Below are 144,179 nucleotides of genomic sequence, written 5' to 3'. Positions count from 1 at the left end.
TCTCAGGATCCTTGATGTTAGACCAGTTTCATGTGCATTCCAAGACTTGTGCTGTACACTGACAGTCAATAGCCCTATTGTAGTTAACGGGATAGTTCGGGACTTTGGCAATGAGGCCCTTTATCTACTTCCCCAGAGTCAAATTAACTTACGATTTTTATGTACTGTATCTGCGTCCAGTATGAAGGAAGTTAGATGCAATTACATGAACATTGTATCCACGAGTTCATATGATTCTGAAAAGTAGATAAAGAGCTTCATTGCCAAAATCCTGAACTACACCTTTAAATGACTGAGGATTGTGGTGTGCTAACCCAACATGTCTCTGTACTGCTACCTCCTGTGATCCTTCCCCCATGCCTGGAGGATACATGTAAGGTTGTGTGATGTGCAGTGCCTTTCCCTCAGTGTGCTCTCTCGTGTTGCAGCTGTGAGAATGGCCTGCAGCATGCCATTCCTCACTACATCACTACCTACGCTCCTCTACTGCTGGTGCTTATAGTCAACCCTACGCTGTTCGCCAGGACTGTGTCTGCAGGTCAGTTCAAACTGCCCCTCTGTTGCTGGCTAGCTCTTTATGATTCAGAGTCTTGGACAGGAAATATGCATCCCAAATGGCACCCTATTCCCTATTTAGAGTACTACTTTTGACCATGGCCCACAGGCCGCATCCACAGGCACACTCATATCAGATATTTCATACATAGATACAGTTGAAGTTGAAAGTTTACATACACTTAGGTTGGAGTCATTAAAACTCGTTTTTCAACCACTCCACAAATTTCTTGTTAACAAACTATAGTTTTGGCAAGTCGGTTAGGACATCTACTTTGTGCATGACACAAGTAATTTTTCCAACAATTGTTTACAGACAGATTATTTCACTTCTAATTCACTCTATCACAATTCCAGTGGGTCAGAATTTTACATACACTAAGTTGACTGTGCCTTTAAACAGCTTGGAAAATTCCCAAAAATTATGTCATGGCTTTAGAAGCTTCTGATAGGCTAATTGACACCATTTGAGTCAACTGGAGGTGTACCTGTGGATGTATTTCAAGGCCTACCTTCAAACTCAGTGCCTCTTTGCTTGACATCATGGGAAAACCAAAATAAATCAGCCAAGACCTCAGAAAAAAAAATGTAGACTTGCTCCCAAGTCTGGTTCATCCTTGGGAGCAATTTCCAAATGCCTGAAGGTACCACGTTCATCTGTACAAACAATAGTACGCAAGTATAAACACCATGGGACCACGCAGCCATCATACCGCTCAGGAAGGAGACGCGTTCTGTCTCCTAGAGATGAACGTACTTTGGTGCTAAAAGTGCAAATCAATCCCAGAACAACAGCAAAGGACCTTGTGAAGATGCTGGAGGAAATAGGTACAAAAGTATCTATATCCACAGTAAAATGAGTCCTATATCGACATAACCTGAAAGGCCACTCAGCAAGGAAGAAGCCACTGCTCAAAAACTGCCATAAAAAAGCCAGACTACGGTTTGCAACTGCACATGGGGACAAAGATCGTACATTTTGGAGAAATGTCCTCTGGTCTGATGAAACAAAAATAGAACTGTTTGGCTATAATGACCATCGTTCTGTTTGGAGAAAAAGAGGGAGGCTTGAAGGCCGAGGAACACCATCCCAACCGGGAAGCACGGGGCTGGCAGCATCATGTTGTGGGGGTACTTTGCTGCAGGAGGGTCTGGTGCACTTCACAAAATAGATGGCATCACGAGGGAGGAAAATTATGTTGATATATTGAAGCAACATCTCAAGACATCAGTCAGGAAGTTAAAGCTTGGTCGCAAATGGGTCTTCCAAATGGACAATGACCCCAAGCATACTTCCAAAGTTTTGGCAAAATGACAACAAAGTCAAGGTATTGGAGTGGCCATCACAAAGCCCTGACCTCAATCCCGTAGAACATTTGTGGAGAGAACTGAAAAAGCGTGTGTGAGCAAGGAGGCCTACAAACCTGTCTCAGTTACACCAGCTCTGTCAGGAGGAATGGGCCAAAATTCACCCAACTTATTGTGGGAAGCTTGTGGAAGGCTACCCGAAACGTTTGACCCAAGTTAAACAATTTAAAGGCAATGCTACCAAATACTAATTGAGTGTATGTAAACTTCTCACCCACTGGGAATGTGATGAAATAAAAAAAAAGCTGAAATAAATAATTCTCTCTACTATTATTCTGACATTTCACATTCTTAAAATAAAGTGGTGATCCTAACTGACCTTAGACAGGGAATATTTACTAGGATTAAATGTCAGGAATTGTGAAAAACTGAGTTTAAATGTATTTGGCTATGTAAAATTCAGAATTCAACTGTAAATACTAACAGCTCTATTGTATTTAAATGTAGAGTCCTACAGAGATGTGTTTAAATGGGTTCAATCTTTTATAGCTATTCTTTTTCAGAAGAAACATTCTGTGATTATTGTAAAACCAGAAAGAAAGAATGTGAACCTTCGTTTTTTTTCCATTCAGTGACATCATTATTGAAAGGACGACAAGGGATCTACACAGAAAACGAGAGACGCCTGGGAACAGAGATAAAAATACGCTTCTTCAAAATCATGCTGGTTTTCTTTATTTGGTAAGAAACTTGTCTTTATCTAAGAGAAAGACCAGAATAATGCATGCCATTGTGGGATACATAGTATGTAGTCTATAACATTTATCCTGTCTTCTATTATATTGTGTTGGCCAAACAGCATACAAAACTTGACGGCAAGTAAATGGGTTATGGAGGAATCTATATTACAGCTCCTGGCAATAAAGTAAACTTAAATTTGATTAAGTTAAGGCAACTGTGTTTCCTGGCAATGCTGGAGAATGGCTTATGTGTGACCTTTTTTCATAAAGTCCATGACCTTCCTCAAAGAGGTCATACTTATAATGCGGTAGTGTAAATCCATTTATTTCTAAAAAGCGTTTTCCGAACATTATGGAGAGCTGCAGAGGCCCTTGAATTCTAAGATCCACGTTTCAAAATTGAAGAACTGGCACTTTTTTTACTACACTTTTTATAAATTACTTTAAGGCTGTGTTTACACAAGCAGCTCAATTCTGATATTTTTTTCTCACTAATTGGTCTTTTGACCAATCAGATCAGCTCTGAGAAAGATCTGATGTGAAAAGATCTGATGTGATTGGTCAAAAGACCAATTAGTGGAAAAAATATCAGAATTGGTCTACCTGTGTAAATGCAGCCATAGAGACCTAATTTGCCATATTGTAGCTAGCCCTGGGTGAATCTGTCCAGTCAGTAAAGGAACTTAACTAATTTTCATAATGAAAAATAAGATTCATAATAAAAAAGTATTGACATTCAGTATGCTTTCCTGACATTAATGTACGATACCTTTATCATGATTCCCACTTTTCAGCTGGCTTCCCAATATCATCAATGAAAGCCTTCTGTTTTACCTGGAGATGCAGACAGATATAAAAGCTGGTGACTTGAAGAATATACGAAACGCAGCCCTCATCACATGGTTTATCATGGTGGGTTCACTGTCAATACATTTACTTTATAGTAAACGATCTTGGCAAGAAGTTTTCATTTGTACAGCAAACCAGTCCAGCACCAATGTAAGTGTGTTATTCTGAAGGCTCAGGTTTGTTCATATCTGAAGGTCTCTGTGCTGTGTTCTACTGTTTCCAGGGGATCTTGAACCCCATGTCAGGCTTCCTCAACACGTTGGCCTTCCATGGCTGGACGGGCTTCAAAGTGGACTGCAGCCTGCAGAAGAGGAGGGAGCTGGCCTGGGACTCAGCCTCCACCTCGGCGGCTAACGTGGGGGGCTACAACCCCATCGTGGGCTCCACCCTGCTCTACCAGAGCCATGTCCAGGAGGCCAAGAACATGACAGGCAAGAACATGACAGGCAACGGGCAGCCGGCCTCCGACGCCATCAGCGTCCTATCAGAAGGTAAAGGGCATGTGTGGCTGCAGAGCGGGGAGAATGGCAATGGTAACTCCCCAGTGTATCAAGGCTGGTGAAACCTGTTGTACACACGCTGGGCATCATCATCTAACGTTACATTCTGCAGTGCATGGTGCTGCCAATAAAGCCGCACTCAGTTTGTTTCATATCATACCAGCAAGTATGGATTTGGTTTTAGATTATAAAGTTATAGATGACTTCAGACTCATAGGGAATGGCCTCACTCACCGGGCAAAGTTTTCCTTAGTAAATCCAGTTTTGAAAAATATATTACTGTTAGAGATTGTCCACCAGGACCAGTTTAGATGATGTATTATAGAGGATGATGGTCTGAGCCAGGAGAAATGACTAGGGACAGAAAGGCTTTGGATCTCATCATGAAATGACATGAACTGTTTGTGTAGTAGTAGAACGTGTATTTAACTGCCATGTGCTGCTGCATCTTTTAACTCCATAATGTTAAATATTTACGCTCTCACATGGTTATATTACAATTAAGTGAGGACAAAAATATATAATGTCTTTTGGGAGAAATTTATGTTTTTGTTTCTTTTTTATTTTTATGTTCTACTATTTAAGCAGACTTAGGTTATGATTCAATCAGATTTAGCGTTAACCCGCATTGGCAGTCATCCGCATAGCAATGTTTTGGCGATGTTAGAGGTGTAACTGTGGTATGAGCTGACACATTTCAGCCGCTGCCTAGTGTGTCACAAACCACTCTCTTCCTCATTATCCCTACCGTGTTAGAAGTTCTAAATGTTGATAGGAAGTGTAGGCAAATACATGGTTTCATGTTAATTTATAGCCTATCAGTCTAATCGAGGTGTAGACAATATAAAATCACGGATTCGAGTGTTTGAACTTGTAGCGTGGGATTTGTTAGATTATAAAGTCTTCTGGTTAACCTAACGCAAGGATACGCTTTTGGATTTGACAACTCTAACGCAGTTCCTCCGCCGACACAGCCAAAACAACCGCTATTTCAAGAAAATGTACACAGATATTTAATGTTTTTGATTGTTGTTCAGGATCTGAGACAGTGATCCTGGCTTCTTAATGAAAACTCCTCATGAAATAAAGAACAACTTTCAAGGCTTTAGTGTTTCTTGTTTATGAATTTGTATTATGGCTCTCAAGGATCTTATATTTACGTTTCGATATAGAGTTGTGTTGGAAATTTGTTCGGCTTGTTTTTTGGGGGGAGGGGGGGGTTTAACAAGAGGATCCAAACATATATTTTAACCCATAACACATGTAAATACAGTCTTGTCTAACCTGTTTTTAAAAAATCGCAATGGTAAGAGATATGCTACTTGTATGAAGGTGTTGTGCATGCCTTGAATGAAGACAGCTGCAGCAGAGGACTTGTTAATTTTAGACACTTGGGAGTTTTGATTTGAAGTGTAAGAGAAGGGATATATATACCCGCCTTAACTCGGTCATCTCCCCTATCCCCTATTTTGTCTTGCTAGGTTCAGAGTCTAGTACAATTGAAATCCACATTTCCACTGAGCACCGAGACTATGAGGAGATAGACGCAGATGGAGAATCGTTGGGGAGCTCTGCAAGGCACTAGCTGGAGCCACCTGCAAAACCTGCTGCCAGCCTCCACTCTCTGCACCTGTCTTTGCCCCATGTTTTAGTTCGCATCCCAAATGGCACCCTATTCCCTATACAGTGCACTACTTTGACCATGGGCCATAGGGTTCTGGTCAAAAGTAGTGCACTATATAGGGAATAGGGTGCCATTTGGGACGTAGTGTTAGACCCTGTCCCTGATCTCTGTTGGAAAACCATGAACCCATAGACGCCCCTCTAGATCAACCAGCAGTGTTAAAAATGGTCTGTCTACCTGTACCATTTCAGGTTTTTTTCTCTTTAGGATTGCCATTTCATTACTACTGTAGCATGGTTAAAGGTTTGTTATCACAGAACAACATGACACACTTGGCCGTCCATCTGCTTCTCATATCTCTGGTGTCCATATGACAGGCCCCAAAGGGTTTGCCAGTTCATTTGCCTCAGCACGGAACACACAGCCCTCCTAATCACCATTGGCGTTACGCTACTGAACCATCAACTGTACAGTAATGGAATAGTCCTCAAGGCTACCTCACGGTGTCTCATGTTCAATTCAGATAAGAAATGTCAGCTTTGTACTATTGACTATTGGTGAACCTAGAAGCTGCCTTTTAAAAATGTGCCTTAATTACTCCAGAAGCATGTATTCCATTCAACACATCAGCAGACCCAGTATACTGTACGTATGCATGTATGACTTGTGCACATAAGTAGCCCCCAAAAGCATAAACGAACGGGAATATATCTCTACCTGAGATGTTGTTTATAGGTAAACGATTTGTAGATAAGGTTTTGAACGTTACATTGTTAACCTTGTACTTTGGTTCTATTTTATACAGTATTAAACATTGAGCAATTGAAGTGTTGTGATAGTGTTATCTTTAACCCAAGTTGAAGGAGGGTAAGCATTTTGTAATTTCTTTCAAGTTTGATGTGTCATGAGTTAAATGATCACATGAAGTATCTGATAAAGTGCTACACTGACACTAAATATCTACCTCTCCATATGCACATTATCATAATAATGCTATACATTAAGCCACATGTAAAGGGAAACGACAAGAACCCAACAATACAAGGAAAGTGTTTTCTAATATCAAAATAGAGTGCTTTATTTGAGACATAATGTGATTTCATTGTTTAGCCTTGGAAACAGATGACCATACCCTAGACTGGGTGGGGGAGAGTGATCGCTGTCAGTCACAGCATTTTATTCCACACTGGGCTTCTCAGCATGCCAAGATGGCCACCAACCACAGTCCGATTCTCAGTCTGACACAGACAATAATGGCTCTCAGCAGCAACAAAAAATAAGTCAAGACAATGAACCATCCATCCATCAACGCCCGATTATGTCGTAAAAAACAAGAAATAAAAATGCTGGCCTTCCCCTTTCATCACAAATCCAAACTAAAGCTGATCCTACCTTCTGAAAAAGTGCACTTCACACATTGCTCTTAAAATGATCTTGACTGAAAGAGAGAAAAGGGACCAGTAAACAGGCATTGTCAGTTTGTTAGTTTGAAGAGACAGATATTACGTTAGACCATGGTAAGTACAAGTATACATACAGCACACAACGGGCGAGTTCGTTTGGCATGGCCCGGTGCCCCAGGTGATTTCACTTAAGTACCAGTGGAGAGGTCTAAAATGTTCAATGGGCAATGCAAAACGAACTTCCCCATTTAAAGCTAAACCCATTATACAGGTATCTCAAATCAGAAGTCAAATCTGACCTATTAGATCAGGCAGTGGAGACATCAGGACCTCCACCGAATTCAACCAATCACAGCTTAGAAGCTACAGCAGGACTTTCGCTTGACCAATCAGATTGATCGGTCAGAGTGTAACCTGGGTTTCCGTCAGATAGCTTGCAGTGCCAAACAGAGGAGTGCTGTTAGAGAATATCAATAGATGACTAGTGATGACAGTTTGCTACTAAAGCAACATTGAGACAACACAATTAAAACATTCACAGCCTCCTCTCCTTCTCCTGGTCTCTCCTTCTCCTGGTCAGTCATCATGTTCTCTGTCTGTTCTGATCTCCATTTCATTGGTTGTCATTAGGACTGAATACAGACTAAGTTCACCGACACGTCCTGTGAAATGACTACAGTCCACCTCAGCGCCACCTGACTTGACAAACAAACCCAATGCACACATAATTGGTAGAATAAAAGAACATACATGGTGAAGAAAAAAATCTGACATGCATTAAATTTAATCAGGGTCTTGTAACTGAGTATCAGCAAAGAAAAGGGGCAATATCTCTAGCCAGTATTGAGCGTCTAGAGGATGACGCCAAAGTGTACTGTAAATAAACATATATACGCAGTATATAAGTCTGTGTATTCATCTAATTTACATATCTTTACATTCATAAAATTTACATCCAGAAGGGAGAATACTTATAAACCACTTTTTGCATCTTGTAAAGATGTCCACAAAAAGTTGTTTTTCCTCATGTGAATTAAAACATAATTAAAAGTTCGTTTTTTCTTAATTGAAATGATGTTATTACATGTCAGAACAGAACTACCTCATAGCAACACCTTGTGTTACTCTGACTTTCAAAAGTCCATTTCAGAAAAATTTGCAAGAAGAGCTCTTGAAACAGAAACCATTTCCCACTCAGGACAACTTAATCATCATATTTGAGGAGGCCAGTAACAATGTCACTCTCCTCATGTCTCCCACATTGTTTCTCAACTCAGGACACCATAGGGTTAACATGTGCTTAGATAAGTTCTAAAACACAACCTTTCTCTCACAATATGACCCCAAACACACCCAAACCTCGGCAAACCCTCCATGATTCAGGCCCTAGCCAAATAACAGCAGGGGTAGGTGGTCATTTCACTTCCTCTTTAGGCACCTTTTAAAGCATGGCTGAACAACAATTATTAGATTTAGTCCAGTCCTGTGGATTAATTAACCCAGCAGATTTTCTTTGTGGTCTCAAACAAGAGACACAAATCCATTGAGTAGGTTGTGCTAGTTAGAAAAAGGGTTTTTGTTGGTCTCCTGTGTCCACTCTGAGGTTGTCCTCCACATTGCCAGGCCTGCTTTGAACTATTAGAGTGTGTTTGCTGATGGCAGAAGGCCTTTTGTCTGCACATTCCAGGGTCCATCTTCAAAATCACTGCCTGGATTCTATTTTCGGAGCTCGAGAACGCATACCTGGAGGGCAAAGATAGCATGATTAATAATACATATTATGCTTCAGAATATTTTGGTTTCACCCCATGCACTTCTGAAAGCATTGGTCCTGAGACTAAAGCATTAAGTTCTTTGCTTTTTATCACTTTGGTTTAATGTACAAAAATGAGTGGTAGTAGTACATGCATAAATGAGAAAAATAAAAACACATCAATACAAATGATATACATTTTAAAACACAAATCATAATCGTATCAAACATACCGATCCATCTGAAGCGCTAGCACCAACTTTGTCTCCTGTGCTGTTCCAGCACACCTCAAAAATCCCTCCAGTCCCCCTGTAGCTATGCACCAAGGCTCCAGACTGCAACCACAACACAACCAAATTACCACCAAATCTGGTGAGGACTGCTTGAGGACCATAGTTGCCTGCTTGACCTAACAACAATGTCACAGCCTGTATTAAACATAGGGCCAGGTGTTTTACCTGACCACAGGACCTACTAACTAACTGTTATAAGATGCTATAACCTATTATAATCTATAATAACCTGTTATACGCTGTTACAATCTGTTATAAGCTGCTAAAAGCTGTTACATGTTATAAACTGTTAACTGAGTTATAACCTCCAGGGTGACTCACCATGGTGTTCCAGATGTGTACACACTTGTCGAAGGAGCCGCTGGCCAGGTGCTTCCCGTCGGGACTGAAGGCCACACTGTAAACGGGCTCCTGGTGTTTGGTGAGGGTGTGGATACACACACCTCGCTCCACGTCCCACAGACGTACCGTCGAGTCAAATGAGGCACTGAGGGGTGGACAGAGCACATGGTCAGTTCTCCATCTCCATCTACTAAATGAAAATACGTACTGTAACTGAAATACATGAAAACTCAAACTTTGTTCAAGTTTATGTTCATACCAACAAGCCATTACTGATCTTTCAGTACTAATGGTAATTTACAGGGTTTGACAGGAGAGTTAACACATTTATAACAAAGTAGCAACCAAGTAGTTTTTCCAGCTTCAGGTTGTCAACAACACCACATAGAAAGAAGGATATGAAATGTAAGAAATATGTCAATAAGTTGGCTTTGGTGCTCGATGCAAACTCTAATTCAACATGCTGATCCACAAAGCCAAAACGAGACGTGTGATGTTGTAGAATCGGTGAGAACATCTGTCACCACAAAAGGAGAGACAAGGTTGAGAGCATGTGTTAATGAAAAGAGGAGCTGACGTTCATCAACACTTTCTCATCAAAATGGTATTATTAGGTAGTGTAAGCCAAGTCTTCTGGGGCTGCCCCTGGCTAGATTGCAAATCTCACTTTACAAGGACACAGGAAAATATTGTGAGATTAAAACGAAATAAAAAAACAGAAATTGGGAAAGAACTGATTAAATCACATGATCAGAGATGAGCTGTATCTTGGTGTACAATACCGCATTTACCTCAGATTACTATCAAGTTCCTAACAAGTCATAGCAGTAATGTCAGTTTTACATCCAGAGTGAAATATACGCCCATCCCAGGGGATTTCAGAAGAGGTTGTAAATGCTTGTGGTATTTGAACTGTAACATCTACATATGGAAGCATAGGCTTTATGTCCCTGATCCACTGATAGTTACTAGCCCTGAGAGAATGTCTGGGACACTTCTTGACAAGAGACCCCTTCACTGGCACACACACTGTCCATTCTCAACTCATAAATCACAACGCTGTCCCAGAACAAGTCTAGGTGCTGTGAGTGTGAGTGTGTCCCACCTAGCCAGCATGATGTTGGAGTTGGGGTTGCTGGTGCCTGGGCCGGTGGGGCTCCACTTGATAGTGTAGATCTCTTTACTGTGGGCCTGGAGGTCATGGACCCACGAGTCCTGCTTCATACTCCAGACCTGGGGAAGAGAACGGCACTGTGTTATCATTACATTATTATATTGACATATAGAGATCATGGTCATAGGAAAGAGGTGGAATTTATTGTGTGTCCAAAATCTTGGCTGAAGTAAAAGTGCTGGCCTTACCTTTAAAGTCATGTCATCAGAGCAGGAGGCTAGTAACATCCCTGACGGGTCCCACTTGATAGCATTGACTTCATTCTGAAAAACACATGGGAAGACAGACATGTAGACTTGTAGAGGACCAATAAGACATCATGCTTATCCGTTTAATAGTTACACATTATCCTGTTTACAAACCTTCAAAAGTTTGGGAAAATACAGGAAGTAGAGAAATCCTAAGTGTGACTACGTCCTCAGTGGTGTGAAATGTAGAGGGTTGAACAGAGATGCTGTTTGTTTACCGTGTGGCCTTGGAAGGTTTTGAGCGGCCGGTCGCTGCCCAGTCGACACACGTGGATGCACATGTCTGTGCTGCAGGAGGCAAACGTTGTGTTGTTCTGCCAGTCCACATCCAGGGCTGGAGCTGTGGGTAGGAGGCAGCACACAGGGACAGGATTCAAAGGGTTAACTCACATCAACCGAGCAGCTGAAGTCCTACATCTTTCTGTTCGGGACACAGGGGGCTTACCTGAGTGGAAGGGGAACTGCTGCTTGGCCTCTCCTGTGTGTGCGTCCCAAATGATTGTTGTCTGGAAAATGACAACAGATACATAGCAAATACTGCAGGGATAGATGATTGCTACTGGAGTTACTTGATTTATTCGATTAAATAATATATACAATAAAATATATATTTTTTTATATACCTTATCTACACCAGCACTGAGGATAGAGTTTCCTTTCTTGTTCCACTTCAGTGCAAATATGGGCCCTTTATGTTGCCCCAAGGTGCTAGCCAGATTACCTGTGAAAGACAAGAGTTTAATGTATCTGCACAGATGACAATATGATTCAGATTGGGCACTGTAATATAAATCAATTAAAATGCAACAAAACTCAACAAACCATCTTTTGTCCATATCCTTGCAAATCCATCATAAGATCCTGTTGCTAAGAGTGTCCCGTCGCTCTATGGGGTCAAATAGAGCAGTTAGTTAACTGTACTCTTTATAGAGGACTTCTAATGTTCCGTTCCAGACCATTTCAGTCAAGTGAGAATTGACACAGTAGATGATGGATGGAATGGACAATTGAGAACTCACATTCCAGTCTAGTGAGGTGACATCTTTGTTGCTGGGGACGTCCTGGCCTCCCTCCCTGATGCAGTGTCTGAGCACCAGCTGGGTGGAACAACTGTTACTGTTCTCATTCAGGTTCCAGATCCGGGCTGTCGAGTCTCCCGACCTAGACACACACACACACAGGCAGAATACAGAAGAGAAAGTCAATAGAGACAGAGACAGAGTGTGTGTGTGTTTGTGTGTGTGTGTGTGCGTGTGTGAGCTGCTCTAGCCTCGCCAGTCCCAGAAAAGCTGAACCCAGTACTGACCCATCCCTGTGCCCCCCACACTTCCCCCTCCCCAGTGAGACTCACCCTGAGGCCAGCAGGTCGCTGACAGGGTTCCAGGCACAGATGAACACCTCTGACTCGTGGCCTCGGAGGACCGTGGCCTTGCTGGCTGGGATCTCCACGTCCACATCCATCTCCATGGGCTCACTGTGGTTATCTGTAATCAGATCACATCCACAATCTGTTACAGACTGAGGCTCCTGAGTGGCGCAGCGGTCTAAGGCATTTTTATAAATATATTTTTTTCACCTTTATTTAACCAGGTAGGCTAGTTGAGAACAAGTTCTCATTTACAACTGCAACCTGGCCAAGATAAAGCAAAGCAGTGCGACACAAACAACAACACAGAGTTACACCTGGAATAAACAAACATACAGTCAATAACACAATAGAAAAAAATAAAGTCTATATACAGCGTGTGCAAATGGCATGAGGAGGTAAGGCAATAAATAGGCCAAAGTAGTGAAGTAATTACAATTTAGCAAATTAACACTGGAGTGATAGATGTGCAGATGATGATGTGCAAGTAGAAATATTGGTGTGCAAAAGAGCAGAAAAGTAAATAAAAACAATATGGGGATGAGGTAGTAAGATTGGATGGGCTATTTACATATGGGCTATGTACAGCTGCAGCAATCAGTTAGCTGCTCAGATAGCTGATGTTTAAAGTTAGTGAGGGAAATATAAGTCTCCAGCTTCAGCGATTTTTGCAATTCGTTCCAGTCATTGGCAGCAGAGAACTGGAAGGAAAGGCGGCCAAACGAGGTGTTGGCTTTGGGGATAACCAGTGAGATATACCTGCTGGAGCGCGTGCTACGGGTGGGTGTTGTTATGGTGACCAGTGAGCTGAGATAAGGTCGGAGCTTTACCTAGCATAGACGTATAGATGTCCTGGAGCCAGTGGGTCTGGCGACGAATAGGTAGCGAGGGCCAGCCGATTAGAGCATACAAGTTGCAGTGGTGGGTGGTATATGGGGCTTTGGAGACAAAACGGATGGCACTGTGATAGGCTGCATCCAGTTTGCTGACTAGAGTGTTGGAGGCTATTTTGTAAATGACATCGCCGAAGTCGAGGATTGGTAGGATAGTCAGTTTTACGAGGGTATGTTTGGCGGCGTGAGTAAAGGAGGCTTTGTTGCATTTACATTTAAGTCATTTAGCAGACGCTCTTATCCAGAGCGACTTACAAATTGGAAAGTTCATACATATTCATCCTGGTCCCCCCGTGGGGAATGAACCCACAACCCTGGCGTTGCAAGCGCCATGCTCTACCAACTGAGCCACACGGGACCGGCTTCCTATTGCGAAATAGGAAGCCGGTTCTAGATTTTATTTTGGATTGTAGATGTTTAATATGAGCCTGGAAGGAGAGTTTACAGTCTAGCCAAACACCTAGGTATTTGTAGTTGTCCACATATTGTAGTTGTCCACAAGTCAGAGTAGTGATGCTAGTCGGGCAGGCGCGTGCGGGCAGCAAGCGGTTGAAAAGCATGCATTTAGTTTTACTAGCGTTTAAGAGCAGTTGGAGGCCACGGAAGGAGTGTTGACTGGCATTGAAGCGTGTTTGGAGGTTTGTTAACACATTGTCCAAAGAAGGGCCAGATGTATACAGAATGGTGTCGTCTGTGTAGCGGTGTCAGGGAATCACCCGCAGCAAGAGCAACATCGTTGATATATACAGAGAAGTGAGTCGGCCCGAGAATTGAACCCTGTGGTACACCCATAGAGACTGCCAGAGGTCCGGACAACATGCCCTCCGATTTGACACACTGAACTCTGTCTGAGAAGTAGTTGGTGAACCAGGCGAGGCAGTCATTTGAGAAACTAAGGCTGTTGAGTCTGCCGATAGGAATACCGTGATTGACAGAGTCTAAAGCCTTGGCCAGGTCGATGAAGACGGCTGCACAGTATTGTCTTTTATCGATGGCGGTTATGATATTATTTAGTACCTTGAGCGTGGCTGAGGTGCACCCATGACCAGCTCGGAAACAAGATTGTACAGCAGAGAAGGTGCGGTGGTGACAGTGTTACCTAGCCTCAGTGCAGTGGGCAGCTGGGAGGAGCTCTTATTCTCCATGGACCTTACAGTGTCCCAAAACTTTTTGGAGTTAGAGCTACAGGATGCAAATTTCTGTTTGAAAAAGCTAGCATTTGCTTTCCTGACTGACTGCGTGTATTGGTTCCTGACTTCCCTGACAGGTTTCATATCGCGGGGACTATTCAATGCTAGTGCAGTACGCCACAGGATATGTTTGTGCTGGTCGAGGGCAGTCAGGTCTGGAGTGAACCAAGGGCTATATCTGTTCTTAGTTCAATTTTTTTTGAAAGGGGCATGCTTATTTAAGATGGTGAGGAAATTACTTTTAAAGAACGACCAGGCATCCTCGACTGACGGGATGAGGTCAATATCCTTCCAGGATACCCGGGCCAGGTCGATTAGAAAGGCCTGCTTGCAGAAGTGTTTTAGGGAGCGTTTGGCAGTGATGAGGGGTGGTCGTTTGACCGCAGACCATAGCGGATGCAGGCAATGAGGCAGTGATTGCTGAGTTCCTGATTGAAAACAGCAGAGGTGGATTTGGAGGGTAAGTTGGTCAGGATAATATCTATGAGGGTGCCCATGTTTACAGATTTAGGGTTGTACCTGTTGGGTTTGTTGATAATTTGTGTGAGATTGAGGGCATCTACCTTAGATTGTTGGACTGCCGGGGTGTTAAGCATGTCCCAGTTTAGGTCACCTAACAAAATGACTTCTGAAGATAGTTGGGGGGCAATCAATTCACATATGGTGTCCAGGGCACAGCTGAGAGCTGAGGGGAGTCTATAACAGGCGGCAACAGTGAGAGACTTATTTCTGGAGAGATTCCTTTTTAAAATTATAAGCTCGAACTGTTTGGGCATAGACCTGGAAAGTATGACAGAACTTTGCAGTCTATCTCTGCAGTAGATTGCAACTCCTCCCCCTTTGGCAGTTCTATCTTGACGGAAAATGTTGTAGTTGGGGATGGAAATCTCAGAATTTTTTGTGGCCTTCCTAAGCCAGGATTCAGACACGGCAAGGACATCAGGGTTGGCGGAGTGTGCTAAAGCAGTGAGTAAAACAAACTTAGGGAGGAGGCTTCTGATGTTAACATGCATGAAACCAAGGCTTTTTCGGTTACAAAAGTCAAAAAATGAGAGTGCCTGGGGACACGCAGGGCCTGGGTTAACCTCCACATCACCCGAGGAACAGAGGAGGAGTAGGATGAGGGTATGGCTAAAGGTCATCTAGTGTGTTGGGGACAAAGAATAAAAGCAGCAGATTTCTGGGCGTGTTAGAATAGATTCAGGGCATAATGTACAGACAGGGCTATGGTGGGGTGCGGGTACAGTGGAGGTAAACCCAGGCATTGAGTGACGATAAGAGAGGTTGCATCTCTGGGTGGTGGGACAAAGGAGGTATCTGAGGCATGTTGAGTGGGACTATGGGCTCCGCAGTAAACTAAAACATTTTTTATTTATTTTACCTTTATTTAACTAGGCAAGTCAGTTAAGAACAAATTCTTATTTTCAAGGACAGCCTAGGAACAGTGGGTTAACTGCCTTGTTCAGGGGCAGAAAAACAGATTTTTACGTTGTCAGCCCAGGGATTTGATCTTGCAACCTTTCAGTTACTAGTCCAACACTCTAACCACTAGGCTAAACAACAGTATACAAGGCATATTGACATTTGAGAGAGACAAAGCAATCACAGGTGTTGATTGGGAGAGCTAGCTAAGACAACAACAGCTAATCAGCTAAGTCAACAACAACAGGTAAAATGGCGATGTATGGGCAGAGAAGGTCGCTTAACTACACACAGGGCCTGAGTTCGAGGCTGGGGCCGACAGATAAACAAGAAAACAACAACAAAAAACAGTGCTAGAGGCATCACTACAGATCATGGTTTGATTCTAGGCTGTATCACAACCGGCCGTTATTGGGAGTCGCATAGGGCGCGCACAAATGGCCCAGCGTCGTCCAGGTTAGGGTTTGGCCGGGGTAGGCTGTCATTGTAAATAAGAATTTGTTCTTAACTGACTTGCCTAGTAAAATAAAGGTTAAATAAAATAAAGAAATAAAACAGACACATACATGACTCCCAGTACCTACTATACAGGAGATCACATATATTGAAAATATAGTTCCATTTCCTTCTCATCCAGAGTCATATTCAGTTGCAAAAACTTTAATTATCTGGACTGTTTCCCTCTTAAGTTTGTTTCTGACAAAAATTAGAGGTGTTTAACCTCTCCCCTTTCAAATCATAACCATTTAAGATCAGAGAATTTAAATTAGGCTAGTTCCAAAACATTAACGGCAAATAGTAGAGAGCCCGAGACAGTTACTAAGTCTTAAATAACAGTGTTATCTAAGATTTGCAACTACCGCATCAAACGCACTTGTTGACCCAATTGAAGTGGAAGGAGCAATCTGTAGAGGATCAAAGCTCAACCATTCTGGGAGATGAACTAAGAGCTAATCCAGTAATCATCTTCATATCCTGCCTGCAGTATTGATGAAATGTGTTTTTCTTCCAGACTTGTTTTTGCTGAAGAGCAATCCTACGGGGCTGTAGCATCCCTGTCCGTTCAGACAAGCATTACTTAAACTAACATAGTCTTTGCTGATGTTCTGCCACCCACCCACACAGACAGACTAACTCCAGTGGGATCGGCTGACACAAACATCCACAACATCCTCTATCGGTTTCTCCCTAATCTAATGCTTCACCCGATCCATACCTCTCTGGTTTCACTGGCTGAATTCTAGAAGCATCTGTTAAGGAGGCACAATGAAGGTGAATGCATGCAGGGTCAAATTCACCAACACTCAATGCCATGTCACTAATTACCTCACATTCAGTGAAAATCACATGGCTCTAGAGTACCACACACACACGCTGCTTGATGTAGTAAGTCTCACATAGTAAGTATCAAGATAATGTGGGAAAATATTTAGCTATCATTTGTTAAGTTACGGCACGACAACGCTTGCTAGTGATTGCTAAATGGCCCTGTTAGACAGGAGGCTGTTCTTACACATGGTGTGTGTGCAGTTCTCCTCTCCGTTTACGATGGCCTCTCCGTTCTCCTCTCCGTTTACGATGGCCTCTCCGTTCTTTGGTGCGTTGGGTTGGTTGCTTACGGCGGTGGCTGCCATGGCGCAGGCCGCCTGTTGCTGGGCTAGCTTGTCGCGGAAGGCCTGCTGCCGCGTCTGCACCACATCTGGCATCACCGCGTCGATGAGTGACAGAGACTCAATGGGCCGTCCATCAAACACCGTGCCATCCTTCCAACACAACACCAAATATGCAATGGTTACCCCGTTGGATGTAGAGTGCACTGATGGACAATAAATTCAAACTGCAGGATTTACATTTTTAATTTGCCAAGTACAATAGTGTATTGATTTTGGTATTGTTTGAGATTCATGACTTCGATAAACTTATTTTGCATACAAATGACTGCTGAGCTAAGTATTGATCTTAGGCACTGTATTAGTGAGGGCAGTCTTATATAAATAACCCCATTGATTTACATGGAGAGTGTGTGGTGTTTGTTCTGGGTGTGGTAGTCCAGGCCAGGGTTGTATTCTCTAGGCACCAAAAGGAGGAAAACAGATTGAAAAAGAACCTTAATGAATAAAACATACAGTGGGGAGAACAAGTATTTGATACACTGCCGATTTTGCAGGTTTTCCTACTTACAATGCATGTAGAGGTCTGTAATTTTTATCATAGGTACACTTCAACTGTGAGAGACGGAATTTAAAACAAAAATCCAGAAAATCACATTGTATGATTTTTAAGTAATTAATTCGCATTTTATTGCATGACATAAGTATTTGATACATCAGAAAAGCAGAACTTAATATTTGGTACAGAAACCTTTGTTTGCAATTACAGAGATCATACGTTTCCTGTAGTTCTTGACCAGGTTTGCACACACTGCAGCAGGGATTTTGGCCCACTCCTCCATACAGACCTTCTCCAGATCCTTCAGGTTTCGGGGCTGTCGCTGGGCAATACGGACTTTCAGCTCCCTCCAAAGATTTTCTATTGGGTTCAGGTCTGGAGACTGGCTAGGCCACTCCAGGACCTTGAGATGCTTCTTACGGAGCCACTCCTTAGTTGCCCTGGCTGTGTGTTTCGGGTCGTTGTCATGCTGGAAGACCCAGCCACGACCTATCTTCAATGCTCTTACTGAGGGAAGGAGGTTGTTGGCCAAGATCTCGCGATGCATGGCCCCATCCATCCTCCCCTCAATACGGTGCAGTCATCCTGTCCCCTTTGCAGAAAAGCATCCCCAAAGAATGATGTTTCCACCTCCAAGCTTCACGGTTAGGATGGTGTTCTTGGGGTTGTACTAATCCTTCTTCTTCCTCCAAACACGGCGAGTGGAGTTTAGACCAAAAAGCTCTATTTTTGTCTCATCAGACCACATGACCTTCTCCAATTCCTCCTCTGGATCATCCAGATGGTCATTGGCAAACTTCAGACGGGCCTGGACATGCGCTGGCTTGAGCAGGGGGACCTTGCGTGCGCTGCAGGATTTTAATCCATGACGGCGTAGTGTGTTACTAATGGTTTTCTTTGAGACTGTGGTCCCAGCTCTCTTCAGGTCATTAACCAGGTCCTGCCGTGTAGTTCTGGGCTGATCCCTCACCTTCCTCATGATCATTGATGCCCCACGAGGTGAGATCTTGCATGGAGCCCCAGACCGAGGGTGATTGACCGTCATCTTGAACTTCTTCCATTTTCTAATAATTGCGCCAACAGTTGTTGCCTTCTCACCAAGCTGCTTACCTATTGTCCTGTAGCCCATCCCAGCCTTGTGCAGGTCTACAATTTTATCCCTGATGTCCTTACACAGCTCTCTGGTCTTGGCCATTGTGGAGAGGTTGGAGTCTGTTTGATTGAGTGGGTGGACAGGTGTCTTTTATACAGGTAACGAGTTCAAACAGGTGCAGTTAATACAGGTAATGAGTGGAGAACAGGAGGGCTTCTTAAAGAAAAACTAACAGGTCTGTGAGAGCCGGAATTCTTACTGGTTGGTAGGTGATCAAATACTTATGTCATGCAATAAAATGCGAATTAATTACTTAAAAATCATACAATGTGATTTTCTGGATTTTTGTTTTAAATTCCGTCTCTCACAGTTGAAGTGTACCTATGATAAAAATTACAGACCTCTACATGCTTTGTAAGTAGGAAAACCTGCAAAATCGGCAGTGTATCAAATACTTGTTCTCCCCACTGTATATATATATATATACACACACACATACACACTCAGTCAAAAGTTTGGGCACAACTACTCATTCAAGGGTTTTTCTTTATTTTTTACTATTTTCTACATTGTAGAATAATAGTGAAGACATCAAAACTATGAAATAACACATATGGAATCATGTAATAATGCCCCAAAAAGTGTTAAACAAATCAAAATATATTTTATATTCTTCAAAGTAGCCACCCTTTGCCTTGACAGCTTTGCACTCTTGGCATTCTCTCAACCAGTTTCACCTAGAATGCTTGAAGGAGTTCCCACATATGCTGAGCACTTGTTGGCTGCTTTTCCTTCAATCTGCGGTCCACCTCATCCCAAACCATCTCAATTGGGTTGAGGTCGGGTGATTATGGAGGCCAGGTCATCTGATGCAGGACTGCATCGCTATCCTTCTTGGTCATATAGCTCTTACACCGCCTGGAGGTGTGTTTTGGGTCCTGTTGAAAAACAAATGATAGTCCTACTAAGCGCAAACCAGATGAGATGGCGTATATCTGCAGAATGCTGTGGTAGCCATGCTGGTTAAGTGTGCCTTGTATTGTAAATTAATCACTGACAGTGTCACCAGCAAAGCACCCCCACACCATCCCACCTCCATGCTTCACGGTGGGAACCACACATGTGGAGATCATCCGTTCACCTACTCTGCGTCTCACAAAGACACGGCAGTTAGAACCAAAAATCTCCAATTTGGACTCACCAGACCAAAGGACAGATGTCTACCAGTCTAATGTCCATTGCTCGTGTTTCTTGGCCCAAGCAAGTCTCTTATTCTTATTGGTGACCTTTAGTAGTGACTTCTTTCCAGCAATTTGATTTACGCAGCCTCCTCTGAACAGTTGATGTTGAGATGTGTCAGTGACTTCAACTCTATGAAACATTTATTTGGGCTGCAATTTCTGGCAACTCTAACTTATCCTCTGTGGCAGAGGTAACTCTGGGTCTTCCTTTCCTGTGGCGGTCCTCATGAGAGCCAGTTTCATCATAGCGCTTGATGGTTTTTGCGGTTGCACTTGAAGAAACTATCAAAGTTCTTGAAATGTTCCGTATTGACTGACCTTCATGTCTTAAAGTAATGATGGACTGTCGTTTCTCTTTGCTTATTTGAGCTGTTCTTGCCATAATATGGACTTGGTCTTTTACCAATTGGGGCTATCTTCTGTATACCAACCTTACCTTGTCACAACATAACTGATTGGCTCAAACACATTAAGGAAAGAAATTCCACAAATGAACAAGGCACACCTGTTAATTAAAATTAATTCCTGGTGACTACCTAATGAAGCTGGTTGAGAGAATGCCAAGAGTGTGCAAAGCTGTCATCAAGGCAAAAAGGTAGCTACTTTGAAGAATCTCAAATATAAAATATATTTTGATTTGTTTAACACTTTTTTGGTTACTACATGAATCCATATGTGTTATTTCATAGTTTTGATGTCTTCACTATTATTCTACAATGTAGAAAATAGTAAAAATAAAGAAAAACCCTGGAATGAGTAGGTGTGTCCAAACGTTTGACTAGTACCGTATATATATATATAGTTTTTGTGTTCTTTTGCTAAATGTTTTGCTACGGTATGCACTAATGAATGCGACCCAAGGCAGCACTAGAAGGCAGCCTGGACTGGAGCCCCTGGGCTCACCTCGTTGATGCTGATCTCTGCCTCCACATACTGGAGGCCTTTCTGCAGGATGGAGATGAGGGCAGCAGGGGGCACTAGTGTTCCATTGATGTTGGACTGGCTGATGTGGCTCTCGATGCCAAAGGTGAACGCTGAGTGGGAGAAACCTGGAAAGGGACAAACAGAGAACACAGTCAGTACAACGAGAACACCAGAGACCCTGCAACACAAACATCTCACTCCTACACAGACATATCTACAGACATCTGCCATGTGAGGTGTTATTTCTAACTTTTTATATCAATGTTATGTAAACCAAAAAATAAAAGGGAACTTAGACAGCGAGTCAATCATTCATTCCAAGTAGACTTTTTCAGCGGAAGAAATGTTAAAATGCCAGAGCTATCAAGCATTTATCCAATGACTGTCTTCAAAGAAAGCCCCAACAGTAATCAAATACAGCGGCTAGGATCTCAATAATTCATTCACCCTGTGAAAAATAGGGTAGCGTGAATGGCATGTTGACACAGGTACATATGAAGGGAAAGCGATATTCTGAACAGCCAACAGACAGGTAGAATAGGCTTGGTTTCCACTAACTGTAGTTTCTGGAGTTACTGACACCTCTACTTTCCTATTCCTGCACTCTCTCAAGCTTTTCATCATGTTTTTGGTGAATGTATTGAAGTAGCCATTGGTAAAATGTGTGTCAAAATTCCCAAACCTTTAGGGACCGTTTAGATCAGGGGTGTCAAACTCATTCCATGGAGGGCCTAGTGTCTTGGTTTTTCCATTCAATTAAGACCTAGACAACCAGGTGAGGGGAGTTCCTTACAAATCAGTGACCTTAATTCCTCAATCAAGTACAAGGGAGGAGTGAAAAGCCGCAGACACTCAGCCAGTGGAATGAGTTTGACACATGTGGTTTAGAAAGAGTCAATGCAGTCTAATCCATGACAACATAATCAACAAGGTCAACTACAAAGCCATTCTCAATTCCTACATTACCACAGAAACAAATACACAAGAAATATGTAAAGCAGAAGTATAATAATCATTTCAGCAGACAGACAGAGACAGGACAAGTGTCTTACAGGGAGGTTGGCAGTCATACATACCTGACTCCTGAAGATATCTGTATACCAAGAAGTTCACTTCATCACTGGTTATACTCATCTTAGCCCACCTCGATGGAGGAGGTACTGTATCTAGTAAAGATCGGCCCACTCTAAGAAAGAAAGAGAGGAAGACAATGAGTTTTAGATTCATTACACAGCTAGCTACATCGTTTCACAAGATGACAAGATTCCCAATGAGTGGGAAAATGTAGGTTATATCTAGGTAGGCCCCCAATCATTATTACCAAATGACTTGACAGCTACCATTTCCTCACATACAAAGATAAAGCAAGACCATTGTTCAGGCATGTACTTCGTACACACACACACACTGAGCATGTCAATGACCGGATCACTAAACTAGTGAATCCATCTCTACTTCACAGGCTAACTATTCCCCCCCCCCCCCCCCATCTCTCTGTGATCCGACAGCGGTGTCCATTTCCATTTGGCTTGAGGGGAAAGTGGCAACATTCTACTGTTATTGACCTGGCCACTTATCTAGATGGGTAAAGAAGCCTAATAAAGCAGGACATGGCATTAAAGGCCTACTGTCGCTATCTAGTAAACTGCAGAGGAGAACTCAACACACCGGCTAGGGCTAATTACTGCTAAAGTTGGGCAACATTCACATCATTATCGCTTTCACAGAAAACATAATTTACTGGCGACTGCGTCAACATTTCAATTTGGTATTCTTTCAAAACTACAGGGAGCTGAAGAAAAACATAAAAACAGAGCCCTTTAGAATCACAGCAATTGAGATATTGTTCCCACTGATAAGGGCCTTCAGGCTAGGGAGTGCTTTGCTACAAAGAATGATTAATGGCTGTACTAAATTCTACAGGGACTTCAGGTTACGAAAAAAAGAAAGTATGGGAACTGTAAAAATATCTGAACACTATGAAGTGGATATGAACACACACATACTCAATTACATGCTCACTTACACATACGGACTTACACACACACACACACACACACACACACACACACACACACACACACACACACACACACACACACACACACACACACACACACACACACACACACACACACACACACACACACACACACACACACACACACACACACACACACACACACACCTGATCTCGCTCTCTTCTCTGTCGAGAACTGTTATAATTGAATGTGTTTATTGTTTGTCTATATTTTTGATGTAATTGTCTACACGTTTATATATGTTTACAACAAGCAAGGGGAAGATATCAAAATTGGGGCACTGGGGAATAATAACATTGTACAGAATACATTTGTACTGTAGTGAAGCCGCCTCTAGAGTAATGCAAGGTCTCTTTCATGATCATGTGAAACGTCAATTCGTATGGAAATGCTGGGATGTGTGTAACGGCTGATTTCCTCCTCTTCGTCTGAAGAGGAGGTGTAGCAGGGATCGGACCAAGACGCAGAGTGGTAAGTGTCCATGTTTTAATATAATTAACTGAACACGACAAAATATACAAAATAACAAAGTAACCTAACCGAAACAGTCCCGTGTGGCACGAACACAGACACAGGAAACAAACACCCACAAACCAACAGTGAAAACAGGCAACCTAAATATGGTTCCCAATCAGAGACAATGCAAAACACCTGTCTCTGATTGAGAACCATATCAGGCCAATTGACAAACCTAAACATAGAAACACATAACATAGACTGCCCACCCCAACTCACGCCCTGACCATACTAACTAAAGACAAAACAAAGGAAAATAAAGGTCAGAACGTGACAATGTGATTTTCAATTATGGTAAAGGTAATTATGATGCAACTATCACGGCGATACGATATGGATTACAATTATCATCATGAATATTAACGCTATACGCACTAGATGTTACACACATAGACACTCAACCATGCAAATTGGCAGAGTTATTATTTATTTGGACATCACACATTATAGTCTTACTCTTATACAGACATCGTACACACTCTCACTATCACATCCAATATCATACACATCAACCTACTCAGATTTACTACACACATAATATCTTGTCTCAATTTTCTAACATCTGTGGCATTGGCTCACAGGCAAACAGGCAAGGGAATAAAACAAATATTGCTAGAATCTATTTCTTGAATTCTAAATATCCGACATTTGAAAGCTCTAATACCTCTGATGGCAGTAACTTTACAAGCACTAAATTATGGTCAATTTAGACTGCGAATAGTATCTAGTTATGGTAAGGGGAGAAATAAGTATAGTCAGTTATAATTGTAACAGTTTACCAGATATAAAAAAAGAAGATCAGTCTGTACATGGCTAAAAGAAAAGGAATATAACATATACTGTTTACAGGAAACTCACTCTACATCCTTAGATGACGTTGCGTGGAAAAGGGAATGGGGTTGACAACTTTCTTGTCTCTTTCTCTCTTGCATCAAAGGTTAAAAACGTTTTAATAGGAGACAGAATGTGATCGGATCATCATCTAATTGGCATTCACATAACTCCTATAGATTTTCCACGTGGACATTGGAAATTTAATCAAAGTTTACTGGAGGAAAACCTATTTTTAACTAAGACAAAATCATTTATAACAGAATTTTTCCAGTATAATATAGGTTCAGCAAATACCCTTATTGTTTGGGATACCTTTAAATGTACCTTCAAAGGTCATTCAAATCAATATTCATCAATACTAAAAAAGCAGTTTCTGGATAAAGAGACAAGATTAACACGGAGAATCCATGAACTAACAGTACAGGTAGACAGCAATAAAAACTATACTACAGAGATAGAAAAGAAGTTAGAGGAAAAACAAAAAGAACTTTAGGAACTTATTCAAGCACGATCTAATGTAATCTACTACAAAAATAAAGCAAACTGGATGGAATATGGAGAAAAATTCACAAAAGTCTTCCTGAATCTCATATATAGGAACGCTAACAAAAAGAATTTGCAGAAACTCGTTACTGAAGAGGGAGTCATCTATGATTCTCCTAATTATATTTTAAAAGAGGAAGCTATTTATTTTAGGCAGATGTTCTCTATCCGTCTCATCCTCTCCCACTGAACAAAGATTACAGTAAGGAATTATTTCCAAATAATATAAAAAATTGAATATTATCAAATGTACAGAAAGATCAGCCCGGAGGCCAAATTACAGAGGAATAACATTTTAAGGCTATTAAATCCTTTCAGTCTGGAAAAACCCCAAGGTTTGATGGCATACTGGTAGAGGTATATCAAGCCTTTTTGATATACTAAAAGCTCCATTGTTAGATTGTTTTAACTACTCCTATAGAAATGGTAGTCTGTCAGGTACTCAGCAGGAAGGTCTGATTTCTCTATTATTAAAACAAGACCCAGATGGCAAATATAAAGACCCAGTCTATCTAAAAAACTGGAGGCCTCTTACACTTTTTGTGATGCAAAAATACTAGCGAAATGCATAGCACTCAGAATTAAAAGGGGTTTACCAGGTATTGTTCATCCTGATCAGACAGTTTTTTTTTTTACATGGACGATACATTGGAGATAATATATACGACAACTATTAGAAATAATAGAACATCATGAAACATCTAAGAAGCCAGGCCTGGAAAGTTTAGCGGATTTGGAAAAGGTATTTGATAAATTAAGAGTGGGTTTTTCCAATTTTGGTAATTCTCTTTTAAAATGGGTAAAAATTATGTATAGCAACCCCGGGTGTAAAATAGTAAATAACTGCTACTTCTCAGAGAGTTTTGAATTGTCAAGAGGAGTTAAACAAGGGTGTCCGCTGTCACCATATATATTCATTATGGCCATCAAAATGCTAGCTATTAAAATCAGATCCAATAACAACATTAGAGGATTAGAAATCCAAGGCTTAAAAACAAAGGTGTCCATGTATGCTGATGACTCAAGTTTTATATTAAGTCCGCAAGCTAGATCCCTGCAATGTCTCATTGAAGATTTAGATAACTTTTCAGTGCTCTCTATACTAAAACCTAATTATGATAAAGTGTACCGTCGTGGCCAAAAGTTTTGAGAATGAAAAAAATATGAATTTTCATAAAGTTTGCTGCTTCAGTGTCTTTAGATATTTTTGTCAGATGTTACTATGGAATACTGAAGTATAATTACAAGCATTTCATAAGTGTCAAAGGCTTTTATTGACAATTACATGAAGTTGATGCAAAGAGTCAATATTTGCAGTGTTGACCCTTCTTATTCAAGACCTCTGCAATCCACCCTGGCATGCTGTAAATTAACTTCTGGGCCACATCCTGACTGATGGCAGCCCATTCTTGCATAATCAATGCTTGGAGTTTGTCCGAATTTGTGGGTTTTTGTTTGTCCACCCGCCTCTTGAGGTTTGACCACAAGTTCTCAATGGGATTAAGGTCTGGGGAGTTTCCTGGCCATGGACCCAAAATATCGATGTTTTGTTCCCCGAGCCACTTAGTTATCACTTTTTCCTTATGGCAAGGTGCTCCATCATGCTGGAAAAGGCATTGTTCGTCACCAAACTGTTCCTGGATGGTTGGGAGAAGTTGCTCTCGGAGGAAGTGTTGGTACCATTCTTTTATTCATGGCTGTGTTCTTAGGCAAAATTGTGAGTGAGCCCACTCCCTTGGCTGAGAAGCAACCCCACACATGAATGGTCTCAGGATGCTTTACTGTTGGCATGACACAGGCCTGATGGTAGCGCTCACCTTGTCTTCTCCGGGAAAGCTTTTTTCCGGATGCCGCAAACAATCGGAAAGGGGATTCATCAGAGAAAATGACTTTACCCCAGTCCTCAGCAGTCCAATCCCTGTACCTTTTGCAGAATATCAGTCTGTCCCTGATGTTTTTCCTGGAGAGAAGTGGCTTCTTTGCTGCCCTTCTTGACACCAGGCCATCCTCAAAAAGTATTCGCCTCACTGTGCGTGCAGATGCACTCACAACTGCCTGCTGCCATTCCTGAGCAAGCTCTGTACTGGTGGAGCCCCGATCCCACAGCTGAATCAACTTTAGGAGACAGTCCTGGCGCTTGCTGGACTTTCTTGGGCGCCCTGAAGCCTTCTTCACAACAATTGAACCACTCTCCTTGAAGTTCTTGATGATCAAATAAATGGTTGATTTAGGTGCAATCTTACTGGCAGCAATATCCTTGTCTGTGAAGCCCTTTTTGAGCAAAGCAATGATGACGGCACGTGTTTCCTTGCAGGTAACCATGTTTGACAGAGGAAGAACAATTATTCCAAGCACCACCCTCCTTTTGAAGCTTCCAGTCTGTTATTCAAACTCAATCAGCATGACAGAGTGATCTCCAGCCTTGTCCTCGTCAACACTCACACCTGTGTTAACGAGAGAATCACTGACATGATGTCAGTTGGTCCTTTTGTGGCAGGGCTGAAATGCGGTGGAAATGTTTTTTGGGGATTCAGTTCATTTGCATGGCAAAGAGGGACTTTGCAATTAATTGCAATTCATCTGATCACTCTTCATAACATTCTGGAGTATATGCAAATTTCCATCATACAAACTGAAGCAGCAGACTTTGTGAAAATTAATATTTGTGTCATTCTCAAAACTTTTGGCCACGACTGTACAATATTACTTATTGGATCTTTAAAATATACAACTTTTACAGTTGACCTATAAACCCTGGGTTGATGATAAAATGGGCTGATGGTGAAGTAGACATACTTGGTATTCATATCACAAAATATATAAATAAGCTCTCCACAATGAATTTAAATAGAAAACCTGTAAAAATAGAGAAGATCCTGCAACCATGGAGAGGTAAATTCCTGTCTATTTATGGTGAAATTGCACTGATTAACTCCTTAGTCATATCTCAGTTTACTCACTTACTTATGGCGCTGCCTACTCCTGATGATTCGTTTTTCAAATCATATGAGCAAAAAATATTTTGCTTTATCTGGGACGCTAAACCAGACAAAATAAAACGTGCCTATCTATATAATGAATATGAATTGGGTGGGTTGAGAATATTAAATATAAAAGCACTAAACCTCTCTCTAAAAGCTTCACTCATTCAAAAGTTTTACTTGAACCCTAAATGGTTCTCAAGTAGATTACTAAGAAAAGCTCATCCATTGTTTAAAAATGGCCTTTTTGCCTTTGTGCAGATTGCCATGTCTCATTTTCGATTAATTGAAAATGATACCTTTTTCAAAGTATCTCTCTTTTTCAAAACAAGTATTGCAGAGCTGGCTACAATTTAAATTTCATCCCCCTGAAAAGGTAGAACAAATATTACAACAAATATTATGGCTGAACTCAAATGTGCTGGTTTATAAAATACCTGTTTTTATGGGAAAGATGTTTCAAAATTGTATTGTGTTCTTAAATTATATTGTAAATTGGAATGGTAGAGTTATGTCCTTCATGGAGTTATCAGAATTGTACGGGAAGGTCTGCTCGAGAGTACAACCAATTGATTTCAGCATTACCCCAAAAATGGAGGAGGCAGGGGGCAGTGGGAGGAGGTAGGGAACTCTGTCTGTATGCTATTTCTTGCTTGTCCTATGTTGCTCTGCGTGTGCTCACTGCTTAATGATTGTCTATACTGTAATTGTTTTTAATAACCTGCCCAGGGACTGCGGTTGAAAATTAGCCGGCTGGCTAAAACCGTCACTTTTACTGAAACGTTGATTAATGTGCACTGTCCCTGTAAAAATAAAATAAACTCAAACTCAACTGGTCTGTCTGCCCAATATAAAGTATCAAAACTGGCGGGGGAATAAAAATAGCATAAATAGGAAAGTATACCAGTTTCATTTGAGGACCAGGATGTTGACAACTGTGCCATACAGATTGCAAAATAGTTGGGAAGAGATTTTTGATGTATTCGATGGTTGATATATGAGTTGATATATAAAACAGCGCAAGATTCAAGACTTCGTGCTTTTCAGCTAAAATTACTATATAGAATTCTTGCCACCAACAAAATGTTGAATATTTGGGGAATAAAATCATCGAAGTTCTGCAGATTTTGTTGTGAGGATACAGAATCAATAGGCCGTTTATTTTGGTATTGCCCTCAGGTAGCCTGTTTCTGGTCTCAGGTTCAGGAATGGCTGAAAATGCATAGCATGGACCTAAAATTGACACTAGAAATTGTATTGTTAGGAGATCTGGAGAGACCGGGTCAGTCAATTCCGAATATACTAATACTCTTAGTAAAAGTATTTATCTTCAACTTGCAATCTGTGGATTCTATTCGATTAGATAATTGAAATTGTACGTTAAACATCACAGCATAGTTGAAAGATATGTGTTGCATAGAAACCCGAAGTGGGTGGCCAGCAGATAGTTGGGATGGGCTGAGGGAAGCTGAGGGAGTGGAGTTGCTGTGCGGGAGATAGAATGATGGTCAAAGATACGTTTTTTTTTTTTAAGTAAAAATAAAACATAACAAAAAGTACGTTTGAATGACACTGAGGGGCAATGTTTTTACAACTAATGCCGGTTTGCCTGAGGCTGATGCTGTGCAGGTGTTTGTACACATGCAAATACACACACACTCTCATGCAACTGGTATGATGTAGTTGTTGAGCGGCTTCACTGCAAGTATATTGTATGTTATATTCGATAAAAATAATAAAAAGATTAATAATTTTCAAACAATATATCAATCCATTGTCTGTCTGTACACAGTATATTATGCATAATAGGGTATGAAATATGAAGGTGAGACTGGAATAATACCTTTAGAATTCAGAGAAAAAAATCGTCAAAATCCTGAAACTGTAGGTGCAACCAGTTTGTGTGAAATGCCCTTGAGCACTGCAATAATCAACTTTATTTTATATCAAAGCCCAATGTATCTGTTGACGAGTAAAGCGAACTGAAGTTGTGAACTTTGCCTTCAAACTGAAGGCAAAGCAGACAAATACAGTGAGCTACCAAAGTATTGGGACAGTGACACATTATTTGTTGTTTTGGCTCTGTACTCCAGCACTTTAGATTATAATTATACAATGCATATAAGGTGAAAGGGTATTTTCATCCATATTGGGTGAACTGTATAGAAATTACATCACTTTCTGTACATAGTCCCCCCATTTTAGGGGACCAAAATTATTGGGACAAATTCACTTACGTGAATCGTGAATAATAATAATAATGAGTGAGAAAGTTAGACACACAAATATCAGGTGTCAGGGAGCCTAGTGGTTAGATTGTTGGGCCAATAACTGAAAGGTTGCTAGATTGAATCCCCGAGCTGACAAGATAAAAATCTGTTGTTCTGTCCCTGAACAAGCCAGTTAACCCACTGTTCCTAGGCCGTCATTGTAAATAAGAGTTTGTTCTTAACTGACTTGCCTAGTTAAACAAAGATAAAATAAAAAATACCCCCAAGACATGTTAACCTCTCACCATTACAATAACAGGGGAGGTTAGTATTATTCATGTTTCATTCAAGACTATCTGTAATTATGGTAGCATCCACAATAATATACAACTGTTTGGAAAAACTTTATATTTTTATTTACAATAAAAGTGACTCCAAAATGACAGAATACATTATTAACCATTCATTTCTATTTGGCACAAAATAATCTGAATCACGACTAAAACAAACAGCAAATGCATCCAACAAGTTGTAGAGTCACAAGCTTGATGTAATCATTGCATGCTAGGAATATGGGACCAAATACTAAACTTTTGACTACTTCAATACATATAAGTGAATTTGTCACAATACTTTTGGTCCCCTAAAATGGGGGGGGGACTATGTACAGAAAGTGCTGTCATTTCTAAACGGTTCACCCGATATGGATGAAAATACCCTCAAATTAAAGCTGACAGTCCAAAGTGATGGAGTACAGAAACAAACAAAAAAAATTGTCAATGACCCAATACTTCTGGAGCTCATTGTATGTGATATATCACATTCTGTATTCAAGACCACATAGACAACTATACATCGTAAAATGCTTCCTATTCATGTTGGCAGCTCCAATCATTTACCTCACAAAAAACAGCTAGTTATCATTCATAAAGAACCTTGCGGACTAGAGGTCGACCGATTAATCGGAATTGCCAATTAATTAGGGCCGATTTCAAGTTTTCATAACAATCGGAAATCGGTCTTTTTGGGTGCTGATTTTGCCGATTTTTTTATTTTTTATTTATTATTTTTATTATTATTTTTATATATACCTTTATTTAACTAGGCAAGTCAGTTAAGAACATATTCTTATTTTCAATGACGGCCTAGGAACGGTGGGTTAACTGCCTTGTTCAGGGGCAGAATGACAGATTTTCACCTTGTCAGCTCGGGGGATCCAATCTTGCAACCTTACAGTTAACTAGTCCAACGCTCTAACGCACCTGCCTCTCATTGCACTCCACGAGGAGCCTGCCTGTTACGCGAATGCAGTAGAAGCCAAGGTAAGTTGCTAGCTAGCATTAAACGTATCTCATAAAAAACAATCAATCAATCATAATCACTAGTTATGGTTGATGGATGGTTGATGATATTACTAGTTTATCTAGCGTGTCCTGTGTTGCATATAATCGATGCAACGCTGGGGGGTGATTTAACAAAAGCGCATTTGCGAAAAAAGCACAATCGTTGGACGACTGTACCTAACCATAAACACCAATGCCTTTCTTAAAATCAATACACAGAAGTATATATTTTTAAACCTGCATATTTAGCAAAAAAGAAATCCAGGTCAGCAGGCAATATTAACCAGGTGAAATTGTGTCATTTCTCTTGCGTTCATTGCACACAGAGTCAGTGTATATGCAACAGTTTGGGCAGCCTGGCTCATTGCGAACTAATTTGCCCAAATTGTACGTAATTATGACATAACATTGAATGTGCAATGTAACAAGAATATTTAGACTTAGGGATGCCACCCGTTAGATAAAATACCGAACGGTTCCGTATTTCACTGAAATAATAAACGTTTTGTTTTCGAAATGATAGTTTCCGGATTCGACCATATTAATGGCCAAAGGCTCGTATTTCTGTGTGTTATTATGTTATAATTAAGTCTATGATTTGATAGAGCAGTCTGACTGAGCGATGGTAGGCAGCAGCATGCTCGTAAGCATTCATTCAAACAGCACTTTCGTGCGTTTTGACAGCAGCTCTTCGCAAGCACAGCACTGTTTATGACTTCAAGCCTATCAGCCTAATGGCTGGTGTAAGCGATGTGAAATGGCTAGCTAGTTAGCTGGGTGTGCGCTAATAGCGTTTCAAACGTCACTCGCTCTGAGACTTGGAGTAGTTATTCCCGCGGCTTTTGTCGTGCGATGGGTAACGCTGCTTCGAGTGTGGCTGTTGTCGATGTGTTCCTGGTTCGAGCCCAGGTAGGGGCGAGGAGAGGGACGGAAGCTATACTGTTACACAGGCAATACTATAGTACCTATAAGAACATCCAATAGTCAAAGGTATATGAAATACAAATGGTATAGAGAGAAATAGTCCTATAAATCCTATATTAACTACAACCTAAATCCTCTTACCTTGGAATATTGAAGTCTCATGTTAAAAGGAACCAGCAACTTTCATATGTTCTCATGTTCTGAGCAAGGAACTCAAACGTTAGCTTTTTTACATGGCACATATTGCACTTTTACTTCTCCAACACTTTGTTTTTGCATTATTTAAACCAAATTGAACATGTTTCATTATTTATTTGAGGCTAAATTGATTTTTATTGATGTATTATATTAAGTTAAAATAAGTGTTCATTCAGTATTGTTGTAATTCTCATTATTACAAAAGAAATAAAAAATAAAAATCGTCCGATTAATCGGTATCGGCTTTTTTTGGTCCTCCAATAATCGGTATCGGCGTTGAAAAATCATAATCGGTCGACCTCTATTGCGGACCCCCACAAGAGGTTAAGAATTCCTCAGAGATTAACAATACATTTGAACTTGATCCTAGAACTGACCTTTAGAAAGCTGGATCATGGCCATTCTTACTTTTTGTGCATTCAGCCTAGTCTGAAGGGTAGAACTGGACAAGAGGGACAAACTTCTTCCCAGATCAGAATCAGAGTAGAGCCAGTCAGTAAGAAATGCAGGCCTCTAACCTTCATACCACACCACACAGAGCTCAACTGACTCTAAAGAGTTCCATTTTGGTAGCATACCAACAACAGGCGCAAAATAGACACAGAATAGTGTTGTCCCAATTACCACTGGGCTCTGTGCCAGCCGGGTCAAACATGTTACTCAACATGAATAATGCAAGTCTTCACCTTGGAGTAACAGTGTTGCTTCCGTCCCTCTCCTCGCCAACCTGGGCTTGAACCAGGAACCCTCTGAACACAACAACTGCCTCCCACAATACATCGTTACCTATTGCTCCACAAAAGCAGTGGTCCTTGCAGAGCATGGGAAACAACTACTTCAAGGTCTCAGAGCAAGTGACGTCACCGATTGAAACGTTACTAGCGTGCACCGCTAACTAGCTAGCCATTTCACACCGTTTACACTGGGATATTCTTTCACATGGACTCTCTCTGGCTTTATTGCACCACACAGCAGACATGCAGCGCTCAAATTAAATAACCCCCGATATTGGCTGAGTGTGAATGTTCACATGAATTTTCCGCCAACAATCAGAGATGGTGCTATGATTTGGAGCTAGTGTGAAGATCAATCTCACACTGAGACACATTCTCCTTGTGTGGATTCACACTAACGTTCCATGAATACATAAATCACACCACCACGTTATTGAATGAGAGGCATCACTTGAGTCAGTATCATATGAAACCAAAAACACAATTAATAATCTGATCAATAGTTTATGACACATTTTTTAAAAATTACAAAAAACACCAAAACTGGAAGCAGGTCCCATTTTCCCTAGCTAAGCCTTTGTGTCAGTCTGGGTGGGCTGCAAAACTCAGAGACATCCCTACACACCACTTCTCTTTGGCAAGGCTGGAAGGGAAGGGCTATCGGCATCAAAGCAGCGAGCCATTGCTGCCATCACCACAACAAACAACTGGAAACATAATTACCAGGCGAAGCCCAACGGGTCGGGGGGGGCTCAGCACTAATCCATATATCAGATGGGCACATGACGGCATCATCCATTACAGAGCTTCCTGGGCATCTAGGCTTCCCTCGAAACAACACAGCCTATACACTTCTCCCACCTCTGACACAAATGCTTACCTAGGCATTTGCTTTGTGCTGTGGCAACTAGCAAGAGCACTTTAACGTTGTGATCTGTTGAGTGATATAGGTACGGTGAGGACAAATTGAGTTGGTGGATTGAGAACATTGGTGACATTGACACTGTCAGTAGAGCAATTCCACAGTAACAGAGTGATGCTTAGACTCAGATGTATTACTTTAAAATGTATGCCAAACAAAAACCAATGATTGCAAAGTTAAACAGTGCAGATGTCACGCCCTGACCATAGAGAGCCCTTGGTTCTCCATGGTGTTTAGGTCAGAGCGTGACTAGGGAGGTGTTCTAGTCATTGATTTTCTATGTGGCTGGGTTGTATGGTTCCCAATTAGAGGCACTGGAAATCGTTGCCTCTAATTGGGGATCATATTTAGGAAGCCCTTTCTCCCACCTGCTTTGTGGGATATTGTTTTGAGTGAGTGCTTGTAGCACCACGTTTGTTCACGGTCGGTGTTTGCTTATTGTTTTGTTTAGAAGTTTCACTTTAAATAAATATGTGGAACTCAAATCACGCTGCGCCTTGGTCCGTCTTTCCACACGACCGTGACAGAATATCCCAACAACGCAGGACCAAGCAGCGTGTTATGGAGGTTAAGGAGTTTTGGACATGGGAGGAAATAATGTCCAGATGTGAGACCCTTCCTTGGAAGGAGACACCAAGGAAGGTGGAAGGACAGTGACGATGCCGGGGACAGTGGGGGGGCACGAGGGGTGGTCGGCGAAGCAGCGGAGAGTGGAAGAGCGGGTCATCAGTCCGGTGCCATCTGTGCCAGCTCCCCGTACTCACCCTGAAGAGCCAGAGACCGTCAGGGAGGCGATGGAGAAGTTGGGGGAGAGAGAGAGATGAGAGAGATGTTGGTCAAGTGTGTTCTGCTCAACATTTGACCTGAAAAGCCTGTCAGCAGTCCGGTGCCACCTGTACCGGCTCCACGCACCAGGCCTCCAGTGAGCCTCCCCAGTCCCGCTCTTAGGCCGGAGCCTTCCTCTGAGCCGGTGCCCAGTCCAGGCACGGTGTCCAGTCCCGCTCCCTGGCCGGAGTCTTCCTCTGCACCGGTGCCCAGTCCAGGCACGGTGTCCAGTCCCGCTCCCTGGCCGGAGCCTTCCTCTGTCCCGGTGCCCAGTCCAGGCACGGCGTCCAGTCCCGCTCCATGGCAGAAGCCTTCCTCTGCGCCGGTGCCCAGTCCAGGCACGGAGTCCAGGCACGGTGTCCAGTCCAGCTCCAAGGCCGGAGCCTTTCTCGGCACCGGTGCCCGGTCCAGGCGCGGCGTCCAACCCAGCTCCATGGCCGGAGCATTCCGCTGCGCTGGTGCCCAGTCCAGGCACGGCATCCAACCCAGCTCCATGGCCGGATCCGTGGTCAGGGCGGGGGCTACGACCTGCACTGGAGCCACCACCGACACTAGTCACCCACCCCCTACCCTCCCCATTTGGTTTCAGGTTTTGCGGCCGGAGTCCGCACCTTTGCGGGGGGGGGGGTACTGTCACGCCCTGACCATAGATAGCCCTCGGTTCTCCATGGTGTTGTCACACCCTGGCCTTAATTATCTTTGTTTTCTTTATTATTTTAGTTAGGTCAGGGTGTGACATGGGGGATATTTGTGTGTTTTTTGTCTAGTCTAGGGTGTTTGTATTGTATAGGGGGTTTTGTAGAGTTCATGGGGTTGTGTTCAGTGTAGGTGTTTATGTACGTCTATGGTTGCCTGGATTGGTTCTCAATCAGAGACAGCTGTCTATCGTTGTCTCTGATTGGGAGCCATATTTAAGGCAGCCATAGGCATTAGGTAGGTTGTGGGTAATTGTCTATGTCTTGACGTTAGTTGCTTGTGTCTGCACTTTCGTTTTGTAGCTTCACGGTCATTTGTTGTTTTGTCTAGTTTTTATTAGTGTTCGTTTTCATCTTCAAATAAAAGAAGATGTATTTATATCACGCTGTGCCTTGGTCCTCTCTTTCACCTAAAGACGATCGTAACAGGTGTTTAGGTCAGAGCGTGACTAGGGGGCTGTTCTAGTCATTGATTTTCAATGTGGCTGGGTTGTATGGTTTCCAATTAGAGGCAGCTGGAAATCGTTGCCTCTAATCGGGGATCATATTTAGGAAGCCCTTTCTCCCACCTGCTTTGTGGGATATTGTTTTGACTATTCACGGTGGTGTTTGTTTATTGTTCTGTTTAGAAGTTTCACTTTAAATAAATATGTGGAACTCAAATCACGCTGCGCCTTGGTCCGTCTTTCCACACGACTGTGACAGCAGATGCAAAGTTTGGTGACAGAATGACAGCACAAATAGCACAAACAGTCATTCTGTTACCAAAGTTTGCATCTGCACTTTTCTTTATTAGGTACGTGTTTTTGTAAAGTTTTCTGTGGAAATTGCTGAAAGTGGTCCTTGTGCATAGAGTTCTACGTTTTGTTTAACTTTACAATCATTCATTTTTGTTTAACATACATTTTAAAGTGAAAATCTTAGTCTGCATCACTCTGTTATCGAAGAATTGCCCTGTACAGTTTGCTTCCACATCAAACACATAATCTATGCTAGGCTTGGGCGATATACCGTTTATACCGTATACCGGGGTATTTTGAAATACTGATGGTATGATTTTCAATACCGTAAAAAAAATAGAAGGTCAGATTAGCTATAAGAAATCTAAGATGTGTCAAATGAATTATATCCAGCTCAGGGTTCCAGCTTTGCATTTGGTTTGCTAACTTGTTAGGTAAGGGGCTAAATGTTAATATCAAGCTTCTTTTTACAGCAGAGACGTACTAGTCTCTTTAGCTAACATTCCACTGTTTGCCCTACCTACCTGGTTATTGCCACAGAGACTGGCCTTTATGACATCTTCAAATATAAATATTCTATCATTAATGAGCTTGAGGAGAAGAGGAGTTTGTCCCGATTTCGATAAACCTCACAGCTATCCTCCAATCACAACAATTATCCAAATACTGGAACTATCACCTTTTTTTCTCTCCACAGAACACGTTGGTATCCGGTTGCTAACCTTTTTTTTTTTGTCCAGACGAAACCAGTCTGTCAAATGTTGCTAGCTCATGTCAAAATTCTCAAACTAAATACTACAAGACTAGAGACATTCAATCCCCTCCTGGATCAAGATCCCTGTTGCCTAAATAGTTTTTGCTTTCTAAATAGCGCCCCTTGTGTGCACTTCCGGAAATACTGTATATGCCGGTACAGAAAAGGTATGACGGTATGAAAATCTGGATACCGACCAACCCCTACTCTATGCCACAAATGCTATCTGTTAAATATCATAATTGGGATATCAGTTATGATATCATTGGAAGAACATATCTGCCTAATGTAATCTTTCGGTGCACATTATAATCTACATCATAGTGTTTTGCCATTCATCAGACCCATTTCAAATACATTATTTGTCTTGCTCCAAATTGTTTTCCTTGTTTGGGGCATGCATTCACAACGGTCCCAAGCAATTGCATTTAGCCTCCATATAGCACATCCCAGGAGTTGACTGACTGCAGCAGCAGAAACATGGAAATAATACTGGACAGTTATGAGCTTCCCATTAGTCGTCAGCCCTGTGACTCATTAGGGAAATCATTAGCATGTTTAATGCACAGTAAAGTTGATTCCAGCCATTCACCCAGGCTACGATGTTTAGGTTTCAACTGAGTGTTATGCCTGAGGCTGTGGTGAAAGTACAGCACAATTTAACTGAATGTCCAATTTTCTTTTAGTTGTTACGAACCAAATGACAACTATAGTAGCTGCCTGAGCCATTAGAAATTCATTGGAAAGAGCACCACATCAGGTTGACTGTCCACGTAAGTACAAACACTTATTGTAGAAGGTAAAATGGCTCAACCAAAACGATCTCAGGACTCAAGCCAAAACAGTGTTGCTGTCATGTAAGCATTTCATGAGCGTTCCATTTAAAACGTAATTTATTGCTACATTCACAATTTTTCCACAAAACACATCCAGTCTTTCCAGCGCAGGCATGGATTAGTTTCTCTAGGATGAAGTTGCCTTTAAACGTTGATCTTTGGTCTGATCTTTTTTCCCCTCTCTAACTGTGAGGTTAAACATTTGGGGAAGGGTCAACTGATGGTACATAAGCACTCTGTGGCACTACAAAACAGAAATGGCTGCCGCTTATTGTAAATTCATACCGTAAAAATATAAACTGCTTAACTATTCTCCTAGATCTACAGACAGTACAGAAGTACAGACAACCTACAAGCAGGGGAAGCTGCGATAAGTCTTCATGATAAGGTCACCATGGGGGGGATGTAATTACAGAGAGAAAAAAATTGGTTGCAAATGCTGATTTTTGCTGGATAATCTGGCCTAAAAATAGATGTGGATGGTTTGTGTTTGGAACTCAAGGACAAAGCAGTGTGCTCTCCCAGACTAGAGAAGTCTATTAACATCTACTTATTGGATATAGAGAGGAAAGAGAAACAACCATGTCCATACACTGCAGAGAAAACGCACAAAACCCTAGCAAATTACAGTACAAATGTATATTCTCTTATTTACATAAGTTTCTAATCATCAACCACAACAAATAGTATTCAATATGAAGATAAATTAAGCGTAAAATAACATTTTTTAAATTATTACATAGGCTTCAAGAAGACAACATGCAATCAAAATACCCTGAGACAATAAAGCAAAGAAAAACTCTACAGCCAGGCATTTATGTGTATAGGTTTTGAAGGGGATTGATGTAGAAAAACAGGACACACAAAAAAAAGAGGTTTACAAAAACACAGGAAGGCACATTCTACCCTAACATGCTGAGGAGGACCCCATTTTCTCCTGTGCAGTCACCTCCTGACAGATGTGCAGATGTGTAAAACCTGCCATATGACCTGGAAACAGCAGCCATTTTCTCTTGAACTACTCTTCTGAGTAAAACCTGCCTTTGGTTAGACTGACCATTGGGGGAAGGGAGAGAGAGGGGGAAGAAGGGAGGGGAATGTGGAGGATAACTAATGATGCCACAATCAGGTAGCCGCAACAACTATTTGTGTATTATTGTCTGCCTTTCTCAAGGACTCGCTCAAACGACAGGTGGTGTGGGGTGGGAGGGAAACTGTGGGATGGTAGCACTACCGTATCTAGAGGAAACCACTTCTTCCACGCCTGCCTGGATAGAGGTGATTGACTGACAACAGTTTGAAGATTACACTGTGTTTCTGTAGTTTTAATATTGAAGGGTTACATTGGTTGTCAAATCCAACAGGATGTAGTAGGTCTACATCAGGGAGTCATTTATTGACTACTACAGTGAATAGCAATATCAAAGCATTATTGCAGCTAGCAGCTTTTCAGCCACTGATCCGGTGACTAACTTTGCCTCCAGTTCTTCTCCGTCCTACACCACATCACACAGGACCAGATAGAATCCATGTACACGCCTCACTTGAACGTTCATGCATATTGACTAGGGATGCACGATATATCAGTGAATATATCGGAATCAGACAATATTAGCTAAAAATGCCAACATCGGTATCGGCCCGATGTCTAGTTCAACACCTATGTTAAAAAACTATGTCAAAGCTACCGAGCATACCTACACTACCATTCAAAAGTTTGGGGTCACTTAGAAATGTCATTGTTTTTGAAAGAAAAGCTAATTTTCTGTCCATTAAAATATCAAATTGATCAGAAATACAGTGTAGACATTGTTAATGTTGTTTATGACTGTTGTATATGACTATTGCAGCTGGAAACGGCTGATTTTTAATGGTTATCTACATAGGCGTGCAGAGGTCCATTATCAGCAACGATCACTCCTGTATTCCAATGACAGGTTGTGTTAGCTAATCCAAGTTTATCATTTTAAGAGGCTAATTGATCATTAGAAAACCCTTTTGCAATTATGTTAGCACAGCTGAAAACTGTTGTTCTGGTTAAAGAAGCAATAAAACTAGCCTTCGTTAGACTAGTTGAGTATCTGGAGCATCAGCATTTGTGGGTTCGATTACAGGCTCAAAATGGCCAGAAACAAAGATCTTTCTTCTGAAACTCGTCAGTCTATTCCTGTTGTGAGAAATGAATGCTATTCCATGCCAAGAAACTGAAGATCTCATACAATGGTGTGTACTACTACCTTCACAGAACAGCGCAAACTGGCTCTAACCAGAATAGAAAGAGGAGTGGGAGGCCCCAGTGCACAACTGAGCAAGAGGACAAGTACATTAGAGTGTCTAGTTTGAGAAACAGACACCTCCGAAGTCCTCAACTGGCAGCTTCATTAAATAGTACCCGCAAAACATCAGTCTCAACGTCAACAGTGCAGAGGCGACTCCGAGATGCTGGCCTTCTAGCTTCTATGTGAAGCTAGCCACAATAATGATTAGCCACAATAGTGGACTTTGCGGTTAGTCTTGCACTTAGCCTTTTATTTTGAAGGCAAACCGCAAATTCCACTATTGTGCCTAATCCTTATTGTGGCTAGCTTCACATAGATGTGTCCGACCACCATTAATCAAATAAGAACTGTCTTATAAATTAGGGTTATTTTAGATGATGACACCTAGCTACTGAAACAGATTATGTCGTGTTATTTGACGTGTATCTTTTTTGACACACAAAGACCCAAACGGCTTCCAAAGAAATCCTGGTTGAGAATGAAACGACTGACCAAATGAACAACGAAACAGCACAGCAAGTGAGGGAAAGAAATAGGAATTTATTATGTTTTACTGGTAATGGGGACATACGTAAATGCCAAAAATAACTTTTTGGTTAGTGTGGTGTGTGTGCGTAACCTTTATTTAACTAGGCAAGTCAGTTAAAAACAAATTCTTATTTACAATGACGGCCCGGACGACGCTGGGCCAATTGTGCGCCGCCCTATGGGATTCCCAATCACGGCCGGATGTGATACCGCCTGGATTCAAACCAGGGACTGTAGTGACGCCTCTTGCACTGAGATGCAGTGCCTTAGACCGCTGCGTCCGTGTGTGTGTTAACTATTTAACTGTATTAGAATGCTTAGAAGGCCGCAAAAAAATATCATATCGGTATCGGGTTTTTTGGAAATGAAAATATCGGGTATCGGTATCGGCCAAAAATGGCATATAGGTGCATCACTAATATCAACCATTGACATCAATGCAGCATGTATGCCAAACATGGAGTTTGGACTACATTTTTATTACCATTATATAATTCACAAATTACTCGAAAAAATGGCAAATAACATGGGAGCCAGTTGTCTCAAGTGTTATGTACATTGTTGCCAGCCAATCAGATGGATGGACACATCTACTGCCATATCCTGGAGTCATCTATAACCTTTATTCTAGGGTTCACTGGAGAATACATGGGATAGAGACAGATACTGCTTTCACATAGGATTTACAGTATTTTGTCTGTAACAAAAAAACATTCTTGCCTGCATATGCCTTTTATACATTCCCTGTGCATGCTGCCGACGAGTGGTAGTAGTGGTGTGCAGATGTGGGTGTGCGTCTATTTTAATAAATTCATTGAATATATACCATCAAAAGATATCCATTATTAATTTGTTTAGGTAGGTACTACGAAACATTATAAGACTAATAAACAATGGCATATGTTGAGTTTAATTATGTTACGTCCAAATTAATGAAATCAATAGTTCATTAAACAGACAAGACACACACACACACCCCCGTCCATCACAGTCAACACACACACACACATATACATACATATATATTTTTTGAAGTAAGAATATAATGGAATATAACAGAATAAAATACAAATAATATTTTTCCCGCCCAACTTGTGTCACAGGATTGTGTGGAACCGCTGTCCTATAAAAAAGGTGATATTTTGAAACAGAGCCCAAGCCCATGCTTTTTTGATCCGCATTTCATCTCTTTCTTACCCTCACTCCACTTCATTAGGGAGCAGACGTAGTGTATTACATTGAGAGTATCTTCATGACAAAGATAGAAAACAATAGAAATCCTGTTTTCAAAGCATATGTCTCGTGTTAGTATTTCACAACCTCCATGGGTTTTTGGAGTTACCTATACACGATCGAGCAAAACAAGAGGCCTACACTTGATTTAGGCTACATTATTGCATGCTAAATGTTTCTGATCAGTGATAGATGAGAAAACAAACAAATTAGTTATACCACCTCCACTTATTTGCCCAGCCAGAAACCAATTAACCAAATAGCCTACAGACAGCGATTCAGTGAAACAAGTCCATAAAGTCACAGGCTTTTGATCGGGAGTAGGCCTAGGCTATTAAGCGACTGAAGAGCAAAATAATCCACATGTTAAACTCCATAACATGCTGGCAAAATGTTGTAATAAATGAGCCAACTTGACAAGATGATCATGAACAACACTTACCTCAACTTAGCTAACATTTCCCCAGCCTAATAATAGCCTAACCAATATCCAAACAGAGATTCAGTGAAAACAAAAATGTGACAATTGATTTATCAAGAGAATCCCCATGCTTGTCTCAACGCTGCAAGGTGGCACTGTCTCAATTATCTAGTTGACCACATGTGGGTAGGCTATTTCTTCAAATTTATTACGATGATTGGATGACTTTGGGACTTTCAGTAAGCGACAATTTGATACAAGCCTTCAATTGCATTAGCCTACTTTACTCCATTATTTTAATCATTCAGTGATATTTATTCCCACAGTAATTCTTTATGGACCCACCCTGTTGTGGTTAAGAAACTAGTGCATGCTTAGTGGTGGGCTGTGTGAAGAGATGGGGGAAGAGACATGCCTCCCAAAGTTTACAACTGTCAGGAGGATGGTTAACTGGTGCTGCCTAGCAACCATCAAGAGTTTAAGAGCGTATTACGTGCCAATACCTGCTCAGCATTACAGCTATGTTTCATACTCACCCATAGGCAGAAATGTAACACAATTATTACTAGGTCGTTAGGCGGAAATAAAGGTTTCGGATTTGATTGTTACAGGTTTGGTTTTTCCATTTATTTATTTTACCTTTATTTAACTAGGCAAGTCAACAATAATCTGTCTGTAAACAATTGTTGGAAAAATTACTTTTGTCAGGTACAAAGTAGATGTCCTAACCGATTTACCAAAACTATAGTTTGTTAACAAGAAATTTGTGGAGTGGTTGAAAAACGAGATTTAATGACTCCAACCTAAGTGTATGTAAACTTCCGACTTCAAGTGTGTGTGTGTGTGTGTGTGTGTGTGTGTGTGTGTGTGTGTGTGTGTGTGTGTGTGTGTGTGTGTGTGTGTGTGTGTGTGTGTGTGTGTGTGTGTGTGTGTGTGTGTGTGTGTGTGTGTGTGTGTGGTGTACCGACCAAGCCTAATACAAGCAAAAGTCTGCATTACTTGTCACAGTGTTAGTCAACCTCTTAGAACCTCCAGACTGTGGTATTACTATGAGAGTGTATGGGTGAGTGTTTCAAATTACAAACGGTAGGAAATGGCAGAGATAAAGGCTAACCAAGGCAGACATGAAACGTTCAATGGCTCCTACACGTTGGTTTGGTATCCATTCCAGAGCTGTGTTCTAAGAGCCAATATTCAAGGACAGGGTTATCCTGGAAACCAGAACAGCGAGAGGCCATGGTCAAGGCTGCACACCAGACCAGACAGATGGCCCATACAAACATAATGAGAGCAGCAGAATTCTTTACAACTACCAGCATTAATTATTAACATCAGTGTTATTTTCCTTTAACTGCCGTGACCGTATGTCCCATTTCTAGAAAAAATATATACTGTTTCGACTTTGGTTAACAATACGATTAAATCACAATACTTACATGCTGACTGCGTGTGTGCGTATGTTGATTTTGTCTATCCCCACCAGACGCAATCATGACACGCAGATTAAAATTCCAAAACCAACTGTGAATCAATTTATATTAATTTTGGGGCAAGTCGAAACATACATGAAACATTCTTGGACATTTAGCTAGCTAGCTTGTCCTGGGAGATGAACATTGGGTTGTTATTTTACCTGACATGCATATGGTCCTCTTTTTAGTTGGTTCTTTGTAGAAATTTAAACCGGAGTCATACAAAACGTGTGTTTCTCTACTCCGACAATTAATTCACAGATATAAAGGGAAACGTGGTTTGTTTTTAAGTTAATTATCTGCTATTAATTTCGCCTCGTTTGTCTTTCAAGCATCCACGTGGGTTTGTATCTTCCTGATATCCATTACGGAGGGCACTTGCAGCGCAGCGCGTTGAGTGTTTCAAATAGAACCATGTTCTATTTTAGCACTTGGCTACGCAGACGCTTATTCACGCAAGCTGTGTGGGTGAAATTACAGAATACATGTAAGTCTACACAACACAGCCGGTGTGGTTTGCGTGTTGGGTACCGATACAATATGCATTGCAATTCTCATGATTCTATATGTATTGCGATTCTATACTGGGTCGTTCCACCTCAGAAAGCACAAGAAAGAGGATTTCGACACACACCATCTCAGGTTGTTCTGAAATTGTTTCAATAAATATAGCACCCAACTTTCGATTTAACCAAACTTCTTCATATCAATGAGCAAGATGAGGAATCCCCCCAAAAAGGTCAAAAGCCACCCACAGCACCGCCACATCCCATGCCAAAACCTGGTACTTTCACACTACTTTATGGTAAATAATGCAAGTGACTTAAATTACTAATTTCTCTGAACAGGGGCAAAAAAACGAATCACCAGATTCACAGGGAATACATTACATAATATGGAAAAACAATACTACAAGCCACGGCTTCATACCACTTGTCAAACATAGAGAACTGATACTGTATACTAGTTGTTGGGGTGCGATTGGCATGGGGAAGTGGGGGATTCCTCATGTCTTACTCATTGGTAGGAAAAAGTTTGGTCTAAATCAGATGTTGGGTACTATATGTATTGGATATTATCTGAATCCTATATATTTACATGGCCAATTTGGGTGAAACCAATTAGCATAATTTCTCAGAGAAAATACATTTTCAACAAAATGTTTCAGGAATGCCAATCTAACCTGTGCATGAGAAAATGGGTCAGTCATGGAAATAAAAGTGCTGAAAACACGTTGGTTCACTATTAAAAAATAATATTGAGGCCAAGCTATAAGATGACTAGCGTTAGCAAAAAATACAAATATATATTCTTTTAACAAATTGATAATTGGAGTCAAATGAATATTGTCCAAAAATAACATTGCGATATGCAACTGTATCAATTGTTTTCCTCACTAGTGGTAGCCATGCCGAACAGCTGACTTACAGTAGGCTAATGATTTAACGGTAAGTATTCACAACAAACTAATTATTCTCAGGAAAAAAATACAGCAACAGAACTCCAGAGAAGGGATGCAGGTTTTCTTTGTCACACAAAAAAAAAAAAATCACAACTCATTGGGGACAATACAATGTCACACAAATTCCTTTCTGATGTTGTATCATGGGTTCATAGGTTCACATGTAAATGCTCCCCAATTACACTGTGATATTGTGAAATCATACATGGAAAAAATTGGCAGGTCATCAGATAAATCTACATTATTTTTTACAAATAATATATTTTTTTTTACAACTTTCAATAAACATTAATCCTATGGGTTTAAAGCTGAATGTGTATTCCCCTGTACTTCCCTTGAATCTCTCGCTATCCTTTTTATGACACGTCACAAACCTGACACGTATATGACACCACTATCTCCTGGGTTACACAATTCATAGGATAGCTTATTGGATATGTCTCAATTACTTTTGTGCTTTACCAGGAGCAGAATGGGGTCTGTCTGGAATCTATAGCATTCAAACAAGGGCACTAGCAATCATTACAGTTTAGGTCTGAGAATAGAGATTGATTCGCAGCTGCAGCGAGCAGTTGCCGTAACAACATGTACATTGAGGTTTCTGTTGTGGCCTCCAGTACACTCTCGACAGGCCTCCAACTTGTCTTTACATGTATGGCATACACACAAACAAAGTCATGAGGGTAGAGCCAGACACAACAACAAACACAACCATCCCAGATCCCAAATAAATGGATGTAGTCTTGAACAAGGCTGTAATGCCATCAATGGGTGTTATTTCTGAGTAAAATATTGGCATGCCAACTGGCTGGTGGCCCATGTGAACCGTAAGCCCCTCTTGCCTGCCATGCCTCCTCCCATGTTCTATTAGAAATAAATATTGCTGCATAAATATTTGGACAAATGCAGAGTTTGAGAGCGGTTGTCACATGGGGTTTCTGTATCTGGGGCTAACTTCAGGTACTGCTGGTGAATGGGAATTGAAGCACTGCTGTGAGCAAATGGGAGTTCCACACAAAATGCCCTCTATTTGAAAGATCTCTTGCACAAAGGGGTAACTTTCACAAATGTATCTAAATAACAAAATGTATAACCAAAGGAAACAACAAACTACTGACTGAAGGAGAACGTCTAAATGGCCATTAGCCTACAGTGGAGACTGGTAGGGTTGTGTTATTGGTTCATGGAGGGAAATAGTTTACCTTTTCTGTTTTACACTACTTTCTTTTTTCAGACAATTAATGTTTTTGTTGTATGTAAAACATGTCTATTTGAAAAATGAAAACTAATATTAAAAAAAGACTACAACCTGACTTAGGGCAAAGAGTCCATCTGAAAGAGTGGTAGATAGCCTAGCAGTTAGAGCATAGGTCCTACAACCAAACCAGTGGACAAGGTCAAAAATAATAATGTAATAATAAAAATTGCCCGATGTGCCCTTAACCCTAATTTGCTCCAGGGGTGCCATACTACTATGGCTATGGGTAGGCAACCCTGTTCCTGGAGTGCCTAAGGTACTGCAGGATTAAGTTCCATCTAGGCCGGCCCTAAACAAGGTGTGCAATCAGTTCGCTTGAACGTTTGCTACATTGCTGAACGTTTTTTACTGAATGACACGTTTTCCCAAAACATTCTTGAACAGACTTTGAGCTATGTTTACTCCATTCATTGGGCGTGCCATGGTGTGGCTTGACGCAATGAGTGACATATTTAAAGGGTAGCGGTGCATTCTGAACCCACAACCCAACCCTTCCCCATTTTTCAACTGGTCGTTTAGTACAGTACCACTTCCATTCAATTACGTTTTAATGTACTGAAAGCAGCCCTGGCCAACTGAGCTAATTGATCAGTTCAGTGATTGGCTAAATTCAACACACCCGGTCTTCCAGGTCAGTTAAATCAAAAACATAAAGTGCCTGCGGTCCTCCATGACCAGGGTTGCCTACCCCTGCTGTAAAACAACACATTTCACTACAGCTATCCAGTGTATGTGACCAAATTATTTTAAGTTGGCTGTTGTATACGTCATTCTAGTCACTTTAGCGCACTTTAGCAACAACCATCCAGGCATTTCTAACCTGAACACACAACATCACCACTCACCACTAAAGCCAAAGGCCAAATTAGATCACTGAACCTTCAATAGACATACCATGGCTAACAATATTATTAATCTAGGCCCCCTAGAAAGCTGAGACATTCAAGTGTAAACAATCTGGGTCTTCTGAAACACTGCTCATCGGGAGAAAAACTACTTTATAATCTCCCAGAACATAATGTTCACTGAGACATAAACTAATTCAAAGTCTTGACAATATCATTGCAGGTTTTCCCAAACTCGGTCATCGGGACCCTAAGGGACACATGTTTGGGTTTTGCCCTAGCACTACACAGCTGACTCAAATAATCAACTAATCATTAAGCGTTGACTAAACGTGCACCCCTTAGCATCCCGAGGACCGAGCTCGGGAAACGCTGCATGAAGGCTTTGCGTTGCTATTAACCACCGATACTGCTCCATCTCCAAAATGGGGCCACGGTTCACAGTCATAGCTTACTAATGACTTTCTACATTACCACTCTCTAATAGCTTGTAGATTTCCACAAATGGAAAAGCCTTGTCATCCAGGAGCAGCAATTAAGTTATAATAAACCCCCATTGTTCTTTTAATAGATGGCACTAAACCAGTTGTTCTTATGACTCATTTGGTTTCACTCTACAACCAAACCAGTGGACACAGGCAAGAAAAGCTCCAGTTTTTGTTGGTATTCTAGGCCTTTATTAGTTCAGATTCCTTGGTAATGGAGGATCATCATAAGAGTTAGAATACGATAATTCCAGTGTCACTGTACTGGTAAACTCTTGCCAGACATTGAAGAATGTTGGTGGGTGTTGTCAAGTTCTATATGACTGCACATTATCCCATAAAATGTAAGTGGGAGGATGGAAATTACTTTATGTATAGTCTTTACAGCGCTGTGTTCTGTGTCTAACGTAAGGACCTAGATACCATCAGATCAACAGGTGATAGAGGTGGTGCCATCCCACTGGGCACAGACATCAGTTAAATGTCTATTTTGTATTTACATTTGGTTGAGTTGTCAACTAACGTGAATTCAACCAAAAAAATTAACCATGATATTGGATTTAGGTTAAAAGTTGAGTGAAAAAAAGTACTTTTGCGAATCCAATCAGAGTTCGAGAGCAGAAAGGTTGCTGGATCAAATCCTGAACTGACAAGGTAAAAATCTGTCGTTCTGCCTCTGAACAAGGCAGTTAACCCACTGTACCCCGGTAGGCCGTCATTGTAAATAAGAATTTGTTCTTAACTGACTAGCCTAGTTAAAGAAAGAAAAAATGTTAACAATTCCAAGCTGATTAAATGTGGAATTATTTAAAAAACATTTATGGTGTGGAAACGACGTTGAGTCAACCAGTTTTTGCCCAGTGGGATAGGCCTAGGCTACATTCCATGTGATGATGCCTCTTCCAAACCTCAAGCCTCCCAGTGACCTATCCACAAGCTTTGCCAATACCATTCAGTATATCCATTTTCGAAAGACTCCTCTAATTTCATGTGTAAATATAAGGAAATACACAAACTCTAAAATCGAATGCCCAATTAGCATTTTAACAAATGTATTGAATGGGCTGGAGGGTGAATGTTTATTTTATACATGGACTAAATGTCACCATTTTGACTGATACTGTAACAAGAAGTAACCCTGGCAGCAGGTTAAGCTACTATGAAACCAATGTCTGTCTGACTGGTGGTGCAGTTGACTCTACTTCCCCTCCCCCACTCATGCGCTTCCGAACTATCAGCATGAGCAATACCTTTTAAATGGGGCCAATATCACATTTTATTATTAAGTTTGAGTATGTTAAGTTGCATCACACGTTTTCTTTTTCATTTACTCTTTAATCTAAAAATCAGGATTATAACTCAGCAGGGAAACACAATAACTGCCACCAGAAGTTACTACATTTGATGTATTGCAGCTCAACAAAATGTTTAATTTATGTCAAAATATACAATAATTAAATTACTATGTTAAAACAAAAGGCAACGTTTATATTAGACTACTAACAATTTAAAAATCTAAATGTTCCCTTGGAAGACATTTCTACACATGTAGAGTGTGATCCAGTAAACGTGTCATAATAAACAGTGTTACTCAGTTCGGCAAGTATTAACATGCAACAATGTATAATTCATGGAAATACAATGTTACTATTAATGAAACTTGAACAAAAGTTCTAACTTACCTTTCTCAGAGTGAGCTCGTGGTGTTGCCGCCACCTCTTCCACTTCCACAAGGAGAGCCTGCAACTCAATAAGCAAGGGACGACTTTCCTCCCATTTTGCTTATCATACTTCAAGTTCTGTCCACCGCTGCTATCTCTAACTGCGTTCCGAAGGTAACAGAGATGGTCTAAAAGATATATTCCTGGCAAATGAGTGTGTGGCATGTAAAGTTTAAAGAAGCGCGATGTCTAAAGCTGGGGATGTATGCAATTGAGTTTTCAGCGTTTCTGAAAATAGAACGTCAAGAGACAGCAGCAAGCACTCATCGGCATAGAGAAAGAGGGCTGAGAGAGAGAGATAGAGACTGTCGTGACCTACAATGAAAAAATCAGCACCTGACCTTGAACCTGCTTATTCAAAACATTAAAATCCTTCCAGTAGCCTAAATGGTAACGAAATACCATGATGTTATTTTGCCTACAAGCCATGTTCTTTATAGATAAAAAATGATAATTTATAGTCAATTCTAATGCACGTGAATGGCATTGTTTGACCTCTCTTCAATGATTTCCTCTATTGTGCCATTTAAAAATTATGGTTATTAGCCGTTATTGCCTCAAGTTAATTTCTTGTACATAATTGCTTGTACATGTAGGCTACATGTGGTCTCAGAACATGGCCACTGCAAACTTCAACCAAAGAGTATTGTAGCTATAGTCATGTATTGTCTTTGGTAGCCTACTTGTAATTTTTACATTGCATTTGCCATTTTAAAAGACAAATATAAATTGAGTGATGATAACAATGATTACTGATTAATGTCATTGCAACCCCTACAAAACATATTGTGTGATATTATTTTAAAGTAGGCCTATGTATTACTTTATATGGTAAAATATTATTGTTTGATTAAACACCTACATCAATCAAGAATAAACTACACTGTAATCCCAAAATATATATTTGAAGTGAATCGGAATTCCAAGTTTGAAGAATTGCAATCATTATAATCTTAGCTTTGTTAGAAAATGACTAATGTTTCTAATGCACAAAGGCCAAAGACCTTGGGTTGGTTGGATCTGGTAAAAGGGCTACGGTAGTAATCTTCACACGATGCAACCCTACATTGTATCTGGCCTCTGAGTTGATTCCCCTCCCCCACTGATCTGTATTTTTCGCCTGTAGGGTCACATAGTGGTTGATTAATTCTCCTTTCGCATTGCTCAGTCATTCAGATTTGGAAAGTAAATAACAAGTTGACATCGTTACTGCTCTACATTCGTGTGACACATTCCTTTGGTTACCGTATGAGCGTGAATATTTGCGCAGAGAAGACTAAAGAATTATGCAATTCATCATCACACAGTCGGTCAGAGTACCATGCACACGTTTGAAAAAGATAGCAATGGATTCATACCTATGTAATAGCATTGTTATTGACACTTATTACATAGTATTGCATAGTACTTTGGTAATCACTGTTACTGTTTCCACATTTTATTTCACCAATGATAGTGATACCGACTGTACTACTGCTGTAGCCAAGTAAAATGTGGATTCTGAACTGCTAAATGTGACTGTATATCCAAAGCATCACTCATAGTCAAAATTGAATTTAAATATCATTTAGATTAATTAAGATGTAACTGTGACAGTAAAACCATCCAAATACATTATACTTTTACATCAAACTTTATAAATCATTCTTGCGAGTAAAGTTGCTGCATCCTTGCATCCCAGGATTTAGCTTTCTCCTTCTCTCTGCAATTGATTTTATGGTAAAACCATCTCTTCTACTTTTTTTCTGATTAAATATATATATATTGGCTGTACAAACAGATTAAAGGATTTGATCATATTCCTCATCACATTGTCTTATTACAATATTACCCCCTTATTTAGGGGTCAATGGGTGAAAAAATTGCCTTTTCCAATATGCACTTGTAACTACACTTTCCAGGGCTCTGGTGATTTTGTGGCCAGCGTGGCTAGTGTTTTCTGCTCTGAAGTAGGGCCTATGTTAATTATTTGAACTGGGTTTAATTTGTAGCCTGTAAGTGTACGGCTATTAGTGTGTATGTGGTAAGAACTCTTCCTGCCATGGAGCTGGGGCTGACCTCCTAACAAAGAACAGGTTCAATCTGTTTCCCCTCCCCCAACCCGGGAGACTGATGAGGGTCACATGACCTTTCTAGACAGCACAGAGTGGGGATGGTAATATGTTGATGTGGGGGAAGGGTGCCGATAGTCACACAGCTCTTGTTGGGCTGTTATTAGCCCTGGGAAGCGCAGCCTCTTGCAGGGTTTTATCCAGCTGTGTCTCTGTTTCTCACTGTGCTACAGTACCCATTGACATATTGGATTTAGCTCCCAAGCCCTTCTGCTTTATTCATACCATAAAGAGAATACGAGCACAGGCAGGGTGTGAGTCAGTCTGGCAGGGCCAAGACAATCCACCCACCAACACAGAAGCCTACTGTGTATGTGTGTGTGCTAGTGTTTATGCACGTGTTTGTGTGTGCTCGCATCTGTGTGTGTGTTTGTGTTAGGGTGTGTGTTTGTGTGTGTGTGTGTGTGTGTGTGTGTGTGTGTGTGTGTGTGAGTGTGTGTGTGTGTGTGTGTGTGTGTGTGTGTGTGTGTGTGTGTGTGTGTGTGTGTGTGTGTGTGTGTGTGTGTGTGTGTGTGTGTGTGTGTGTGCGTGTGTGTGTGTGTGTGTGTGTGCAAGTCAGTGCCTATGTGTATGCCTCTGTGTGCACATGCGTGTGAGTGAGGAAAGGCTTTGTGAACTCAGTAACACTGTACCACCCCTCCCCCCTACTTCCGTCCTTCCCATCCCCCAATGCAAGCAACCGCACAGGCGAGAGACGCATGAGGGTTTCTATGGTGCTGTTATGTCATACAGACCCATTTTCCAGACAGAGCAACACAGCATACAAGAAAAAGAAAGCTATTTTCAGCGACAGGGTTTGAGTGTTTACCTTTGTGAAATTCCACTTCTCAGAGGGAATATACTTTTTATATGACTACACTTTTTGCTGCAAATGTATACTGTATTTGATCTTCTCATATAGATCTATTAGGTCAATACTTCTCCGCTGAGATGTTTATCTGGAGGAAATATATTACCATGTTCACATTTGACATGACATTTTAGTCATTTAGCAGACGCTCTTATCCAGAGCTACTTACAGTTAGCGCCTCCCTCTTAAGGTATCCAGGTGAGACAACCACATATCACAGTCATAGTAAGTACATGTTTTCTCAACAAAGTAGCTATCAATAAAGTCAGAGGTGGTAAGAGAGGGAAAAAAGTAAAGTGTAAGTGTTCATGAAAGGGATGGGAGGACCAAGAGACCAGAGGTGGCTCGGGTTGGGTGTAGTGGTGGTAGAGGGGCAGTTCACACATTGAGGAATGCTTCTTAAAGGGTAACTGCAGTGCATTCTTTCTCAGCTATAGTCAAATTCCGGAGGGAGGGAGGGAGTGAGGGGAAAGGTGGGGAAAGCAGACATATGCCAGCGATTCAAGGGCTGAGGTCAGGGGTCAAGGGTTGATGACCTGTGGCTCCTGCTGCTTCTCCTCTCCTCCTTCCACCTCTTGCTTCCTTCCCTCCTCCAAGTACTCAAACAATAAGTGTTAAAGAATGACATGACAGTTGATGTCTCTAGTAGGTTTTATATTCTAATGTACTGAGAATGTGCAATAGATTATACAGGGATTATCTGTGGTGAGATGCAACTTGATTCCCTTCATGATTGAGTAGTTATCTCTTATAGAAAATCCATCTTGATTTGGCTCTATTACTAGAACAATCTGTATCCAAACTGCAATATGTTTACACATAATCTAGGCCTATGTAATACTGCTCAATATTTTTTGGGGTCCGAATGCCGAAATGAACCCTAATAATTATAATGATTTTGACGCCATAGGCTGTTACAACTCCCATTTACAGTCAATGTGAGAATGTATTTCATATACATACCCTTGCAGGAAAGTAAACATATGAAAGCTTTTAGATTGTAATCTAAATTAATATTATAGTCCTGTGTGACTCACTTGGTAGAGCATGGCTCTTGCAATGCCAGGGTTGTGGGTTTGATTCTGCTAAATTAATAAAATGTATATATTAAATATCCTTTTCCACAGACATGATGTTCGGAGACATTGTCTTTAGTCACAATAGCCAAAATAGAACATGTACAATGCAGATTACTTTAATGGTATAGCTAGTTGAAATGTCAGCGATTCCAGGTTTTATTGGAGATGCTGGCAGCGCTGAACATGGGGGTGTGTTATGAACCCCCTTCACACTCAGTAGCTAGAAATGACAATTTACAGTTCTGCTTCATTGTCCACTGAGGTGACAAATCTCATTCAAAACCATAGGTTGACCTCATTTTTTCTCAATTGTTAATCTTTCACTTTGTAATTAAAAACAATGTGTATTACCACAATGTAATCTAACAACACCTTTGAGAAGACCAAAAGCTTTTCCTTTAATGCAAAGTAATTTTACTAAGATAACAGTATCACCAAGGTCTATAGGCTGAATCAATTGATTTCACAGCGGTAACTAGGCTATAGCAGACATTCCCCGTCCCCTATCCTTCAAAACAAACAATGCATTGTCACTATTAGACCACATCTCCAGTTAGATTTCTGTATAAATCTTATTTTGTTTTAGATGTATCCAGGCTGTGAGGTGAAAATCATGAACCATCCAGAGCATTTAGTGTCCCATGGGGGAACGCTGTGAAAGTTATAAACTAGACATTTAATGTTAGTATTTAGCGTGCTTTTATTTTACCAAAATATGCAATCGATCTCACAAGGAGTCCTGTTTTATTGTCTGAACATCATCACACTTTATTGTCTACATCATCACACTGTTCAGACAATAAAACAGGACTCCTTGTGAGATCGATTGCATATTTTGGTAAAATAAAAGCACGCTAAATACTAACATTAAATGTCTAGTTTATAACTTTCACAGCGTTCCCCCATGGGACACTAAATGCTCTGGATGGTTCATGATTTTCACCTCACAGCCTGGATACATCTAAAACAAAATATGATTTATACAGAAATCTAACTGGAGATGTGGTCTAATAGTGACAATGCATTGTTTGTTTTGAAGGATAGGGGACGGGGAATGTCTGCTATAGCCTAGTTACCGCTGTGAAATCAATTGATTCAGCCTGGTGCTTTGTCATATCAGCATTTTGCTGTGTAATGGGGCCATCCACTCAGCCCAGCCAGCCAATGACAGTAGTAATACAGCCGAGTGAGTCGTCACCCCACACTATCACCTTGCTTCACTAATGGGATGGTTTGTATGCATTGGGTCTACTTAATGACTGAGCTGCCCTAGTCCCTATAAAGACACATATCAATGACACTGTGTGTATATGCACTATGGGCCAGGGAGTTTTGTATGTGGCAGAAGAAAGGTGTTGTATAAGGTGGACTGGAGCAATGGACAAGCAGTATTTTTCACATCATAAAGGTCATTTATGAGGTTACTAAGCCCTTCCTAAAGATCTTTTTCCAGGTGAGATTAGAGTGATTGGCATTGTCATTACATCATCTTGCAAAATAGATCATAAAACCATTATACAAATGGTGTGTGTGTGTGTGTGTGTGTGTCAGAGAGAAAGAACAAAACAAATTTAGAATCCAAGATGTGTTCTATTTTCCATTACATATGTAATTTTGATAATTATGTTCCTCAGACGAGAAAACCTAAATGAATTCTCCATTGTTTTGTATTAATGCTGGATCATCTCCTGGAAATAATTATTACAAATAAAACACACCACTAAAAAAGCAGAGTACTCAGCACCCACAAGTTTGTATTTGGCAACATTGCTATCTAGTGGCCACTAAATGTCTTCACGCTACCCTGTGCTGTATCGCATTCCCATCAGCTCTGATAGTACCCATCACATTCATTACTAGTGTATGGGAAAAATACAGTTTTTTCAAAGTTCATTGTTTTTCTCTCAATATTATATTCAATGAATAGAAGGTTCATTAACCTCACGTTAACGGTATTGCTAAGAGACAGAGTGGAAAGCCAAGGATAACCCACCCAGCAAAATGATAGACAGTGAGTTTATTACCTGGCCAACTGCCTCAGAGGGACACTCACACATCAATCAAAATACATTTAGCAGATTCAAGAACATTATAAAATTGATCAGTTATTGGAAGGTAACTTAATGGCACTATCCACTTTGGGAAGCTTGTAGAGTTGAGAATAGCAGACAGAGGTGTAATGTGTTCGTATGCTTGGTAAGCGTTATGCGACATCTTTTTGAGTAGGAACACATTACAGCTCTTTTTTTGTCTGAACAAGCTTTTGGGAGAGCGCGATAGTTATCTTTTGAAGAGTTGAGAATAGCAGCCTGCTGATATCAGTGCCTACAGTGCTGCACAATGCAGTATTGTTTAGGGAGGTGGTGGTGAATGTCAGAACAATATTCCAAGGGCATCTATGTTTAGAAGACTTCCACACTTAACAGTTTTTCCGACCTCATATAGAGGATAAATATTATCACAGGGAATGTGGGAAAGTCTTGTGAATACATACTATCGATTGAGTCCATAGTCTAGACACTAGTATTACAAACAAAGACTACTGTACCAAATTGAGGGGGACCACTGTAAGAGTGTAGTCATTTCATAAGACTGACATTGTGGCATGCTCCAGTAGTTCATTAGAACACCATAACGATCATGGTTAAATGTCTGGCCATGTGAAATATACACTAATTTCAGCAATGGCAAAAGGTGTACAATAAACCAAGATTAAAGTATGTAATATTGGCAAGGACTCGATAACAGTCATCAACGCATATTGAAACAGTCCAGACATATTCGCTCAAATGATTCCCCCTGGTGGTAGGAAATAAAACTGCCACGGCGAGAATGAGAGACATTTTGGGACTCGGCCTTAGATGTAACCAGTTATACAATTTAATATACCTTAGTGTCAGTGTTTTCAACAGCCCCATTTCAGCCCTACTTGCCTCCACTTGGAAAATAGATGTGTATCTGTTGTAATGATTGTAGGTGTTAGCACTCATGATGCCGTGAGACATTATTATGTTTGTTGTTATTCTTGGCTTTTGAGCAGTTTTATGCAATATCTCAATATCATCCCAGAGACATTATCAATGTCCAATCATGGTGTGCTTAGATGAAGAAGGGGTCACCTGTAGTGATAAAAGCAGTATGGCTTGTATATTCTTGTCTTTCTCTTTATGGGAGGCATTGGAACTGTCTTTTTCCAATGGGCTGTTTTATGTGCAATAGGCTATAGAATATCATGCAATGGCTGTAGGTACTGTCTGAGACCATACAAAAAGTGTTGGGAAAACAAGAAGCTAAAAAGGAAAGGTGAGCCAGATTTATTGGAGGTGTTTAGTCAGGACATTCCACATCCACCTTCTCTATACAGTACCAGTCAAATGTTCCGACACCTACTCATTCAAGGGTTTTTCTTTATTTGTACTATTTTCTACATTGTAGAATAATAGTGAAGACATCACAACTATGAAATAACACATATGGAATCATAAAGTAACCCAAAAAAGTGTTAAACAAATCAAAATATATTTGAGATTCTTCAAAGTAGCCACCCTTTGCCTTGATGACAGCTTTGCACACTCTTGGGATTCTCTCAACCAGCTTCACCTGGAATGCTTTTCCGACAGTCTTAAAGGAGTTCCCACATGCGCTGACCACTTGTTGGCTACTTTTCCTTCACTCTTTTTTTATTTTATTTTATTTCACCTTTATTTGACCAGGTAGGCTACCTGAGAACTAGTTCTCATTTACAACTGCGACCTGGCCAAGATAAAGCACAGCAGTTCGACACATACAACAGCACAGAGTTACACATGGAATAAACAAACATACAGTCAATAATACAGTAGATAAAAGAAAAGTCTATATACAGTGAGTGCAAATGAGGTATGATAAGGGAAGTAGGGCAATAAATAGGCCATGGTGGCGAAGTAATTACAATATAGCAATTAAACACTGGAATGGTAGATGTGCAGAAGATGAATGTGCAAGTAGAGATACTGGGGTGCAAAGGAGCAAGAAAAAAATAAATACAGTATGGGGATGAGGTAGTTGGATGGGCTGTTTACAGATGGGCTATGTACAGGTGCAGTGATCTGTGAGCTGCTCTGACAGCTGGTGCTTAAAGCTAGGGAGGGAGATAAGAGTCTCCAGCTTCAGTGATTTTTGCAGTTCGTTCCAGTCATTGGCAGCAGAGAACTGGAAGGAAAGGCGGCCAATGGAGGAATTGGCTTTGGGGGTGACTAGTGAGACATACCTGCTGGAGCGTGTGCTACGGGGGGTGTTGCTATGGTGACCAGTGAGCTGAGATAAGGCGGAGCTTTACCTAGCAAAGACATATAGATGACATGGAGCCAGTGGGTTTGGCGATGAATATGTAGCGAGGACCAGACAACGAGAGCATACAGGTCGCAATAGTGGGTAGTATATGGGGCTTTGGTGACAAAACGGATGGCATTGTCATAGACTGCATCCAATTTGTTGAGTAGAGTGTTGGAGACTATTTTGTAAATGACATCGCCGAAGTCGAGGATCGGTAGGATGGTCAGTTTTACGAGGGTATGTTTGGCAGCATGAGTGAAGGATGCTTTGTTGCAAAATAGGAAGCTGATTCTAGATTTAATTTTGGATTGGAGATGCGGTCCAACTCTGCAGTCCAACTCATCCCAAACCATCTCAATTGGGTTGAGGTCGGGTGATTGTGGAGGCCAGGTCATCATGCAGCACTCCATCACTCTCCTTCTTGGTCAAACAGCCCTTACACGGTCTGGAGGTGTGTTGGGTCATTGTCTTGTTGAAAAACAAATGATAGTCCCACTAAACGCAAACCAGATGGAATCGCGTATTGCTGCAGAGTTCTGTAGTAGCCATGCTGGTTAAGTGTGCCTTGAATTGTAAATATATCACTGACAGTATCACCAGCAAAGCACCCCCACACTGTCACACCTCCTCCTCTATGCTTCACGGTGGGAACGACAAATGCGGGATCTTCCGTTCATCTACTTTGCGTCTCACAAAGACATTTTGGACTCATCAAATTTGGACTCATCTGACCAAAGGACAGATTTAAACCGGTCTAATGTCCGTTGCTCGTGTTTCTTGGCAAAAGCAAGTCTCTTCTTATTGTTGGTGTCCTATAGTAGTGGTTTCTTTGCAGCAAATCGACCATGAAGGCCTGATTCATGCATTCTCCTCTGAGCAGTTGATGTTGAGATGTGTCTGTTACTTGAACTCTGAAGCATTTATTTGGGCTGCAATTTCTGAGGCTGGTAACTCTGGGTCTTCTTTTCCTGTGGCGGTCCTCATGAGAGCCAGTTTCATCATAGCGCTTGATGGTTTTGGAGACTGCACTTGAAGAAACTTTCAAAGTAATTGAAATTTTCAGTATTGACTGACCTTCATGTCTTAAAGTAATAATGGACTGTCGTTTCTCAAATCAAATTGTATTAGTCACATGCGCCGAATACAACAGTTGTAGACCTTACAGTGAAATGCTTACTTACGAGCCCCGAACCAACAATGCAGTTAAAAAAAATATGGTGAAGAATAAGAGATAAAAGTAACAAGTAATTAAAGAGCAGCCGTAAAATAACAATAGCGAGACTATATACAGGGGGGTATCAGTACAATGTGCGGGGGCACCGGTTAGTTGAGGTAATATGTACATGTAGGTAGAGTTATTAAAGTGACTATGCATATATATTAACAACAGAGAGTAGCAGCGGTGTAAAAGGGTGGGGGCAATGGAAATAGTCTGGGTAGCCATTTGATTAGGTATTCAGGAGTCTTATGGCTTGGGGGTAGAAGCTGTTTAGAAGCCTCATGGACCTAGACTGGCGCTCTGGTACCACTTGTCGTGTGGTAGCAGAGGGAACAGTCTATGACTAGGGTGGCTGGAGTCTTTGACAATTTTTAGGGCCTTCCTCTGACACCACCTGTTATAAAGGTGCTGGATGGCAGGAAGCTTGGCCCCAGTGATGTACTGAGCCCTTCGCACTACCCTCTGTAGTGCCTTGCAGTCGGAGGCCGAGCAGTTGCCATACCAGGCAGTGATGCAATCAGCCAGGATGCTCTCGATGGTGCAGCTGTAGAAACTTTTGAAGATCTGAGGACCCATTCCAAGTCTTTTCAGTCTCCTGAGGGGGAATAGGTTTTGTCGTGCCCTCTTCACGAGTGTCTTGGTGTGCTTGGACCATGTTAGTTTGTTGGTGATGTGGAGCTCTCAACCTGCTCTCAACCTAGTTTGTAGGTGATTGAAGCTCTCAACCTGCTCCACGGCAGTCCCGTCGATGAGAATGGGGGCGTGCTCGGCCTCTTTTTCCTGTAGTCCAATATCATCTCCTTTGTCTTGATCACATTGAGAGAGAGGTTGTTGTCCTTGCACCACACGGCCAGAACTCTGACCTCCTCCCTATAGGCTGTCTCGTCGTTGTCGGTGATCAGGCTGTTGTGTCATCGGCAAACTTAATGATGGTGTTGGAGTCGTGCCTGGCCGTGCAGTCATGAGTGAACAGGGAGTACAGGAGGGGACTGATCACACACCACTGAGGAGCCCTTGTGTTGAGGATCAGTGTGGAGGATGTGTTGTTACCTAACCTTACCCCCTGGGGGCGGACCGTCAGAAAGTCCAGGATCCAGTTGCAGAGGGAGATGTTTAGTCCCAGGGTCCTTAGCTTCGTGATGAGCTTTGAGGGCACTATGGTGTTGAACGCTGAGCTGTAGTCAATGAATAGCATTCTTACATAGGTGTTCCTTTTGTCCAGGTGGGAAAGGGCAGTGTAGAATGCAATAGAGATTGCATCATCTGTGGATCCATTGGGGCGGTATGAAACTTGGAGTGGGTCTAGTGTTTCTGGGATAATGGTGTTGATGTGAGCCATGACCAGCCTTTCGAAGCACTTCATGGCTACAGACGTGAGTGCTGTGGGTCGGTAGTCATTTAGGCAGGTTACCTTCGTGTTCTTGGGCACAGGCACTATGGTAGTCTGCTTAAAACATGTTGGTATTACAGACTCGGACAGAGAGAGGTTGAAAAATGTCAGTGAAGACACTTGCCAGTTGGTCAGTGCATGCTCGCAGTATACATCCTGGTAATCCGTCTGGCCCTGTGGCCTCGTAAATGATGACCTGTTTAAAGGTCTTATTTACATCGGCTGCGGAGAGCATAATCACACAGTCTTCCAGAACAGCTGGTGCTCTCATGCATGTTTCAGTGTTATTTGCCTCGAAGTGAGCATAGAAGTAGTTTAGCTCGTCTTGTAGGCTCGTGTCACTGGACAGCTCTCGGCTGTGCTTCCCTTTGTAGTCTGTAATGGTTTGCAAGCCCTGCCACATCCGACGAGCGTCAGAGCCGGTGTATTACGATTCAAGCTTAGTCCTGTATTGACGCTTGCCTGTTTGATGGTTCGTCGGAGGGCATAGCGGGATTTCTTATAAGCTTCCGGGTTAGAGTCCTGCTCCTTGAAAGCGGCAGCTCTAGCCTTTAGCTCAGTGTGGATGTTGCCTGTAATCCATGGCTTCTGGTTGGGGTATGTACAGTATGTACGGTCACTGTGGGTACGACGTCATCAATGCACTTATTGATGAAGCCAATGACTGATGTGGTGTACTACTCAAAACCATCGGAGGAATCCCGGAACGTCTTCCAGTCTGTGCTAGCAAAACAGTCCTGTAGCTTAGCATCTGCTTCTTCTGACTACTTTTTTATTGATCTAGTCACTGGTGCTCCCTGCTTTCATTTTTGCTTTTAAGCAGGAATCAGGAGGATAGAATTATGGTCAGATTTGCCAAATGGAGGGCGAGGGAGAGCTTTGTATGCATCTCTGTGTGTGGAGTAAAGGTGGTCCAGAGTTTTTTTCCCTCTGCTTGCACATTTATCATGCTGATAGAAATTTGGTAAAACGGATTTCAGTTTCCCTGCATTAAAGTCCCCGGCTACTAGGAGCGCCTCCTCAGGGTGAGCGTTTTCTTGTTTGCTTATGGTGGAATACAGCTCATTCAATGCTGTCTTAGTGCCAGCCTCTGACTGTGGTGGTATGTAAACAGCTACGAAAAATACAGATACATTCTCTAGGTAGGTAGGTAGTGTGGTCTACAGTTTATCATGAAATACTCTACCTCAGGCGAGCAATAGTTCGAGACTTCCTTAGATTTCGTGCACCAGCTGTTATTTACAAAAATACATAATCCACCGCCCCTTGTCTTACCAGATGCCACTGTTCTATCCTGCCGGTGCAGCGTATAACCAGCCAGCTGTATGTTGAGTGTCGTCGTTCAGCCACGTCTCCATGAAGCATAAGCCATTACAGTTTTGAATGTCCCGTTGGTAGTTTAATGTTTTCTAGCAGAATGGAAGGAAGGGTTTATTCGATTGCCTACGAATTCTCAGAAGGCATCCCGCTCTCCGGACCCTTTTTCTATGCCTCCTCTTCACGCAAATCACGGGGATCTGGGCCTGTTCCCGAGAAAGCAATATTTATATTATTAAATATATATTATTTGAGCTGTTCTTGCCATAATATGGACTTGGTCTTTCACCAAATAGGGCTATCTTCTGTATTCCACCCCTAACTTGTCACAACACAATTGATTGGCTCAAACGCGTTAAGAAGGAAAGAAATTCATCAAATTTACTTTTAACAAGGCACACCTGTTATTTGGGTGGCTAATTTGAAGAATTTCAAATATAAAATATATTTAGATTTGTTTAACACTTTTTTTGGTTACTACATGATTCCATATATGTTATTTCATAGTTTTGATGTCTTCACTATTCTACAATGTAGAAAATAGTCAAAATAAAGAAAAACCCTGGAATGAGTAGGTGTGTCCAAACTTTGGACTGGTACTGTATATTGTGTCTTTGATGGTTGTAACGTTGTAATGTTTCAGCGATACTCATCTATAACAACACTGACAATCTGTATGACCTGAACATTGGCTTCAAGGAAGAATATTGCCAGATGGGGAAGTGGGGAGGTCCTTAGGACTGTTAACAAATTGATGTCTTTCAAATCATCCTAATGTATTGATTCGAGGGTGGTAGACAGTAATAAAATATCAAAATCTGAACTTTAAAGGATATGGAACAAGAGGAACAATCATCATGATCACAATCACTATTTGAACTTATACAAACTAAATTACCTCATTTAATTTGACAGATAATGTCATTGGTAAGCACAAAGAGGCATGCAACTTTCAATCTGTATATTTTCTTTCATGCTGTATTCGCTGTTATTTGAACAGTAGTCTTTTATAGCTAATGTACTTAGTCTGCCCATACCTCACTAAAATAACACAAGATATCCTGTATTTGATCATCAGCCAGGATCCTGTACATGCTTGTCCTTTCTGATCTGAGAGCCTTCATACTACTGCAGTCACAGGTGTGTGTAACAATGACTACACCTGCAGCCTTTGGGATCAAAGATGGGCGCTGAGCACTTCTTCTTACAACAACATCAAAACCGGGTGAAAACGGATGCTGGTTTGTTACCAATTCAAAAACCTTTTTTTTCTCCATATCATGTGTCAAAGCCCATATTTGTGTAACATGAGGACTGAAGCAGACCATGCAAGCAGTGGAATATATCAGACTACCGCAGCTTGGAAGTTGTGTTCAGTGAGATTGACAGCGTGTCAGAGGCTTTCCCATACACAAGCTCTCAATTGGATGAAACACTACTATTTTCACATATTGTGCAGGCAAGGAAGTGTAGCCATTACAACCTGCCATGTCACACTCAATCATCTCCAAGATACTAGAGAAATAGCGTACTTGTCTTCACATCAATTCTCAGTGTTTGGTTTACCATTTATATTTTGTTTGTGTTAAGGCACCATTTTGAGTATGGGTGTACAGTTTGAGGTCAGATGTTGAGGTTGGGGTGGTGAGGTGGTTAGGTTCAGGCCAGGTTCAGGCCATAGAAAGGAAGTTTGGGTTAATGGGCTTCAGTTGGCATTGTCCTGGAAGATATCAACATACACTAAATGTTGACCAATGGAACATTACACTTTTTTTTTGAAGAATGCCATCAGGGCAATCCCACAAATCATCCTATATCCAACAATACAAAAGTGTCTTTATCTTTCTAGGTACCTATAGATTACTCAATCTAGAGGACTCAGACTTCGGAGCAAAGTGCACACAGGTTTATTTACGCATGTAAACATCAGTTGCTAGTAGAGACCCCAACAGTAATTAATGGAGTGAATTAACACGGTGACGAAGTTAACAAAAAATAAATCAGGTGCCAGAGATGCATCTCTGCCCAGACAAACACCTCTGCTCCTGATCTGGCTTTATGGCCTGAGGTCACTATTGGCAGAGGTCTTCCCAGTCAAGGAAATGGTGGAGTCAGTGTGAGGAGAGATGCATGCGTGTCCCACAGGCTGTAGGAGACATTAGGACCACACACAGGCACTGTGTTTCCTTCACCACACACCATAAAACTCCTACCACACATGGCTGTAATAAGCCAACAAATTAAGCCATTTCATTGTTTTTAAGGTACACAGACATCCGCGTTTAAATATTTTAAGAGTGGCAAGGGATCTCTCACCACAACCTATCTCTCACCACTTTATGCTCTGGGACCACCAGGGAAATGAACACCCATTCAGATAGTGTTTCTGCCGCCATGGGAATGTGTTTACACATCATGCAACAGCATCAGAAAAGTGGTAGCTGTTTCTCTTCTCTAATCACAAATCATACTCTAGCAAACATGCCTAGTGGATACTCAACCTGCAGGAGTGATAACTATAGGATACGTAACTGATAAAAATGTGTTATTGGACACAGAAACTAGTATTTTGGGGGATGATCCCTGTCCTTGGCACTGGCAGCCTCATTAACAGACCCATTTCATGAGTGCGAGAGAGAGAGGTAAGGGCTGAAGTATTTGGCACTGAGCATCGCTGGCCCAGGGCGAGTTGGCTACCTGACCCAAAATCTAATGATTGTGCAAGTCTCCGTTTGGATCCCATTCTGCATACTGTTTAAGAGCAACACTTATAAAAGCTCATTACATTGCGGCTGTAATGGTATACAAGAAAGCACTCCCGTAAGCTGAGAACAGCAGAGCAACAGTGTCTAGTTCCCCCTAGGGAACTTTCTTATTAAATACGGACGTTGTTTTTTTTTTCAACAATAAATGGCAAGGATTTAAATATTTTCCTACATGTCATATTTGCTCCAATCCCTGGGCTATGAAACAATGCCAGATAATGGGAGACCATGTTGAGGAATTTGTTTTAAGATTGTTTTAATTGTTTTCCAGGTAGAATATTTTTTCCGAGCTACTGTTAAACGGTGAGGCACAGGCTGGACGAAAGGGGTTTCCTGGGAAGCTTTCCAGGGGCCATATGTGGGGGGCTTGGACAACCTGTATACTATGCATTTCTGATGTGTTGTGTCATCAGTAGGTGGCAGTAGGTCGAAGACATGAAATGTGGAGCTTCCTATATAAGGTGTGGTTTATGTAGGATGTGCTATTTATGTTTTGGGGAGATTGTAGTACTGCATGATAAACAGGGTAGCCTAGTGTATCAGGTCCACTGTGAAAACCTCTAGCCTAGTGTGTGCAACTAGAAGTTCTGCAGATTTTAATTCAAATAAATAAAGTGTTACTTGTCACATGCGCCAAATACAACAAGTGTAGACCTTACTGTGAAATGCTTACACACAAGCCCTTAACCAACAGTGCAGTTTTAAGAAAAATAAGAGTTAATATAATATTTACCCAAAAAATATCAAATAAATAACACAATAAAACAATAACGAGGCTATATACAGGGGGTAACGGTACCTAGTCAATGTTACATAAGTAGCCAAGTCATGTCATGAGATGACATTGAATTAAAATGTTATTCATAGCAATAGCACAAAATCATTCAAACCATTAACTCAAATATAGTTAATTTCAAAATCCTTCATAGTGAGTCCACAACCTCTACCTGCTACAAGGCACCCGCAGTATTTGACAATCACATCGGTATCCGCCAATCACAGAGCGCACGCGGTTCTGACTCCTCCCCAGTGTATAATTGAAGTTTCTTTAGTTTCTCCACTGGAGTCAACACGCAGTGTAGCCCGATCAGTGGACGAATAAAAGCAATAGGCTTCCCGCAAACGAAAAATGTTGCCCAGGAGCGTAAATGTATGTGTTACCCTGTGTCTATGGATTACAGAGTTGTCGACCCATGGAACTTTCGCTTCGAGGACCAGGCAGGATGACTCTTTCTTCACTGGCAGCATTTACCGAGCTAGATGTGCCTCAAGGTGTCTCAGCCTGCACATCACTCGCATCTCCGCTTTTTTCAAGCACTCCCAGGTAAGAGTGTGTTGCTCACAGTCTCTTCAACTTTTACGGAATTTACGCATTATGTGTCCTCATAATAAAAATAAGACATTTTTCGAGAGACAGAGTTGAGGTCAAGACACGCGCTTCATCTGTTGAATAAGTTATTGGTACTGAAATGTCAGTACCAATTTCAGTTACTGTTCCAATGCTCTTAACCTCTAGGCTACCTACCTGTCACGTCTTTGGATGTATGCACTACTTTGTGTATAGTCTATCAAAATGATGCCGTTTTCTTCTCATCCCACATTAATTTCACTCACCTCACAATTAGCCATAAATAACCTGGAAATGGATCACAATGCTGATACACACCGATGGTGACCACCAAGTGTGTTTCGATGGCCTTCTACAATTTGTGTTGGAAGAAGTGATTTGCTGTACTTAGCCTTGTCCTCTGGGTGATTTGATAAACGGTGTCAGAGGTTTTCACCCTTCACTGGACACACAGTTCTCTCTCAGGACCCAGTGAAAAGGACTCACCACTGATCCTTCTCTTCTCCAGCTCTCTTTCATCTCATATCTGCACTCGGTTTTTCACTAGTGAACATTTGCATTTTCAAGGATGAAGTCGGGCCTTTCACACTGTATTGTATTTTATTACTAATTGCTGTGTGTGTTTTGGAATCAATGTCAGGAGAACTTGTCAACTTTGACTAACTATCAAATGAGTGCTTTGTCTCTCTCTTCTCTATATTAGTTGGGTTTATGTTAGGTCAAATGTTTTGTTATTCTTTATTAGACCAGTTAGTGTAATAAAGCTCTCATAAATTAGTTTGAAGATAATTTCAACAACTTCTCAACACTGCCCAGGCATTTGATATTGAGGCATAAAATCAATCACCATTCAACTGAAAAGTCAGAGGTTGAGGTGAAACTAGTGAACTCCCCTGCAACTATAAAGGGTTAATTGTCTAGTAATAGACTGCCAAGCCTTAGTATTTGTATTCAATCTCAGGTGTGTTCAGAGGGCAGGAAATTAGGAGGAAGAGGTGTATTTTTGCTCAGTGATAAGGTGCTGGGTGAGCAGGCTTGCAGCTCCAAGAATAGAAGCCAATTGTTGTTGATACTCTGTGAGGTCTGTCAAATGCACTGTGTTCTCTCTCAGCAGGCTCTTTCATGTGGAAATGGGATGTCTGGTCAGCTGAAAAAACACATGCCTCCCTGTGCTCCAGCCCTAACCCCTGCCACCAAATTCTAGCGTCACACTTCGTAGAAGGGACTCTACCCCACTGATGCTATCCCCAGTGAGGTCACCTTCCTGCTAAACGCAGAGGCCCACTTTGGCTAAATGTGATAAGCTCTAATGTACTGTTGCCACAATACTGGCGCATGCTCAGTCAGCGCTCGGCGTGCTGCAACCTACAGGTGGATCTGCTTCCTCTGCCAGATCTTATTACAGAGCAGGCCTGGCCGGGCGGCTGCTCGCCTCCCTCTAATATGATTGAGACTTTAGACCTCTTAATTCAACTCGGAAAGCATTCCTTCTTAGTAATAGGGGTCATTTAATACTGTTTAAGGAAACCAACACACACAAAGTTTCCAGTTTCATGTAAATAGACCCTTTCAGCAATAGCTTTTATCTAGAGGGGACATTTACTGTTACTTGATTTTTCACATTAGAACAAATATATAAAGTAACCTCTTTGTGTGTATTGTACAACAGCCAATTTGTTTCATAACTTTTGTAGCAGCCAGAAACAATTTTCCTATGTTTTTTTATATTGTCTTTTATAGAATTTATAGCCTAATAGATACATTTGTTTGTATATTGAAATTAAAAACTGGAAATGATTTTAGCACTTTCAGCTGTAAACTCCCAGACAAGTCCTCCCTTGAACTTGGCTGAATCAGGATCCAAGGAATACGGTTTTAATTGTCAGTGATGATGAGTTATCGAGCTTAGTAGGAACAGACTGAAGATGCAGTTGGAAAAAGGCATGGCCTTTTGGTTTTTGGATTTATGGCAATTTAAGATTTATGAATGTAGAATTACTTCCAAATACAGATGTTTTTATTGACATTTTACTTCGCTTATAGGGGACTTGTCAACCTGGTACAATAGACAGAGAGGGGAACACCCAGTCATAAATATGGTCACTGGACACTTTAAAATATTAAGAGTGAACTGGGTTCTCTGTTCACTATTACATTCTGAAAGCATCAGGCTTGTAGTGGATTATTTATGTGAGGACCCATGAAGCCAAAAAAACAAGGTGTGGACTTGTTATTACATTTGAAGTCATAAATGGAATTTAAAATGTTATTTTTTTCATACCCAATTAGCGGAGGTACTGAAAGTTAGTATTGCACTTGTGAGACTTATGTTCATTGCTAAGGAAAGAAAGTATTTTTTCCGTGTCCACTTGTTTTAGCCTTTGATATTAAATAAGTTGGGGTGGAATCAGACGACAGCCACTGCTTGTCTCGTGTGGACTTTTTTATTAGTGGAGACGGGATGAATAGGAGTCTATGTAGCTTGGCCTCACCTCTCTGTAAAAGCGTTTAATCCATGCCAGTCGTGTCTGTAAATGTCAGCTCTCAGTGAGTGCTACTGCCTGGTACACCCTTTAGTGTCTCCTCAGACAAACCGTACACATTCCTGACAGGATACAGCCTCAACACCTTCGCCATTTCAATGTGATACAACATTCACTTATAGCTCCTATTATATTACTACTCGTGTATGTTATCCTGAAGAACAGGACTCTGTCACTATCCCTGCCTTTCCATTCACACATTTTATTTACTCAGAGCCCACAGCTATGGACTTAGATCTGAAGGGCTTTTATTTGAGCCAGTCAATAGATGACATGACCTAGGGGGTTGCTTAGTTATTTTTGTCCAGAGAGGCTCCTGGGTTGTTGATGGACATATAGGCAGGTTGCTTGCTCTTTGAGCTGTCTCTGCCTAGGGTTTGAAGTGCTGGGCCAGACTAATCCATAAAATAATAAAGTCTAGTCTGCACAGCAAGATACACTACACATATATATTTATTGGTTGACAATGTTTCGATCCAAATAGATGTTTGTCAGGTCTTTTACCGATGTCAGTGATGTAAAATTTCTGTGCAGAATTGCTGAAAACATAAATATATTCATCAGCACCGATTTAATATAATGTAGGACTGCAGCGACACAATATTAGTTTCTGAAAAATTGGATGTAGAAAGTGAACACTAAACAGAGATGTCACAAAAACATCTTAAAGATGAACAGGAAACAAAAGAGAGTGGTTTTCAAAAGAAGGAATGCAGAGCAGGCTTTTTGCCCATGTTCCTCAAATGTCTAGACAATACAACATGCCCCCGGCCACCTGCTCTTCCTTCTCAACTGACACAAGTCATAATACATCTCTGGGGTGAATCTGTGTTTACAAGACTTCACCAGTGACACAGAGAAAGCTGAGTTCACCTCAGCATTCAGACACACAGAGCAATTATTTGCCTTATTTTTTCTCTAGTGAATGTCTTGATCTGGAAAGTATTAATCGATCAGCGTCTTTGACAGTCCCTCAGCAGCACTGCATAATGTTGAAACTGCTGAAGAATGCCACTGAGTCGTTGGGATGAAGTCTTGACCTATAATTATTCCCCATTGCTCCATGACATGCTGGGGTCAGGCCTGGACAGCTGGGGCAACGTCCCACTGAGCCCCACCAGTGCTGCAGAGATGCTGTCACTGAGCAAAATTAGCCCCTCTGCGGATCCCTATTTGTCGCCACTGACATATGGACTGTGAAAGGTGTTAAGAACTAGGCCTGTTATTTAGGAGCGGGTCTGGACTGGTGACAATTAGTATAAATGATCTAGAGTGTTCTCCCGCAGTGTAAATGCCAGGGGTTTATTTACTGTCACTTGATATATTATTTAGATTTGTTTGATCATAAATTTAAAAAATATATATTTAATACCATTAGATTTTTTTGAGCCTACACATAAAATAAAATATCCATGATGTTATATAGTACAACATTTCAATCAAAATACAGTACATACAGTGCATTCAAAGTATTCAGACCCCTTGACTTTTTACACATTTTGTTGCAGCCTTATTCTAAAATGGGTTAAATTGTTTCCCCCCCTCATCAATCTACACACAATACCCCATGATGACAAAGCAAAAACAGGTTTTTAGAAATGTTTGCAAATGTATTAAAAATGAAAAACATAAATATACATTTACATAAGTATTCACACCCTTTACTCAGCACCTTTGGCAGCAATTACAGCCTCGAGTCTTCTTGGGTATGTCGCTACAAGCTTGGCACACCTGTATTTGGGAGTTTCTCCAATTCTTCTCTGCAGATCCTCTCATGCTCTGTCAGGTTGGATGGGGAGCATCGCTGCACAGCTATTTTCAGTTCTCTCCAGAGATGTTTGATCGGGTTCAAGTCCGGGCTCTGGCAGGGCCACTTAAAGACATTCAGAGACTTTTTCCAAAGCCACTCCTGTGTTGTGTTGGCTGTGTGCTTAGGGTCGTTGTCCTGTTAGAAGGTGAAAATTTGCCCTAGTCTGAGAACCTGCTCCAGAGCGCTCAAGACTTCATCAAGGATCACTCTGTACTTTGCGCCGTTCATCTTTCCCTTGATCCTTACTAGTCTCCCAGTCCCTGCCGCTGAAAAACCTCCCCACAGCATGATGCTGCCACCACTGTGCTTCACCGTAGGGATGGTGCCAGGTTTCCTCCAGACATGAAGCTTGGCATTCAGGCCAAAGAGTTCAATCTTGGTTTCATCAGACCAGAGTCTCATGGTCTGAGAGTCCTTTAGGTGCCTTTTGGCAAACTCCAAGTGGGCTGTCATGTGCCTTTTACTGAGGAGTGGCTTCCGTCTGGCCACTACCATAAAAGCCTAATTGGTGGAGTGCTGCAGAGATGGTTGTGCTTCTGGAAGGTTCTCCCATCTCCACAGAGGAACTCTGGAGCTCTGTCAGAGTGACCATCGGGTTCTTGGTCACCTCCCTGACCAAGGCCCTTCTCCCCTGATTGCTCAGTTTGGCCGGGCGACCAGCTCAAGGAATAGTCTTGGTGGTTCCTAACTTCTTCCATTTAAGAACGATGGAGGCTAATATGTTCTTGGGGACCTTCAATGCAGCAAACATTTTTGGGTAACCTTTGCCAGATCTGTGCCCCGACACAATCTTGTCTCGGAGCTATACGGACAATTCCTTTGCCTCACGGCTTGGTTTTTGCTCAACATGTTTATGTCATTTTGGGACGTATTGTGTGTAGATTGAGAGGGAAAAAATAATTTAATCAATTTTAGAATAAAGCTGTAACAACAAAATGTGGAAAAAGTCAAGGGGTCTGGATACTTTCCGAACACCTTCCTAATTTTGAGTTGCACCCCCCCCCCCCTTTTGCCCAGCCTCAATTCATCTGGGCATGGACTCTACAAGGTGTCAAAAGCATTCCACGGGGGTGCTGGCCCATGTTGAATCCAACACTTCCCACAGTTGTCAAATTGGCTGGATATCCTTCGGGTTTCTTGATACCCACGGGAAACAGTTGTGTGGAAAAACCCAGCAGCGTTGCAGTTCTCAAAACCGGTGTGCCTGTGCCTGGCAACTATCATACCTCGTTTCAAGGCAATTAAATCTTTTGTCTTGCCCATTCACCCTCTGAATGACACACATACACAATCCATGTCTCAATTGTGTGATGGCTTAAAAATCCTTCTTTAACGTTTCTCCTCCCCTTCATGTACACTGATTTTGAAGTGGATTTAACAAGTTCCGTCAATAAGGGATCATAGCTTTCACCTGGTTAGTCTGTCATGGAAAGAGCAGGTGTTCTTAATGTTTTGTATTTTCAGTGTACATTTCTTCTGTATTATTGCTTACTGTATCATTCCCTGTTGCAGCCTGCCTTAAAGGTGCATTCTTCAAGTTTTCCTGTTCCAAAATGTCAGGTGCTGTCTTTGAAATGTAATCTATAGGTGGAACATAGTGATGGGGGGAGAAAATCTATAAAGTTACATCATCTTTGTTATTTTTGATGTATCGTTTTGACTATCGCTTTTCGTTTTGACTATTTTGACGCAAGTTGGCTGTACCCACACCAAAACTCCAGTATTTTTCCTTCATAAATTATTCTCCATCTTCTTTTTAAATAGGGAGCCAATTTATTTTCAGCACTTCTCTTTCCATGACTGATAACTTTGTTTTCTCATGGCTCTCTCTTGTCCTCTGTGTCAGACATATGGTAAGCAATATGTTTGGAACATCAAATAGCAATAAAATCACAGTATCAAAACGAAATGCATATAGAATTGTGTGAATCGCAATAGATATCGTATCTGCACCTAAGTATGGTGATATCGTATCGTGAGGTCCCTGGCAACTCCCTACTAATTTGGTCTTTGTTTGGTAAACTTCTGATAAGTTTTGTCAGTCTTGCATCCTGTTCATTAGTAACATGGATTTATTTGAGATGTTATTAAAATTGGCAGTAGAGCAGCTTGTGGAATGAACGTTTAAAAATGGAATCCGCTGTAGGGGGAAATAGCGGCCCCAACCACTGGCTGACCCACCACCGTTATTGTTGCCGAGCTGAGGAGCGTCGCTCAGCATGGTACAAAAAAGATTGTACATATTGTGCTCTTCTATCTCACGTGCAATGATGTCTGCGAGGGGGAAAAAACGGTTTTCAGGTACTTCTGTGTTATAGTATTGCAAACGCAGTTACAGTAATCCCTCGTTTATCGCGGGGGTTACGTTCCGAAAATGACCCGCGATAAGTGAAATCCGCGAAATAGAAAACTTTTTTTTTTTTTACAATTAGCAACTATTACATGTATACAAATACAGTGACTCACGTGTAGGCCGTTTCGTCGACATTATGGGTTTAGGAGATGTTCGAAATTACAAGATAATTTGGCCAACTTAATGTAAATTTGCCAAGCTGTTTTATGTACGTACACATAACTGCACGAGACGACAAAATGATAGCACAATTCGTAGCATGTTTTGATACAAGAAGCGGGAGTGAGTTTTTAGCGAATCAGAATGCAGAGCACAATGCACCAAAAAAAAAAAAAAAATGCATTATGAAAATCCGCGAAATAGCGAATCCGCGATAAGTGAACCGCGAAGTGGCGAGGGATCACTGTACACAATTAAGTAATACAGCTTTAGAAGTCTGTTCTAGAATTCCTGATGTACCATGAATGTCTTTGAAGCCAGCTGACCGTTATACTTGACACCAAACACGCAGTGCTCACTGGTACTGGATGGCAAAGTAAAGCTTTTAATGATAAGTTCTTTCCTGAGGTCTCACTGGGAATTTCCACTGGATTACATTGTTTGAGAAGGCTTTGAAACTTGACATTGAACTTGAGCAGACTTTTTGGTTTGCAGACCCTTAAAGTTTGGCTAGTCAGTCAGTCCTGCCGCAGTGTCTTATTGTACAGAACAAAGCACTGATTCATGTCTAACGGTGAACTTTCATTTGTAACATACGTCAGCTAATGGAAATTCACACTCATTGCCTTTTATTTAGGTTTCCTTTCTCTATATTTGAAATGTCAAAACTATTCATAATGGCAAACGAACTTTGTTGGGAATTTGAGCTAACCAATGAAGCACATGAGTCTTCCAACCTACAGCCAGAGTGCAATTTTAGCCCTTTTTAGCCCCCATCAAATGGTCAATTTTGTCTGGGCGATCATTTATCTTACATTTATTGTCCAAGTGAATCCATATTGGAGAGAATAGCCTTGTGGTCCTTTGCTCTATTGGAGCTCAGGAAATGGCCACTTGTGTCAGGCATTTAAGCCATTAGAACTTCTCAAGATGACAGGGAGACACTTTTGTCTTTAGGCACAATTAGGACCAAATCTTTGGCTTCATGGGACCCAGAAGGTGACACAAAGCAATTAGCTGGGTATTGGAGGTGTCTGGAGTCTCCATACGAGTGCTGACATCAATTCCTATGCGAGTGACCTCTGGGATGTCTGTTGTGAGATCAAATGCAGGCACCTCCAATTCTGAACGACACTGAAACTGACCAGAGATCCGCCCCACTCTGACTTTGCTTCCTTAGGATTCACCTTGGGGTGAAAGAATCTTAACTTCTAATTAAAAAAAATTGAAAATGTTTTTCTTTGTGGTGAAACGGATTCAGAGCACACCTTTTTTTGTTTTTCAGATGTTTGTTTGAATTGTAGTGTGAATAGCTACTGTGTGTCCTGGAATGAACCTCTTTCATTTGCATTACATTGACAATGATTGAATAGATTTTCTCCCTATAAAATCATAAGTCATAATCTTCTTTCTATTTTCATTACAGAATAATGGATCCTTGGTGTGGTGTCAGAATCACAAACAGTGCTCAAAGGTATGTAACAAGTCTTGGCTGCATATGCTTAAAATAACTAAATGACAGGAAATGTACAAAACAAGTTTGAGATGTTCTAGGTAAACAATTTTAAACTGTGATAGCTGTTATGCTCTTTACCTTCTCATCAGTCAAGTTGTTCTAGGGTTACTGAGATTCCACAACCCATTTCTGATACCGCTCTTTGTTCATTAGAATTACAGTAGGCCATTTTATCCTCCGTTTCCCGACGGTCTTGTTTGGGTTTCGTGCCCTGTCCCGAAGACGGTTGATAGAAAGACTGTTGACAGGTGCTCTGAAAAGATGGTGCTGATATCTCCTCTCAGCTTCACCGGGAGCTGTTGACAAGCCCCTCGCTGTGGTGCTGAGCCCACTGAGCAGACAGTAGACTGAGGACAGGCTCAGCCCAAGGCATTCTGGGACAACAACCAGAAAGGCTTATGACGATGACACAACAGTGGGGCTCAAACACATGGGGCAACTCTGAACCCTAGTCACTATTTAGGGGACCACCTTTTGGCCTGCCCCTATGTGACTCTGGCCAAAACCAGTGCACTTTACTGCCAATAGGGTGACATTTCATACTGTAACTGATGCGCTCTGTCTGTCAAACTCTTCTGTTCACATAAACACAGGTAGAGAAAACAAATGCTCTCCTGTGTTAATGTTTGTGTTTCTCACGCTGTTTTATTGAGGTTGTATTCTAAATCATATACCTGGAAATGTCCAAGGACACCCAGTTCATTCGTCAGAGCTCGTATGCTGAACATTTGGGCCCAATCAGTGTTGGACAGTATGATTTACAAAGGATGATTTGGACACCCTCTGATTTATAAATGACTACATGGATAATATGAAACACAGTGAAATGTCAAACTGCATAACAGCCTTTGCTGACTTCACAGTATTGCATTTGTTATGAAGATGAATTACAATCAACATCTTGTATTCACGCCCACATGTAACCAATCCCCTTTTGTTTGATGTTTAAATATTTCTATGTTCCTTCAAATCAAATTATATCGGTCACATACACGTGTTTAGCAGATGTTATTGCGAGTGTAGCGAAATCCTTGTGCTTCTAGTTCCGACAGTGCAGCAATATCTAACAAGTAATATCTAACAATTTCACAACATATACCCAATACGCACAAATGGAATTAAGAATATATAAATATATGGACGAGCAATGTCAAACCCAGGTCCTCAAACTTAATGATGAGCTTGGAGGGTACTATGGTGTTGAATGCTGAACTATAGTCAATGAACAGCAGTCTTACGTAGGTATTCCTCTTGTCCAGATGGGATAGGGCAGTGTGCAGTGGGATGGCGATTGCATTGTCTGTGGACCCATTGAGGCGGTAGGCAAATTGAAGTGGGTCTAGGGTGACAACTAAGGTGGAGGTGACATGATCCTTGACTAGTCTCTCAAGCACTTCATGATGACAGAAGTAAGTGCTACATGGCAATAGTCATTTAGTTCAGTTACCTTTTGATTCTTGGGTACAGGAACAATGGTGGCCATCTTGAAGCATGTAGGGACAGCAGACTGGGATGGCCAGCTGGTCTGCGCATGCTCTGAGGACGCGGCTAGGGATGCCATCTGGGCCGGCAGCCTTGCAAGGGTTAATGCGTTTTAAATGTCTTACTCACGTCGGCCACAGTCCTTGGTAGCGGGCTGTGTCGGTGGCACTGTGTTATCCTCAAAGCGGGCAAAGAACATTTTAAGCTTGTCCGGAAGCCAGATGTCGATGTCCGCGACGTAGCTGGTTTTCCTTTTGTAGCCCCTGCCACATGTCTTGTGTCTGAGCTGTTGAATTGCGACTCCACTTTGTCTCTCTACTGACGTTTTGCATGTTTGATTGCCACTTTAATGTGGTGGTTCGCAATTTTAAGTTTTGCGCGAATGCTGCCATCTATCCACAATACATTTTTAGGGTAGGTTTTAATAGTCACAGTGGGTACACCATCTCCTATACACTTCCTGATAAACTCCGTTACTGTTTCGGTATTTTTGTGAATATTATTCTCAGAAGCTACCCGGAACATTTGCCAGTCCGGTGATCAAAACAATCTTGAAGTGTGGATTCCGATTGGTCAGACCAGTGTTAAATAGTCCTTAGCACGGGTACATCCTGCTTGAGTTTCTGCCTATAGGAAGGGAAGAGCAAAATGGAGTCCTGGTCAGATTTACCGAAAGGAAGGCGGGAGAGGACCTTGTATGTATCCCGGAAGTTGGAGTAACAGTGGTCTAGTGTTTTAGCAGCGCGAGTACTACAGTCGATATGCTGATAGAATTTTGGCAGCCTTTTCTTCAAATTTGCGTTGTTAAAATCCCCAGCTACAATAAATGCAGTCTCAGGATATATGGTTTCCAGTTTGCACTAAGTCCAGTGAAGTTCCTTGAGGGCCGTCGTGGTATCGACTTGAGGAGGGATATACACGCTGTGACTAATCGAAGAGAATTATCTTGGGAGATAATACGGTCGGCATTTGATTGAGGTATTCTAGGTCGGGTGAACAAAATAACTTGACTTCCTGTATGTTATCACAGTTACACCATGAGTCGTTAATCATGAAATATACCCCCCCCCGCCTTTTTTCCCTTTATTCCCGGGGAGATGTTTATTCCTGTCAGCGCAATGAACTGAGAATCCAGATGGCTGGACCGACTCTGACAGTATATCCCGAGAGAGCCATGTTTCTGTGAAACAGTGTATGTTAAAATCCCTGATGTCTCTCTGGAAAGAAACCCTTGCCCTGATCTCATCAATTTTGTTATCCAGGGACTGAACATTAGCGATTAATATACTCGGAAGTGGTGGGTGGTGTGCATGCCTCCTAAGTCGGACTAGATGACCGCTCCGAGTGCCCCTTTTTTGCTGGCGTTGTTTTGGGTCGGCCTATGGAATCAGTTCAATTGCCCTGGGTGGTGTGAACAAACTTTAACTTCGGTAAAGTTGTATTCCTGGTCGTAGTGCTGGTGAGTTACCGACGCTCTGATAGCCAATAGTTCTTCCCGGCTGTATGTAATAACACACAACATTTTCTGGGCTAACTATGTAAGAAATAATACATAAAAAAAACTAAATACAGTAAAGTTTCCTAAGAACTAGAAGCGAGACAGCCCTCTCTGTCGGCGCCATCTTCTGATTTGATATTCAATGCAGATTGTGATTATTTGAAAAAGGTTTTGGGAACATCAGTTATTACGGTCCTCATACAATCTGCTTTATAAACTGGGTGGTTCGAACCCTGAATGTCTGACAGCTGTGGTATCAGACCAACATATCTGGCTGCATAAAACATATCTGGTAGCCGTGGTATATCAGACCAACATATCTTTTAACTGCTCTAATTAAGTTGGTAACCAGTTTATAATAGCAGTAAGGCACCTCAGGTTTGTGGTATTTATTTTTGTTTAACCTTTTTTTTTTTATATACTCGGCATGTCAGTTAAGAACAAATTCTTATTTACAATGACGGCCTAGGAACAGTGTGTTAACTGCCTTGTTCAGGGGCAGAACGACAGATTTTTACCTTGTCAGCTCGGGGATTCGATCTAGCAACCTTTCGGTTACTGGCCCAAAGCTTTAGCCATTTTGCTACCTTCCACCCCTGGCCAATATACCACTGCGAAGTGCTGTATCCAGGCTCTCCATGTTGCGTCGTGGGTAAGAACAGCCCTTAGCCATGGTATATTAGCCATATACCACATCCCCTCTGGCCTTATTGCTTAAGTATATATTTCTGTATGTGATCATATGCACATTATCATTACATTATACTGTACATGGCAACATTTAGAACTACATTTTTTTTAAAGAGGGCACTAATGAAATACATTAACTTAATCTAATATTGCTGGGAGCCTCTGGGAAAAGCATCGTAAGTCGCTCTGGATAAGGGAATATCTCCTAAATGACAAAAATGCTAAATTAATATTTCTGGGCTCCAGAACTTGTTCAGGTCATGCCTAATGAGCTCGTCAGGGTGTTTTTTAAAGGAGAGATATGGCTTCATTTAAAGGAGAGCCTCTGTTTTCACTTTAATGCAGCGAAACTTGTTTCTCTCCTTTCCATGGTGATGGCCAACATCAGTTCTTGGCACAAGCCATTCCCCAGTCATTCATCATGAGTTTTATGTTTGAAAAGGCTGTTGCTGGCTGCAAGTCCAAGCACTGCATAGTGTTTTCATAATCAACCGGCTACATTGCTAGAACTCTGAAAATGCCAGAGATTCTAACAAACATGTCCGTTTGCACTTGTTTACCTTGTTTCGGTGTGTGGGTAATTTTTTTAAATTAATGTAATTTTTTGGTTTTACTATCGTTGTGGGCACCAGATATCCTCACAAGATTAGTAAAACAAGGAAAATTCGGACAAGTGGGACATTTCGCCGTGCCCGCCAAGGAAAGGCTATTTTAGGGTTTGTTTTTGTATTTATTATGGATCCCCCATTAGCTAACCCTAAAATAGCCTTTTTCCTTGGGTGGCCTGGCGAAATGTCTCGTCCGAATTTTCCTTGTTTTACTATCCTTGTGAGGATATCTACTCTTCCTGGAGTCCACCAAAATTAAGGCAGTTGTATACAATTAAAACATTTTACATTTCACAATACATTAAGTGTGTGCCCTCAGGCACCACATATCTACAACACAAAATCCATGTGTGCGTATGTTATTGTGTGTCTCCACAGTCCCCGCTGTTCCATAAGGTGTATTTTTATTTGTGTTTTTATTTTTATTTTTTATTTTTTTAAATCCCCTTTTCTCCCCAATTTTCGTGGTATCCAATCGCTAGTAATTACTATCTTGTCTCATCGCTACAACTCCCGTACGGGCTCGGGAGAGACGAAGGTCGAAAGCCATGCGTCCTCCGAAGCACAACCCAACCAAGCCGCACTGCTTCTTAACACAGCGCGCCTCCAACCCGGAAGCCAGCCGCACCAATGTGTCGGAGGAAACACCGTACACCTTTTAACCCCCTCGGTTAGCGCGCACTGCGCCCGGCCCGCCACAGGAGTCGTTGGAGCGCGATGAGACAAGGATATCCCTACCGGCCAAACCCTCCCTAACCCGGACGACGCTATGCCAATTGTGCGTCGCCCCACGGACCTCCCGGTCGCGGCCGGCTGCGACAGAGCCTGGGCGCGAACCCAGAGACTCTGGTGGCGCAGCTAGCACTGCGATGCAGTGCCCTAGACCACTGCGCCACCCGGGAGGCCTTTATTTGTGTGTTTTAAGTCTAATTCTACTGCTTGCATGAGTTACTTTATGTGGAATAGAGTTTCATGTAGTCATGGCTCTATGTAGTACTGTGTGACGCCCATAGTCTATTCTAGACTTGGGGACTGAATAGATCTCTGGTGGCATGTCTTGTGGGGTACGCATGGGTGTCTGAGCTGTGTGCTAGTAGTTTAAACAGGCAGCTCGTTGCGTTCAACATGTCAATACTTCTCGTGAGTACAAGTAGTGATGAAGTCAATATTTATGGTACCCAACCACACGACGGGACAGTAGTCCAGGTGTGACACAACTAGGGCCTGTAGGACCTGCCTTTTTGATAGAGTTGTTAAGTGCTTCCATAGACAGACCTCTCCCCATCTTAGCTACTGTTGCATCAATATGTTTTGACTATGGTAGTTTAGTCTCCTCAATTCCACATTATTCATTACAATATTTGAGGTTTAGGGTTTAGTGAACGATTTGTCCCAAATACAATACTTTTAGTTTTTGAAATATTTAGGACTACTTATTTCTTGCCATCCATTCTGAAACTGTTGTAGTGATTTCCCTTGCTGTGGTAGCTGATGTGTATTGTGTTGAGTCCTCAGCATACAGAGACACACAGGTTTTACTCAGAGCCAGTGGCAGGTCATTAGTAAAGATTGATAAAAGTAAGGGGCCTATACAGCTGTCCTGGAGAATGCCGGACTCTACCTGGTTTATTTTGGTGAGGCTTCCATTAAAGAACACCCTCTGTATACATTTCTCTCAGCCAATCATCAGTCATTTGTCTATGTGCCGTACATGTTGAATGCCCTTCCCTATAAGTGTGCTGAAAATCTGTTAACTGTGAAATAGCATTGTATCTGGCCAAACACAATTTTTTCCAAAAGTTTACTAAGGGCTGGTAACATGCTGATTGGTCGGCTGTTTGAGGCAGTAAAGGGTGCTATGCTATTCTTGGGTAGCGGAACGTCTTGCTTCCCTCCAGGCCTGAGGGCACACACTTTCCTGTAGGATTAGATTGAAGAGATGGCAAACAGGATTGGCAATGTTGTCCACTATCATCCTCAGTCATTTTCCATCCAAGTTGTCAGACCCAGGTAGCTTGTCATTGTTGATAGACAACAATATTTTAGTTCAACTCTTCCACAGTCACTTTAGGGTTTGGGGTTATGGGTGGGGTTAGGGTTAGGTTAAGAGTTAGGAAAAATAGTATTTTGAATGGGAGTCAATAGTTTGGTCCCCACAAGGATAGTAAAACAAGTGTGTGTGTGTGTGTGTGTTACATATCAGTTAGCAGTTTGGACTTGTTTAGGCTGTACTTTCAGACATATGATTGTTTGGAGTGTGAACATGATGTAACATCTTTCAAAGTAATATTAAAAGTTCACAATAGTCTCTCCTCGTTCCTTCCTTCCTCCCTCGCTCTCTTTCTCTCAGCCTCTCATAGCACAGGGGCCATTGTGTCAGCTCAAACAATCACTCCAAATGGGCCCATGTCGTACAGTGCCTCTGTGTGAATGGCTCTACAGACTCTAATTAGCCTCTCCTTACTTCATGAACAGCTCCCTGTCAAACAGAGAGACAAAAGCATTGGCTGAAAAGTCATCCTCCCCCTTCCTGGGTCTACCTTGCCAAGGGGCTGCAGCCTGCCCTATCCATCCATCCAGGCACATAGTGGGGTCCCTGTGTGGTAAAGACTGGTTCATTATTTAGACAAAGATGCTGTGACCCTATCCATCTGTCAGTGGTTAAGGAAATCAAAGCCTCACAGTATTCAACTGAGACGGAGGAAAGTCCTCCTGGCCTTCTCCTATGCAGTTTCCATAGCCTCCCAACTTCCAGCAGCCCCCATTGTCATGGTGATTAACCCCCCCTGCCCTCTTGCAGGGAGAGGTGTCGGGGAATCATTAGCATGCCATAACAACAGGCCAGCCCCTATTCATCCGAGATGCCAGGAGGACGGAGTGGAGAGCAGGCAGCCATTTGTATGAGCTATTGAGCTATTGTCATTTGGTCTACTCTGCTTTCATAACGTCCCACTTGAGACATTTGGATAAGGTACTCATCGAAAGTTTGCAAACTGCAGGGCGTTCTCTCTTTTCCTGCTCCTTGTGCAAAGAGAGTGCATTGGTGTGTGTGTGTGTGTCTGTAGCAGACAAAAAGCTTTCCACATGCAGAGTATGGCTGACATTAACGTGGGCTGCTTTCCCCAAGGGTGTGATCCAAGCTCCAAATCAAATGCTAGGATTAACTTGAGGCAGCTAAATGGCAGTTTGCAAATAAGCAATGCACTTCATTATCATTACCCTAACTCCTCACAGGGAAGGAGAAGAAAAAGTCAGTGTGTGCCATGCTGTTACCTTGGCCTGGAGATATGCTGGAATTTACCCAGTTTTCAACCCATTTTTTCAATACCCAGTTTTTCAATTTGCTGTAAGAACAAAGTGTATTTTTGATTTAAGGAGAAAATCATGCATTGAAATAAAGATGTAATACAATACCATGCCAACTTGTTGACCGGGGAGATCCTTGACCAGGGAGATGGAGTTCTCCGTGAACTAGAAAGCTCAGCCCATTGCTAACATTAAAATAAATAATCCATGAATCTGTAATATAACATCCCTCAGCAGTGAACGGACGATTTCAGTGAACTGATTACTTTTCCCCGATCTGCCTCATCACCAACCCACTAAGGTTTTCAGAGCTTGCCAGTAGAGAAGCTTTGTAAAGCAACATTGTCTGCAGGACGGCTAGTTAACGGCAATGAGTCGTGGATGACCTTCACGGAACTGAAACACTCCAGGTTACTTTTTGATTCTCCTTACCCATCATACCCATAGAGCTAGACATCCCTGCAATAAGAACTAACACATTTTTTGTTCTATTGGATTACACGTGTCTCAACCCAACCTTTACATTTTGTGATGAATGCTACAGTACAGTTTGCTTGAATAGCAAGCAGTGGAGAGCTATGTAAGCCTCGTGTTTAAGTGTCTTTCACCCCTCCCCCCTTTCTTACCCACTAGTTTTCTCACGCCAAAATAATTATCCGGGTTCCCCAACAGTAGTGTTTTTCTAGGTCAATCAGTCCAATAAAATAAAATTGGTAGCTTTGGCTTTTTCCTTAATCTGCATTAACCTTCATTAAAAAGGAAAATGATGGCATGTGCTCTGGGAAAATATCACATTCTTCGTTGGCTACAAACTTCTAGAGTATGTCATGGCAATTTACTAAAGGCTCACACACTGAATGTGGATGTAGTGTTTGTCTGCCAATCATTCAGCCTGCTGTGTTTTAGGGACAACCCGCTGTAGATGTCTAACTGGGACATTTTTTCCGGCGATTTGGTTCTACATGTAAAATTGGTGAGCACTCGTTTCGCAAATTACATTGAGGTGCTAAGAACTCTCGGCTAGCAAATGCTGTTGGTGTGTCCTGAGTGCTAAGGTCTTTGTGGGGCCATGTTTTCTCTGGCGGCAGGCAGTCGCATTTGGAGGCGCAGTGAAAATATCTAAGTGCTGTGGATGGTTTATGGTCGGGGCATGGTTGGGACTGTTTTGTCTGCTTGGATGCACTTCAATCCACCTTTTGGTGGTGGTTGAGCCAGACCCTCAGTGGCCACCGACACCTCTGTCCTCACCCACCACATCTAGCCACACCACCATTATGGACAGATCCCTCCATGTCTGAGTGAAAATCACTGTCAAGCACAGGAGGTTGGTGACACCTTAATTGGGGAGAACGGCGTGTGGTAATTACTGGAGTGGAATCTGTGGGATGGTATCAAATACATGATTTCCAGGTGTTTGATGCCATTCCATTTGCTCCGTTCCGGACATTTATTGTGAGCTGTTCTCCCCTCAGCAGCCTCCACTGCTGTCAAGTGTGTGTGTGCTGTCATATCTAGACTCGGACTGAAGACTAAAACACACTTAGTTCTAGAAGTGAAGTGTCGTACATACCATTGGACCAAACCATTAGACCGAGATTAACTCAATTATTCTAACTGGTATTCCTTCACAATGCTTATTTTTCTCATCTCATTAGACAGTGGCACTAGTTCTTAGAACACTGTTTTATTTAGGTTCAACTCTGTGTGCACACATTGCTAACTGTTTGTATTATTTCCAGTCTCCGCCCTTTTTATATTTGAAGAGTGTGTGAGTTTGAGGCCAGCCTTTTTTGTTTGTGTGTGTGTGTGGCGGAGGAGGAGTGAAGCAAGGCTGGTCAGTCCCAGCAGGAAGGACCTGATCTGGACATGGCTGTTAAGTTTCATTGGCTGAGGGGGGTTGCTCTATTGCCTGCTATTTGTTGAGATCATAATTCACAATGTGAATCGGGAGACGGGGAAAGAACCCGCAAAGCAAGACCAGTGACGCTGGAGACAAGCAGTGTCTCCTCACTGAGGTTACAGCCTCTAGACTTTCTCAGGCAGTGATAGATCACTCCTAGTGAAAAGAGGAAGGGAAAAGTTGAATTGCGCCATATGGCATCTCTCGGAGAATCACCAACATAAACAGATATTTGTTTTTGTCATTTCAAGGAGCTATTTGGGACACTTACATGCTGACCAGACCGGACACGTCGCGTGCGCGAGCGTCGCAAAATAAATTTAGAAATCCATGTTATTCAATTATTGCACCCACACTGCTTGCACTCGCCAACGAGCGTCTGCTACACCAAGGGCTAAAATAGATGTCGTTCCTATTTCTGACGCAGATCGCGCTGCAAGTCCTGCCTCTCCCATCTCCTCATTGGTTTATAGAAGCAGGTACCCACGTGCCATCTCCTCATTGGTTATACCCACGTGGGTGATAGAAAGATGAACTGTTTTGCCGGTAGTGTTGGTAATACAATGAAAGTTTAGATGCGATCACTATATAATTTAAACGATGAAAAAGCCTCGGAGGAGAGATTACTAGAAACGATTCGGTTGGCCGTTTTGTGTGGATTAATTGTCGGAGTAGAGATCCTTGTGCATTTCAGGTAAAATAACAACTCAATGTTTATATCCCAGGACAAATTAGCTAGCAACAGCAAGCTAGCTAAATAGGACAAATTAACGTTAGCTAGCAAGTGCAAGCTAACTAGCTAAATTACCATACATGTTTAATGCTTTTCGACCTGTCCCCAAATTAATGTCATTGGTTCAGAGTTTGTTTTGATATTTTAACCTGCGTGTCGTGATCGCGTTTGGTGTGGGGGGCAAAATAAATGTATGCACGATGGCGCACGCGTGCAGCCGGTTTGGGCAAGGTGTTACTGTTTAACCATGCATCAACTGTTGTTTTCAATGTGCAGAAAACATGGATACCTTCAAACACCCTAGATAAACTGTTAATCAGAGGCTTACACAGCTAGCACAATTTGACACGTCTCCTTGTCAAATGCAAGTTTTTTTATTTTTTTTATATTCTTGCTTTTCTAGAAGGATTATTGTATTCACAACTGCTTGTCAAATCCTCTTTTAGCAATAATGACCCATCACACCGGGACAATCTGCTCTAATCCAAGTAGTTTTTCCTGCGGACAAGGAACTCTGTGCTGTTTTCTACTGGCTGTGTAATTTATCAGCACCCGCAAGCTCAGCCCATAGCTTAGTCCTCTCCTATCACTAAAGGAAAAGTTGGAATGTCAACCTTTTGTTATACAAAGTCATCACTATTTTCTTACACAACCTTTCACAGTTTGGACCCAGAGATGAGGAAGGTTAGTTTTAAAGGGGTGTTCATCAGGAGGTTGTTTTTGACTGGATATTTATAATCCAATCCGTCACATCATATTTGCCATATTCATCTCCTGAATGAAACTGCACAGATCGTCTGCAGTGTTTCCCCTTCATGCATTTAGCAGTGGCGCACCACCGTGGGCTAAATCGTGGCTGCCACTGCAATTTAAAAAAATTAAATAATAATATATATATATATATATATATATATATATATATATATATATATATATATATATATATATATATATATATATATATATATATATATATATATATATATATATATATACACTGCTCAAAAAAATAAAGGGAACACTTAAACAACACAATGTAACTCCAAGTCAATCACACTTCTGTGAAATCAAACTGTCCACTTAGGAAGCAACACTGATTGACAATAAATTTCACATGCTGTTGTGCAAATGGAATAGACAAAAGGTGGAAATTATAGGCAATTAGCAAGACACCCCCAAAAAAGGAGTGATTCTGCAGGTGGTGACCACAGACCACTTCTCAGTTCCTATGCTTCCTGGCTGATGTTTTGGTCACTTTTGAATGCTGGCGGTGCTTTCACTCTAGTGGTAGCACGAGACGGAGTCTACAACCCACACAAGTGGCTCAGGTAGTGCAGCTCATCCAGGATGGCACATCAAAGCGAGCTGTGGCAAAAAGGTTTGCTGTGTCTGTCAGCGTAGTGTCCAGAGCATGGAGGCGCTACCAGGAGACAGGCCAGTACATCAGGAGACGTGGAGGAGGCCGTAGGAGGGCAACAACCCAGCAGCAGGACCGCTACCTCCGCCTTTGTGCAAGGAGGTGCACTGCCAGAGCCCTGCAAAATGACCTCCAGCAGGCCACAAATGTGCATGTGTCTGCTCAAACGGTCAGAAACAGACTCCATGAGGGTGGTATGAGGGTCCGACGTCCACAGGTGGGGGTTGTGCTTACAGCCCAACACCGTGCAGGATGTTTGGCATTTGCCAGAGAACACCAAGATTGTCAAATTCGCCACTGGCGCCCTGTGCTCTTCACAGATGAAAGCAGGTTCACACGCACATGTGACAGACGTGACAGAGTCTGGAGACGCCGTGGAGAACGTTCTGCTGCCTGCAACATCCTCCAGCATGACCGGTTTGGTGGTGGGTCAGTCATGGTGTGGGGTGGCATTTCTTTGGGGGGCCGCACAGTCCTCCATGTGCTCGCCAGAGGTAGCCTGACTGCCATTAGGTACCGAGATGAAATCTTCAGACCCCTTGTGAGACCATATGCTGGTGCGGTTGGCCCTGGGTTCCTCCTAATGCAAGACATGAGCTATGTGGCTAGAGTGTGTCAGCAGTTCCTGCAAGAGGAAGGCATTGATGCTATGGACTGGCCCGCCCGTTCCCCAGACCTGAATCCAATTGAGCACATCTGGGACATCATGTCTCGCTCCATCCACCAACGCCACGTTGCACCACAGACTGTCCAGGAGTTGGCGGATGCTTTAGTCCAGGTCTGGGAGGAGATCCCTCAGGAGACCATCCGCCACCTCATCAGGAGCATGCCCAGGCATTGTAGGGCGGTCATACAGGCACGTGGAGGCCACACACACTACCGAGCCTCATTTTGACTTGTTTTAAGGACATTACATCAAAGTTGGATCAGCCTGTAGTGTGGTTTTCCACTTTAATTTTGAGTGTGACTCCAAATCCAGACCTCTATGGGTTGATAAATTTGATTTCCATTGATCATTTTTGTGTGATTTTTGTTGTCAGCACATTCAACTATGTAAAGAAAAAAGTATTTAATAAGAATATTTCATTCATTCAGATCTAGGATGTGTTATTTTAGTGTTCCCTTTATTTTTTTGAGCAGTGTGTGTGTGTGTATATATATATATATATATATATATATATATTATATATATATATATATATATATATATAATATATATAGTATGTATTATTTTTAAGTAAGATCATCTTTGCGAACTAACAATCACCAAAAGAAAAAGTAGACAGGGAAAATATAAATTCCCAAAATGGCATGGGACCCAATATATTTTTTGTCACGCAGATAGCATAAGAACAAGGCATAAGCCATGGCAAAATGTGTAGAAAAGCAGGAAACTTGTTTTTAAAATATCCTAGGGGAAACACTGTTCTGTGATATTCAGTAGGGCATCACTGGTATGATGAAGTCAGCAGAAACACTTCGCTCTTATCTCAGAATTAGTGTGGGAGTTGGCCTGGTCACTATGTCAACAGAAGAGTAATTTACACTGCTAGGATTTCCAAAGGCTCCTAATTGCTCTGTAATCGAAATCGGCCATTCCAGCCTAAGCTCTCGCTTGATCTCTACAAACACGCAGCAGTGTAAATCCAGTGACCTTTGACCTGACCCTGTGGCCCTCTGGGTAAAGCCTCTCATGCTCTGAATATTGACATTCTGGCTTTTGTGTTCCCTGGTATATTCTCATTGGTAGAGATGATACAGATCAAGTTTACTCAGGGGGACGACCTACCATTTGTGTCTGCTACTAGATGATTGTGGGGGCTGGTTGAGTGGGAGAAGTAGATTTGAAGTGTTTCTCTAAGAGAAATACTTACAATCCAGATAGCAGTGGAATGTGATTAGGCCAGTCTCACTCCCTATGAAGAACTGTGGTGTTGTAGATGTTTCTCACCTAGATGGTGAGTGGTCTGAAGCTTCCAGATTCCAAATCATCCACATTTCATTTATAATTCCTCGAGTCACAGTGTATGGAAACAACAGGAACACGTTGGCAAAGACTAAATGCATTTAATTGCCCACAATTCACCACAGACTACATGGTAGTCTCTTTCTCTCCTATTGTGTGGAAAATATGATCTGATTGTCACAACTTGAAATCTTATCTTGCATTGTGAAACAAAGTCTAAACAAATGACTGAGTGATGCTGGGAAAGTGCATTAGCTTGTTCTCCCATTCTATGGTCCACTTTCATCCATCATCATGCAGGACGATGTGGTGGTTCCTATTATCACTGGTATGAGGGGGAGACTAGAGTACAGTAATCAGATGGGACGTTAAGCTGAGTGGTGTGTGACAGAGGGGGACTGCCACAGAGGGCCCATCTCTTTCCCAGGCCACCGCAGCACAGTGAAAGGACAACTAGACATGTTTATAACCCATCTGACCCCGTCTGATGGAGACATCCTGTTGAGTCTAATTGTCATGACATGTAAACCGAGCCCTGAGAAAGATGATAAGTGAGGCTCACATTACCAGCCACTGTAATATTCACCTCTTGTCTTGGCTGGCTGGCTGGTGGCATAATGTAACAACAGTACCAAACGACCAGACCAGAATGAGTCATCATCTTCGATTGTTGTGTCGGTATGTAGTATGTTTCAGAAATGATATAGTAGTGAGTTGGATGTTGGTGGCTGTTATGGGTGAAACTTCAGAGTCCTGAAGTATTAAGTGAACTGCTATTGCATTCCACAGCAGACAGACAAAGCCTCGATTCTGGCTGGGCTGGGCTTTTTTAGTATTTTTTTTAGAGCTCATAAATTAAACAGGCACCTCTGTGAATGACATGTATAATGCATGAACCCTCCCACTCCTCTTTCCCCTCCTCCTCCCCCTCTTTCCCCTTCTCTCTTTCTGGCAAGATATTCCTCCAAGGCTCTTTGTTGTCTGTTCCCTTCAACTGCATTTAAATTAATAATTTAAAGTGAAACTCAAAATGTCTGTGATACCACCTGCTAGGTTGCTCACTGTTTCCCACTCTATTGAAGAACAGAATAGCAAGTCCTCAACCATTGGTTATTATGGCGCCTGAGGGGATGGCTGCCATTTTTACGGCTCCTAACCAACTGTGCTATTTAGTTTTTTTGCATTGTTTCTAATGAACCGTCTCTTATAACTGAAAATAGCTTCTGGATATCAGAAGAGCGATCACTCACCTCGAACTGGACATTAATTTTTTCCTTTAATGAGTCATACGCGAAGGATATACTGCTTCTCCGAGACCAGGCCCAAATCCCCGTAATTCGCTTGACGAAATGACAGAAATACATGGGGCGGCGATCGGGGTGCCTTGTGAGAATTCATCGGCGAGTGGTCGTTTGGTACTCTATCATCTGTTCTGTTGGCCAATGTGCAATCACTGGGAAATGAACTGGATGATCTCTGCTCAAAACTATCCTACCAACGGGACATTAAACTGTAATATCTTATCACCGAGTCGTGACTGAACGATGACACAAATAATATTCAGTTGGCCGTGCCGGACAGAACAGCTACGTCTGGTAAGACGAGGGGTGGGGGTGTGTCTATTTGTCAATAACAGCTGGTGTGCGATGTCTAATATTAAGGAGGTCGTGAGGTATTGTTCGCCTGAGGTAGAGTACCTCATGATAAACTGTAGACCACTATCTACCATCTATTTTTCGTAGCCTTCTATTTACCACCACAAACCGATGCTGGCACTAAGATCGCACTCAACGAGCTGTATAAGGTCATAAGCAAACAAGAAAATGCTTATGCAGAAGCGGCACTCCTAGTGGCCCTCCATTTGGCAAATCTGACCATAATTCTATCCTCCTGATTCCTGCTTACAAGCAAATACTAAATCAGGAAGTACCAGTGACTCGCTCAATACGGAAGTGGTCAGATGACGCGGATGCTACACTTCAGGACTGTTTTGCTAGCACAGACTGGAATATGTTCCGGGAATCATCCAATGGCATTGAGGAGTATACCAGCTCAGTCACTGTCTTCATCAATAAGTGCATCGACGACATTGTCCCCACAGTGACCGCACATACATATCCCAACCAGAAGCCATGGATTACAGGCAACATCCGCACCAAGCTGAAGGCTAGCGCTGCCGCTTTCAAGGAGCGGGACACTAATCCGGACATTTATAAGAAATCCCGCTATGCCCTTAGACAAACCATCAAACAGGCAAAGCGTCAATACGGGACTAAGATTGAATTCTACTACGCTGGCTCTGATGCTCGTCGGATGTGGCAGGGCTTGCAAACTCTTACGGACTACAAAGGGTAACCCAGCCGTGAGCAACCCAGTGACGCGAGCCTACCAGACGAGCTAAATGCCTTTTTTATGCTCGCTTCCAGGCAAGCAACACTGAAGCATGCATGAGAGCTCCAGCTGTTTCCAGATGACTTTAAACAGGTCAACATTCACAAAGCCTCGGGGTCCAGATGGATTACCAGGACTTGTACTCAGAGTATGCATGATCCAACTGGAAGGTTTTCAACCTCTCCCTGACAGTCTGTAATACCTACATGTTTGAAGCAGACCACCATAGTCCCTGTGCCCAAGATGCGAAGGTAACCTGCATGAATGACTATCGCCCCATAGCACTCATGTCGGCAGCCATGAAGTGCTTTGAAATGCTGGTCATGGCTCACATAAACACCATCGTCCCGGAAACCCGAGACCCTCTCCAATTCGCAAACCGCCCCAACAGATCCACAGATGAAGAAACCTGTCGCACTCCACACTGACCTTTTTTCTTCCTGGACAAAAGCACACCTACATTACCAGTCAAAAGTTTCCACACACCTACTCATTCAAGGGTTTCTATTTATTTAGACTGTTTTCTACATTAGAGCACAATGTTGTTTTGAAAACGTTGGATGGATAATGGTATTCACAAAGTTTTATAACCACTTCTCTTTCAAGGCCGTTTAGAGTTGGCATGTAATGTAATATTTAATTGTGTCAAAGAACAAATGTATGTTGACTTGTCATGCATTCCTGCTGCTCATAATTGTTATTACCCTGTTAATTATATTGATGCATGAGCTATAAAAAAATTCTGGGGAATATTTAATTGCTATATGCTTTGACAGCTTATGACTAGGGTTGCAATATTCCGGTAACTTTCAATAAATTCCCTGGTTTTACAGAAATCCAACCGGGATTTCTGAAAAACCAGGGACTTTATTGAAAGTTATATTCCCCAGAATATTTTTCTTTGGTGATTGACACCAAATGGCGGATGTCAAGTGGTTGATAAATGAGTTTTAGAAACAAATCTGAGATAATAACCAAGGGCCTTGTGAAAGGAGTTGATGAACCCTAGGAAGAGGGGAATGGAAACCAGACTGTTTTCTCCACTAGTCTGTTATATGACAGACATATAGAAAGAGGCAGACATATAGAAAGAGGCATGTCTGTGTTCTTTACGCTGTGCTGTGAACCTATGAGAGGGCGTATGGTGACATGAGTCATGTAATCCATGGTAAATATCATAACCAACACAAACCAATGAGAATGCCTTTTGAAGTATACGTCGTCTTGAGTCAAACCAGAGCTTAAATTGTGTGTGTGAAGGATGTCACGTTGCTTGCTTAGCGAGTACCGTTTCCTCCTGATCTGGCTCACACCGAGGCTTCGAACCCAGGACCTCTGCGTTGCTAGCACACGTGACCGTCTTCCCGACGGTGGCATGCGTAAAGCTAGATAAAAGTAGGGAGGTGCATCTTTCCCTCTCAAGGGAAAGATACATGGGCTACGATACAGGAACGATACGTTTAACTTTGCATGTACAGTGGGGAGAACAAGTATTTGATACACTGCCGATTTTGCAGGTTTTCCTACTTACAAAGCATGTAGAGGTCTGTAATTTTTATCATAGGTACACTTCAACTGTGAGAGACGGAATCTAAAACAAAAATCCAGAAAATCACATTGTATGATTTTTAAATAATTAATTTGCATTTTATTGCATGACATAAGTATTTGATCACCTACCAACCAGTAAGAATTCCGGCTCTCACAGACCTGTTAGTTTTTCTTTAAGAAGCCCTCCTGTTCTCCACTCATTACCTGTATTAACTGCACCTGTTTGAACTCGTTACCTGTATAAAAGACACCTGTCCACACACTCAATCAAACAGATTCCAACCTCTCCACAATGGCCAAGACCAGAGAGCTGTGTAAGGACATCAGGGATAAAATTGTAGACCTGCACAAGGCTGGGATGGGCTACAGGACAATAGGCAAGCAGCTTGGTGAGAAGGAAACAACTGTTGGCGCAATTATTAGAAAATGGAAGAAGTTCAAGATGACGGTCAATCACCCTCGGTCTGGGGCTCCATGCAAGATTTCACCTCGTGGGGCATCAATGATCATGAGGAAGGTGAGGGATCAGCCCAGAACTACACGGCAGGACCTGGTCAATGACCTGAAGAGAGCTGGGACCACAGTCTCAAAGAAAACCATTAGTAACACACTACGCCGTCATGGATTAAAATCCTGCAGCGCACGCAAGGTCCCCCTGCTTAAGCCAGTGCATGTCCAGGCCTGTCTGAAGTTTGCCAATGACCATCTGGATGATCCAGAGGAGGAATGGGAGAAGGTCATGTGGTCTGATGAGACAAAAATAGAGCTTTTTGGTCTAACTCCACTCGCCGTGTTTGGAGGAAGAAGAAGTATGAGTACAACCCCAAGAACACCATCCCAACCGTGAAGCATGGAGGTGGAAACATCATTCTTTGGGGATGCTTTTCTGCAAAGGGGACAGGACGACTGCACCGTATTGAGGGGAGGATGGATGGGGCCATGTATCGCGAGATCTTGGCCAACAACCTCCTTCCCTCAGTAAGAGCATTGAAGATGGGTCGTGGCTGGGTCTTCCAGCATGACAACGACACAAAGCACACAGCCATGGCAACTAAGGAGTGGCTCCGTAAGAAGCATCTCAAGGTCCTGGAGTGGCCTAGCCAGTCTCCAGACCTGAACCCAATAGAAAATCTTTGGAGGGAGCTGAAACTCCGTATTGCCCAGCGACAGCCCCGAAACCTGAAGGATCTGGAGAAGATCTGTAGGGAGGAGTGGGCCAAAATCCCTGCTGCAGTGTGTGCAAACCTAGTCAAGAACTACAGGAAACGTATGATCTCTGTAATTGCAAACAAAGGTTTCTGTACCAAATATTAAGTTCTGCTTTTCTGATGTATCAAATACTTATGTCATGCAATAAAATGCAAATTAATTACTTAAAAATCATACAATGTGATTTTCTGGATTTTTGTTTTAGATTCCGTCTCTCATAGTTGAAGTGTACCTATGATAAAAATTACAGACCTCTACATGCTTTGTAAGTAGGAAAACCTGCAAAATCGGCAGTGTATCAAATACTTGTTCTCCCCACTGTATATGTCTAAATTGGGGTACGCTCTATGCCGTCGGGGGTACGCCAAAAAAAAATGTGATCCACATTTTAAAAAATATATAATTATCTTCACATTTTCAAACAGTCCATTTATATTTTCCAACGAGGTTATATATTTGGGAGTTTTTTTTCTCTCGCCTGAGTAGCCTCGTTTCACTGCCAAAAATAAAATTAAAACATCTAGTATTCAGCGAAATAACAACACAATGTCAAATACAGGTAGCCTAGTCAAATAATTAACATCCAATCACATTAACCGTTACTCTCTCGCGAGAATTCCACTAACGGTCCGTATGTAGCCAAACGTAGCTGCTGCTCATTCCGTTTACTTGAAAATTGATAAATGGTTAAAAACATAAGGCCCGCGTCCATAGAGACACATACCAGCTCGACTTGTAGTACTGCTACTACCAGCAGTGCTGCACCTTTTTGACGACACAAGTTCTGCTTCCACGAGCACATCCAATGCTAGCATTAGTAACTCTACATTTGTTGTTAGCCCAGCTATTATGGACACTGACAGTTGTGAATCTAATGCATCCGAAGAGCTACTGCCCCCTTACCCGGGAAAGCACCGAACAACAGATGGGGACGTTAGACCAATGAAGAGGTGCAAATATGATGAGAACTACATTTGATTTGGGGTTTACATATTGGGAGTAGTGCCTTTCCCCAGCCAGAGTGTGTTTATAAGTACTTTTGCACAATCTCACAACTCAATGAAACCTTCACTCTTGCACAGACATTTCGGAAAAAAACAAGTCATGGGAGTTTTTTGAGTGAGAATTAAGATGACTTTCAAAGAGTAAGATATGTATAAAAGCAACAGATACCATTTAATTAGAAGGAGCTAAAAGCGTCTTATATGGTGAGCTACCGAGTGGCTTGGACAGGCGTAACAGTATAACTTTAGACCGTCCCCTCGCCCCGACCTGGGCGCGAACCAGGGACCCTCTGCACACATCAACAACTGACACCCACGAAGCGTCGTTACACAAAAGCCGCGGCCCTTGCAGAGCAAGGGGAACCACTACTTCTAGGTTTCAGATCAAGTGATGTAACCGACTGAAAGGCTGCTAGCTCGCACCACCGCTAACTAGCTAGCCATTTCACATCCGTTACACTCACCCCCCTTTCGACCTCCTCCTTTTCCGCAGCAACCAGTGATCCGGGTCAACACTGTACTGTACTGATGGTGCAGTATAACTTTAGACCGTCCCCTCGCCCCAACACGGGCGTGAACCAGGGACCCTCTGCACACATCAACAACAGTCACCCACGAAACGTCGTTACCCATCGCTCCACAAAAGCCGCGGCCCTTGCAGAGCAAGGGGAACCACTACTTCTAGGTCTCAGAGCAAGTGACGTCACCGATTGAAAGGCTATTAGCGCGCACCACCGCTAACTATCTAGCCATTTCACATCCGTTACACAGGCAAGCCCCATACTATTGTGGAGGACTTAATTATTCCTGCTGCCGCGGATATGACTGGGACAATGCTCGAGGAAAAGGCCCAAAAAACTATACAGAAAATGTCTTCATCAAACAACACTGTTTCAAGGCGCATCAGTGACACGGCAGGAGATGTTTTGAAACAATTACTGCTTCGCATACAAGCCAGTGAATTCTATGTGTTACAACTAGATGAGTCAACAGACGTGGCGGGCCTGGCCCAGCTCCTGGTATATGTCCGTTACATTTATGAGGGGCCAATTAAGGAAGACATCTCTTCTGGAAACCAGGACAACAGGAGAGGCTATTTCTAAAGTACTGTACAGCTTTGTGACATCAAATGGACTTTGGTGGTCAAGATGTATTGCTATCTGTACTGATGGTGCAAAAGCCATGACAGGGAGACATAGTGGAGTGGTAATACGCATGCATGCAGTTGCTCCCGAAGCCACTTGGGTACACTGCAGCATCCACCAAGAGGCTCTTGCTTGCAGGGGAATGCCTGACAGCTTGAAAGATGTTTTGGACACTACAGTGAAAATGGTTAACTTTGTTAAAGCAAGGCCCCTGAACTCTCATATTTTTTGCACTATGCAATGATATGGGCAGCAACCATGTAACGCATTGACAACATATTGAAGTGCGCTGGTTTTCAAGGGGCAAAGTATTGACACTTAAAAAAAAAAAATGTTTTATTGAGAGACGAGCTTAAAGTTTTTGTTACTGACCATAATTTTCACTTGTCTGACCGCTTGCATGATGATGAGTTTCTCACACGACTGGCCTATCTGCGTGATGTTTTTTCTCGCCTGAATGATCTGAGTCTAGGACAAAATTGAGGCTATGATTAAGAAGTTAGAACTCTTCTCTGCCTGCATTGACAAGGACACCACACACGTCATTGTTTGGTTCTTTTGTGTGCAAATGAACTCAAGCTTACAGACAATGTCAAATGTGATATAGCGAAGCACCTGAGTGAGTTGGGTGCGCAATTACGCAGGTACTTTCCCAAAACGGATGACACGAACAATTCAATTCGTTATCCCTTTCATGCCCTGCCTCCAGTCCACTTACGGATATCTGAACAAGAGAGCCTCATTGAAATTGCAACAAGCGGTTCTGTGAAAATGTAATTTAATCAGAAGCCACTGCCAGATTTTTGGATTGGGCTGCGCTTAGAGTATCCTGCCTTGGCAAATCGCACTGTTAAGAAAATAATGCCCTTTGCAACCACTTACGTATGTGAGAGTAGATTCTCGGCCCTCACCAGCATGAAAACTAAATACAGGCACCGATTGTATATGGAAATTTATTTAAGACTGATACACTCTCCAATACAAATAAACATTGCAGAGTTATATGCATCCTTTCAAGCACACCATTTTCATTAACCTGTGGTGAGTTATTCACAATTGTTGATGAACAAATAAAGTTTTGTATGTAAGATGGTTAAATAAAGAGCATAATTATTGATTATTACCAAGACAGTCGTGAAGAGGCCTCGACAAAACCTTTCCCCTCTCAGGAGACTGAAAATATTAGGCATGGGTCCCCAGATCCTCAAATAGTTCTACAGCTGCACCATCGAGAGCTTCCTGACCGGTTGCATCACCACGTGGCAACTGCTCGGCATCTGACCGTAAGGCGCTACGGAGGCTCTCTACAGAGTTTAACATTTACACCCCCCCCCCCCCCCCCCCCCCACTCCATTACATTTTTCGCTGTTGCTACGCATTTTCTATTATCTATGCATAGTCACTTTACCCATACCTACATGTACAAATTACCTCAACTAACCTGTACCCTCACACATTGTACCGGTACCCCCTGTATATATCCTCGTTATTGTTATTTTATTGTTACTTTTTTACACATTTTTTATTACGTTTATTTAGTAAATATTTTCTTAACCAACAATGCAGTTCAAGAAAGAGTTAAGGGATTGTTAGTAAGCATTTCATTGTAACCTGTGACAAACAAGATTTAAATTGAATGCCAGGCACACCGGTTTGGGTTTATCACGCTCAACAGTTTCCAGTGTATATCAAGAATGGTCCACCACCCAAAGGACATCCAGAAAACTTAACACAACTGTGAGAAGCGTTGGAATCAACATGGGCCAGCATCCCTGTGAAATGCTTTCGACACCTTGTAGAGTCCATACCTCGATGAATTAAGGCTGTTGTGAGGGCAAAAGGGGGTGCAACTCAATATTAGGAAGGTGTTCCTAATGTTTGTACACTCACTGTACATGACTGTTCATAGCAAAACTATTGCTGATGGTGAACTTGAACAATTTACATAAAATCGACAATGACCTACCAAATTAACGTTGGTTGTCACTCAACTAATAAAGCCTAATATTGCTCCAGCCATTTTACAAACATTTGAATGCTGAAGGTGACTGGGGGCCTACCTTTCGTTAGTCAGTGCATGAAGCAGCGACCAGTGTGACTAACACGCATGTGTCCGGACGTGGCCATTCCACTCCGTTGTGGACGTCCCCATTTGAAATGCATGACATCTGGCGCAACGTAATGGAGTGCTTATGGATAATGTGAACGAGGCTTAAGTTTCACACATCCCCATGTGCTACACGTGCATGGATGCGTGTGTGTCCGTTTGTTTGTGCGTGTGTGCTGGGGGGGTGTAGAATCAAGTTTCAAGTTAGAGCACTTCAGTTAATCGGCCTCCTTCTCCTCCAACCTTGACATACCTAATCCACTCACACACTCTAGTGTGGCAGCGTGCCTTGACTGAATTTCCAAACACACCTGTGTTGGTTTACTGCACACACAGAGAGAGAGAGACAACTTGAGAGCTTAATGCACACCCACACCTCATGTTACTCACAGTCCACTGAAGGAACGTCGACGGTTTACTGAACTCAAGGTACACTGAACTTTATAGTGTAATAGCTCACGATAGTCACTCCACCCAGATTTATTGTCAACATTTTTACAATCCTATGAAAGTTAATGGCAAATCAAAGACCTATTGGAAAGCCTTTAGAGCATACGATTTTCTACTTATTCACGACCCAACACTCGATGAAATATGTTTAAACTGTTCTGATGTGTTGACCTCATGCTTGTTTTGATACTCCCTGTGTGCATCAGCCGAAAGGCAACTCCTCACCAGATGTACAAATTCATTAATTTAAAATATGTAATGAAATTCACTTTTTAAAATGTTTTCTAGGACAGGGTTGAAATAAAACGCTTGACTTGAATATGGATTTGGATGGAAATCAAGCTGACTTTTTGAAATCTCTATGCAGTTTGAAGTGGGCCCTCTGCCATGAATAAGAATGAAGGGGAACATAGGAAAGACGGGAGAAACATCAAGAGTAATGGTGCTCAAAGCAGCTCTTCTGAGACGGCGGGCGGGAGGGAGGGAAAGGACGGGGATAAAGAGCGAGAACTTTAACCAGGTAGCTCCTGTGTGGGTCGATAAATATGAGCTGGGCTCTTAGCAAGCGAGTGGCGCTGGAGTAATTGAGTCTGGTGATGTGTGTGAAAAGTGCCAGGGCAGCAGATAAGGGTCATAACTTATCTGCGATAGGAGGTGAGATTTACAGTGTGTGATCAACAACAGAGATCCCTCCATATAGCCCTCTCCCAGAGGAGTTTTGTCCCTACTGCTGCAACCTCCCTGGGACTCCAGACACGCCTCGTAAATATCTCCCCCACCACCAACTCACCTCGCTAAGCTGACATTGAACTTCAGGGCCACGATCGATAGTTTCTCCTGGCTCCAACCATCTTTTGCTTTATAGGGGGGAACGTATACGATGGATTGGGGAGGCCTGTTGTGTATTAATAGGGCCTAGGTGACATTATAGTCAACTTCATAGTTGAAAGAATGGATGGAAAGCTATCATATTGGTTATCCACGTGTAGAAATATTATGTTTATTTTTATGGATCACAGTACGTTTATGAAATGAAGGAATTAATCATATAGCTTGTCGTTGGAAAGCCACACACATCTCTCCTAAACCCGCCCATGATTGTACAAATATGCTCAGACGGTATGGGAAAACGTCTCCTATGTAATACGTTAGTATGAATGATGTTCCTGCCTTTTATTATGTCTACAGTGTGTGTTGTGTAGCCTGCGGCAATCTCGACTGGTAGCGTTTTACGTTTCATTAACTGAAGCATAACACTTTCTGTGACATTTTATGCAAGACATTTTTCAGAGTTTGTTGTTCCAGCTGTCCCCGTTGGGAAGTGAGCCTTTTTTTACGATGGACTAAGATAACCAGCATGCGCCCAGCCGCCCGGGGAAGTAGAAGTTCTAGGATTCACACACACACACACACACACACACACACACACACACACACACACACACACACACACACACACACACACACACACACACACACACACACACACACACACACACACACACATAGCTAAGCAGTATTCCCCACCCCCCTACTCTGTAACAAAGTGAGGACGGGGCTGTGGCATTGGCAGCCATTCAGTCCCTGACTCTCACATCGGCCCCACAGAAAGCCTTTTAGGGCTCACCAGTGCAACAACTGCTGTGTTTTACTACAGCGTGAAATTGGGAGTGATGGGCCATGACTGGCTCTACTTCGCCATGCAGAATGTACTGTACCACTCACTGTTCTGGGAGGATGATAAGGACTCAAAGGGAGAGTCGGGATCACAAACACTTTTGTTCATACATTGCTCTAGCCAAGAAATCTGGTGGAACTCAAGCCTCTACCGATAGTCAATGTGCTCGTTCACATCTGGGAGTGAAAACAGTTCAATTCACCATATTGTTTGTGTAGAAACTTGCATATAAATATGTTAACGCATCATAGAACAATCTCATGTTGCGTTGTTATTCCAAAAGATGTTAGCCTGGATGCCAGTCTTAGAGTTGAAGCTGATGCCTAAGACTGGCATCCAGGTTAACCAGACAGATGCAACATGACCAGCACAATTAGCCACCTTCCCTTCCATGTTGTCTTTTGATTGATGAGTCACCTTTTGTAATTATACAGAGCGTCTCCTATTTGCTTTGGCAAGACATCTGTCATGGCTCACGCTCCCTCTCCTACTAAAATGTCAGTTCTGTGGGTGTGACTGTCGAAACGCCGACAGATTGTCAGTTACCTGGGAGAGCTCTCACAGTGAGGAACTCAAATACTTATTATTTTATGACATATCCACTCCCTCAGAGAAAGAGATTGTCAGACAGGTAAAATCCTTAGCAATGCACTTCCTTTCTTACTTTTTTTTTTATTGTATGAAAACATATATTTTTGTACAAAATTATTGTGAGACGAATGTCGAAAGTGATAAGCTACATGCACTAACACACACAGTCGGATCTATGTTGTAATCTTTTGCGCATGGAATGCCATCTGAATTCCACTTGTCTTGACACGCAAGCATTTCAAACGCAAGTTTCAATCCATTTTCACTTCACATATAAACTCAGCAAAAAAAGAAACGGCCCTTTTTCAGGACCCTGTCTTTTCAAAGATAATTCGGAAAAATCCAAATAACTTCACAGATCTTCATTGTAAAGGGTTTAAACACTGCGTCCCATGCTTGTTCAATGAACCATAATGAATGAATGAATGAACATGCACCTGTGGAACGGTCGTTAAGACACTAACAGCTTACAGACGGTAGGCAATTAAGGTCACAGTTATGAAAACTTAGGACACTAAAGATGCCTTTCTACTCACTCTGAAAAACACCAAAAGATGCCCAGGGTCCCTGCTCATCTGCGTGAATGTGCCTTAGGCATGCTGCAAGGAGGCATGAGGACTGCAGATGTGGCCAGGGCAATAAATTGCAATGTCCGTACTGTGAGACGCCTAAGACAGCGCTACAGGACAGACAGCTGATTGTTCTCGCAGTGGCAGTCCACGTGTAACAACACCTGCACAGGATCGGTACATCTGAACATCACACCTGCGGGACTGGTACAGGATGGCAACAACAACTGCCTGAGTTACACCAGGAATGCACAATCCCTCCATCAGTGCTCAGTCTGTCCGCAATAGGCTGAGAGGCTGGACGGAGGGCTTGTAGGCCTGTTGTAAGGCAGGTTCTCACCAGACATCACCGGCAACAACGTCGCCTATGGGCACAAACTCACCGTTGCTGGACCAGACCGGTCTTGCAAAAAGTGTGCGGTTTTGTCTCACCAGGGGTGATGGTCGGATTTGCGTTTATCGACGAAGGAATGAGCGTTACACTGAGGCCTGTACTCTGGAGCGGGATCGATTTGGAGGTGGAGGGTCCGTCATGGTCTGGGGCGGTGTGTCACAGCATCATCGGACTGAATTTGTTGTAATTGCAGGCAATCTCAACGCTGTGCGTTTCAGGGAAGACATCCTCCTCCCTCATGTGGTACCCTTCCTGCAGGCTCATCCTGACATGACCCTCCAGCATGACAATGCCACCAGCCATACTGCTTGTGATTTCCTGCAAGACAGGAATGTCAGTGTTCTGCCATGGCCAGTGAAGAGCCCGGATTTCAATCCCATTGAGCACGTCTGGGACCTGTTGGACCAGAGGGTGAGTGCTAGGGCCATTCCCCACACAAATGTCTGGGAACTTGCAGGTACCTTTGTGGAAGAGTAACATCTCACAGCAAGAACTGGCAAATCTGGTCCAGTCCATGAGATGCACTGCAGTACTTAATGCAGTTGGAGGCCACACCAGATACTGACTGTTACTTTTGATTTTGACCCCCCCCCCCCTTTGTTCAGGGACACATTATTCCATATCTGTTACTCACATGTCTGCTGAACTTGTTTGGTGTATGTCTGTTGAATCTTGTTGTGTAAACATTTGTATGACCATATGTTAAGTTTGCTGAAAATAAACCCAGTTGACAGTGAGAGGACGTTTCTTTTTTTGCTGAGTTTATATCCAATTGTGATGAACCATACAGGGACCTGAGCCTTTCTTCAACCAATGGAATGCATTTATTCCCATGCACACATGATCTTTTAATGGGAAAATTGGCTTGATCCCACGGCTTACGTGTGTATGTTAAGTGATTTGTAGAGGGGATTTTAGGGCTTTGGCATGTGCTTTGTCTGCTGGCTGAGGTTCCTTTAGGCTAGATAGGCTGGTCGTTAGTGCTACTTCTACCCAGGAAGCCTACTATACTTTACTGCAACTGGAAATGTGTTAGGCTTAAATTAGCACATTTAACTTATCATTTGTGAGGACATATGCGGTTTTGAAAGACACTTCAGTAGGATTATGTAAACATGCATTTTATTATGAATGAGTATGTTATTGTATGTAAAACTATTGCTCTAATGCACTTGAAGTTTTCTTGAAAGTTATTTCCTGTTTTCCCCCCTGTGGTTTCTTTTGAGTCTCGAGGGGTTCATTCTGAACTTGTGCTCATCACATACAGTCAATACTGTACTTGGTTTTAGGGGAGGTTGAAGCAACTGAAGAAAAATGTAACTGTCTCCCGCCTCTATCCGCTTTCTCTCACTCCTCAACACTTGAGTGTCCAGACAGTGTTCCTCCAACCCCACTCAGGAGAGACCAAACCAGAGTTCTGAGAGACCACAGTGTGTAATTGAGAACTGGCAGGTGAGCTGAGCGCAGGGCCCTGATTGCTCCATGTTCCTCCCAGAAGCCAGGTTTACGCACTCCATAAAAAGCAAATAAACTTTTCACTGGAAATGGTATAATGACAGATGCTGCTAATGAGCTAATTCAAAACTCATAAACACAGATTCAGCTCCCTGACTGAGATGAGTCATTTCTTACATCAACGGTGCATTTTAAGAGATTATTATACGCTCGTCTCTGCGTCAGTGAAACATGGACAAATACTGTACTTTATCCTCTGACTGACTAATATACTGTATCTAATGGTTTTTGAGACTGAAGCGAGACATCCAGAAGTCTTTGGCCACGAGTTCACCTCACGAACACTCATTAGCTCTCATTTCTCCTTTCACAGAAGGTCTCCATCTCGTTTATCAAATATGATTCCCCCCTGCCGACCAAGATATTGGACTTTCCCATACGAGGAATGCGGTGGTGGAGTCTGACAGTTAGCTGCTGGGTTTCTGTTGGAGCTGGTGCAGAGGGTCTAAGTTGAATGGAGCTGACTAGCTCTGGCAGGTCTCTGGTCACTGTGGTTTTGGCCCGTCACTGTGGCTACACAGAAGCAGTGGTTCCTCTGTGGGAGACTCTCCTACGGGCTCTGCCAGTACCACTGGTTCTGTTGCAGCCAACTAGCAGCACCAGGAACACATCAACCTCCAGCCCCTTTATCCTACCTGAGGTTCTGAACTCATGCCCCTTTTCTGCGGTGGCATCTGATGCCTGATTCCCTTGGACATGCATGAACTTTCATGTTTTATTACATTTAGCCTTATTGAGTTTGATTTGTGGAGGGCAAGCTGTTGTATTTACAGCGATTGGAGTCTGACCGTTATTGGTGTATTTTCATTTTCAATTCCTCATCTGATATGTTGGGCTAAACAACTTGCACTGCAGTCACAACTAGGCTGCTCTTTGACCCCATGCCTGTGCCGAACATCCAGTAAATAAATTCCACGTGTTTGAAAAGGGAATCCCAAGAACATTTTAACTGGGTGTGTATCATCTATTTACCATGCTATATGTGTACGACTGGTCGAGGTTCAGAGCGAGGGAAAGCATTGGTGCCAGCGCCAAACTGTATCAGGTCCAGACATGAGGTGGAAGGGGGGAAGAGGGTGGTTGAGGGGGGTTATGCTGATGCATTTTTTTTTTTAAAGGAATTTGTCAAGGGCAGAAGAGCCAGACAAAATATCCCAGCTATTGAATGGATTTTGGGAGTCACGACAACTTTGTGTTCTTTGTTCTATTCAGAAACAAATCCCCCTTGGACCTTGGCCTGTTACCTCCTTTTGTAGAAAATTGTTGATCTCAGAAGGTATGTGGGGCATCTGCAACAAAGAGGTATGATCGCTGATTGCGGTGTGTGCCATGGAAGTGGCTGATGGAGGTGCTTGGCAGTCTTCGGGAGAATTCAACTATTTGCACTTTGTTACAACACTGTACATTTACCAGTAATATAATATTTTAATGTTTAATGTACATTTCGGATGAGATGCATAATTGGTACTATACCCGCTAGTTATCAAAATTCAGAAAAGAGCTATTAAATTCTACAACCACCTAAAAGGAAGTGAAGCACATTCCACCACAAAGCCCTCACCTACAGAGAGATGAACCTAGAGAAGAGTCACCTTAGCCAGCTGGTTCTGTGGCTCTGTTCACAAACAGAGCTCCAGGGCAGCAATGAAATTGGACCCAACCAAATTATGAGAAAGTAAAAAAAGATTAACTATTTGAAACTGGAAAGAATCATCCAAAAAACAGAACATATTGGAATGCTCTCTGGCCCTAAACTGAGTACAGTTGCAGAATACCTGACCACTGTGATTGACTCAAAATTAAGAAATACTTGACTATGTACAGACTCTGAGCATAGCCATGCTATTGAGAGAGGTCGCCACAGGCAGACCTGGTGCTTAAGAGAAGACATGATTGCGCCCACTGTCCACAAAATGAGGTGGAACTTGAGCTGCACTTCCTAACCTCCTGCCAAATGTATGACAACATTAGAGACATGTTTGCCAGCAGCAAAATATTTGGCCTGTTACCATGAGAAAAGGGCAACCAGTGGAACACAAACAACATTGTAAAATACCACCCAATATTTATCTGTTAATGTATCTTCCCCTAATATTTGTACTACAACTAATTGCACAATGCTAAAACTATTGTACATAGCTGATAATAGCTGCTTGCATTAGATGGCGCTGGAGAAGAAGGCAGACATTTTACGTGCCCCCAACCAATTGTGATTTTTTGTTTTATTTGCAACTTATTTTTTAAACTTATTTTTTACATAATGTTGCTGCTACTGTCTCTTATGACCGAAAATAACTTTTGGACATCAGGACTGTGATTACTCTCCACAGACTGGCAGAATACTTTGTTGTCCTTTTAACGAGGCCGACGCGAACGATATACTGCTTTCTCGGTAACAGGCCCAGATCCCCATGATTTGTGTGAAGGTGAGGTGGAGAAAAAGGGTCCGGAGGGCGGGCTACCTTGTGAGACATCGTAGGCGATCCAATAAACCCTCACTTCCTTCCATTCTGTTAGCAAACGTGCAATCTTTGGACGATAAAATAGATGCCCTACTCGGAAGATTAAACTACCAACGGGACATTCAAAACTGTAATATCTTAAGCTCCACGGAGACGTGGCTGAACGGTGACACTGTCAACATACAGCTGGCTGGTTATATGCTGCACCGGCAGGCTAGAACAGCAGTGTCTGGTAAGACCAGGGGCGGCGGACTATGTATTTTTGTAAAAAGCAGCTGGTGCACAATATCTAAGAAAGTCTCGAACTATTGCTCCCTGAGGTAGAGTATCTCATGATAAACTGTAGACCACACTACATACCTAGAGAATATTAATCTGTATTTTTCGTAGCTGTTTACATACCACCACAGTCAGAGGCTGGCACTAAGACAGCATAGAATTTTCTGTATTCCATCATAAGCAAACAAGAAAACACTCACCCAGAGGTGGCGCTCCTAGTAGCCGGGGACTTTAATGCAGGGAAACTGAAAACCGTTTTACCAAATTTCTATCAGCATGTTAAATGTGTGACTAGCGGGGGAAAAAACTCTGGTCCACCTTTACTCCACACACTGAGATGCATACAAAGCTCTCCCTCTCTCCCCATTTGGAAAATCTGACCATAATTCTATCCTCCTGATTCCTGCTTAAAAGCAAAAATGAAAGCAGGGAGCACAAGTGACTAGATCAATAAAAAAGTAGTCAGAGGAAGCAGATGCTAAGCTACAGGACTGTTTTGCTAGCACAGACTGGAATATGTTCCGGGATTCCTCCGATGGTTTTGAGGAGTACACCACATCAGTCATTGGCTTCATCAATAAGTGCATTGATGACTCTGTCCCCACAGTGACCGTACATGCATGCCCCAACCAGAAGCAATGGATTACAGGAAACATCCGCACTGAACTAAAGGCTAGAGCTGCCGATTTCAAGGAGCGGGACTCTAACCCGGAAGCTTATAAGAAATCCCGCTATGCCCTCCGACGGACCATCAAACAGGCAAAGCGTTAATACAGGACTAAGATCAAATCGTACTACACTGGCTCTGACGCTCGTCGGATGTGGCAGGGCCTGCAAAACATTAGACTACAAAGGGAAGCACAGCCGAGAGCTGCCCAGTGACACGAGCCTACCAGACGAGCTAAACTACTTCTATGCTCACTTTGAGAATAATAACACTAACATGCATGAGAGCACCAGCCGTTTTGGAAGACTGTGTGATCACGCTCTCCGCAGCCGATGTGCGTAAGACCTTTAAACAGGTCAACATTCACAAGGCCGCAGGGCCAGACGGATTACCAGGATGTGTACTGCGAGCATGCGCTGACCAACTGGCAAGTGTCTTCACTGACATTTTCTTCCTCTCCCTGTCCAAGTCTGTAATACCAACATGTTTTAAGCAGACTGCCATAGTGCCTGTGCCCAAGAACACTAAGGTAACCTGCCTAAATGACTATCGACCCGTAGTACTCACGTCTGTAGCCATGAAGTGCTTCGAAAGCTGGTAATGGCATCAAAACATTATCCCAGAAACTGCCATTTGCATACCGCCCTAACAGATTTACAGATGATGCAATCTCTATTGCACTCCATACTGCACATTCCCATCTGGACAAAAGGAACACCTATAATTTGAAGTCGGAAGTTTACATAGACTCAGGTCATTAACTCGTTTTTCAACCTCTCCACAAATGTCTTGTTAACGAACGATACTTTTGGCAAGTCGGTTAGGACATCTACTGTGTGCATAAGTCATTTTTCCAAAAATTGTTTAATAGACAGATTATTTCACTTCTAATTCACTGTATCACAATTCCAGTGGGTCAGAAGTTTACATACATTGACCAACTGGCAAGTGTCTTCTACATCTGTAGAAAATTTGCCTGTGCCTTTAAACAGCTTGGAAACTTCCAGAAAATGATGTCATGGCTTTAGAAGCTTCTGATAGGCTAATTGACATCATTTGAGTCCATTGGAGGTGTACCTGTGGATGTATTTCAAGGCCTACCTTCAAACTCAGTGCTCTTTGCTTGACATCATGGGAAAATCTAAAGAAATCGGCCAAGACCCCAGAAAAAAATTCTGGATCTCCACAAGTCTGGTTCATCCTTGGGAGGAATTTTCAAACGCCTGAAGGTACCACGTTCATCTGTAGAAACAATAGTACGCAAGTATAAACACCATGGGACCACGCAGCCGTTATACCGCTCTGGAAGGAGACGCGTTCTGTCTCCTAGAGATGAACGTACTTTGGTGCGAAAAGTGCAAATCATTCCCAGAACTACAGCAAAGGACCTTGTGAAGCTGCTGGAGAAACGGGTACAAAAGTATCTATATCCACAGTAAAACGAGTCCTATATCGACATAACCTGAAAGGCTGCTCAGCAAGGAAGAAGCCACTGCTCCAAAACCGCCATAAAAAAAGCCAGAATATGGTTTACAACTGCACATGGGGACAAAGATTGTACTTTTTGGAGAAATGTCCTCTGGTCTGATGAAACAACAAAAATAGAACTGTTTGGCCATAATGACCATCGTTATGTTTGGAGGTTAAGGGAGAGGCTTGTAAGCCAAAGAACACCATCCCAAACGTGAAACATGGGGGTGGCAGCATCATGTTGTGGAGGTGCTTTGCTGCAGGAGGGACTGGTGCACTTCACAAAATAGATGGCATCATGAGGGAAGAAAATTATGTGGATATATTGAGCAACATCTCAAGACATCAGTCAGGAAGTTGAAGCTTGGTTGCAAATGGGTCTTCCAAATGGACAATGACCTGACTTGCAAGCAAAGTTGTGTTAAAATGGCTTAAGGACAACAAAGTCAAGGTATTGAAGTGGTCATCGCAAAGCCCTGACCCCAATCCCATAGAAAATGTGTGGGCAGAACTGAAAAAGCGTGTGTGAGCAAGGAGGCCTACAAACCTGACTCAGTTACACAAGCTCTGTCAGGAGGAATGGGCCAAAATTCACCCAACTTACTGTGGGAAGCTTGTGGAAGGCGACCCAATTGAAACAATTTAAAGGCAATGCTACCAAATACTAATTGAGTGTATGTAAACTTCTGACCCACTGGGAATGTGATGAATGAAATAAATAATTCTCTCTACTATTATTCTGACATTTCACGTTCTTAAAATAAAGTGGTGATCCTAATGGACCTAAAACTGGGATTTTTTGCTAGGATTAAATGTCAGAAGTTGTGAAAAACTGAGTTTAAATGTATTTTGTGAAGGTGTATGTAAACTTCCGACTTCAACTGTATGTGAGGATGCTATTCATTGACTACAGCTCAGCGTTCAACACCATAGTGCCCTCAAAGCTCATCACTAAGCTAATGACCCTTGGACTAAACACCTCCCTCTGCAACTTGATCCTGGACTTCCTGACGGGCCACCCCCAGGTGGTAAGCGTAGGGAACAACATATCCGCCACGCTGATCCTCAACACGGGGCCCCCTCAGGGGTGCGTGCTCAGTCCCCTCCTGTACTCCCTGTTCACTCATGACTGCACGGCCAGGCACTCCTTCAACACCATCGTTAAGTTTGCCGATGACACAACAGTGGTAGGCCTGATCAACGAATCAGCCTATAGGGAGGTGGTCAGACCTGGCCGTGTGGTGCCAGAATAACAACCTATCCCTCAACATGATCAAGATAAAGGAGATGATTGTGGACTACAGGAAAAGGTGGACAGAGCACGCTCCCATTCTCATCGACAGGGCTGCAGTGGAGCAGGTTGAGAGCTTCAAGTTCCTTGGTGTCCACATCACCAACAAACTAACATGGTCCAAACACACCAAGACAGTCGTGACGAGAGCACAACAAAGCCTGTTCCTCCTCAAGAGACTGAAAATATTTAGCATGGATCCTCAGATCCTCAAAAGTTTCTACAGCTGCACCATCGAGAGCATCCTGACTGATTGCATCACTGCCTGGTATGGCAACTGCTTGGCCTACGACCGCAAGGCACTACAAAGGGTTGTGTGAACGGCCCAGTACATTACTGGGGCCAAGCTTCCTGCCATCCAGGACCTCTATACCAGGCGGTGTCAGAGGCCCTAAAAATTGTCAGCCACCCTAGTCATAGACTGTTCCCTCTGCAACCGGACGACAAGCGGTACCGGAGAACCAATTCTAGGTCCAAGAGGCTTCTTAACAGCTTCTACCCCCAAGCCATAAGACTCCTGAACACCTAATCAAATGGCTACCCAGATTATTTGCATTGCTACCACTGCTACTCTGTTATCATCTATGCATAGTCACTTTAATAACTCTACCTAAATGTACGTATTACATCAACTAACCGGTGCCCCCGCACACTGACTCTGCACCGATACCCCCCTGTTGTTATTTTACTGCTCTTTAATTACTTGTTACTTTAATTTCTTATCCTTATTTTTTTTTTTATTATACTGCATTGTTGGTTAGGGGCTCATAAGTAAGCATTTCACTGCAAGGTCTGCACCTGTTGTATTCGGTGCATGTGACTAAAATTTGATTAATATAACACTTGAAATGTCTAATATTTAAACTTTCAGTTTTACTGTTAATTTTCTAATAGTTTTTTGATTTTGTTGAATTTGTTTCTTCTCACTTTTGTTTGTTTATTTCACTTGCTTTGGCAATGTGTGTATATATACTGTATTTCCCATGCCAATAAAGCCCCTTTGAATTTAAATTGAATTGAGTGAGAGACCCTCCCTCACACACACAGTTCTTTGATGTGGCTGTCTCTTTCAAGCACTGACACCCTTCCTTCTCCCTTTCACAGTGCCTTGAGCCCTGCAAGGAATCCTGGGACCTGAAGGAAAACCAGTGCCAGGACTTATGCGAGGTACGTATGTCATCTCTGACTCTGAGATTGAGTGCTCCCTCCAGAGTGGGGAAAGTCTGAGGGAATGAAGAGCGTCAAGTGAAGTGGAGACTCTTTTCTCTCTACTGTAATGTAATGGCACTCTGTTAGATTGAATCAAAGCTGTTTAACTTACTCACCACTCAAATGAGTCATCAGTTCCAATGTAAACAGGACAATCCCTGTTAGTTCACTGACCTGCCTGTTAGACATTTTAGTCATTTAGCAGACGCCCTTATCCAGAGTGACTTACAGGAGAAACTAGGGTTAAGTGCCTTGCTCAAGGGCACATCGACAGAATTTTCACCAGGTTGGCTCGGGGTTGGCACTTAACCCCCCCACAACAACAGCTTCCCAGCCACCTTGTGTGGCATCCCCCCGCATCTCTCTCAAATCTTTGTATGTATGCGTCTTTGAGGGGCTGGGTTAAAATCGGAAGTAACATTTCGGTTGGACCTTGTGTGCAATTGACCAATAAAGTGATCTTATTAATGAAGGCCTGGAAGCTTGGCACACTGTCGCTACAAGTCATCTAACATAGATGTTTTTCCTATGCCTTTCCTCCTGTCTGCCTACTCCTCTTGCCCCTCTCCTCCCTCTCTTCCTCCTACCACCTCGTCCCCCTCTACCCTTCAGACTCTCTTTCCCAAGAAGCACTATGAGTGTCTGACTAGCTGTGAGTTCCTGAAGTCTGTGGAGGGGGTGAAGCAGGGGGACTGCCCGGCTCCTGATAAGGCCAGTGGTTTCGCTGCAGCCTGTGTGGAGAGCTGCGAGGAGGATGGAGAGTGTTCCGCTGTCAAGAAGTGCTGCACCAATGGCTGCGGACACACCTGTCAAAACCCCAAGAACCTCTACAAAGGTACAATGACACACATCATGACATGTACATGTGCAGTATAACATCCACTGGGTACAACACCGAATCTAGATACTGTACAGGACTATTAAAATGCACTAGGAGCTTTCTGCTCCTTCCTTTTGTCCTTATATATTGATAAATACTATTGATAAATAGTATTCTGTTATTATTACAGATTGAATCCGCAGTAGGGAGAACAGCACCACTGTCTGCCCCACGGCTATTGTTATTGTTTTTGTTTTGTTAACTAAGCGGTGGTGAGGCGTGTCGCCAAACGTGGTAAAAAAACAATTGCAATCCATATTCTTCTGTTCTATCACACGTGCAATGATGTCTATGTGTCAACCTGATTGCAGTAACTCGTTGATTGCAGTAACTTTGTTGTTATATCGCAAACAGACATGGCAGTTTCACCATTTAAGGATTCCGGCTTAAACTTGAATTGATGTCGGACAACTCAGACTCACGACCCATTAGGCAGGAATACAGGCTATCGCGGACTACAAAGGCAAATCTAGCTGTGGTGCCCACGAAGCCCCCCTCCCAGATGAGCTTAACACATTCTATGCTCGCTTCAAGGCAGACAAAACCGAGCCATCCAGGAAGACTTTCTGCTCCAGACGACCAGGTGCTTTCGCTCTCCGAGGCTGACGTGTTAAACTCTCGAGTGAATACTCACAAAGCCGCTGGCCCAGATGGCATCCATGGCAGCGTCCTCAGTGTGTTCTGACCAGCTGGCGAGCGTCTTCTCTGACATCTTCAACCTGTCTCTGTCCCAGGCTGTAGTCCCCACCTGCTTCAAGGAGACCACCATCATCCCAGTGCCCAAGAGAAACAAGGTGACATTCCCAAATGACTATAGCCCTGTCACACTCACCCAGGTCATCATGAAGTGCTTCGATAGGCTGGTCATGGCCCATATCAAGGCCAGTATCCCAGGCACCCTGTACCCACTCAAATTTGCCTACCTCTCCAACAGATCCACTGAAGAATCCATTTCCATCACTATTCACATGGCCGTAACACATCTGGACAAGAGGAACAGCTATGTGAGAATGCTGTTCATTGACTACAGTTCAGTATTCAACACTAGTGTTCCCTCCAAGCTCAGAGCCCTGGGTCTGGACACCAGCCTCTGCAACTGGACCCTGGACTTCCTGATGGGCAGAGCACAGGCTGTGAGGATTGGCAACAACACCTCCTTCACACTAACTCTCGGGTCTACCACCTCGCGTCCTCTCCAAATACTCCAGTCAGTGTACTGACCGGTTGCATCACGACCTGGTATGGGAATTGCTCTGTCCACAACCGCAAGGCCCTCCAGCGGGTGGCGAAGACGGCCCAGTACATCACTGGGACAGTGCTCCCACCCATCCAGGACATCTACTCAAAACGGTGCCTGAGGAAGGCCTGCAGCATCAAGGACCCCACACACCCCAGCCACAAGCTGTTCTCTCCCTTACGGCCGGGCTAACGGTATCGGAGCATGAGGTCTGATACCAACAGGCTCAGAGACTGCTGAAAACGTTAACTACACTGACCACCTGCTCTGATTCTCCACACCTTAGCACACCTGCACTCATTCACATTCACATCCGCACGCACGCGCACACACTCACTCATTCATGCTATAAACATACGTCACATCACATGCTACCAGGCTCATTATTATGGCTAAATACTGCACAATTTTAACACTTGCCTCCCCAATTCCCCCATCCCCAAAACACATGTAGATATTGGACTATAAATTGTCTTCCTGTATTATACGTATGCTAAAATATATATTCTATTCTACTGCCATTTACTCTTTGTATTATTATCTTTCATTATTTCTTATTGTTTAGAAGGAACCTGTAAGTAAGCATTTCGTTGGATGGTGTATACCATGTGTATCCTGTATATACGACTTATAAAACTTGAGCTTCTAGTTTGTATAAATTACTAGTTTCACGAGTAGTGCTGCAAACTCCAATTAGCTATGCAGTGAACCATACATTTGAATTTTGAGTCATTTCAAATATTTCCTGTGAGTTTCTCTTTCTCAACGCAATCCCAACATTCTGTACATATTTTATGATACATCCAGTGTGTGAAATTGTTCCAAATCAGCTTCAGGCTCACAGATGCACAGAGCGAAAGGGAGCACTCCACTCCAGTAAAACTGTTTAATGGCACAGCCTGAGGTGTCTGGATGTTGTGAGAGCTCGTAGCCCATTGGGTAAGAGCGAGACTCTGTGCCTCTGTGACGAGAGATGGAAGCTGCATCTTCTTCAGTTGTATGTTATATCAGCAGCCCACCGCCTCTCTGGCTGCTGACAGCCTTGGGCCATAATAAGGCAGGAGGAATGGAACTGGCCTCAGTGGAAATGGGGAGCCTGGCTGCTTCTTTCTGGCTGCTTCTTTCTTTAAGTCTTTGAAGCACTGCAGTGACAGAGTTGGGATTACTTTTGAAGTGCACACACAGATGTGTGTGAGGGGGGTGGAGCATATGTGTGTGTTGAAGCGTGCATTAATACTATTCCTATATTCTAAGAATCAATGGCAGTGTCATGGCCAGTTGTTGCACAGCCTTTGTAGATGGAGAAAGATGAAAGGAGATTTATTCTTGAGTTTAATGCAGGAATATACTGTCCTCAATTAAAAACATTCACCATAAATCACAGACAAACGTATAGAACCAAACAGTTGACTATCCTGCTAATCCAAACACTTACTGTAGCCTATGGTTGATTTTTGTATTGGGATCAGATTTGCACGCTTTAATTAGCTGTCTGGTTTAAGTCTGGATTAAATTCCAATCCTGATCTCCAGTGTTGAATGTGTAATTATGTGCTCACGGTGTGGAGAGTAATTGTTTCTGTATGTGCACAAATGGAGCGCTTCCCCCATGGAGATCGCTCTCAGATGTGTGTGGTGTGTGCATGCACGCTCCGGTGAAGGTCGACAAGGAGTGTGTGTGTGTGGTGTCCCTGACTGAGGAAGGGTGCACTGTAGGAAGCAGATCTTTTTCTAAGTGCTATGTCTCCTGAAGACCCTACTGGGCCCTATCCCATATCTACCATATAGAGCTGTTGTCTTTACATCAAAACTCAGCGATATTACTTACTATTCACTAGTTTGAAACTCCTTCTGTTTTCAAAGCTGTACTGGCAATGTGGAGTCCTGAATAAGATATGTTGTGAGCATATGGAACATCGCCATTTCACTGTGGTGCAAAATTTGAGAGTTTTCAGGGTTTGAGATTTTATAGGGAACTCTAATCACGAGAATGCCTCATTATTTCTTAATGAATGTACGGTATGTATGACTATCCTGCTGATTCTTGTTTTCTCTTCTAAGAGGCTCTTATTTAGTGGGAGGCTAGCGAGAACCTCCTATATAGCGCACAGAGGCAGATGCTCTTATCTCTCTTTAGTCACCTCTTCTCCCTCCCTCTTTTCTCTCTCTTTCGCTCTCTCTCATGCGCACTCTCTCTCTCAAGTTTTATTGGTCGTATGTACAGGATACGCATGATATACATTGTCCAAGGAAATTCTTACCTCCACGTTCCTTCTCGACAATGCAACAACAATAAAATATAATAATACGAACATAAAGTAAATGGCTCAGTAGAATATAATAAACATTTTAGCAGTATAAGTATAATACAGGAAGGCACAGTTTATAGTCAAATATTTACATGGGGATGGGGGGCAGTGTATAAGCTGAGCAGTATAATAAGAGTCTGGTAGCATCAGTTGTGATGAGTGCTAAGGTGCGGAGAATCAGAGTAGGTTGTCAGTCCAGTTCAAGTGTTCAGCAGGCTCTCTCACTGTCGTGATGGCTTGGTCGTCATTAGTAATAGATGATTCTACTATCACATGGAGACCACAGACCAGTGTGGAAAAGCATGTCTTGTTCTCAAACCGTGTCCTCATGTACATCTGTCAGTCTTTACTTATGATCTATCTCCCTCTGGAGAAGCTGTTGTTGCTTGATCCTCACCCTCCCCAGCTGTTCACAGCTCCACACCACTTCAAGACGAGCGTGAACAGTGCCTGACCACCACGGGGTGTGGCTGCTCAGTGTTTCAAAACAAATGCAGTCATTTAATGTATGTATGTGAAACATATCTTCATTGTTAACCACCAGAGCTGTATATAACCATGTATATTAATGGCTCTGGTAACCGTTGCATGACACTGAGCACTCATCTGTATTTAAACGTTATGGGAGGCCATTGTACTACATTAACCTTTTTGAAGAATGTATTGTTGGATGTGTTGTGTTCCTCCCACAATGATTGGTGCTCTTTTGCCTTGGCCCCTGTAATTAGCCAGGTCATTATGACAGTGTGTGCGTGAGCATCCAGGAGAGTTATTGTTGGAATGCGTGAGACATGAATGGATGCTCAGTTCTTCATCACTGTTCATCAGGGAAAACGTCATGGCTGTGTTTTTTTGGATGGGGCAGACCAAGTATGTGGCCATTGAAGGATGAATCCTGTGAGTATGATTATTGGATGGGACCAGGCCCCATAGTGGTAATCTTTGTAGGGGGGAGAGCTGAGCGAGGGTTTAGGATTGGTCGCTTTGCTGCATGTGGAGGGTTGTTGGATGAGGAGTGTGTGTGGCTGAGGGAAAATGAGACGGGGAGGAGGAATGCTGTGGTATTGTGCGTTCGTCATTGACGCGCGCGCACATACGCTGGAGCTGTAAAACAATGGCAGACAGATTTTCCTCTGTGTAGAGCCTCTATCTACGAGACACAAGACTGACTCCATATGTGTCTGGCAAATGGGCCCATCTCCCACCCAGCCTTTTATGAGCATCAATCAATCACGTTAAAAAGCCTCTAAAAGACTCAGTAGAGATGTAACAGGATGAAGCAGCCTGCTTATGCAGCACAGGCAATTCAACACTATTGTGAGCATTTTGTTTGCTGGTACTTTACAACCTTGAGTTTGTGTTTATACTGTATGCGTTTCATGAATGCAGAGCAGCTCTAGGTGCTCTCTCTCAGTTGGAGTGAAGAGGTCCTTGGGTAAGTGTGTGAGAATGCCAGGTGATTTTAATCGAGAGGTGTGGGAATTATTCAATGATTTTCTGTACTCCTGAACGTTGTTTCCAATCTCCATCTCATTACCACTCAGCCCATGCTCTATCAATACGTCACTACCTCTCAGCTGAAATAAATCCTCCAGGAGAGAGTTAATCTGTCCTGGCCGCTCACTTTCCCCTCACCGCGCACGTAATAAATCAAATTTATTGCACATTGAAAGCGTTTGAATGGGTTGACGTGAGGAACAATGAGGCAAATGTAATGTGTGTCTGTGTGTGTGCCTAATGTACAGTTGAAGTCGGAAGTTTACATACACCTTAGCCAAAACCTTAGCCAAATACATTTTGGGGCGACAGGTAGCCTAGTGGTTAGAGCGTTGGACTAGTAACCGAAAGGTTGCAAAATCGAATTCCTGAGCTGACAAGGTAAAAATCTGTCGTTCTGCCCCTGAACAAGGCAGGCCGTCATTGAAAATAAGAATTTGTTCTTAACTGACTTGCCTAGTTAAATAAAGGTAAAAAAAAATAAAATTTAATAAAAATTTAAACTCAGTTTTTCAAAATTCCTGACATTTAATCCTAGTAAAAATTCACTGTCTTAGGTCAGTTAGGATCACCACTTTGTTTCAAGAATGTGAAATGTCAGAATAATAGTAGAGACAATTACTTATTTCATTCATCACATTCCCAGTGGGTCAGAAGTTTACATACACTCAATTAGTATTTGGTAGCATGACCTTTAACTTGGGTCAAATGTTTTTGGTAGCCTTCCACAAGCTTCCCACAATAAGTTGGGTGAATTTTGGCCCATTCCTCCTGACAGAGCTGGTGTAACTGAGACAGGTTTGTAGGCCTCCTTGCTCGTACACGCTTTTTCAGTTCTGCCCACACATTTTCTATGGGATTGAGGTCAGGGCTTTGTGATGGCCACTACAACTTGACTTTGTTGTCCTTAAGCCATTTTGCCACAACTTCGCTTGCAATCCTGGTCATTGTCCATTTGGAAGACCCATTTGCGACCAAGCTTCAACTTCCTGACTGATGGCTTGAGATGTTTCTTCAATATATCCACATAATTTTCCTCCCTCATGATGCCATCTATTTTGTGAAGTGTACCAGTCCCTCCTGCAGCAAAGCACCCCCACAACATGATGCTGACACCCCCGTGCTTCACGGTTTGGATGGTGTTCTTTGGCTTGCAAGCCTATTGCACACTGAGTCCATGCAACTTATTATGTGACCTGTTAAGCAAATGTTTATTCTGAATGTATTTAGGCTTGCCATAGCAAAGGGGGGTGAATACTTATTGACTCGAGGCATTTCAGCTTTTCATTTTTTAATCATTTGTAAAAATGATGTAAACATCATTCTACCTTGACATTATGGGGTATTGTGTGTAGGCCAGTGACAAACAATCTCAATGTAACCCATTTTAAATTCAGGCTGGAAAAAGTTGAGGGGTGTGTTTCTACTTTCTGAAGGCACTGTATGTGTTTACCCATCTACTGTGTGTGTTTTGACATAGTGTAAGCTCCTCTGCGTTCCACTCTACCTCACATACCTAGAGGCTAATTATCTGTGTCCTCCTCCCCAAAGAGACAGCTGGTAAAACACATTCTCTTCATCCAAGAGTATATCACGGTCCGTCACAGCACAATGACCATGCTATTGGCCCAGTGGACAGTGTCTGGCTGTCTGTCTCAATCTCACAGTGGTGATGTTATGTCATTTTTCTCTAAACGTCAGTCTCCCAGTGATGATGGCATGTCTCTCCTTAATTCTGTCGCACCGTGATGTCATGCCCCATTCTCTACCATAGTCAGTCTCACAGTGATGTCATGTGTATGTGTTCTCAGGAGCTCCTCTGAAGCCTAGGAAGGAGCTAGTGTTTGTGGAACAGCTGTCAGGAGGCCTGGAGATCCGCTGGTCCTCTAAGTTCAACATCTCTGTGGAGCCTGTCCTGTACGTGGTGCAGCGCTGCTGGAACTATGGCATCCACCCCAGTGAGGACGACGCCACAGAGTGGGAGACCGTGGCACAGGTAGGTCAGCAAGGCACACTACACCACAACATACCAAACCAGGCTTCTCTGAATACCTTACTGCATGTGGAGGATCGCTCTTTCATTCACATACAGCACATTGTCATCAAACCATTTAATTTAGTTGCATGCTCAGTACTTTTGTTGAAAGATTTAACGAAAAATCTGTGATGCATTCTTTGGGGGAAAAACAAACCCTAAAACGAATATTTTCACCACGAGATGGATGTGAGAAAGTCAGGGTGCTACTCCACAGCTGTCATTCAGACTGTCTGACACTGTTGCACATTCCTTACAGTCAGTGTCTTTGAAAGTTTGGCAAGGAAAACAGACAGATGACTGATGTTGCAGCAACACTCACAAAAGTTGTGACCTCTGACCCCTGTGTGCTTGCTCTCTCCCATCTGTCCCTCAGACTACAGAGGAGCGTGTCCAACTGGCCGACATCAGAGCCAGCAGATGGTACCAGTTCAGAGTGGCGGCCGTCAACGTGCACGGGACCCGCGGGTTTACTGCCCCCAGCAAACACTTCCGCTCCTCCAGAGGTAGGCTACGTCTGAGTGTGTGTGTGTGGGGCCCCTGCAATGAGTGTCAGTTCCTGTGTGACACCCTATCCTCTCTCTTTGCTACAGTCAAGGCCTAGGAACAGGTGGGACAATCCTTTACAACATGATTTGCCTCAGTAACGGCCCATTGACCCATTTTGTTACACATGCGCATGTACAAATTGTGTTTTCTGCGTAATGCGTTGGTGTGTCTGTGACCTTTGGCTTGAATTAAATCAAGCATGCACTGAGGAAACCCACTCTGCAGAAATATACATACATATGTAACGGATGTGAAATGGCTAGCTAGTCGGTGGTGCGCGCTAATAGCGTTTCAATCGGTTACATCACTCACTTTGAGACCTTGAATTGAAGTAGTGGTTCCCCTTGCTCTGCAAGGGCCGCGGCTTTTGTGGAGCGATGGGTAACGATGCTTCGTGGGTGACTGTTGTTGATGTGTGCAGAGGGTCCCTGGTTCGCGCCCGGGTCGGGGCGAGGGGACGCCGTAAAGTTATACTGTTACACATACACTCTGTACATTACAGATTATTCACACCCGCAATGCTAATTTATTACAAACAAATAGCTAAATGATTTTGGCACGATGTCTTAAAAATCCAGGTCCAGATTTTAAAAAAAATCTCCCTACCTAGCAAACCTGAACCTCAAATCTGATTTAGCATTCCTCGCCCTTCCAATCCTAATGTTGTCAATTCACACTGATGCCAAACAGAGCACAGAGAGTCATCAGAAACCCCTGAGTGCAGAACATGTTGTTTTCTGCATAGTGTTGCAACCAGACCTTTGTACGTGTAGCTCTTCAAAGGTGGGCTTTTCCCTCTTTACAGCCATATAACATGTAATATGTCTGAGTTAGTCAGGATATTGCAGGTTTCAACTGCATGTAAGTTGTCTGGCTTCCATGGAGAATGAGGTAAGGTAGGCTGCTCAGTGCTTCAGATCTGTGCTACAAAGGAGCACAGATCTAGTTTGATGGCTGGCTGTAGGGCTGTGCTGATGCCTGTACTGCTCTGTGTGTTCCCACGTTGAATGACACTAAATGCAGTGCACTGAGATCAAGTTGAACAGGATTTGACCCTATGTCTGAGTTCTCGCGTTTGCTTTCCCAACATGCCTTTGGGGAGAGCTTTTGTCAAGTAGTAGCCACCTTTGTCTTGATCTTCAGTATGCATAGCTATGATAAGATACTAGTGGAATACTCACCAGGGAACCAAAACACAAACCACCTTACATTTGACTAATTTAGCAGATGCTCTTATTCAGAGCAACTTACAGGAGCAATTAGGGGGTTAAGTGCCTTGCTCAAGGGCACATCAACATATTTTTCAACTAGTTTGCTCAGGGATTCGAACCAGTGACATTTAGGCCCAACGCTCTTAACCGCTAGGCTACCGGTTTGGTGGTAGTGGTACATTACATGCTGCCTGAAGGACCTACCTGGTCATTTCTATTAGTATGGTTAAACAGCACAAATACTACCTACGCAGATCGATCAAGATGGCGAAACAACAGTATAGGGAAAAAATGGAGGAGCAATTCAGCGAGTCGGACACCAGGCATATGTGGCAGTGGCTCCTAACGATCACGGAACAGCTAAACACCTTTTTCTCACGCTTCGAGCACAACAACGACTCTGAGCTGCCGAGGAGAGCCCCGATATAAATGCAACGTGTTAAGTGTTGGTCCCATATTTCATGAGCTAAAATAAAAGATCCCAGACATTTTCCATACACACAAATTTAGTGCACAAATTTGTTTACATCCTTGTTAGTGAGCGTTTTCTCCTTTGCCAAGATAATCCATCCACCTGACAGGTGTGGCATATCAAGAAGCTGATTAAACAGCATGATTACACAGGTGCACTACACAGGTGCACTCTAAAATGTACAGTTTTGTCACAACACAATGCCACAGATGTTTTGAGGGAGCGTTTTGCAATTGGCACGCTGACTGCTGGAAGGTCCACCAAAGCTGTTGCCAGAGAATTCAATGTACATTTTTCTACCATAAGTCATTTTAGAGAATTTGACAGTACGTCCATCCGGCCTCACAAATGCAGACCACGTGCAACCACGCCACCCCAGGACCTCCACATCCGGCTTCTTCACCTGCGGGATCATCTGAGACCAGCTACCCGGACCGCTAATGAAACTGAGGATTATTTCTGTCTGTAATAAATCACCTTTGTGGGGGAAAAACGTATTCTGATTGGCTGGGACTGACAGTTGATAGCTGTCATGGACTTGATGAGCGATTTGATTCTGTCATTTCATTGTTATTTACATAGCTCAGTCTGATAATCAAATCAAACTTTATTTGTCACATGCGACGAGTACATTTACATTTACATTTAAGTCATTTAGCAGACGCTCTTATCCAGAGCGACTTACAAATTGGTGCATTCACCTTATGATATCCAGTGGAACAACCACTTAGTACAACAAGTGTAGACCTTACCATGAAATGCTTACTTACAAGCCCTTAACCAACAGTGCAGTTCAAGAAGAGTTTAGTTTATTTGGTCTATTTTCTTAAGTAATTTTTTAAAATTAAAAGTAACACAATAACATAACAACAATGAGGCTTTATACAGGGGGTACCTGTACTGAGTCAGTGTGTGGGGGTACAGGTTTGTTAATTTGTACATGTAGGTAGGGGTGAAGTGACTATGCATAGATAATAAACAGCAGCAGTGTACAAAACAAATGGTGGGGTGTCAATGTAAATAGACGGTGGCCAGTTGATTAAGTAGTAGTGAAAACAGTCTGACTTGGGTGACTGGAGAGTCTGACAATTTTATGGGCTTTCCTCTGACACCGCCTATTATATAGGTCCTGGATGGCAGGAAGCTTGGCCCCGGTGATGTACTGGGCCTTTCGCACTACCCTCTGTAGTGCCTTACGGTCAGATGCCGAGCAGTTGCCATACCAGCCGGTGACGCAACCGGTTATGCTCTCAAAGGTGCAACTGTAGAACTATTTGAGGATCTGGGGACCTATGCCAAATCTTTTCAGTCTCCTGAGGGGGGAAAGGTTTGTCGTGCCCTCTTCACGACTGTCTTGGTGTGTTTGGACCATGATAGTTCGTTGGTGATGTGGACACCAAGGAACTTGAAACTCTCGACCAGCTCCACTACAGCCCCGTCAATGTTAATGATGCCTGTTCAGCCCGCCTTTTCCTTTAGTCCATGATCAGATCCTTTGTCTTGCTCACATTGAGGGAGAGGTTGTTGTCGTGTCACCACACTGCCAGGTCTCTGACCTCCTCCCTATAGGCTGTCTCATCGTTGGGCAGCCCGTCAGGAAGTCCAGGATCCAGTTGCAGAGGGAGGTGTTTAGTCCCAGGGTCCTTAGCTTAGTGATGAGCTTTGAGGGCACTATGGTGTTGAACACTGAGCTGTAGTCAATGAACAGCATTCTCAAAAGGTGTTCCTTTTGTCAAGGTGGGAAAGGGCAGTGTGGAGTGATTGCAATTTTGCACCACCATACTTTGTTTGGGCATTTTGCAAAAAACTCTCGCTGCATATTTGATATAGCATGGATAACAGCTGGTTCGCTCTGAAACAGTCTCTTCTGATTGGGTTGGGCACATGTTCAGCCCAGAGTGTTGTGGACTTAGTTCTGGACCCACTTTCAAGTGGGAGAGGGAAGGGGAGAGGAGCTGACCGTAACAGGGCTGTAGTCTCCATAATCTTAAGAGCCAATTCCCTCTGGTCTGGCGTCCCTGCCCCTGCCTCTGACTGCCTGGCCCTGCCTGGGTCCACCGGCCTGACATCCATACTTTACTGTACACTGCAGCTGCCAGAAATCCTGAGACAGACCCCATCTGGCCAGCCTCAAAACCAGCCATCTTACTTACTTGCACGCACGCCCCCCAGTAGGGAGAGTAGATGGAATGTGAGGGTAGAGCCAAAGTGCGCAGCATGTGTTTGGTGACCCTTGACCTGAGCTCTCCATCCTGCATAACGCTGTCATAGACGTGACATGACACCTGTCATAACATCTCATGACTGATTCAGTGGTGGACTAATTACGTTACACCATCATACTGGCCAGGCCCTGCTAAACTTTCTCAACTGGTGCAAATGTACCCTGGTTAGACACGTTAAACCAAATGTCTGACATGCTTTTATCAAGAAACACATTTCTGTGGTTCATTGATTGTCCCTTCTAATTAAGAACAAACTTTTTTTGGTGAGGGGGGCGGTTTGTGAATCACAAGCCAATCATTAGCACCACGAAGACCTTGCAGCTGTCACTTTTCTGACGCCTCTTATTGTCGTTGCTCCCAAATTGAACAAGCAAAAACAGTTCTGACAGCTGGACAGAGGAGAGCTGCTGTGAATGACTTTACAGTACTGTGTTCCTGGTCTCTCTCCAGATCCTGCTGCCCCTCCCAGCCCAGCCAGCCTGCGTGTCACCAACATGACGCTGGGTGCTGAGGGGACGGTGACAGCCCGTCTCAACTGGACCCTGCCCGAGGAGCCTGACATCCCAGTCCATCACTACAAAGTCTTCTGGAGCTGGACCGTCCCTGGCAAGTCCCTGGTGCCATCCAAGAAGAAGAGGAGGAAGACCACCAACGGGGTAAGCATCGGCTCCTCTCTCCCCCTGTCTGGGTGATGTGTCGGCGGGTTGGGAGGCTAAAGACTGCGGGCCTGGGCTGGCCTGGTTGGACCAGACCCATCTAAACCCCACTCCCCTAGTCTCTGCACTGTAAATAAGAACCAAAGGCCCCACAATGGAAAAACATATACAAGGCGAGGCAGATCGCATTTGATTACATAAACTCTTAACGCTATTGTTCAAGCAGCACAACGCACTGCTGGCCTCATTGTTTTATTTTCCTTTATTTCCCCTTAAACGCTTGGTTAAGCTTTGAAAGAAAACACACCATATCATTTGTGCCTTATTTACAGCTAGATAAATCATGCAGTGTCACACGATTGTGTTCTTTGGATAACTTAATGCATATTTGTCAAGGTTACTATTGTTTGGAGTACTAGTAAACTAGGATTAGCCCAGTGGTTTCTTAGTAATTGGATAACAATGAATAAACTGTCAAATTAAGTGGTATGAAAAGTGCAATATCCTCAAATGTCTGTTCAGCTTATCATCGCTATGAAGAAGAGAATTTTGATAGTGAATAAAGCAAAAATGCCATTGTCTAGACATACCACTTTTGCTGACTTAGAATCCTGAATGAGTGTTGGTAACCAGTTGCAGATGTGGTGTGGAGGTGAGAAAGCTGGGAGACACCGGATACCTATTGACACATGTACTACTGGTGTCCACTCTGGGACTGCAGGGCTTTGATCGCTACCTGCTGATGGTGGTATGTCAAAACAAGCGCCGGTCAATAACTGGAGCCTATCAGGCCCATGCTGCTGGAGGAATGCTGAGACCTAAACACAACGTAACGAAGCCCCAGGGGATGGGGATAATGCAGCTCCCTCACACAGACCTCATCACCGTCTCTCTACATGTTGGTTTAAACCAGCACACGTGTTCCCAATAAGGATGGTTCTTCTTCCCACAGACCAGGCTTGGGTTAGGACTGTTCTAGTCTACTGGATTGAGGGACACGGTTATGGTCTGCTCTGTGGGTGACAATGTGTGGGTGTGTCTGTGGTTTCAGGCCCAGAGCTGGGTGGATGTGGAGGGGCTGCTGACCAACAGTAGCTACACGGTGGAGCTGCAGGCCGTCACCTACTGGGGTCAGGTGCGTCTGAAGAGCTCCAAGGCGTCACTCCACTTCAGCACCTCCTCCCAGAACAATGGCTCAGGCAAGGCATCATGGGGCATGCTGATAGCTACTTTGAGGAAAAATGTACTTACTATGATTTGAGATGTGGTTGTCCCACCGAGCTACAGTATCTTAAGATGAATGGACTAACTAAGTCGCTCTGCATAAGTGTTTGCTAAATGACTCAACTATAAATGTAAAATGGCATTGAGTTAATGACAAGGCTGAGCTCATTGGACTTGGTGATAAATCAAGATGCTATTCGACACAGTTTTTATGAATGAATTTAAAAGTATTTATTAGCATAATTATTGGTATGATCATAGATTTAAGTATACTGTAAACTTCCCATATAAGAGCTTAAAGCTGCATTCTGAGCTTTTCTGAGTTTACCTGGACTGGAAATGAGACTTGAACTTTTCTTCTCTTTGTCCAACCAAGTGAAACTAGTGTCCAAGAAAGAGAAGGAAGTGATCATGCCCGTTGGCTCCACCCTGAGCAAGCGCCCGGCAGGCCCTCTGGAGGTCGGCACACCCTTCTACCAGGACGGCCAGCTGCAGGTGCGCGTTTACTGGAAGAACCGGGAAGGTATGTACCATGTGCCTGTTCTGTATGTGGCTCTTGGCTCCTACACTACTGTAATTGCCACATCATTTCTCCTTCATAAGTCATCCTGAATCTTTTTATCGACTAATTAATTTTGGAATATGAATGATTCTCAGTTAAGTTCAATCTGGAAAAATGCTGTTGAATATTGTAGAGCGACTAAATGAAACCTTGTGTCTGACTGGAGTAATATGAGCGCAGGGTGAGTGAGTGTGAATCTACCGTGGACCAGGAGGAGCGGAGGTCTAGGACGTTCTGTTAGCTGAAGAAAAATAAACACCGGGAACAAGAGGTGATGGAGCTTATTGAGCCGTCTCTCTTATTAGTGTTGAAACTGTCCGTTTTGTTTTACAAGACCTGACGTCACCCTGCAGAAACACACAGGAGGACGTAAAAGGTTTAAAGCATTACAGACAAATCATCGCATAAGTGTCCATAGAATCCTTAAACTTTGTACTCCTCCTTGGACTTTGTGTGCCAGCCTCCACGATTAAGACCAGAGTGGAAATATGAAAACCTTGAAAGGCGCGCTCCAAGGGTAGCCTGTCAAGTCCAATTCACTGGACAATGTTATGTTGCTAATATGTCATCGCCCGAGCCAAGCTCCACAAAGTGGAGGCAGAAATGCCCAGGCTGGGGAGGGGAGAAGCCTGGTGATGAGGCCTTCTGCTGAATCACAGAGCGACTGAGAAGAGCTGGAGAGTCTTCCTGGTCCAGAGTGGTTAGCAAGGCTGAGTGTATTGTGACTGGCTTGGGCACACGTTCAGCACAGAGTGTTTTGGACTTGGTTCTGGGCCCACTCCATGGCTTAGCCTGGGGGGGTGACTCCATTACACTGCAGCAGTTCTAGTCTGGCAGGGTGGTGGTGTGGTGGGCACAGACACGGCCTCTAACTGGGTTGACGATGGAGGGTTCTGGGTCTGCCTCTGACCACTGTGGTTATACAGGAGGAAGCAGACAGCTGGACTGGAGAGAGAGAGCGAGATCTGGTCCCTGAACGCCTAGGATCAGGTTTCTCTTCATCAGACTCTGTGTATTCAGAACTTGTCCCTCAGTTTAAAGTTAACTCAACGCTACTGATTACTGCACTCGCTCATTTTGAGGCAGGTCAACATTGTGACACATCTGGTCTCAGAGGGTGATGTAGTGAATCACGGGGAGACAGACACGGGGAGGGAGGAAGAGAGACAGACACGGGGGGGTGAGAGACGCACGTGGGGAGAGGGAGAGAGGGACACGCATGCGGAGAGTGAGAGAGGGACGCACACACGCGCACGGAGAGCGAGAGAGGGACGCACGCACACACACGCGCGCGCGGAGAGCGAGAGAGGGACGCACACACACACGCGCGCGCACACACACACGCGGAGAGCGAGAGAGGGGTGCGCACACACACGCGGAGAGCGAGAGAGGGGTGCGCACACACACACGCGGAGAGCGAGCGAGGGGCGCACACACACGCGGAGAGCGAGCGAGGGGCGCACACACACGCGGAGAGCGAGAGAGGGGCGCACACACACGCGGAGAGCGAGAGAGGGGCGCACACAAACGCGGAGAGCGAGAGAGGGGCGCACACAAACGCGGAGAGCGAGAGAGGGACGCACACACACGCGGAGAGCGAGAGAGGGACGCACACACACGCGGAGAGCGAGAGAGGGACGCACACACACGCGGAGAGCGAGAGAGGGACGCACACACACGCGGAGAGCGAGAGAGGGACGCACACACGCGGGCAGCGAGAGAGGGACACATACATACATACATACATACATACACACACACACACACACACACACGGGGAGAGAGACGCACGCGGGGAGAGAGACGCACGCGGGGAGAGAGACGCACGCGGGGAGAGAGACGCACGCGGAGAGAGACGCACAGAGAGAGACGCATGTAGGGAGAGACACACAGAGGGAGGGAGAGAGACGCACTCGGGGAGAGACATACGGAGAGAGAAAGATGTACGGGGAGAGAGACGCACGTGGGGAGAGACACACAGAGAGAGAGACGCACGTGGGGAGAGACACACAGGGAGAGAAAGATGTACGGGGAGAGAGACGCACGTGGGGAGAGACACACAGAGAGAGAGACGCACGTGGGGAGAGACACACGGGGAGAGACGCACGTGGGGAGAGACACACGGGGAGAGAAAGATGTACGGGGAGAGAGACGCACGTGGGGAGAGACACACAGAGAGAGAGACGCACAGAGAGAGAGACGCACGTGGGGAGAGACACACGGGGAGAGACACACGCAGGGAGAGACACACAGAGAGAGAGAGAGACGCACGCGGGGAGAGACACACAGAGAGAGAGAGAGATGCACGCGGGGAGAGACACAGAGAGAGACACACACAGAGGGAGGGAGAGAGACGTACGCGGGGAGAGACATACGGAGAGAGAAAGATGTACGGGCAGAGACGCACGTGGGGAGAGACACAGAGAGAGACGCACGCAGAAAGACACACGCAGGGAGAGAGAGAGACGCACGCGGGGAGAGACACAGAGAGAGACGCATGCAGAGAGACGCACGCAGAAAGACACATGCAGGGAGAGACACACACACAGAGAGAGAGACGCACGCGGGGAGAGAGACACAGAGAGAGAGAGAGATGCACGCGGGGAGAGACACACACAGAGGGAGGGAGAGAGACATACGCGGGGAGAGACATACGGAGAGAGAAAGATGTACGGGCAGAGACGCACGTGGGGAGAGACACAGAGAGAGACGCACGCAGAAAGACACACGCAGGGAGAGAGAGAGACGCACGCGGGGAGAGACACAGAGAGAGACGCATGCAGAGAGACGCACGCAGAAAGACACATGCAGGGAGAGACACACACACAGAGAGAGAGACGCACGCGGGGAGAGACACACAGAGAGAGAGAGAGACGCACGCGGGGAGAGACACACAGAGAGAGAGAGAGATGCACGCGGGGAGAGACACAGAGAGAGACACACACAGAGGGAGGGAGAGAGACGCACGTGGGGAGAGAGACGTACAGAGAGAGAGACGCACGGGGAGAGAGAGACGCACGCGGGGAGAGACACACGGGGGAGAGAGAGAGAGACTCACGCGGGGAGAGACACACGGAGGGAGAGAGACGTACGCGGGTAGGGACAGGCGGGGAGAGAGAGAGAGAGAGAGAGACGCACGCGGGGAGAGACACGCGGGGAGAGAGAGACGCACGCGGGTAGAGACACGCGGGGAGAGAGAGAGAGAGACGCACGCGGGTAGAGACACGCGGGGAGAGAGAGAGACGCACGCGGGGAGAGAGAGAGAGAGAGACGCACGCGGGGAGAGAGAGAGAGACGCACGCGGGGAGAGAGAGAGACACACGCGGGGAGAGAGAGAGAGACGCACGCGGGGAGAGACACGGAGAGAGAGAGAGACACGCTGGGAGAGAGAGAGAGAGAGAGAGAGAGAGACGCACGCGGGGAGAGACACAGAGAGAGAGAGACGCACGCGGGGAGAGAGAGAGAGACGCATGCGGGGAGAGACACGGGGGGAGAGAGAGAGAGACACACGCTGGGAGAGAGAGAGAGAGACACACGCTGGGAGAGAGAGAGAGAGACGCACGCGGGGAGAGAGAGAGAGACGCATGCGGGGAGAGACACAGAGAGAGAGAGATACACGCCGGGAGAGAGACACGCGCTGGGAGAGAGAGAGAGAGACGCACGCGGGGAGAGACACGGAGAGAGAGAGAGACGCACGCGGGGAGAGAGAGAGAGAGAGACGCATGCGGGGAGAGACACGGGGAGAGAGAGAGACGCATGCGGGGAGAGACACGGGGAGATAGAGAGAGAGACACACGCTGGGAGAGAGACACGCGCTGGGAGAGACACACGCAGAGAGAGAGAGAGAGACGCACACGGGGAGAGACACATGCTGGGAGAGACACGTGTGGAGACAGACACGCGGGGAGAGACACACGGAGAGACGCACGCGGGGAGAGACACACAGAGAAAGAGACGCACACGGGGAGAGAGAGAGAGACACAGAGAGAGAGAGACAGACGCACACGGAGAGAGAGAGAGAGAGACAGAGGCACGCACAGGCAGAGAGACATTGTACAGCAACAGTAGCGACGGCGGTCAATAGACTTCTGAGACTTGCTCACAGCCATGATGGGGCGGCAGGTAGTCTAGTGGTTAGAGCGTTGGACTAGTAACCGAAAGGTTGCAAGATCGAGTCCCCGAGCTGACAAGGTAAAAATCTGTCGTTCTGCCCCTGAACAAGGCACTGTTCCTAGGCCGTCATTGAAAATAAGAATTTGTTCTTAACTGACTTGCCTAGTTAAATAAAATAAAGGTAAAATAAAAATCGAACACTGCCGCGCAGCTCTATACCTGTTTTCCATGTTCCTTTCCTTGTTTTCTATACCTCTTCCCCTCTGTCAGCTCCGGCTACGCATATCTTGTTTATTTTCTTCCCATTTCCTGCTTCCCTGTAATTCCTCTCTTCTGCTTCCAAACTGCTGGGAGCCTGTGTGCGCCAGATCCGTGTCGAAACCTTCAAAGTCCTCTTTTTATCTCCCAACCGCAATCGAAGCCCCTGCCAAGGGCTAACACAGCATAACTCAATTATTATTAGGAAAAGTATAATTTCACATCGGAACGCACACAGCTGGATGAATAATAATGCCAGTAAAATGACAGGGCAATGGGAGCATAAACAGAACTGATTAGTCAATGAGGCACTACTATGTAGTAATGAAGTGAACTAGTGCCGGGGCCGGGGCCGGTTCACCATTGCTGAGGGTAGGCCTACAATGCCACGTTTCGCTGATGAGATGGTTAAATAAAAGTGTCTACTTTTAGCAATAAAGAAGCTGTTGTATTTCATTCCATTGTCCTCCAAGTGTTGCTGAATCTCCTCTAAGTCAGTTTGCACCTCAATTCAGGCACCTTAGTTGGAAAGCGAGGTAGCGGCAGTGATCCCTTCCCTTTTGAGATGGTTAAACAACACATTTACGATTTTTTTTTCAATGTACGCACGTTTAGTCAAATTCAACCCCCCTTTTTATTTCTTATTTTATTATGTTGAGATGAGCCTTTAGAAGCGTATTTGAATGCATTATGCCAGATACTGTATCAGAGGATCTGTTAATGCCTCATAAGATCAGGTTGATGGTGTGACAGTAATAGAGTACTCAAACAGTCTGACTGGGTGTTATTGTAAGATCATTTTATCCATCAAGCATGTATCATGTCTGATGGCTGTCTCATCGGATTCTTTGTTGTAGTTTTGGCACCAGGTCAGTGACCTCCTCTCTCTTTCTCCTCCTAGACCCTCTGGTGAGTCGTTACCATGTCCAGTGGATGCCTGAGTACTGCAGCCATAACGAGACCAGAGGACCAGAGAAATCAGTCACCCAGGTCAGTCCCATCCCTCAAATCATCCTTCTATCAAAGTAAACCTCATCAGTCTAAGTGTCGGTGGCTGTGTAGACCCATGACTTGATGTGCAGCTCAGTGGTATGCAAATCGCCCGCCAACCTCTTTTGTCTGGCATTCTGAAAAGGCATGTTGTCTAAAGAAAAGGACCCCACTCAGCGCCTCAGTTCCGTTGTGTAGCTTTGCAGCAAATCAGCAACTGTTGTTTTGGTTATGACTCAGTTGGTGTGGTCAAACGTGGTACGCTGCCCAATAAAACACATTTACTAAAACAATATTTCCGGGAATGGGGGACTATGCACCCCCAGAATGAGAACATTGGATGCTGGGTGTGTGTGCGTGAGTGTGGTGGGGGTTGGGTGGGGTTGTGTGGTGCTGGTTGAACTCGGGGCTGTTCCAGGATGGCATAGGCCTGGCAATCAACACATTCTTCAGGAAGCCCTTCTCTGGTTGCTTGGAAATACACATCCTTTTTTCTATAGATTCCTGGGAAGGATTCCAGCACAGTGTTGGTCTACGTCTCTTGTGTGCAAACATGGCGCCTTGGTACATTCTTAATCAGAGTTTTTGCATATGAGAGAGAATACTCACACACACCCTCTGAGTTACTGACTATCAGGGTAGAACTACATTATTACAAATGAAAGATCTAATTCCAGCCACTCAGCAGGAAATGTTCACATTTTCTGGATAAAGGGACACAGGAGGCGACTTTTAGGTCAATAGTGAATTAATGTCTGAAACAAGTCTGCGGCATTAGAATGCTGCTAAGAATTCCTTAACATTGAGTTGACATGTCATCTTCATTTCAAATTACCCTAAAATGTACTCTTGGTCTTTTATTAAGTGTCCCCTTTATATTTGTGTTACACTTGGAACCCATAAAAAGGATATAATTTTGCATTGTAGATTGGAGGACTAGTGGATTAACCCCTAACACATGACTGTTCAAAGTGGTTCAGTAATGTGGGCCTTGTTTAAGGGCATAGGGAGGGAATCTGATCCTCTCTTGGCTCCATGGATTTCATTATCTGTGGTGGTTCTCAGGGACGTGACCTGGGCGACATGTAAAAGTCACAAAGTCTCTGAACGTTTAATGTGTTTCTTGGCTCAGGAGAACTATATCAACGTCCCGGGCCTGCTCTTCTCCTGCAAGTACAAAGTCACCGTTCACATGCTCAAGTCCAAGAGGCGCGCCAAGGATGAGAGCACCACCTTTCTCACCCCGTCCTGCGCCACCATCAGGAACAAGAGCCACAAACACATCCCCTGTCCTGTGGAGGGAGGTGAGTCAGCTGCCCAGTACAACTAGTTCATGTTATGCTGATACTGATTCTCATTTAACATTATGTCTGACTACAAGGCACTCCACATGCTAGTTGAAAGAGGCATCCTCTCATATTATGGTACAAGTAGACTATTGCCTTTTTTAATTAACATTTAACATTTAACATTTAAGTCATTTAGCAGACGCTCTTATCCAGAGCGACTTACAAATTGGTGCATTCACCTTATGACATCCAGTGGAACAGCCACTTTACAATAGTGCATCTAAATCTTTTAAGGGGGGGGGGGGGGGGGTCAGAAGGATTACTTTATCCTATCCTAGGTATTCCTTAAAGAGGTGGGGTTTCAGGTGTCTCCGGAAGGTGGTGATTGACTCCGCTGTCCTGGCGTCGTGAGGGAGTTTGTTCCACCATTGGGGGGCCAGAGCAGCGAACAGTTTTGACTGGGCTGAGCGGGAACTGTACTTCCTCAGTGGTAGGGAGGCGAGCAGGCCAGAGGTGGATGAACGCAGTGCCCTTGTTTGGGTGTAGGGCCTGATCAGAGCCTGGAGGTACTGAGGTGCCGTTCCCCTCACAGCTCCGTAGGCAAGCACCATGGTCTTGTAGCGGATGCGAGCTTCAACTGGAAGCCAGTGGAGAGAGCGGAGGAGCGGGGTGACGTGAGAGAACTTGGGAAGGTTGAACACCAGACGGGCTGCGGCGTTCTGGATGAGTTGTAGGGGTTTAATGGCACAGGCAGGGAGCCCAGCCAACAGCGAGTTGCAGTAATCCAGACGGGAGATGACAAGTGCCTGGATTAGGACCTGCGCCGCTTCCTGTGTGAGGCAGGGTCGTACTCTGCGGATGTTGTAGAGCATGAACCTACAGGAACGGGCCACCGCCTTGATGTTAGTTGAGAACGACAGGGTGTTGTCCAGGATCACGCCAAGGTTCTTAGCGCTCTGGGAGGAGGACACAATGGAGTTGTCAACCGTGATGGCGAGATCATGGAACGGGCAGTCCTTCCCCGGGAGGAAGAGCAGCTCCGTCTTGCCGAGGTTCAGCTTGAGGTGGTGATCCGTCATCCACACTGATATGTCTGCCAGACATGCAGAGATGCGATTCGCCACCTGGTCATCAGAAGGGGGAAAGGAGAAGATTAATTGTGTGTCGTCTGCATAGCAATGATAGGAGAGACCATGTGAGGTTATGACAGAGCCAAGTGACTTGGTGTATAGCGAGAATAGGAGAGGGCCTAGAACAGAGCCCTGGGGGACACCAGTGGTGAGAGCACGTGGTGAGGAGACAGATTCTCGCCACGCCACCTGGTAGGAGCGACCTGTCAGGTAGGACGCAATCCAAGCGTGGGCCGCGCCGGAGATGCCCAACTCGGAGAGGGTGGAGAGGAGGATCTGATGGTTCACAGTATCGAAGGCTGCCGATAGGTCTAGAAGGATGAGAGCAGAGGAGAGAGAGTTAGCTTTAGCAGTGCGGAGCGCCTCCGTGATACAGAGAAGAGCAGTCTCAGTTGAATGACTAGTCTTGAAACCTGACTGATTTGGATCAAGAAGGTCATTCTGAGAGAGATAGCAGTAGAGCTGGCCAAGGACGGCACGTTCAAGAGTTTTGGAGAGAAAAGAAAGAAGGGATACTGGTCTGTAGTTGTTGACATCGGAGGGATCGAGTGTAGGTTTTTTCAGAAGGGGTGCAACTCTCGCTCTCTTGAAGACGGAAGGGACGTAGCCAGCGGTCAGGGATGAGTTGATGAGCGAGGTGAGGTAAGGGAGAAGGTCTCCGGAAATGGTCTGGAGAAGAGAGGAGGGGATAGGGTCAAGCGGGCAGGTTGTTGGGCGGCCGGCCGTCACAAGACGCGAGATTTCATCTGGAGAGAGAGGGGAGAAAGAGGTCAGAGCACAGGGTAGGGCAGTGTGAGCAGAACCAGCGGTGTCGTTTGACTTAGCAAACGAGGATCGGATGTCGTCGACCTTCTTTTCAAAATGGTTGACGAAGTCATCTGCAGAGAGGGAGGAGGGGGGGGGAGGGGGAGGAGGATTCAGGAGGGAGGAGAAGGTGGCAAAGAGCTTCCTAGGGTTAGAGGCAGATGCTTGGAATTTAGAGTGGTAGAAAGTGGCTTTAGCAGCAGAGACAGAAGAGGAAAATGTAGAGAGGAGGGAGTGAAAGGATGCCAGGTCCGCAGGGAGGCGAGTTTTCCTCCATTTCCGCTCGGCTGCCCGGAGCCCTGTTCTGTGAGCTCGCAATGAGTCGTCGAGCCACGGAGCGGGAGGGGAGGACCGAGCCGGCCTGGAGGATAGGGGACATAGAGAGTCAAAGGATGCAAAAAGGGAGGAGAGGAGGGTTGAGGAGGCAGAATCAGGAGATAGGTTGGAGAAGGTTTGAGCAGAGGGAAGAGATGATAGGATGGAAGAGGAGAGAGTAGCGGGGGAGAGAGAGCGAAGGTTGGGACGGCGCGATACCATCCGAGTAGGGGCAGTGTTGGATGAGAGCGAGAGGGAAAAGGATACAAGGTAGTGGTCGGAGACTTGGAGGGGAGTTGCAATGAGGTTAGTGGAAGAACAGCATCTAGTAAAGATGAGGTCAAGCGTATTGCCTGCCTTGTGAGTAGGGGGGGAAGGTGAGAGGGTGAGGTCAAAAGAGGAGAGGAGTGGAAAGAAGGAGGCAGAGAGGAATGAGTCAAAGGTAGACGTGGGGAGGTTAAAGTCGCCCAGAACTGTGAGAGGTGAGCCGTCCTCAGGAAAGGAGCTTATCAAGGCATCAAGCTCATTGATGAACTCTCCGAGGGAACCTGGAGGGCGATAAATGATAAGGATGTTAAGCTTGAAAGGGCTGGTAACTGTGACAGCATGGAATTCAAAGGAGGCGATAGACAGATGGGTAAGGGGAGAAAGAGAGAATGACCACTTGGGAGAGATGAGGATCCCGGTGCCACCACCCCGCTGACCAGAAGCTCTCGGGGTGTGCGAGAACACGTGGGCGGACGAAGAGAGAGCAGTAGGAGTAGCAGTGTTATCTGTGGTGATCCATGTTTCCGTCAGTGCCAAGAAGTCGAGGGACTGGAGGGAAGCATAGGCTGAGATGAACTCTGCCTTGTTGGCCGCAGATCGGCAGTTCCAGAGGCTACCGGAGACCTGGAACTCCACGTGGGTCGTGCGCGCTGGGACCACCAGGTTAGGGTGGCCGCGGCCACGCGGTGTGAAGCGTTTGTATGGTCTGTGCAGAGAGGAGAGAACAGGGATAGACAGACACATAGTTGACAGGCTACAGGAGAGGCTACGCTAATGCAAAGGAGATTGGAATGACAAGTGGACTACACGTCTCGAATGTTCAGAAAGTTAAGCTTAAGTAGCAAAAATCTTATTGACTAAAATGATTAAAATGATACAGTACTGCTGAAGTAGGCTAGCTGGCAGTGGCTGCGTTGTTGACTTTGTTTGAAAGTGTAGCTGGCCAGGTAACTGGCTAGATAATTAGTCTAAACTACACAATTGTCTTAGAACAAGGACAGCAAAGACAACTATGTAGCTAGCTAACACTACACTAATCAAATCGTTCCGTTGTAATGTGATAGTTTCTACAGTGCTGCTATTCGGTAGGAGTTGGCTAGCTAGCAGTGTTAGCAGTGTTAGCAGTGTTGACTAGCAGTGTTGACTAGGTAGGAGCACGGCAGCGCAGCGGACGAAAATAGCTGGCTAGCTAACCGAAATTACTCTAGACTCCACAGTTATCTTAGATACAAAGACAGTAAAGACAACTATGTAGCTAGCTAACACTACGCTAATCAAGTCGTTCCGTTGAGTGTAATAGTTTCTACAGTGCTGCTATTCGGTGGCTAGCTGGCTAGCTAGCAGTGTTGATTACGTTACGTTGCGTTAAAAGAACGACAATAGCTGGCTAGCTAACCTAGAAAGTCGCTCTAGACTACACAATTATCTTTGATACAAAGACGGCTATGTAGCTAGCTATGTAGCTAGCTACGATCAAACAAATCAAACCGTTGTACTGTAATGAAATGAAATGAAATGTGATACTACCTGTGGAGCGAAGCGGAATGCGACCGGGTTGTTGAATGCGGAAGTTCTATTCGGTAGACGTTGGCTAGCTGTTGGCTAGCTAGCAGTGTTTCCTACGTTAAGGACGACAAATAGCTGGCTAGCAAACCTCGGTAAATTAAGATAATCACTCTAAAACTACACACTCTAAACTACACAATTATCTCGGATACGAAGACAGCAAAGACAACTATGTAGCTAGCTAACACTACACTAATCAAGTCGTTCCGTTGAGTGTAATAGTTTCTACAGTGCTGCTATTCGGTAGACGGTGGACGTTTGCTAGCTGGCTAGCTGCTGGGCAGATAGCAGTGTTGACTACGTTAGGACGACGAATTACGATAATTACGCAATTATCTTTGATACAAAGACGGCTATGTAGCTAGCTAAGAAGAAATTGCTGAGATCAGACAAATCAAACCGTTGTACTATAATGAAATGTAATGAAAAGTTATACTACCTGCGGAGCGAAGTGCGAATGCGACCGCTCGCTCCAACCTGGAATGTCCTTTACATTAATCTACTCTGACTAATTTCTTACCACACCATAGAATTTATATTAAGCCAAGAACACATGTCCATCAGACAAGTTTTTTTCAACATCTTTATTCCCATCTCTCTCTGCAGCCCCAGTTCCCAAAGTGTTGGCTAAGCCAGAGAATCTGACGGCGTCCTTCTCCATCCACGAGGGAAATATCACAGGCAACTTCCTGTGGCGGGTGTCACGGGTCCTGGCCCATCAACGAATCACAGGCTTTCAGGTCACCTGGGCAGAGGTCACCACAGAGAGCCGACAAAACAGCCTGCCCAACAGCATCATCTCCCAGTCCCAGATCCTGCCTCCAGTAAGTCTGTTTCATTCTATTATTTTCAAGTAAATCTATTGTTCCTGTGACAGAACTTCTTATTTGGAAAGTTACATGCTGTCCCTTCAGAGTAGGTTATACCAGGACATGGCTCTTTGCTGTAGGACACAAAAGATTAGCAAGGAAGGGAAATGTATATATTCTTGGGGAAAATATATTGTATTTTTCCCGAGCTAAAGAATAAGCTCCATCTTCAGCATTTCATTAAACAATGCCTGCCAGGAGTGGAGGTATTTTAAGGATACAACTGTGTTGCTCTCTTTACATAAATAACGAGATAAGCAGTGGTGTGCAGAGAAACCGAGAGAGATCTGAGGGAGGGGTGTGTCCTGCTAGAAGTTCTCATCCTCCTGTGTGTCATCTACCTATCCTGCTTCCTCTTTCATCCGGTTTTACATAATATATCAACAACACGTTCTGTCTGTCTTCTCCGCCCAGCGAGCAGCTCTGAAAATACAAACACCCATAACTACACTCAGTTTGTCAGGAAGGGAAAGAGAGAAAACAGGATGTATCTTTGTTTACCTGAATTGAGAGCAGAGGGTGGATGGGGTATAGCCCAGGTTACCCAACAGCTAATTCAACATGTTAACATCAGAAGGGACTAAAACTCTAGACTTCTATGTGTGGGTAAAAAAGCATCTGGGGAACAGAACGGTTTACTACCTTGAATTCCAAACCAAGTGAATGCATTGAACAACAGTCTGTATGTGAGAAAGGTATTCAGTCCATCTTGGAGGACAAATTGAAGTTGATACAACATTGCTGTTAAAATCCTTTGTAACTGTAGAAAATGTTCCACAAAAAAAAAAAAATCTTTAGTGTGGGTTCTTAAGAAAAATAAGCAATTTTCTATCAGCTTTAATTTGTCCTTGGAAGTGGTTGAATACCTCTCATATGCTGAGTGTCATGTGAAAGATTGTTTTCTAGTGGCACCAACGATGGTTAATTGTCTTCTCTTGTGCTGTTAACCCTTTCAGGACCATAATCTGCTGGTGGTGTCTAACCTGCGACCAGCCACGTACTACAGACTGGAGGTCCAGGTGATAACGTCAGGAGGGGAGGGTCCTGCCTCTGTCAAGACCTTCCAGACCCCCAGTGTGTTACCAGTCCTGCAACACCGTAAGTACCAGCTCACTGATCAACTGTTGCTCTCTTCTAGTCAACCACCGGGCGGTGTCCAGGTGGTCTTAAACAGAGATGCTCATTGGAGCTGTGACTCTTCAGTGACATCTTTTGAGGTCATCTGATGAGTATGTTTCTTACATGATCACATAATCCTTTTGATCATTATTCTGAACTCTCATTAGAAACTGATATTGACATGTTTTTTTGGTGTGTTGTAGGACCCAGACTCAGGCAGCACCATCCATACCAGAAGCTCTCAGCAGAAAGACATTGAGACCCCTTGGCCCATCAGACCCAGTTTGGCCGGAATCAATGTCTTACAGCACCTTCACCCAGGGAGGGAATTTGGTGTGGAACCACACAGCAGACCATGAACTCTGACCCCAACCCATGTGATATGGGTTCACCTTCAGGCTGCACAGAATATGCTTTCCCCTCACAGTCCTTTCTGATTCAACCCACTGACTGGGCTCTCTGCACCATACAGTCAGATACATACTCTTATGTAGGACTTTTCTTTAGGACAGGTTGGTTCATTCTATTATTTCACTGAAGGCTTTGTGGGACAGAGCCTAAGATGGTTAAGGAGTTCTCAAACTGTTGTCATCCAATTTAACCAATTACAAAGCAACAGTATATTATCAATTCCAATTGTATTTCATTAGATAAAATAACTCAAAGGTTGTTAGATTAAAAAAGGCCCAGAGAAAGTATTGTTTTTACCATGATATTCAAGCATTTTGTTTGAATATCTTGGTAACTTAAGTAGGGTTGGGTGGTATAAATAAATATGGTCAGTATGATTTTCCAATACAGTCGATACAATTTTTGGGGGTTTTAAATACATTTTAATATTAGTACTTTTTAAATTAATACCTTCATTCAACTTGTGCACTAGGTAATAGATGCGGCAGATCATGTTCATCATTTCACCTGTTAGATGATTTTTCATTATGAAGCTTAAGGTACTAGTTTCTCAAAACAGCGGTTTGAGCCAGTCACGTGTGTTTGTTTACAGAGAAGCACAATGAGCAAAATGGGAGCTTCGTGAGGTAAGTCACTCTTGCAGCGCAACTTAAGTGAGGTGATGCAATTCTGAAATTCTATACTAATGTTTGCCAGCTAAATATCTTATAACTATTAAGTTAACTATCTAAGATGTGCCAAATAAATTATTTCCAGTTTGGTTTTGCTAACTTGCTAATCTTAGCTAAGTGGCTAAAGTTAGCTTGCAAGATCAAGCTTCTTGGTAACAGCAGCAGAGACAATCCCCTCCTGGATTATGATCCCTGCTGTCTAATATTTGTTTTATGCGTTCTGTGTTTTGCAACACTTTCATACCGTTATGAGCTAGGTTGTCTTTTTTAGTTGTAAATGTTTGCATGCGCTCGTTAGCATTTACCTAACATCCGCTATGAGGATTCCTTAGTATTTGTTAGCATTCTGGTAAGCTACATGTGTTGGGCTTTAAAAAAAACAATTTGTTAAAAATAGCGGCCATTTTGTGGACAACCGGTTATACCGTATATCCCGGGATGGCACAAGCACGGTATGGAAGTCTGGATACCAACCAACCCTAGTAACTAAATTGAAGACACTTGAATAACAGTGGGGAAAATGCCATACAATTGTAAAACACAATCATATATTCATTGAGAAAGGAGTGTTGAATTTCACCTATTTATTTTGTATTACCAAGTAAGTTAAACGATGTCCCTTAGGCATAATGGAATAATGGAACTAAACCCAATGTAGTTTAACCCATAATACTTCTCATAGTATGTTGCATGTAGAAGTACATTCAGTGCTCGACTTGGTCAGGAGCTCACCAGAGCTGAGGACCGGCACCTCAAATGTTCTACTGCTTGAGCTCCTGTTGCTCTTATAGAATATGAGCTCAAAAGTATTGTGGAGCTACTGCACCTACATATAGACAGTACCAGCACCCAAAAGGAGTACCAGCACCTATTTCCATCCAAGTCAAGCACTGAGTACATTTGATTTTAAACTGTAAATGAATTACTAGCTTCAACTTGAATGCTTGTAATGGTTTTGCATGTCAAACGTGAGTGTTGTGTAGGCATAAATACGTCTGTGTTACCTCTATGTTAGCAATATTTCATTAACAGAGAATTATATGGGGAATAATATGTCATGTTTATTAATGAAATTATAACTGTGTGGAAATGATAGAATTGTATGTTATTGGCTGTAGAAATATTTGTTGTGGAACGGACAGTGAATGTCTATTTATTTATGTATGTGTGTTTTAGTCTAGAGTATTTGAACCGGCAAAACATCTTGTAAAGACATTTTGTAAAAATGGAATTGTAAATATAGTCTCATGTTACATGTTATTTTTCCATGGTAGAAACTGTTAAGTAATAAAATAATCCTTAACCTATTCCTTATGCTTTTCCTGCTTAATTGAAATTACTATGAGGAATGAGGAGTCAATATGAAATAGGGTATATTCTCTAAACATTGGACTCTTTGGCAGATGCTGGTGCTTATGTTGGCTGTGTATTCCATAATGCCAGACTCCAACACAGCATATTCACGGATCTACCCAGGAGCTTGAGACATGCACTCAAACAGTCCAAATAAACAGGTCCTTCAGAGCTTACCAGCAAGCCATGGCTGGAGTTTGATGGCCTGGACATAATACTCTCCTTTAGACTACAGTATTGTGCCCTGCCAGTTAATTCAAGTGTACTGTTGGTATTTGAACAGCTTTAAATCCTTATTTTCTCATTCCCTTCACTTTTCCAATATGCTGTGGAATGTTGACATTATTGCGCGTAAATAGAGGCTGGTGTGTGAGAGAACGCAGTATATGAAACGACTAAAATGAGGATGGTATGCCAGAGGTTTGAGGTGTTTTCTTTTAGTTTTTATATTGATCATACCTCGGATGCTATTGCTACTTAGGGATCCTCCCCTTTAAAAAAAAAAAAATAGCCTAAAATGACATACTGAAATGCATATTTTTACCAAATTGTATGTACAGTTGAAGTTGGAAGTTTACATACACTTAGGTTAGAGTCATTAAAACTCGTCTTTCAACCACTCCACAAATTTCTTGTTAACAAACTATAGTTTTGGCAAGTCGGTTAGGACATCTACTTTGTGCATGACACAAGTCATATTTCCAAAAATTGTTTACAGACAGACTATTCCACTTATAATTCACTGTATCACTATTCCAGTGGCTCAGAAGTTTACATACACTAAGTTGACTGTGCCTTTAAACAGCTTGAAAAATTCCAGAAAATGATGTCATGGCTTTAGAAGCTTCTGATAGGCTAATTGACATAATTTGAGTCAATTGGAGGTGTACCTGTGTATGTATTTCAAGGCCTACCTTCAAACTCAGTGCCTCTTTGCTTGACATCATGGGAAAATCAAAAGAAATCAGCCAAGACCTCAGAAAACAATTGTAGACCTCCACAAGTCTGGTTCATCCTTGGGAGCAATTTCCAAATGCCTGAAGGTACCACGTTCATCTTGTCAAACAATAGTACGCAAGTATAAACACCACACGCAGCCGTCATACCGCTCAGGACGGAGACGCGTTATGCCTCCTAGAGATGAAAGTACTTTGGCGCGAAAAGTGCAAATCAATCCCAGAACAACAGCAAAGGACCTTGTGAAGATGCTGGAGGGAACAGGTACAAAAGTATCTATATCCACAGTAAAAATAGTATTTTATCGACATATCCTAAAAGGCCGCTCAGCAAGGAAGAAGCCACTGCTCCAAAACTGCCATAAAAAAGCCAGAATATGGTTTGCAACTGCACATGGGGGACAAAGATCATACTTTTTGGAGAAATGTCATCTGGTCTGATGAAACAAAAATAGAACTGTTTGGCCATAATGACCATCGTTATCTTTGGAGGAAAAAGGGGGAGGTTTCCCGAAAAACACCATCCCAACCGTGAAGCACGGGGGATGCAGCGTCATGTTGTGGGGGTGCTTTGCTGCAGGAGGGACTGGTGCACTTCACAAAATAGATGGCAGTGCGAGGAAGGAAAATTATGTGGAAATATTGAAGAAACATCTCAAGACATCAGTCAGGATGGGCCGGCAGATAGCCTGGTGGTTAGAGCGTTGGACTAGTAACCGAAAGGTTGCAAAATCGAATCCCCGAACTGACAAGGTCGAAATCTGTTGTTCTGCCTCTGAACAAGGCAGTTAACCCACTGTTCCTAGGCTGTCATTGAAAATAAGAATTTGTTCTTAACTGACTTGCCTAGTTAAATAAACGTAAAATAAATAAAAAAGCTTTGTCGCAAATGGTTCCTCCAAATTGTTTGGCTGTTGCCCCTCTAAGGATGTCCCCAATTCCAAATGGTCAAGACCCTGCACTTTCTACAGTCAGCAACTAGCTAATTATTCTAATTATTCTGAGCCCTGCCTTACACCCCTGCCTTCAGAACCTCTCTCTCTTTCTGCGTAGGTCAGTGGCTGTGCTATGGCAGTGGCTGGCTTTTCTCCTCTCAGGATGTTGTTTATGTACAGCTCTAGTATATCACAAGAGATTAATTCCTCTATCCATGGACGCTAATCCTCCTCTGTGCTGCTCTATGCTTCAGGATCCTGTCCAGTGTTTAGCCAAGGCCTCCTTTCTCTGTGAGTCAGACCAGCTCCCTTTCAGCTTTTCGCAGTCCTCTCCACAAACACACCAAATACCACAGCCCTCAAATGTGAAAACCTCAAAACAAAGGCCTCCCATCTCCTTTGAGCCATGCTGCACTAAAGTCCAAGTCTCCGAGGACATCAAATGAATAAAAACTGAAACAACTAAATAAAAGACTTGTTGTTGGACACAAAAGCTTTGTCTCGGTCACTACAAGCCCAGAGAGAGTTTATTCACTTTGTATGACATTACAAGCCTGTTGTTCCAGGCTGGGGGATATTGTTTTCCAATTCAAACATATTTTGGTAAACAATATTATCCTTTTGGACTGCTTGAATAATCACGGTCAGTCAAATATTTACCCTTCTGTTCGCTGACATTTGTCTTTTTGATTAACCCATCAGTCTAAGCCCTGTCTAAGCCGGGGGGGAGGTTCTACTAAAATATATGGAATTGTTTTAAGAAGGTAAAATCAAGGATCATTTAGCTATTTGATTTCGAATTTTAAGTCCCCTTGAAGTTTCCCAAAAATATATCAAAAAGTGATTTGATGAAAGATTATTTTTGGCCTTACTGCTATTAGCCCACACAAACGCATTGAATGACAGATTAACTACATGAAACAACAGTAGTCCCAAAAATATAAAAAATAAGTTTGTTCTGAAGTGTCTATCCTATATCTAAGAGATATGAAAGATCAGTTAAACATTTGTATTTAACCCCATATTTTTGCTATTAAACAGTCTCTATATATCTTCACTACATGACCAAAAGTATGTGGACACCTGCTCATTGAACATCTCATAAACAATCATGGGAATTAATATGGAGTTGGTCCCCCCTTTGCTGCTATAACAGCCTCCACTCTTCTGGAAAGGCTTTACCCTAGATGTTGGAACATTGCTGCGGGGACTTGCTTCCATTCACTCAGAAGAGCATTAGTGAGGTCGGGGCTGATGTTGGGTGATTAGTCCTGGCTCGCAGTCGACGTTCCAATTCATCCCAAAGGAGTTTGATGGAGTTGAGGTCAGGGCTCTGCAGGCCAGTCAAGTTCTTCCACACCGATCTCGACAAACCATTTCTGTATGGACCTCACTTTGTGTACGGGGGCATTATCATGCTGAAACAGGAAAGGGCCTTCCCCAAACTGTTGCCACAAAGTTGGAAGGACAGAATCATCTCGAATGTCATTGAATGATGTAGCGTTAAGATTTCCCTCACTGGAAATAAGAGGCCTAGCCCAAACCATGAAAAACAGCCCAACAGTTGGCACTATGCATTCAGGCAGGTAGCGTTCTCCAGATTCGTCCATCGAACTGCCAGATGGTGAAGCGTGATTCATCACTCCAGGGAACGCGTTTCCACTGCTCCAGAGTCCAATGGCGGCGAGCTTTACACCACTCCAGACGACGCTTGGCATTGCGCATGGTGATCTTAGAGTAAACTGCGGCTGCGCGGCCATGGAAACCCATTTCATGAAGCTCCCAACTAACATTTATTGTGCTGACGTTGCTTCCAGAAGCAGTTTGGAACTCGGTAGTGAGGGGGTATCAGGTAGCCTAGGGGTTAGAGCATTGGGCCAGTAGCCGAAAGGTTGCTAGATCGAATCCCTGAGCTGACAAGGTAAAAATGTGTTGTTCTGCCCCTGAACAAGGCAGTTAACCCACTGTTCCTAGGCCATCATTGTAAATAAGAATTTGTTCTTAACTGACTTGCCTAGTTAAATAAAAGGTGA

General features: G+C 43.2%; 3 protein-coding genes across 4 annotated transcripts in view; 2 read left to right on the top strand and 1 right to left on the bottom strand.

Moving 5' to 3' along the window:
• Positions 1-6,403, top strand: part of LOC139546487 (G-protein coupled receptor 143-like) — an 18,980-nt gene extending 12,577 nt beyond the window's left edge. For both annotated transcript variants that reach the window (XM_071354915.1, XM_071354914.1), the window contains 5 exons: positions 429-538; positions 2,496-2,604; positions 3,398-3,515; positions 3,676-3,943; positions 5,434-6,403. In XM_071354915.1, coding sequence (XP_071211016.1) covers positions 429-538; positions 2,496-2,604; positions 3,398-3,515; positions 3,676-3,943; positions 5,434-5,537 — 709 coding nt within the window. In that variant the 3' untranslated portion in view covers positions 5,538-6,403. The remainder of the gene's footprint in view (positions 1-428; positions 539-2,495; positions 2,605-3,397; positions 3,516-3,675; positions 3,944-5,433) is intronic.
• A 223-nt stretch (positions 6,404-6,626) lies between these two features.
• Positions 6,627-50,180, bottom strand: LOC139546486 (F-box-like/WD repeat-containing protein TBL1X). Its single transcript, XM_071354912.1, has 15 exons — positions 49,850-50,180; positions 22,164-22,273; positions 21,067-21,212; positions 17,174-17,423; positions 12,141-12,273; positions 11,809-11,950; positions 11,612-11,675; positions 11,413-11,510; positions 11,235-11,295; positions 11,008-11,129; positions 10,730-10,804; positions 10,473-10,600; positions 9,347-9,512; positions 8,966-9,067; positions 6,627-8,722 (listed from the first exon to the last, which is right to left on the bottom strand). Exons 2-15 carry the CDS (start codon positions 22,219-22,221, stop codon positions 8,696-8,698), a joined length of 1,572 nt encoding a protein of 523 aa, XP_071211013.1. The 5' UTR covers positions 22,222-22,273; positions 49,850-50,180; the 3' UTR covers positions 6,627-8,695.
• A 15,810-nt stretch (positions 50,181-65,990) lies between these two features.
• LOC139546485 (anosmin-1-like) lies at positions 65,991-140,209 on the top strand. Its single transcript, XM_071354911.1, has 14 exons — positions 65,991-66,257; positions 74,573-74,620; positions 110,140-110,202; positions 110,857-111,079; positions 117,978-118,162; positions 118,578-118,707; positions 123,109-123,314; positions 124,366-124,513; positions 124,915-125,061; positions 130,373-130,461; positions 131,594-131,765; positions 136,439-136,656; positions 137,658-137,799; positions 138,024-140,209. The coding sequence occupies exons 1-14, from the start codon at positions 66,063-66,065 to the stop codon at positions 138,077-138,079; spliced, it is 2,022 nt and encodes a 673-aa protein (XP_071211012.1). The 5' UTR covers positions 65,991-66,062; the 3' UTR covers positions 138,080-140,209.
• The last annotated feature ends 3,970 nt before the right edge of the window (positions 140,210-144,179 follow it).

This window comes from Salvelinus alpinus, chromosome 20 (genome assembly GCF_045679555.1).
Source record: "Salvelinus alpinus chromosome 20, SLU_Salpinus.1, whole genome shotgun sequence".
Classification (NCBI taxonomy): domain Eukaryota; kingdom Metazoa; phylum Chordata; class Actinopteri; order Salmoniformes; family Salmonidae; genus Salvelinus; species Salvelinus alpinus.
Note: the sequence above shows the minus strand (reverse complement) of the source record. Positions and strands in the feature narration are given on the sequence as shown.

What these genes read in the sequence shown, in the direction of transcription:
- LOC139546486 (XM_071354912.1), bottom strand. Translation starts at nt 22,221, where the DNA reads ATGAGTATAACCAGTGATGAAGTGAACTTCTTGGTATACAGATATCTT. An exon ending in TCCAACATCATGCTGGCTAG is followed by an intron (nt 9,513 to 10,472) that starts GTGGGACACACT and finishes TCCACCCCTCAG; the next exon opens with TGCCTCATTTGACTCGACGG. An exon ending in TACACATCTGGAACACCATG is followed by an intron (nt 9,068 to 9,346) that starts GTGAGTCACCCT and finishes TTGTGGTTGCAG; the next exon opens with TCTGGAGCCTTGGTGCATAG.
- LOC139546485 (XM_071354911.1), top strand. Translation starts at nt 66,063, where the DNA reads ATGTTGCCCAGGAGCGTAAATGTATGTGTTACCCTGTGTCTATGGATT. An exon ending in CAGAGAAATCAGTCACCCAG is followed by an intron (nt 130,462 to 131,593) that starts GTCAGTCCCATC and finishes TTCTTGGCTCAG; the next exon opens with GAGAACTATATCAACGTCCC. An exon ending in CCCCTGTCCTGTGGAGGGAG is followed by an intron (nt 131,766 to 136,438) that starts GTGAGTCAGCTG and finishes CTCTCTCTGCAG; the next exon opens with CCCCAGTTCCCAAAGTGTTG.